Source organism: Embiotoca jacksoni, unplaced genomic scaffold, assembly GCF_022577435.1.
Source record: "Embiotoca jacksoni isolate LCO1_2020_lvr unplaced genomic scaffold, fEmbJac1.0.p SCAF_24, whole genome shotgun sequence".
Taxonomy (NCBI): domain Eukaryota; kingdom Metazoa; phylum Chordata; class Actinopteri; family Embiotocidae; genus Embiotoca; species Embiotoca jacksoni.
Genome location: NW_027185375.1, coordinates 2,003,661 through 2,115,961, shown reverse-complemented (window position 1 = coordinate 2,115,961; position 112,301 = coordinate 2,003,661). Strand labels below are relative to the sequence as shown.

Below are 112,301 nucleotides of genomic sequence, written 5' to 3'. Positions count from 1 at the left end.
TTAACCGGATTGAAACCGGAAGTAAAGGTGTACCCGAGTAAATATAAACCAATGAATTTCACCGCGCTTTTAACAAGCCTTGAAAATTTCCCGAATAATTTAGGGAAATAAATGCAGTCTTGTGCTTTTTGGGGGGATTCATTTAAAGCCAACACCGGTCAGTGATCTGCTCTTTAAAAAGGGGGAACTGATGACGACGAGGCGTGTGACGCACTTTGTAAATCTCTTAGCAAAGTCGGACTTTTATTTTTGAAACTCCCCGCCGGAAAGAGCTCGGTTTCTTCTTTCCGTCTTTGATGTCGAGTACGTGAGATAAAAACAAGTTCAGGCGCGTCGGCTCTCACTGAGGCTGTCAGCGCAGAAGAGAGTCGGAAGAGAAGTGGGCAGGTCACCCAGCGAGTTCACGTCAAGTAAAAACAAAACAACAACAAAAAAACGTGCGAACATGGCCAAGCCGCTGACGGACCAGGACAAGAGGAAGCAGATCTCGGTCCGGGGGCTGGCCGGGGTGGAAAACGTCGCGGACCTGAAAACTAATTTCAACCGGCACCTCCACTTCACCCTGGTGAAGGACCGCAACGTGGCCACCAAACGAGACTACTACTTCGCCCTGGCCAACACGGTCCGGGACCACCTGGTGGGCCGCTGGATCCGGACGCAGCAGCATTACTACGAGAAAGACCCCAAAGTAAGGCGCGCGGATGTCGCAGTTCTGCACGTACGCACAGCTGATCGGGGGAGGGGAGGGGGGGGGGGGTCGAGGGGCTGTGTACTGCAGTGTCACTACTCATAAACTGTGCGTGTTTGCATACATATGCATATATATATACACACACACACACACACACACGCACGTATGTATGTGCGCGCGCGCGCTTTGCCTCTCTGCTCTTTATATCCATTTATAGGCACGCTGCGGCTGCTTTGCAGAGTGCGCACCTCAGTCCTGTCCGCTCTGACATGTCCTCTCTGCTGGGGACACAATGTGCTTGCGCCTCGACGTGGTCTCCTGTGCAGCTCGGGACGACGCGCGGCCCCCGCTGCATTGCACGCGCGTTCAACAGCAGCAAGCGAGTTCATGGCAGAGACTCAACTGGTTGTTGAAACGTGCATTACGTAAGGGCATGTTATGGCCTCCATCCATCCATCCATCCACCCCCCCCCCCCCCCCCCCCACACACACACACACACACTGCATCACAAAATGGCCACCTCAGGTTTTATCAAAAAGACTGCTGGCGATAAACTGCATCCTTTCCAGTGATTCTCACAGTTCACTAGTGAAAAGCCCCACGCTCTACTTCCTGGTGTTCGCTGGACCGGAGGCTGAATATAAAGTGGTTTCAGTAATATAATGAATTCATCGTCTTCACTGCAGCGTCCTGACTTAACAACATTACCAAAGACCTGGATACGCGAAAGAGCCAGGTTTACTTCATATTGTTGGGATCTCCAGAATTTGATTTGATGCGGGTTTTGTCGGCCCTTTCTCGTGGAGATGTTCTGCGCTCTGCTCTTTGTTTAAAGTACTTTTTTTTTTACAGTGTTGTATTTGCAGACTTGACAGCCATAAGAAGATACGGTTGTTGGTTTAAGTCCCAAAAACCATCTCTCCGTAGTTTCACATCTTTCTTCATCTTCTTCCTGCAGCTCTACCGACAACAGCTTCCGTGTCTGTGCTGCATTTTATACGAAGGACGCTCTCTTCTGATTGGCTGACTCTTTGGTCTTGTAGCTTGCTTGCTCTGCGACTGGATGACCGCTCTCACAGCGTCCGTGCAGCACCCACTGCCTTAAGATGAAATAAGAAATGGAAATCTAAATTCATACCATACGTACATTAAGTACAGGAAAGCACTTACGTGTCCGTGTGGTTAAAACTGTGGCTATCTTTCAGGTTGCGTAACCACCGTTCCTATGAAGGAATGTTTCCATACGGTCATCTGTGATAACTGATCGAATGTCGAACTGACTTTTCTTTAGTAGTTGCAAATGATGTCGCATAATCCATGTCTGTAAAAATGGCCGTAGGGGGGGGGGGTGTGTGTGTGTGTGTGGCTGACAGTTGTTTTTAATTGGCTCTCTCGCACTTGTAATAAGTCTCAGTTTGAATACTTCACTTTGAGCTCAGGTGTTCCCTCATTAGCACGAGCAAACAGAATAAATGTTCATATTCTGAATATCGCCTCATTGTTACTTCAGCTGAACTTGACAAGCAAAATGGAAACTTTACATTTTTGACACCTCACCACTCAGAAACGAGACAAAAAGGAAGTTCTTCTTTGCTGCAAGCACAACAAGGCCTCGACCACGAAGCAGGCTCAACACACTCTGGACATCTTCCTGTTATCCTGCTGCACGGACACGTACACCGGCGGCAAACTGTAAATCAGTAACGTAACCAGTAATGACGTTACAGCTGGGCGGGCCACTCAATTTAACGAGCTGAATATCATTCACAGCGCATTCGAAGCACGACAGTGTTTTTCCTAAGCTTTGGCCCTGCGTCATCATATGATATAGCGTTTCCAAGGGATACCTGTCATTTGTCGGTTGAGTCTCAGGTCGATTGGTTGGAGACACCTCTGCTGGGTCGCGTTCTCCAGGCCCTGAACCTCTTGCAGTTTTGGTGAAAGCCGAGTCTGTTGTGGAGTTCGACGGTGATAAATCACTGCCCTCCTCCCCCGTAACCTTAATTACGGATTCAGTAACGTCAGCAGCGGCATCGGGCACCAACTCTTCCAATTTTGGCTTTTAAAAAAAACTCACAATGCACATTTGTTTTGCTTTTGTGAACTTTGTTTTTTCGCTCCCCGTTTTTTTTTTAAGCTGAAAGTACACGAGTGAACTCTTAAGCAACACATTTTCTGAATAAAAGCAAATCGGGGCGCCGCGGCAGATTTTTTTTTTAGATGGCAATGCAAACAGTCAGCCAAGTGCAGCACACATGCCGGGTTTTTATACGCTCGAGTGGAAATAGCTGTCAAGGCCGTGGCTGGACATTTCGGCGCTGGAACTGCGGTGGCGGTCTGAAAAACTCAGGGGGTTTCATACATCACGCTCAAGCGGCCGATCCCGTCGTCTTGCAGGGTGGCGTTTTTTTTTTTCCCCCCATGTCGTCAACACTGTGCCTGCCCCGAGCCGAAGGAACGGTGGGCGGAGATAGAAGCGGGTACTATTTGCATTTTCATTGTTTTTGAAAGGGTTACTTCTCGCGCTTTTAAGGCGTTGGGGTATTTTTTTTTTTTTATCTCTTGACAAAAACTTCCTATCATGCAAATTTGATGAATAAAGATGAGTTTTAGAGGTTTAATCGAAGCGCTTCAAACATCATAGTTTCACAACGCGTTTGGAATTTGGACAGATATTTTTCTGTGTCCGTGAACGCGAGCTGCTTGACACCGTTTTCTTTAAAGCATAAACAAAGGGACGCATTTGCCCGTTAAATCTGTTCAGCCTTTCAAGTATGCACTCAGCTCTTCTATTCATTCAGACCGCTGGATGCCGTTTTTCCATTCTCTCTTGAGGGGTTGCCAGTAATAGCTCTGCTGCTGCTGTGTTTCGACAGCTGCTGTTGTTTTCGACTGCATTGTGTTGCAGGGTCATTAGGGACACCAAATGGAGCACATACTTTTATGTTATATAATTAGTGTCCTCCTGACAGTTTGTGAAGGGTCTCGGTAGACATTTTTGGAAACTTTAAAAGGCCCCGTATTGATTTGCGGTGTTGTCGTGTCGTAAAACGGACTGAAAATCTTAACTCCTATAAAAAAAAAATTTAAAAAAAATTAAATGATGAAAAGTAGCTCTTTGGAACAACGTCAGACAGAACGAAAACAAATAATAGAAACTAATCAAAAACAAGTTAAGATGACTCCAATTAAACATGAAAGAAATAAGAAAAACAAAAAACTGCATTTTGATATACATGTAACATGTACTGAATTTAATAAATATGAACAAAAATATTATAATACAAAATTTGGCCTAGCGGGTAGAGATAGCGGATGGAGGAATAAATGGGAGTCCTGAAACATACTTTTATTATACTGGGATTAGTATAAAGGGATTATACTGGATGTGAATTAACATAAATATTTGCTATATTGAGCTAAATGGGTGATCAGTTGGAGCGAGAAACAACTTGATGTTTTGAAAGTCGCAGGTGTTACATAGTGCTGCATCTCTACAGCCAACCTGCCACATCTCTCCGAGTCCTATTGTCTTGTTGTTGTGTATTAGTTCTGAAGAAGATGCTTATTGTTTGCCTTTTTTTTTCTACTGCCTGACATTGTGCACATGCAGCTGCTTTGGAGTCGATTGGGTTTCGGGTGAAACTAGTATGTTAAATCTTGTATTTCATTATGCCCACCGTTAAAATGACCCCATCCAACCCAGCATTCACAAGGTTGCTCTCCTCCGCAGCGCGTCTACTACCTCTCCCTGGAGTTCTACATGGGCCGCACTCTGCAGAACACCATGGTGAACCTGGCCTTGGAGAACGCCTGCGACGAAGCCACGTACCAGGTGAGGAACACGGAGATTCACAACTCGGAGTCACTTTCAAAAAAAAAAAGTTGAAAAATACCCTAATTACTTCATGGATGGAAATTTGATTTAAAAAAAAAAAAAATAGTACTCCGTGAACCTGAATGCTACTGAGGCCTAAACAGCTAAAAGTAACGGTTAAAATAGATACTGCAGGCTACTGGATGCTGGATCATAAATCAGAGCTCAAACCATATTTGAATTTTGGGGGCGATATTGATATTATGGGGTAAAAAAAAAAAGAAATTCTGATATGAATATATTGGCTGATATCCTTTTTTTTTTTTTAAACACGCATTTTATGCATTGATCCCTTTTAATGTGATAATTATAATTCGTTATAAAAAAAAAATTAAAAAAAATCAGCTTCGAAATGTATTGATCCAACCTCGTCAATGCCTACAATAGGCTTAATATCTGCTGATTAAAATCATCCGGCCGATGTATCCGTCTGCCTCTACATGACATACCCAAATCTATTTTATACGACGCATCAGTATAATAACCAGATTCTTTGGTCTGCAGTCGGGGCACTACGAAAAAAAAACAGTGACTGGCCAGATGTTGACTTTAGTAGTGTTGAGGCCTGATTGTTGTCACTCGGCACTCCGGCGCCGTGTTCGCTGCCGTTTGTCGTGAGAATGTGTTTAATGTGTTCTTCAAGCTCGGTCTGGACATGGAGGAGCTGCAGGACATCGAGGAAGACGCCGGCCTCGGCAACGGAGGGCTGGGTCGCCTGGCCGGTGAGCTCTTTGCTTCCTCCTGAATTGGCTGCCGACAGACCGTGATGTGTAGTGCTCTGGACAGACGTGTCTCTCCACCCCCCCCCCCCACCCCCCCCCCCCCCCCCGCTATTTCCTCAGCTTGTTTCCTGGACTCCATGGCCTCTCTGGGTCTGGCCGCTTACGGTTACGGCATCCGCTACGAGTTCGGCATCTTCAATCAGAAAATCGTCAACGGCTGGCAGGTACGTCCTCCTGGTGGTGACGGTGTGCTTTCCAGCCGGTTCACGCGGGGTCCGACATCGGTGCCCACCGACAGCAAACAACCGAGGCCTCACGACGTCCCCGACAAAACACCAGCCTGTCAAAATAAGGGACAATCTCCACTTCCCGTCTGTGACGCCGACTAATAGGAGCACAGAGCGTTCTTCATCACACAACACGGCAAAGCACAAGACGAGCTAAACTCGCGTTGTCGTCTGGGTGGGTGACACAAACTGACGACATGACACGGTGACATTCACCACCTCACACAGTCTGAATGGTTAATTCCTCTCGGAGGCACATGACACACATTTCAGGTTTCTGGGCATCAGGAAACTAGTTTCACAGGATTCGGCAGGAAGTCCTTCTACTTCTCTGAAACCGGAGTTCTTCTGCAGTGCCATGAAAAAGTATTTGATGCACTGAAACAAAAAGGTCATCTAAAGTCATCATTGTGGAAAAAGTAACCAGCGAACTCATCTTTTCGTCTTTAGCAGCAACAACTGCAACCAAATGCTTCAATAATTCTGTCTCTGAGTAGGCCTGTCACAGTTATTACATAATCGTCCCTTTGCGATTATTTTAGCTGACCGCAATCATTTTACGTAATCGGGACTCTGGTTTCACTCATCTGTATGAAAACAGTTGGATAAAAGCAGCAGAAATGTCCTATTTAAATCACCGCTTCCACCGGGGTTTCCCTGATACATGCAACCCTCAAAGAGAGGTGTCCAGCAGTCCTCCCCCCAGCAGTCCTCTTTTCCACTTTCCACCCAGTCCTCTTCCGTAGGGCAGCTTTTATACAGTTGACAAACAGTTGACAGTCACCCCCATTCCCTTTTATATCTGCTTTCATATAGTAATACAGAGTTGGTTGTAGGTCACAAGATAAGGACAAGATAAGGGAGTTGTCAATTAGATGCGGAAAGAATCACTTGCAAGTAAGACAGAAAACAAAGGAAACTTTCCGGAGCCACAATGCAAACAAGAGGAAGGGACAAATCCTTTTTTTTTTTTTTTCCCCATCATTCTCCTTTTATTCAAGTTTATATGTTTTAGGTGTATTTGTGTACCAGTGTCCCCTGGTTAAAGTCCCTGAGGACTCTAAGAATACTAAATTAAATCATCTTTTGACCAAAACTGGTGGTGTATATACACGTTAGTCACTGTGTGGTCGAGGACACGACTGTGATGCTCGATATCACTCGACTTCAATGCCAGCGAAGATGAATGATACCTCATTGGGTGCTGTATTTGGTTCTGGCAGAACCAATAAATAGCACCCGGTTATGTCTCCACAGGTGGAAGAAGCTGATGACTGGCTGCGATACGGTAACCCCTGGGAGAAGGCCCGCCCTGAGTACATGCGCCCCGTCCACTTCTACGGCCGAGTCGACCACACCGCTGAAGGAGTGAAATGGGTCGACACGCAGGTTAGTTCAAGCGGAACCAAACCGGACCACCAGCACTCGACTGTCATTGCAAATAAAACAGAAATGTTATTTCATTGTGTAGCCTGGTCCAGCACACATATTGTCCTCTATAAATCACCTGTCCCAGAGAAACAGAAACCGAAAGAGACAAAGTTACATGATCTATTTTTTTGTGTTCCTGATGGCAAACCCTAATTTTGCATTTATCGGATGAACTGTTGTTAGATATCCGTCAACATACACTGAAACCTTATTTGGAAACAGCCAATCAAATGTCACATAAAGCCATAAGGACCCTCCCTCCCCCTTGCTTATCTTGATCAATATTGCCGTTGTTGTTATTTAGGTGGTTCTGGCTCTTCCTTATGACACCCCGGTCCCCGGCTACAGGAACAACATAGTCAACACCATGAGACTGTGGTCTGCGAAGGCGCCCTGTGACTTCAACCTCAAAGACTGTGAGTGTTGTCGTCTTTACAGTTAACTTACCACTGATATCCTGCAGCATGTTATGATCGTCAGGTAATTCGTTGCTCAATAACGAGGAAAAAGAGTGACGAATCCAAATATATTTCAAATCAGCCAGTTTACACATTTTGACCAGGACCTGAGAAGGTGAACATGTGGCCGATGTGATATATCAATATACACCGGTCGGGCTCTCGAATAGATTTCTTTTTTACTTTTTATAAATGCTAAAATGACCCAATAGTTTATTGCTGCAAAACCCAACAAACAAAGCGGAAAAGCAGAATGTTAGTAGATAAACATGAGTTGCTCAACCTGCTGTTGTTCCACAGTTAATGTTGGCGGCTACATCCAAGCCGTGCTGGACAGAAACCTGGCTGAAAACATCTCCAGAGTTCTCTACCCCAACGACAACGTGAGTGGATTCAGAGCTGCTCGTACACAACACACACAACACACAACACACAACACACACACACACACACACACACACACACAATTTCAACTGGGGCCTTATTAGTGCTGTTTTGGCCAACATTACCGGAAGTGATAAACAGAGCTTTAATTTCCTGACAGGAACTAATGTGCATGAACTTTCAAAGAAGTTCTATCCGTATATTGCGAGTTACGTTTTCCACAGAAGTTTTCTGAAGTATCAAAAAGTTCGACGGACTGAAACTCCCTCCAAATTTTGTCCATTTAAAAAAAAAAAAAACGGACAGCAAAGCCGACAGTCTATTAGCCATATAAAATGCCCATAACAATGCTGTGGAAAACAATCCACACCTGGAAAGTTCCTGAACCTTCAAAAAGTAATACTAACTCAAGAAAACTGAGAAAATAAAAACTCATATTTTTGATAGATAGTTTTGTGTAATAATTTTCGGATAGCCTGCGTTTGTTTTCCAGATGAACTGGTAAAGCTAATCTGCAGTGAGTAAACCAGAATTCTCACTTAATGATTCGTCCGGGTTAGAGCTGCTCAGGAGGTGCAAATGATCTCATTGTTTGAGTGAAACTTGAGAAAGTGCAAAAAACTAATTTAATTCTTTTCAATACACTCACGGTCGTTGCGATGTGGTTAATAGTTATTGTGGAAAGTAATCTTGGTTAACGTCATAAGTCTAATAGAAGAAAACTGTGTGTGTTGTCAATCAAGGGTCCAGAAGAAGCTGAAGTTACCAGGTAGTGAAAAGCTCTGATCTGCCCACCTTACCGTCCCTCCAGCCCCAAGCGGCACACAGACAGAGTTAAATGAGCTGGTGAACAGAGACGAACATTTAGCCGCTAAAGAGACCGGTTTTTTTTTTTTTTATTCTCAGGATTTAATTTAGAAAGATTTACATTCATCAACAACAAAACTCTGAATGAGCACTGTTGTTGCTCTGTTTCCTAACATGTCGACATGCAACGCTTGATGCACTTATGTCTTTTTGTTGTGGAGCTCTGCTGCCCCCAAGTGGCCCAAAATCCCATGACTATTCCAGCTTTCATGACTAATACGATTATTTTCTTTCTTCAGAGGTGTTTCTGGAATAACAATTACAACTGTTCAGCTTGTTACCAGAACGGTATGTAATATAGAAATGAAATGACAGTCCATGTTGCCTTTGTGCCTCAGTTCTTCGAAGGGAAGGAGCTGCGTCTGAAGCAGGAGTACTTCGTTGTAGCCGCAACCCTTCAGGACATCATCCGCCGCTTCAAAGCCTCCAAGTTCGGCTCGACGGAGTTTGTGCGACTGGACCTTTCTACACTTCCAGAGAAGGTGAGCGCTCCGTCGTACGGTGATTATTGTTGTCTTTGTTATATTGGCAACAGATTTAGTAAGAATGTTCACGATTAACCCTTCAACGTGAGAATTTATGACTTTAACTGTCAATCATAGGATATCTGACATATCTATTTAGGTGGGAACTGGAAAGCCACGCATCTGAATGTCTGCATGGCGATTGCCTAACGTGTAGTGTATTTAAACTTCGCTAAGAGTCTGTGTTGCTCTTTGAAACTCGTTCTGAACCAGAACATGAAGGCCAAAAAGTGATCTGTATGGAGCCCCCCCCCCCCCCCCAAAAAAAAAAATGGAAACATTTTATGCCATGGGAAATTACATTACCTTAACATGTAAACTATTTTGCAGAAAATTAAATTAAACTCTTTGATCTGCTTAAAAATAACTTTGTCATTTATTTCAAATTTTATTACAGTTAAAAACAGTCGTTTTGGCAATTTTTTTTTCTAAATGTTCTCTTATCAGTGAGCTCCTTTTTGTTAAACGCTCATATTGACTGGCAGCTCAGAGTCCGTGACGTAGGACACACTAACGGCACACGAGAGCATCAGCGGGAGAGAGAGAGCGGATACCGTCCGTCTTCATAGATGAGACGTAGGCCGGTGTGACGCCGTACATCGCTGGGAAACCAATTTCATCTACAACCCCGTTTCTGAGAAAGTTGGGACGCTGTGTAAAATGTAAATAGATACGGAATGATCGCAATGATTTGCAAATACCATAAAACCCATATTTCATTGCAGATGTACCAAAAGAAGCATATCAAATCTTGAAACGGGAAATTTGGTTGTTTTTATGAAAAATAGGTGCTTATTTTCACAAAAGTTGGGAACGGGGTGAAAAAAAGGCGGGAAAAGTTGCGTCAAGATGAAAAAAAACAAAAACACCTGGTGCTAAATTGGCCCACCTGCAGTCAAGACACGTGTCCAATTTAAAAAGAATTGGCAAATTATTAAAATGAAAAATACGTCAACAAAGACCTTGAGCTGTTGAGCAGCTAAAATGATATTTTAGGCAATAATAGGACAACTTTTAATTTGAAAAACTCCAGAAACTGGTCTCCTCAGTTCCCAAACGTTTACAGAGCGTTGTAAAAAGAAGTGATGCAGCACGGTGTTAAACACTGTCCCAACTTTTTTTGAGACGTGTTGCTGGCATCAAATTCAAAATAATCATTTTTAATTTTTATTTTTTTTTAAACAATAACATTTCTCAGTTTCAACATTTGATATGTCGCTTTTGGTCTATCTGCAATAAAACATTGGTTTATGAGATCTGCAAATCGTTGCATTCTGTTTTTATTTCCATTTTACCGCACAAAATTCGAGTTTGGTCGTCATTACGCGTTAGGATTTTGCGGCACTTAAGAACAAGGAGAACAAACACGAGTTTGTCAGATGTCGTGATGGACCAAAACCAAGAAGGCGCCAGCCAAACGTTGGCCCGCGGGGCCCCAAATCGGGCCGCTCCGTCATCAGCTGTTTCCTTTTCGTCTTGGGTCTTACAGGTGGCCATCCAGCTGAACGACACCCACCCTGCTATGGCCATCCCCGAGCTGATGAGGATCCTGGTGGACGTCGAGAAGGTCACCTGGGAGAAGGTATGTGGCGTTTAAACCGTGTGGTGGCGCTGGACTGTCGGCTGCGCGTGCGCCAACTGACTCGGGTGTGCGTCCCTCGACGCTGCGGCGGCAGTAACGGCGACGCGGCCAGTGACACCAGAAGGACACGTCAGTCAGAGCCTCGGGTTGGCAAACGGTGACGGGACGTAAGCAAACGAAACCTGCTGGTGCGGGATCGTCACGGCCGGAGAAACGTAGGACGCGCGTCCCGCTGAGCTTAATCGCTCGTTTTCGGCGTTTGCCCTCTCGTTGCGGGTCTGAAAATACGCGTGTTAAATAACGTGCGTGACGAAGATTTTCAAATATTACACAAAAAAAAAAAACCAACCTCCTTCATGCTCGGTTGAGGTGGAGAAGTTGGTGCGTTGCCGTGTAGCTTATTTCCGCCATGTTTCATACGTCGTCACTTTTCACCGTTTGACCGAAGCTCTGCTGATTACATCATCTTGTCGTGTCCTCTTCTTCTGCAATAAGACCGCCAAGTGGAGCACCGTCGGTTTATCTCTAATCACTGTCACTAAAGCTCGTGGGCGGAGACGCACGTTAATTCACAATCGTGGTTTAAACAAAGCGTTAGATGCCGGATGAAACCTTTCTACTGCGTGATATGTTGACCCGCCTTGTCTGTGGCTGTCGTCCGTGTCGAGGCCTGGGACATTGTGGTGCGTACCTGCGCCTACACCAACCACACCGTCCTGCCCGAGGCCCTGGAGCGCTGGCCCGTCGACCTCTTGCAAAACCTGCTGCCTCGACACCTGGAGATTATCTACGAGATCAACAGGAGGCACCTGGAGGTACGGGGGCGAGGTTTCTCATTTGTCAGCATTTTTTAGGCGTGAAGCTGCTCTCCTCTTATTTATGGAGCAAATTAGACTCAAATCAGATTGAATCAGTTCGTCTCTTGCGAATTCAGTATAAGACGGAGACAATGTTAGCCAGGTTTAACACAGTTTAACACGAGTCATCAGGGAAACATACTTCCCAAAATGTTAGATTTACCTTTTGAAGCTGCACTAATGACTGTTTTTTTTTTTTTTTTTTATATATATATATATTTTAAAAACTGAACATAACTATGCATGATGTGCGAGATGTTTCTTGTACTGAGGATTGTCACACCTCAGCTGAGCGTTTTAGCCTCTTCATGTCGTTGTTTTGCTTTTCTGGCCCAGAAACTTTGCTGGTTTCCAGTTAAAAAAAAACAAAAAAAACCTGAACTCGACCAGTCCAGCGGCTACAACACACACTCGGATAGAGACGAACTGACGAACATAAAAAGAAAAGACGATAAAAAGGCAACTTTTATTTTTCTGTAGCTGGTGGACAATACAAGGAGAGTGCATTTTGGAGTTATGCTCGTCTAGTGGACAGATGGACGTCTCCAAAGCGGTTGCGTACGTGTGTGAGATGATGTCATTTAACAAGGGCAGACAGCGGACACGCACAGCTTCTGTGAGTTTTAATACATTCGTCTTTTGCTACCGCAGCGCATCACTAAGCTGTACCCCGGAGACGTCGACCGTCTGCGCAGAATGTCCCTGGTCGAGGAAGGAGACGTCAAGAAAATCAACATGGCTCACCTGTGCATCGTTGGGTCGCACGCTGTCAACGGAGTGGCCCGCATCCACTCTGAGATCATCAAAGACACCGTGTAGGAAAAGCAGTACACCGATATTTCATTTTCATTTTCAACTTGCGCGTGAAGAAATCCAGCTCCCCGTGTTTGATGTTCGAAGGTGTTCATATTTGTGATTTGTGGTTCTCCAGGTTTAAGGATTTCTATGAGGCCGACCCTCAGAAGTTTCAGAACAAGACCAACGGTATCACGCCGAGGCGTTGGCTGGTCATGTGCAACCCAGGCCTGGCTGAGGTCATCGCTGAGGCGAGTAGTTCATCCCACAGGCTCGTTTACTGCGTCGTGAAGTAAGGGGAGCTTAGTTTGGCCACCGACGGATATGGGAGTAAAAGCCAGGTTTGTTTCCAGCCCGGACGATATCGGCTGATGGGTGGCTGGTTGGAACGTTTGAGTGGGCACGAAAGGGTAAACAGAAGACAAGTCTCGGTTTCGATGAAAACTAAAAGGCATATAACATCTTGGACAAAAAAAAAGAAATGCAAATAAATATTGGTAAATAACATCCAATCAATCAGGTAGTACTTTTTTTTTTTTTTTTTTTTATATCAACAATGGATCAAATAACTGTAATAGTTGTACTGACAAACCTACAGAGAATTAAAACACACTCAGCTCCACAAAGCTTTGTGAGCTTCTCTTCTTTTTGCTCCACAGTCAGCAGCAAGCTGGTGAACATAATGAATTATATAGCTGCTGAATATCTAAGTATTTATCTCAGGAGTCGGTGGAGACCAAAACAGATCATCCACATTCACGCCGTGGACGCAAACGTGATTCTAAATGAATGCCAACGTCGCGCCGTGTCTTTGTTTGCTAACATATTGACTATAATTGACCTTTTTTTTTTTTTTTTTTTTTTTTGGTAGTACGTCAAATTCTCACGGCTCAAAGAATCATTGGAAGCAGCTTTAAAGTTCAGTTGTGTGCCGCTAAAAGCGAGTTCAAGCTAAAGCTGACACTCTGAGAAACCTGCGAGAGCATCCAGCGGTTTCAATCGGTTTTTTTTTTTCTACGAAGTATTCTGTCTTTGCAGCAGCTGCAGCATCTATCCGCAGCAACCGCAGCTGGGATTTATGCAGTATTGTATTATTTACAGCCTCGCAAACAAAAACATTCATCAAAGGTAAAAATTAAAACTGCCGGCCGAAACACAGACCGACAGTGTTATTAAGAAGACTGGAAGGAACATTTAGGAGAATGTTTAGGGAAACTTTGAAATGATACAAGTTACAGTGGGGCAAAGACTCCAACTCACAACTCTACTGCAAGTTTATCGCATTAACTGTAAAAGACACAAATTCGTCCGGATGCCTCCTCCCAGTGAAACTGCTTCGACGTTCAGAAAACAAATCTGCGGACACGTTTTAGAAGAATATCTTCAGATGATGTGGTGATTTAAAAAAAAATATATTTTATCTCCAGAGGATTGGAGACGATTACATGCGGGACCTGGACCAACTGAAGCAGCTTCTGGACTTCGTGGACAACGACGCCTTCATTCAGGACGTCGCCAAAGTCAAACAAGTGAGAGCTTAAAATGGTCAAACGAAAGACTTCCGTTCTCTTTTTTTTTTGTTGTTTCTCACTCACGGCTCTCTGCTTGAACTCAAAGGAGAACAAGATGAAGTTCGCCGCCCATCTCGAGGAGCAGTACAAGGTGAAGATCAACCCCGACTCCATGTTCGACGTCCACGTGAAAAGGATACACGAGTACAAAAGGCAGCTGCTCAACTGTCTCCACATCATCACGCTGTACAACCGTGAGTGCTGCTTCTCGTTCTGACAACTTTACAGGGAACAAATATGGAGTCAGAGTTAAGAAAAACGCTTTTTTTTTTTCTTTTTTTTTTTTTTAATTAGGCATCAAGAAGGAGCCCAACAAGTTGTGGACACCCAGGACCGTCATGATTGGAGGAAAGGTGACTGAAATAACTCTAATGTTCTGGAGACATGCTTGCTTTGCTGTCTTTCCTTGAGTTAGAGGAAAAGATTTAATACATTGGCAAACAACTAGCCGGAGTTATGATGAGCGGGTAATTCTGCCCCCCTGTAAAGCCAAAACACATATTTGGTCAAAATGTTGTTGTTTTTTTTTAACATTTTGTCTCCATATTGGATGTTATAATCACAGAATGTATATTTTTTTTTTGGGGCGGGGGCGGGGGGGGGATACATCAGGGTAAAAACCCAACAGCATCACTATCTTGCCAGTTAAGATTTGTGTTAAAAAAAAATTTTAACCACTTTTTCCTGTTTTCTATCATTTGAAAAGTAAATAGCGAAATGCTAACTAGCCGAGCTCAGCCGCGTAGCAGTAACTGCTGTTTTTGACCGAGTTGGAATTAAGTGCATTTAAATCAAAAACCTTTATATATATTTGAAAATTAATTCATTAACCTACCTTATTACTAGAAACTACACTAAATTTAATCTATTATCTGTCATTTTCACTGCACCAATTGGATTGTCCAGACATACAGATATTGGTCCAAAGTGTTTCTTTGGTCAATGAAAAAAAAAAAAACTAAAATAAAGGAGTAGTTTGTAGGGTTTAGTGGTGTATAGCTGTGAGGCTACAGGTTTACAACCAACTGAATGCTCCTTATTTTACCTATCCTTTCGAAACACGGTGGCGCAACACGGAGCTCCATGGAAGAGAACCTGAAGGGCTCGTTTTTAAAGCAATGGAAACAACTATTCTCAGCTTCAGGTGATAGTACGCAAACGGAATTCTGTATTCCATTTCTGCCAACAGATCCCTCTGAATCCTACACCGGTCCTTTAAGATTTTACTCCTTCCCTATCTGTTCTACAGTTTGACTGCCCTCGAGGTCTTCGATTTGCTGTTAGATGCGTTTCTGAACTCTGGTTAGCGCTGGGCTAGCTGTTCCCCCCCCCCCCGGTTGCAGTCTTTATGCCTCTCAAAAAGAAAGTTACTGAGCACATTTACCAAAAGTGCTGACTTGCTCCTTTTTAAAAACGTTTGACTGTAATTTTTGCACCCGCCGACTAGCTGGAACTGAGTTGAACCGGGCGTCTCGGTTTGGACGTAGTGTTTCCCAACACGTGGGTCGTCTTTGTTTCCAGGCCGCTCCAGGTTACCACACCGCCAAGATGATCATCAAGTTGATCACTTCAATCGGAGACATTGTCAATAACGACCCCGTGGTGGGAGATCGCCTGAAGGTCATCTTCCTGGAGAACTACCGGGTCACTCTGGCTGAGAAGGGTAATGAAGAGAGTCATGCTATGATTTTATGATTTGTATTTTTTTGCGAGGTTTAAATTGCTGCTTAAACTTGATCTTTTGTCTTTTTCATTCGGAGCTTCGGGGTCCAGAAAAGTCCGCAGCATTTAAGTCTTGCGTCCGTCCTGTCATCGGGACACGGAGGCCTGAGCTGACTCCTCTGTCTTCCGCGTGTGTGTCTCCGCCGTGCAGTGATTCCTGCGGCTGACCTGTCCGAGCAGATCTCCACTGCTGGCACCGAGGCCTCCGGCACCGGGAACATGAAGTTCATGCTGAACGGCGCACTCACCATCGGCACGATGGACGGAGCCAACGTGGAGATGGCGGAGGAGGCCGGAGAGGAGAACTTCTTTATCTTCGGCATGAGGGTGCACGATGTGGAGGCTCTGGACAAAAAGGGGTGCGCTTGACGACAGCAACATACCGAACTACTACTTGACACTCCCTGAAATAACGACAGAGTTATTGCGCGCATAGCAGCAACTTCTGTGGAGCTTTTTCTAAACGGTTACATGTGCTAAAGCCCGTTTTATTTTCTTCGGTATCACAGTAATCTCATGATAGTTGCCTGTACGTTACAAACAGAAGCTCCTGCCAGTTTATTGCCACCAATGTGGAAAAACTCGGGCTCAAAAAAAACGTGACACAAAGAGAACCGCAGTCCCTGAGTGTAGCTGACGTTACGACAGACGGGCTGAAATCACATGAACTCGTCACCGCATAAACCAGAGGGAGTGAGACCGGCAGACGGGTCCAACGCCTGCGGGGTAATATCTTGACTAAAATCTTGACGAATTTTACAACGAGTGTGGTTGAATAAGTCCCGTCCCACTTCGCTACTGCATATCATAATAAACTGCACAACGTCCTTTTTTTTTTTTTTTTTTTTAGATGACACCCATCGTTTCGCTTTACGACGAAGTGTTTTCAACTAATCTGGTTTTTCAATCGCAGCTGACTTCTGCATTGTCTCCAACAACATCCCACTTTATATGAAAAATATTTTTTTTTAAAAACCATTGTATTTGTGGGCCTACCCAACAGCTGAGTTATTACCACATCTCACACGGGTGTATAACGCGAGTGCGAGTCCCCGGCCACCCGGTCATTCACCTGCTCTCTTCTTCCTCATATCCTGTCTGTCTCAAATGTCACCGTCAAATACAGGCTATGGCATTTCTGGTTAGCCCCAATAATGACCGAGATACGAACTTCAAAGAGAAGGCAATGGAATTACCCTGAAAACAGCCCAGGTTTTGAAGGGTTAAAGTGCCACTTTGTAGTAGTATGTATTCGTTTTGTTTGTCTAATATGTCACTATATATATATATTAGTTTCTATCGTTAACTGAAAAGTAAATTTAATTTAGAAGTTTTGTGTTATGTTGAAGAAATATTGTTTCCCCATGACTCAAGCAGAACTCTAACCCGTGTTTGATGACTGACTGTCGTCCTCAGCTACGATGCTTTGTCGTACTACAACCGTATCCCTGAGCTGAAGCAGGCGATGGACCAGATATCCGGAGGGTTCTTCAGCCCCGGCCGGCCCGACCTCTTCCAAGACCTCGTGAACATGCTGATGCACCACGACAGGTTGGAGCTCACTAACGCTGACACTTTGTCCGTACTGACATGTAGCCCACGGTCACGCTGTGTCATCACCGTCGTCCACCTCAGAGTGGAAGCGAGCCCGGTAAAGCCCCGCCTACCTACGAGACTGACTTCTTTAACATCAGCAGCACCTCTTACCAAACTGATAACGTTCAATAAAGTCCACGTAGGACTGGTTTCAAAATGACTTTAATACTTGTGATTTTTTAATTTTTTTTTTTTATTGATTTACATAGAAATTCATCGTCTTGTCCATTGTAACCGTACGTCTGTGCTGCAGGTTCAAGGTGTTTGCAGACTATGAAGACTACATCAAATGTCAAGACAAAGTCAACGCTCTCTACAAGGTCAGTATGTCAACAGAACAAAAAAAAAAGAAAAAAAAAATGTGATATGCGCTCTCTGCTCTGGTCAGTGGTGAAATCGTCTGCCTTGACCTCTGCTCACAAAAACGTGCGTAACTCAGGTGCTGATGCTGATCAAGTGACGTAACTTGGAACACTTATTATAGCTTTCCTCCTGTTCTGGACACGTTCCCGGTGCTGTGCACCGATTGATCTTCTGTGCGCCCACCCCTCCTCTCTCATTGTATTCACAGAACCCTGTAGAGTGGACCAAGATGGTGATCCATAACATCGCCGGCTGTGGTAAATTCTCCAGTGACCGCACCATTTCCCAGTATGCCAGGGAGATCTGGGGCATGGAGCCCACTCTGGAGAAGATCGGCGCTCCAGATGATCCTCGTTAAACCACAACACCCGCCTCCTCCACCTCGCTGTGTAGCCCACTGTGTGGTCTGACCACCAGAGATGAATCCTGTAGCTTCTTCACTGTGCACTGTGGCATCATATTCTTTACAATACTGATCCCTGTACAAGATCGACTGCTTCCACTTCACCCCGCACTAACACACGTTCAGATGGGCTTATTTGTTTTCACTCTCTCTGTACCAGCAGCGCATATTCTCAATGTTAGAAGGTGAAAACCTTGAATCTCCAAGTCTGCCTTTCAGGAGTTAAGATACAGCCCTGTTTTGACCCTGAAGAGGTTAAATCGTCGCTATTATTCAGTGAAATAGTCTTTAAGTTTAATTTCCCTGAGTGGTTTAAAGTGTTCATGACCTCCGTGTGATTCACTGGATTCTTCATTTACACTGGGAACTTTAATGATACTCCCTCGTCTTGTTTTCGTACCTAGTTGTGCCTCAAGTTCCAAAACCCCCTTTAGGGGTCATGTTTAGAAACTACTCCAAACTATGTTTAAAGTCAAAATTTTACAATGTTTTTTTTTTTAAGCACCACAGCAACATCAGGGACCGTATCTTCAGCCAAACTGGGACGATTTAAACCAAGATTCTAACTACATTCCCCTTCTACCTCTGAGCCCCTATGATTATTAAAAGCCAGCAGAAATTTAGATAAACCTCACCACTGTTATGGTTTCAAACCAATCATGTCTTCCCTGGAAGAGAGGAGGGACCCACTGGTAGGTGTAGACCGTAGCCTCATGGAAGCAATTACTGGATGGTGTTGGAAGGAATCCATGTGTCCATTCATCTTAATATTAATATTTCATATTTAAAGACTCCCTGACCGCTCTGTGTTTGTGGTGTTGGCTGAATGTATCTCTTTTTGTGTGTGTGTGTGTGTGTGTGTGTGTGTGTGTGTGTATTACTATTATTAACGATCTCCTCAGCATGTTTGTGTGTCTCATTCTGAAGTACTGTGTTCCTAAAAGTGACCTATGGCAGAAAATACAAAGCCTTCTCTGCCTAAAACCTAAGTGACTGAATTTATCTTTGGAAGATGTGTGTATTCTCTGCTGTACTTGTGTGTTGACACTGGATATCAGCTCCACCCGTGTACTGTTGCAGCATCCTGCCCTTCTTCAGCTACTGCACAACTGATTGCTGTGGCGCTGCAGAAACCACTGTCCACTCCTCTGACCCTAATATTGTCACTGTCTGTGTTTTCTTTTTTAACCAATAAATGACAAACATGATGATGAAGAATCTCTGTTCATTGTTGTCACTGCTTAAAGTCCATATATATAGTGTAACGGATACAACCCCTTTTCCAAAAAAAGTTGGGACGCTATGTAAAATGGCAATAAAAACAATGCAATGATTTGCAAATTACATAAACCCATTTAATTGAGAATGAAAAAAAAGCCCAAAGACAATATATCAATCGTTGAAAGCGGTGTGCTGCATCACCTCTTCTTTTAACAACACTCCCTAAAAGTTTGGAAACTGAGGAGACCAGTTGCTGGATTTTTCTAAGTGAGTGTTGTCCCATTTTTGCCCGATCTAGGATTTCAGCTGCTCAACAGTTCAGGGTCTCCTTTGTCGTATTTTTCATTTCATGATGCACCAAATTTTTTCAATGGGAGACAGGTCTGGACTGCAGGCGGTCAGTTTATCACCTGGACTCTTCTACTACGGAGCCACGCAGTTGTAATATGTGCAGATTGCGGTCCGGCATTGTTTTGCTGCAATAAGCAAGACCTTCCCTGAAAGACACGTCTGGATGGCAGCAAATGTTGCTCTAAAACCTGAATATATCACTCAGCATTGATGGTTCCTTCCCAGATGTACAAGCTACCAATGCCATATGCACCAATGCATCCCTGTACCATCACAAATGCTGGCTTTTCAACTGAGCGCTGATAACAAGCTGGATGGTCGCTCTCCTCTTTAGCCTGGAGGATGCAGCTTCCAAGATTTCCAAAAGGGATCTAAAATTTTGATTCGTCAGACCGCAGGACAGTTTTCCACCTTAAATGAGCTGCGCCCAGAGAAGGCGGCGGCGTTTCTGGATCATGTTTGTGTCTGGTTTCTTCTTTGCATGGTAGAGTTTTAAACGGCATTTGTGGATGCAGCGGTGAACTGTGTTCACAGACAATGGTTTTTCAGAAGTGTTTCTTATGTCAGACTATAATTTCCACTGAAGAAGGCTGTCTTCATTTTAAAGCAGAGCAGCTGGAGGGCCTGAAGATAACGGCAATTCACTATTGGTTTTCGGCCTTGTCCCTTGAGAGTTCTCCAGGTTCTCTGAATCTTTGAATGATTTCATGGACCACAATGACATCGCCAAATTCTTTGTTATTTTACGTTGAGGGACATTGAGCCTCATTCAACAACCGTTCTTAAGAAGAAATGTCTTCTTAAAACCCACTTGCGCAGTTTTTACAAAGATTCTGGCATTCACCAATGTTTTCTTATTCTGGATTTTTTGCTTGGGTAAGAACAAAATCCACGCACATTCAAGAGGACACTTACGCACATCGGAGTGCTGAAATGTTTGTGCCAACTAATTGGTTAACGCATTTTCTTCGATGTCCTCTAAAGACAGCACCAGGCAGCTAAGGTTGCTCAGAGTACTGTTTGAGGAAGTCCCGAACAAGGTCCAGATCCAGGAATTTGGTAGCAGAGAAGAGGGCGAGTCTGGGGGAGGGAACCGTGCAACTCTCTTTCGCGTTCTCTGTTCGGTTTGACTTTGCTGATGTGGACGGGTGGATCCTTATGGAACAGGGAAATCAGAGTCGAACCGCCACCGGGAGATCAAGAAGCCAGCTTGTAGGAGAAGGAGATAACTGACATTCGATTTTTAATCTTTGATCTTGAGCTGCTTCTCTCCAAATGTTTCCTCCAGATAAGGTGGAGGAACGTGTCCGGAAGTGCACCTGAAGTTGAATCCTCCCTGAGGAATCTCACCACGTTTTAAGAACTCTGACCTCACTGATTGGCTGTTTCAGGCCGTATTATTCAAACATGCAGTTGCGTTTGTCTGTGAGTTAAAGTAGGATGATTGTAGAATGATTTGCATGAATCTCTGTCAGTGGTTACTGAATAAAACCAGCAGCAGTCTGACTGTAATCTGATCTTCAGACAGCCGTTAAAAATACAGGAAGTGTCTGAACTCGTCTGTACATAAAAGTACAGGAAGTGTCTGAACTCGTCTGTACATAAATGTACAGGAAGTGTCTGTACATATCAACTTCACTGCGGTTCCTTTTCAACTTTTCGTTCACGGCACACCCAGATTTTCCCAGAATGCATTTTATTCTTTAGCTTTTAGGACAAAACTGGAAGCACATATTTCATTCTTTTAAGGATTAAAATAAAAATAGTTATTGATAAATTTTGTTTAATACATTTTGGGGGATTGTTGATAAAATGGAGAAAATGGAAAAGATTTAGAAATGTATCATATTTCTGTTTGCTTTAATCAAATTGAGGATTTCGAGGTTATGTCACACCAAATGTTGATTTTTCTCCTGCGAACATGTCTGTCACAGCGCTTCGAGTTTCTCTTTTATCTTTCCCCCACCTCCATCAGCTATACAGTCGGTACGGAAAGTATTCAGACCCCTTTCAATTTTTCACTCTTTGTTTCATTGCAGCCATTTGCTAAAATCAAAAAAGTTCATTTTATTTCTCATTAATGTACACTCAGCACCCCATCTTGACAGAAAAAAACAGAAATGTAGAAATTTGTGCAAATTTATTAAAAAAGAAAAACTGAAATATCACATGGTCATAAGTATTCAGACCCTTTGCTGTGACACTCATATTTAACTCACATGCTGTCCATTTCTTCTGATCCTCCTTGAGATGGTTCTACTCCTTCATTGGAGTCCAGCTGTGTTTAATTAAACTGATTGGACTTGATTAGGAAAGGCACACACCTGTCTATATAAGACCTTACAGCTCACAGTGCATGTCAGAGCAAATGAGAATCATGAGGTTGAAGGAACTGTCCAAGGAGCTCAGAGACAGAATTGTGGCAAGACACAGATCTGGCCAAGGTTACAACATAATGTCTGCAGCACTCAAGGTTCCTAAGAGCACAGTGGCCTCCATAATCCTTAAATGGAAGAAGTTTGGGACGACCAGAACTCTTCCTAAGACCTGGCCGTCCAGCCAAACTGAGCAATCGTGGGAGAAGAGCCTTGGTGAGAGAGGTAAAGAAGAACCCAAAGATCACTGTGGCTGAGCTCCAGAGATGCAGTAGGGAGATGGGAGAAAGTTCCACAAAGTCAACTATCACTGCAGCCCTCCACCAGTTGGGGCTTTATGGCAGAGTGGCCCGACAGAAGCCTCTCCTCAGTGCAAGACATATGAAAGCCCGCATAGAGTTTGTCAAAAAACACATGAAGGACTCCCAGACTATGAGAAATAAGATTCTCTGGTCTGATGAGACCAAGATTGAACTTTTTGGCGTTAATTCTAAGCGGTATGTGTGGAGAAAACCAGGCACTGCTCATCACCTGCCCAATACAATCCCAACAGTGAAACATGGTGGTGGCAGCATCATGCTATGGGGGTGTTTTTCAGCTGCAGGGACAGGACGACTGGTTGCAATTGAAGGAAAGATGAATGCGGCCAAGTACAGAGATATCCTGGAAGAAAACCTCTTCCAGAGTGCTCTGGACCTCAGACTGGGCCGAAGGTTCACCTTCCAACAAGACAATGACCCTAAGCACACAGCTAAAATAACAAAGGAGTGGCTTCGGAACAACTCTGTGACCATTCTTGACTGGCCCAGCCAGAGCCCTGACCTAAACCCAATTGAGCATCTCTGGAGAGACCTGAAAATGGCTGTTCACCAACGTTCACCATCCAACCTGACGGAACTGGAGAGGATCTGCAAGGAAGAATAGCAGAGGATCCCCAAATCCAGGTGTGAAAAGCTTGTTGCATCATTCCCAAGAAGACTCATGGCTGTACTAGCTCAAAAGGGTGCTTCTACTCAATACTGAGCAAAGGGTCTGAATACTTATGACCATATGATATTTCAGTTTTTCTTTTTCAATAAATTTGCACAAATTTCTACATTTCTGTTTTTTTCTGTCAAGATGGGGTGCTGAGTGTACATTAATGAGAAATAAAATGAACTTTTTTGACTTTCGCAAATGGCTGCAATGAAACAAAGAGTGAAAAATGTAAAGGGGTCTGAATACTTTCCGTACCCACTGTATATTGCCATTCTCACTATCATAATCAATATGTGGCCCTTGCACTGGAACTTCTAATGGTGTGCTACAAGGCAAAGCTGTACAGAAGAGCAATCAATACGTGGAAGTGTTAGCATGATATCAGAATATAATTCTTAGAGTTTCCTCCAAGTAGAACAGATTTTACAAGTCATACAAAAATCTTTAGTTTTATAAAAAAAAAAAAAGTTCCAGCCAGAGAGTTGCAGTGATGTCTTGAACATTTTTTGTTTTTTTAATCACAAAATTACTACAAACATTTCTTCAAATTTTTATAATTAAATGTGTTTCGTTTAAAATATTTCTTTTACAGACGGTACTTTTTTTCTTTTATGTCACTGATAAAATAATGTCATTTTTCTTTGGAGTTATAAGCAGTGAAACAGATTTTACACTGAGATATTTTATTGTCTTGGTAGGATCCTTCCATGTGACCGGAGCTGAACTTTGGTTTACCGCCATCTTTTTGACTGTGAGGTAATAAAACCACCATACCGTCCTGCTGATGTCGCATTTAGAGTCCCGAGGATTTGTCATAAACCGATGCAAAAGTCAGCTTACTCCCAGCCAGAAAATCCGTTTTCTATTCTTTTCGCTTCGGCCCACCGATTGCTGCGAATGCATTTAAAAAATGTAAACACAATTTTCCCTCAGGGAACATTGGTTATATGCATAACCTCCAGATTTAAAACTGGACCATGAAACTCTAACACTGGTTTATAGTATGACATCATCTAAACTCTTGTTGTAACTGTAGATATGAAGGTAAAACCATCATCCCACTTCCTTGTTATTTTTTTCTCTAAATGAAAATAATATAAATCCTGTCCATAATGACAGCTCCTCACTTTTTAACAGTGTGACTGTAATAATAATGTAACTGTAGCTGTAGATCACTGTGTTTCTAGGATTCTTCATTGTAGAACTCAACAGCTTTAACAAACTGCACATATTCTAAAGTTTCATGTTGTTGCAGTGTCAACCAGCAGAGCTCAGAGGCCCTCAGTAGTCAGTCTGTCCCTCAGCCTCAGGCACATCCAGAATTTATGGTGAAAACGGTTAATATTCAACTTTTAACCGTCATATTGACTTAACAGAAGAATATATTTTCATTTATGGAATGAAAACAATCAGAGACCATCTTATTAGATCCACTGAGTAAAAGAACCAGGATTTTAAAAAAAAAAGTAATATTTTCAATGGTAAATATGTCAACATTATCACTGTACACTAAAATGCATTGCTTGATAACTACCATCAGTTATTAACTACTTTTTGATCTTGGCAGGAAGGGACTATGTCAACATCTAAAGTGACTCTTGTCAGAATTTTGGATGATTTGGGAATCGAAGAGTTTAAAAAATTCAAATGGAACCTGCAGCAGAAAGAAATCCTGCAAGGCTTACCTGCAATCGCAAAGTGTCCATTGGAAAATGCACGGATAGAGGAAACTGTGGATCTGATGGTGAAGACCTACAACCTAAGTACTGTTAAAGTGATCACAATCATTTTAAAGGAGATAAAAAGGAATGATCTAGTGGAGGATTTATCAAAATCCACTTTGACACTTAGAGGTAAGTCATGGCAAGAAGTATAAAGTGGATGTAACAAAGAACAACATTGTCTTGATTCATGTTCAATAATTGATGTGGATAACAATCTGTTCATCTGGACCTAAAGTTTGTTGGGAGAAGCATTTAATCACTTCTTGAAGACACTTCTTCAGTCTGAGCTGATGGAAAGTATCCCCGAGCTTATCGACAAATCAGTTGCATAACAGTGAAGCTGGTGATATAGTGACCATTAATTACAGTGGCTATGTGTACTATGTGTCCCTCTAGCTGAAGCCATGGAGGTATATGTTTGAAATCACAGCATAATCCCACCCTAAGCAGTAGGAACATCCTGCAGGAGTGAGCTGGAAGCAGGCTGGTTCACAAGCTTGAGGATAGCAGGCTGGAGACCAGAAGGCTAAAGGCTAGCTGACTAAGGACGAAGAGTGAGCTTTAGGCCCCACGCTAGGCTTCATTTGGAAGTTACCTGATTGATCTATAAAGGCCTTCAAACTACTCCTGAGGTTAACAGTCTCAACATAAAATGTAGCCTTGCCAGGTACCCAACTTAACCAGAGTAGAGAAGACATTGCCCTCTCCACAAGGGTGATAGCAGCTGTTTCACACCCCCCTCAGCTCCTTCATGCAAAGACTGGTATCGACCGGGTCCAAATTGTGTCAGATAATACTATTACAGTTTCAAGGGAAAGAACCCAGATTTACAACACTGAGGGAGGTGTGAAGCAAATGGAGGAACGTTACTCAAAAAGAATGGTCAAAATCACAAGGGCCCCTGGTGGGTGGAGAGAGTGATACAGGAAAGAAACGGAATAAGTGAAAGGCAGAAAGACCGAAACTGTGACAGCAGGTTGTTAATTTGAGTCATCATGGGTACTGATTAGATCTTAACTACCTGTTACGTACGTGCTGGATGGTGGCATGATACCTAAAAAGTTCAAGGCATCGACTAACAGCCCTGATTACTCACTGTTGTTATTATACAAATCATGTCTCGCCTCCTCTGTGTCCAGTTGTAAGTACAATATTTGCATGTGACGTGAGGCTTCGGAGAGCCCCATCATTGTCAGCCAATCAAATGTTAGCATGCCTAAAGGGTAGCCTTAGAGATGTAGCCCGTAGTAGTGCACATCAGAGTTGATCTAGTGTAACTTCACTCCAGGGATAATGTAAACGAGTTTCTTCAAATCTTGGGAGGGACAATTTTGTCCTCCAGAACTACCGATTGGGACCTGTCCCTATCATCCATATCTGCAAACCTACGTCCTTGGTCCAGATGAACTGATTGGATTTTCCGAGGAATGTCAAGAGCTACACATTACAAAGACTTTAAATATAACCAAAAATTTGCTTTGTGGCTAATGTCTCTCGCTCACAAATAGACGTGTATCTTGTGTTTCACCTTGGCTTGTCCAACAAACTACCAAACAAACATCCACTACAGACAAAAAAAAAACATTCCCACATGACTACTCTTTTCCTGCTTTTGTTGCTTCTACTGGTTACAATGTCCACACTTGAACACTGAGGTCAAAGATACTGTAAATATACTGCTTAATTATGTTTACATTTTCTCTGTAACTATGTCAAACAAGTTCTGGTTTCAACGGACAATTTAGACTCCATAGACGCATGAATTAGACAACCAATATGTTGGTTTGTTGTCGAGGGAAGTTACTCACTACCCTACTCAATCTAGTTGTCAAATTCAACTCAATTCAGTTTTATTTGTAATTGCAATTCAATAATTCCCACATGAGCAAGGGACAAGGAAAGAAAAAAACTCCCCTTAAACAGGAAGAAACCTGAAACAGAAACATTTACTGACTCGCATACACTCTAAAAACTCAATTGATTTAATCTTTGTTTGATTTATTCAGAGTTTCCTGCCGAGTGCCTAAGTGCACTAAAGAAAAACCTCAAGAAGTTCCAGCATGTGAATGAGGTGATTTCTAAAGGACGAAGGCGAACCCTTGTGGATGAGATCTACACAGAGCTGTCCATCACGGAGGGAGAGACTGCAGAAGTCTCTGGCCTCGGCTCTGAGTCTGTGTTTTTTTTGGGTTTTTTTGGAGGATTTCCTGCAAGCCTGCAGCGTCTATACCTGTCTTCCACAATACTCTGCCAGAAAAATAGCCCTCTGCTCCATCCACTCACCTGGGTTCCTCTCTCGTCCACTGCCCAGTGAGTGGCAGACTCCACTCACCTGCAACCTGCCACTCCTGGAGCTACTGCACTCACCTCTCTGGACTCCAGATCCTCCAAACCTCCGGCTTGACCTGCCAGCCGTCTCTCACCTGCCAACCTCTGGTCCTAGGACTCACCGGACATTCTGTTCCCCTCACCTTTTGGACAATTTTCACATCACAACCTCTTTTAACAATAAATCTGGTTCACCTTCATCCTGTGTTGTGCTCTTTGGTCCATTTTGCTATCGCCCACATAACAGCTTGAGGATTCAACTCTGTGCAGGTATCATAAAATTCTGAAATTGTCAGCTTGGATTCTGCTTATTACTGCTTCTGTCTATATTTAACTTTGTGTTCTCTCTTCTGCAGTTTGTTCTTTTTCCTCTCTGTACTCTCTCTCTCCCTGTACCTTTCTACAGGTATCTCTGGAGATGCGTGTCTTTGGGATGCGATTAATGGCAACACCGGCAGTTCATTGCCTCGGACATTTATGCTGTTCTTCTCTCCTCCCACCGGTCGAGGCAGATGGCTGCCCACCTCTGAGCCTGGTTCTTTCTGAGGTTTCTTCCTGTTAAAAGGGAGTTTTACCTTTTAGACGCACACATGGGATCTGTTGAGAGACTAGGCAGGGGTCGGAGTCAGGGATGCCAAGCACTATAGGAGGAGATGGAGACTGAAGTTAGTCTCAACAACGTTAAAAACACTGAGGATATCTCAGGCTGGAATGCAGTAGCACTAACTGCAGTGCAAATGACCTGGAAGTATGGAGATGGCAGATCTGAGTATATGTGCAGGTCTCGATTATTGTGATGAGGTGCTGCTGGTGGCTCTGCCCCTGACTCTGGCACACCTGGGAGCTACTCTGAGGGAGACCGGAGGTTACTGCAGGTCAGATGATGCACCAAACACACAGCATTGTGTCACATTTATGGTGTAACATCTACTGTATATTCCCATATGCAGCCCATATGTTTACCTATGTGAAACCTTTGTGCATTGCCATGTGACTTTTGTGGGTTTACAAGTGTTACATCAAACAAAAGATGATAAAAAAAAAATTGTTTTATATAAATCTAGTTTTTTTCCCCCAAACATGCAATACAAATGTATTTACAAAACTGTCAATAAAAAGCATCAAATGACCCATAATTTAAATTAAGTGGGCAAAAAAAATCAGTCTGCTTCAGTTTCCCTTTGTCAAGGCTCTGTCTTATCTTTCTGATATTCCCCTTTTTTCCCATGACAGTGTGGTGTACTGCTTTTACATGGGTTCTGTATAAATTGATATCAATATTGCTGAACCTTTGTGTTTTTCAGATCTCATATTTCCACAAATGTTAAAAATGTGTTGTGGAAAATTTGCACTATTTGTGACGCATTACATGCGATATGTTTTGCACGTGCGTGAGGTGCTATCACATATTCAACAGGTGGAAAACTTTCCCACATATTTCCCCCCATGGCATCGTATGTTGCAACATGTGTTTTATGTGGAAAACATGGGAAAACTGTGTTTTTTTTTTCTGTACAGGAAACTAGATATTGACACGGGATCCCTGTACAAGACAAGACCCCGAGATGGTGGCTGAACATGGTTGATGCAAAATTCCAACAAATTAATAACTAATCAAACTCAGTAGACCCATATGATGCGTAGTAAACCTGAGGAATATTGACATCGTATCATATTCCTATATCCATGAAGCCCTGCCTCAAATCTTACCCCGCTAAACACCTCCCACATCCACATGATTGACAGTTGTCGATCACAACCTGTCCCCTCCTTCTGTTACATCTATCATTTTAAAGGCTCATTCCTCCCTGTGTGATCTCTGTTGACTCCACCTGATCCCCCAATTCCACACACCGGGATGGACTGCAGTACGTACGGTAAGACACAGACTCCTCTTTCTGTTCAGTGTACATTTTAATCAAAATAAAATTCAATTTAACCTAGATGGTCATTCTACTAAATATTTAACATGACAGAAGGTTTTTTTTAGATGGTTTTGTAACATTTCTAACCAGCATATAAGCAGTAAGTTGACATTTTCAACACTATGTAGTTGATATAAGAGCCTTTAAAGTGTTTATTTATGTAATTAATGTAAGGTTAATGTTATTACGCAGCAATGCAGCATCTATAACTGGTGTAGCCAATAAACAGATAATGATGATTGATAAATAACATATTATAACCACTTAAGTCCTTGATGTGTTTTTCACATTTCAAAATGTTCATTGTGAAGACATAAGTTAGAGAAGCTTCTCTTAAAGAAAATGTGTGCAATTGCTGCACATGCTGATATTGACTGGCCTCATTCTTGGACGACTTTATAACCATTTTCTCGGCGACCTTAATGTACTGGCTAAGTCATTATAATGATCGTATGTACATCTGATATGTCTGCTGAGATACTTAACATATTGAAATGGAGTTCGTACTGTAAATAGTGCCCTGTTATAACAACGATGGGCTGAATGGGCATTATATAGATTTATTATATAAGTAATAACAGCTCATACATGGTACATGTCATCAGAATGACTTAATTTAGAAATGTCAGTGGAGTTGCATTAAAGGTGTAGGAATAAATCTCATTACTCGTCATGTTTACCAGGGATCGCGTTATGAATATGCTCAATGTTTATGGTTTGCTATTTGAATGCCAAGAAACGACATAAAATACGTCAGCGGTACATAAACGGTTTATAAGTTACAGGTGAGCAAAAAAAATAAGAAAGACAAGAGAAATAACTGTGGCCTCTACACTGCAATTATAATAGCTCACAGTAATATAAAATATGATGTTACATTGAATATATGTAATGAAACAATACAACTGTGATAGATTTCATTCATCATCTTCTAATACAGAGGTGGTAAATATTTAACTACAGGATATACAGCTGTTGACAAATTTATCTATAAATAATAACACAATATTTGTATCTCTCATTTTAATGTGTTCAGTAAATTCTACTTATATTCTAATCACGGGATTCAAATAAAATGTTAGAGCGTGTGAGCAAAAGTATATTTGTGAGTGTTAAGAGTGACGTTGTCATGAATGCATGCATAAATATACTTCTTCGTCTGTGGTAATGAAATTAAATTAACTGCCTCATGAATTAGAGCTGCAACAATTTGTCAAGCAATCCATTAGTTGATCTGTAGATTGAGGGAAAATGAATCAGCAAATACTGCTACTGCAAAAGAGAAACCCTTGTGGTCTCTGTTTTCTCAAATGTGAGGTTTTGATGCTCATTATTGTCGTACATGATCATAAATGAATATCTGTGGTATGTCTCTGTTAATGAGGCGCTAAAGGATGTGAAGATGTTGCCTTGATCTGTGGGGAATTATAAAATTTGGCATTTCTCTGGGGTTTTATAGAAAAAAATAAAACAACAACAAAAACACGATTAACAAGGAATAAAACAGGTTAATAGGTTAATAAGAATGAAAATAAAGGTTATTAGAATGCCCTAACATGAATGTCTTGATGTTTTACATCTGTCCCAGAGCTTGACACCCTGGAGGTCCCTCCTCTCACCCCGACCAGTAAGGAGGTCCTCAGCCAAGCGGTGAAAGCCAGTTTCGCTGGCTTCACCGAGGAGAGAATCAGCCGTCACTTCCCACAGGGTGCGGTCTGAGTTACATTTAGTCATGAAAAACTGATAGGAGCTTTTATTAGAACATATTGCTGGTTTACATTAAAAACTGTACATTTATGAGTATCTACATATGTCTAGATCCCACCTTGTGGTCTGAGTGGGAGGTGAACCACTGGCTAGACTGGTGCCAGGCTGAGTTTGGCCTCCACTGCCTGGGCTCAGACCTGAGAGGTCTGCAGGGCAACGAGCTGTGCGGTCTGAACCGAGAGGCTTTCCTGGACCTGATGTCTGACTGCACTGCAGGAGAGATCCTGTGGGAGCACCTGGACACCATGAGGAGAGGTGACGGCACTTGTCAATGAAAAGTTCTGGACGAACCTTCTAACTATTGTTGGCAGTGTAGAACAACACCGAAGACTTCAAAACTCTCAAGATATGGATGTATGTAGGAAAACAAAAAAATAAACAAAGCAAAAATAGGTTTTAAAACGTGATTCTTCAAAGTTTACTTTGATAACTGCGTTGCACTTATTTTATTCTCTTCATGAGGTCGTCATCAGGAGCTTTTCCAACTGTCTAGAGGGAGTTCCCACATACTGTATTCACTTGGTGGGAACCACACGTACAGATAACATAACGTAAGACGCAGCAGCTGGAACCCAAAATCTCGCACACACATCAGACCAAAGTCCAAACTTCCTCTGCTCTGATGTCTATTTTCTTGTGTTCCTTGGTCCCAGCAGTTTTCTTCTTCTTCTCCTCCCTCAGTACTGGTTTATTTACAGAAATTTGACTCTGAAGGCTTGATTCACAGACTCCTCCTACCAGTTAATGGTGAGATGAGTCTGCTGCTTGAATTGTGGAAGAATTAATGTGGGCTCTAATCTGAGCTGCTGTTAATTGGGGATTTCTGAGGCTTGTAAGTCCCATGAACTTCTCCTGTGCAGCAGAGGGAATCCTTCCTCGGTGGGGCCTTATGAGAGCCAGTCTCCTCACGGCTTTTCATGACTTTTACAACTGCAATTGAAAAACACTTTTTTAACATCTGGGTCGTACTTTGAAATCAACTTGAATATTTCCAAAGGTTTCCTCTACTATGGTGCTAATTCAGGGCCCTCCTCCCCATAAACTGATTGTGGATTCACTAATGTTTGCAGAGGAATCAGGTACCTGCTCCTCCAATATCTTAATGGCCATTTGTTTTGCCGTTGGTATGTTAACGTTCCTTGTCAAGGCCACTCGTGCCAAAGCTACAACAACATTCGTGATCACTGGCAAAGTGGCAGCGAGTTTATTCCTAGAAAACCTATTTGGTGACCGGTGGTAGATTTCAGGTGGCAACGCCATTTTAAAGCAGATTTAAAAATACAAAGAGTTTTGATTGGACCGTCCTCTGTGTTTTACAGGAGTATTAAATCACAACTAATATCACATAAATGGACTGATTTAATGCAGCGATAAGGAACGCAAACCACATATCAAATCATTTTAGTAATAGCAGATTTATTACAAAAACAAAAAGCAGATATTTGACTGGATGAGTTTTGGCAACTGATGCTGATGCTGGAAGAAATTCCAATAATGAATTTAATAAGATTCACCTGTTATCTAAAAAACAGTCCAGGTGATGACCTCATGACGCTGGTTATGATATTGACCTTAGTAGGCAAAGCTGCCATCAAGACAAACATAGCTTCTTTGAAGAATTAAGGTTTACACTTCTTTATTTAAAACATAATTTCACATGTGCTAATTCATAGTTTCGATGGCTCAGTTTTTGTCAACATAAAAGATGTATGCTAACTTTAGACCGGTGATCAGATCTGATCTTCCGGTTCTAAGAAAAATAAATACGAGAGGACCTTTCAAAAAATCAGGAGGTCATTCAACAACACTTACAAGATTATGAAAGTTTTTTGAGAATACTCAAACACAAGCAATCATCCAAATAAAACACAGCACTGTCTGGTCATTTTCTGAAACCTAATATATCATCATCACACTTCTTTTTTTTTTATTCAAAAACACTAAAAACAAGGAAACACAATTAACACATATTATAAATTCTACTAATTGGTTCCTTCTGTAAAAATAGTGTAGTTCACAGTTCAACTTTGGCTGTGCTGCCATTTTTTGAGCTGTGTTGTTCAAAAGAAGCCAAAAAGATGTTTGCTTTCCAAGAAACAGATTAAGAATCTTTTGTGCTGTCAAATGACCTTTCCAATTATTTCTTTTTTTTGTCAGTCACTCTAATGTCAGGTCATCAATGAGGGACAAACTATGGTTCTAAACAAACATGCACTGTATTTCTCTGAAAGTCTCTTTTTCAACAACACATTATCATTTGAATTTCATTCTCCAGAGAATGAATATGACTGCAGTTCTTCATTACCCACCTTTGTGATACCGTCCTACTGCCAGCTTCAAGTCATCAAAGGTAATAATGTAAACATATGCTGTCTCCAAAGCTTTAACTATTGCTCTTAATCATAGCTATTACATGTAGTTATAACTGCGTAACATTGTTATTTTATTGTCTACGTTTCCTCAGAAAACTACTCGGACCACGTTCAGGAGCCTCCAGACAAACACAGTTACCATGTGCAGTACCATCCCAGTGAGAGCTCGGACCTGCACACTCTGGACACGCTAACAGTCCAACATCGAGGCCACAATCTGGTAAAAGCAGAACATCCCAGCAGCAACATCAGCGGTGCTGCTCTGCTGCAGGAGACCGGAGGGAGTGGAGGTGAGAAGATGATGTTCGAGCCAGATTAGTTGAATCATTGCTTTGGTTCTGAACTTGATACTGTTTGGGTCGAGTCACGTACCGGGATGAGACTTCAGTTTCAAAAACAGCAGGCCTCACACTGGAGCCCCTCCTAAACAAATTAGTTGGCATGTACGAATAATAAAAAAGAAGTCTGACTGTGTACTTATTAGACTTAATGATTTTAATGCATCATCATTATCATGGCTGTTGAAAATTCTGGATTCTGATTGGTTTGAATATGTGGATTAATGCTTAGTAATTATTGGACAGTTTGACCTACCATAAAAATGAATGCAGTAGTTTTAAACAGACAACTAAAACTGAGCTTTCATTAAAGATGCTGGAGAAGATGTGAATGTCTGAGGCCAAAGTAAAAAGAGAAAAGAACAGACTTTAAAGTGGAGCCAAATAACATCAGCTACAGAGAAGCTCATACCCTTATTTTTTACTTAGTCATAATGAAACTTGAGTTTAGGTATGAAGCAAATTAACTAAATTAAAAATATATCATAATATATAAATGAATATCATCGTCATCATGGCTTTTTATCGACATAGTAGAGCTCAGCAAATTTCAAATAAAGTCATCAGTTTTGGGGAAAATGCTCTCACTCTAACAGCTTTATCTCAATGCAGATGTCTGTCCTGTATCCTCCTCTCCTGCATCCAACAGTAGGTCTGCTGTAGGTCAGAATATTGTCCCATCTCAGATCCCCATGTTTGAAACATGGCCACCTCTCCTGCCATTGTATATTTACATTAGAAAGGTATGTTAACACCTAACTAATAATTCTAAATGTAACAAATTCTGGTAATTATTATGTATTCTAAAATGATAACTCCGCTCTGCAATTACTCTTGGCAATGAAGACTTTTATTAGCCTCTCTCAGCTCCTTGTTTCATTTTTTAATTTTATTTCCAGCTGCAGGCAGCTGTTACTGGAGAGATAACATGGAGTGTACTGGAGAATTTAAAGAGAGGTTATTTTCTCAGGAGCTCCTGGAGACCAAAAACAGACTTAAAATAAGAGTGAATATTGGATATTCAACCGGTTGATGCAGATATGACACCAAATAAATGCTGACTTTGCTCAGTTTCTGTATAAAATGGCAAGTTAAGACATTAGCCATCAGCCTGCAACAGTTTTACCAACTTGTTTAAAATCAAATATGCTGCTAAAGAATGGTTAAAATGAAGTATGGGAATGTTTAAACACATTTCTTTCTATTCATCTGACCGATACCAATCAGTCTCATTCCCGTGTTCATCTCATGTGTACTTCCAGAAACAGACTCAGAGGAGTTTGCTCACAGTGACGACTCCGACATTGTGGGCTCTCTGTCTTGGACTGCTCCGCTCCACGACATAGAGCCAGTAATGGAAGAGAACATGTCTGAAGATGCCTTCACTTTACCGCACCATCACAGGAGCTTCAAAGAATATATAGGTAACAAAACAGATCTGGGCAGAGCGGTGATACCAGCGGCCATCCTCGCCGGTTACACAGGTGATTACAGCGAGAAGGTATTGGGATTTATGTCAGTTGTAGATCCGTCCAGAAGGGATTCATGCTGACTCTTTCCACCGTGTTTCAATAGGTAGTGGTCCCATTCAGCTGTGGCAGTTTTTGCTGGAGCTTTTGACAGATCGCAACTGTCAGTCGTGTATCAGCTGGACGGGAGATGGGTGGGAGTTCAAGTTAACAGACCCTGACGAGGTAAATGACGTGGAGTTACTGTAAGTGCTATTTTACCACTATTAAAAGGTGCTCATGACAACATCCTGGTGGATTCTGACTTAGCGCCAGAAAGTGCAAAAGTTCTGGCAAAAACAAGCCAACATTGATGTATCGCATTTGGCAAAGTCTGTCAAAGTCTTAACAATTAAAAGCTAAACATCAATGGAGATTTCTTGGATCCAGCCCCTAGTGGCCCTCGGTGGTATTGCACTTTAAGGAATTGGCTTCTTCTTTCAGACCCGGAAGCTACATCCACAGCAAATTACTGGAGTGGAAAATCTTGGAGATAAACAAAACAGATTGAAAAAGTTCAATTAGGAAGTTACTACACATATGACCTGACAGCATGTGTTCAGAGATTCTCTTTGGTGGAGTAATATTTCGGTGTTCATTCGCTGAGTGTTGAGGAGCATGATTCAATGCTACTCCTTTGGTTTGCTGTACAGCTTTGTTGCCATATTAGCATTTCCCAGCATGCCATAGTTATTTCTTTGTAACTTTTGAGAATAAAGGAGTCACATTAAATCTAAGTGAAGGGCAGAAATTATATTTACTTTCGTTAAAACATGCTGTTTTGCTAAGCACTGTGAAAAAGTTCACATTAAAACAACTTAAAAGTAAAAGTTGAATTTTACTCTCTGTGGGAGTTCAAGTTGACTCCTGAAAAGAATTACTTTCACTGTGCTTGAGAGTGTATTCAATGGTCTCACACGGACGCTTAAATTGAGTGGATTTGAACTCAGAGTTTATTCTAAAAACTAGTGTTTGCTGTTTCCATTTTTAGATACAGTCTATGTTTTATACACTGCCAGCTAACAAGAAAAAGCATGGAAGTAATCCGGTTTTGGAGTTGTAGCTTTTGAGCTCGACTGATATTACCACTGCTTTCAATCTTTGTTCCCAACCAGCAAACAAAATGTTCCCCTCATCAAAAACATGAACCGCTTTAAACATTTGTTTTTGAGCGTGACTGAGACGGTCAAGTCCTCATTCCTCTCAATCTCTACAAGAGATGAGTGTTGCTGGCAGATTAAGACGAAGTGAGAGGCGTAAGAGGCCTGTCACTACCTGGTCTTCAGTTATCGGCCTCCGGTGTTCACATGTAGGTTTGTTTCCAGGTAGCTCTGCTGTGGGGTCGGAGGAAGAACAAACCCAAGATGAACTACGAGAAGCTGAGTCGCGGCCTGCGTTACTACTACGACAAGAACATCATCCGCAAAACGGCTGGCAAACGCTACGTCTACCGCTTTGTCTGCAACCTGCAGGGCCTGCTGGGATATGAGCCCGGGGAGCTGCACGCCATGTTGGATATCAACAAGAAGAGTCACTAATGAATCCACAAACATTGGCAGAGGGATAAACACCTTTTTAAGGACTCTTTAGTACATAAGACCTGAATGTGCGAGGCCCAGGAGTGTGTGTTGGTGTATTTACATGTGTGAAAGAACAACTGGTAAAACGTAGCACTTTATTTTGTTGTGACTGTCGAACAATAAAACTCACAGCATTTGTCTACTTTAGTTGATGTAATTTATTCCTGTGACATTAACAGTCATCCATTTGTATCTCTAATATTACAATTACTTTGTTGGGGACAATGCTGTCAAACAAAAATGACTAGGAATTATGGATAAAATCTGAAAAAAAAGTTATACAATATGTGATGATTTAATCATCAGTAAAGTAAATGAGCTCAGAAATGGCAATCAGTGGAAAGTTTTATCGATCTGGCAAAAGTCTAATGCAGACACGCGCTGTGAATGTCCACCGTCTACAGGAATTAACAACTCGCGAGACTCTTCTGGTTAATTTCTGGCATCGGCTCGTTTCAATTAAGCTTGTATTAAATATCTTCAACTGAGTTACTCTGAGAACTTTGCTCCTTCCGGACGAGACTCTGCTTCTACTGGTTTGTTTTCCTTTTTTTCCATCGGCTCACAGCTCGCTCCTTCCTCTTTAAAATATCTTCACTCAGCTGACCGCTTTCAGTGAGAACATAGCGCAAGACTGAATGCTTATTTCGATGTGGACTGTCTGCATAAATCACCCAGCTTCCCACCGTCAGTTTATTTAATAAAACTATTAAACCATATTTTTTGCCAAAAAAATGAACACTGTAAATGGGCACAAGTAAGAGCAAGAAAGTGAGAAAATTAGCAAAACGAGGCTTAAAGGTAAAATTGAAAATTGCTGAAAAGAAAGAGTGAATAACATTTTATGAAGAAAAGTATTAAAACTATTAACTGAGGCCTAAACTGAATTAAAACTATTTGACAAAAAAGAAATTAGAAAAATGTGCAGCATATGAAGAACAAAGGGAAAAAATTATGATTCAGAGGGTGAAGAATTAGATATGCACAGAGAGGGAAACAGTACAACAATGAAGGAAGAAAAAATTGAAATGATGAGAAAAAAGGGAAAAAAGAACGAAAATTCCAGTTTTGGTGAAACGTGGTGCGATGATGTTGGCTCAGATAAGCTGTAGGAGAAAACATGGTTTATTCACATACCGTTGAGTCAGCGGTAGCTTCATTTACATTTACCCCAGATTGACAGCGTAAAAATAAGAATCTGTTTTCGAAAAGAAATGGCTGATTGCTGATGTGATTTTATCCGTGAGAGAACAAAGGGACAGAAACAGAGCGAGAGCAAACAGAGGATTACTTCCACCACTTACCCTCCCGAGGCCTGAAGCGCCGCTGTGGGGGGAGGGAGTGGGTTTGCGGCTGAGTTTAATCACTAGTCAGGACGGAGCCGATGTCTTTTCAGGGCTGGAGAATTCGACAATAACCGTGACATTTATACCAGATTCCCCAGAGAGCTGTGAGTAACAGATGTAACAAAACTGAACAACTGAAAAGAGCGATCCAAGACATCTTGTTCTGTTAGTTCCATGTTCAACCTCGCTATTGCTTATCTGGCCATTATCAGATCTGATGGCTGTGGAAGAAGAGTACTGAGACCACAATTTGTGCTGTGTGGTGCAATTTATCTCAATAATACAGTATTTTTTACAGCAAGTAGTTTCGACCCAGAGATCTGATTGGTCAACTGTACATTTGGAACGTGTTTAAATCCCCATGACAACACACCCTGTTCATCACAACAAATATCACTCCGCCTACTCAATGGCAATATGTGGCAAAATGTGACCCATTTGGCGAAATCGGGACTCTTTTGGTAATTTTTGGTCACTCCGAGCATCCGTACCGTAACACCACAGATAGTCGTGCACTTAAAATCCTAGCGACGGCTAGCTTGACCGGTTTAGTTTTATGAAAACTATATGAAACAGTGCTAAAATCTTAAAAACACAAGTCCATCGATATCTTTTTTTTTTTAGCAGATATCTTAGTAATAAGAAGATTGAGCTAGCTGAGCAGTTTAGTGTTTCTATGTGCTGTCGTTATTCAGTTTGAGAAACCATCTCTAGAAAGCAATAAAATGGACCAGAAATCATCTCTGTTGCTAGGCTTGTTGCTAAGGGTCAGATTAATTCCTGGAGTAGTAAACATCGCATACATTACATAGGAGTCTACTGACGTGACTGATTTTCTTCCAGTTCTTAGCCATACCCGATGTGTTGCCTTGGAAACGGAGATTGCACGATCAAAAGTTTTATATTTTGAGAGCAAATGGCCCCACAATATGAATACATTTTTAATACATATTTTATTTAGTTGGTAACTTGGGCACGGGTCTCCAACACGTAGATTGCCATCTACCAGTAGAACATGATCCGGTTCTGAGTTGATTGTGGAAGGTTCAAAAAATATGTATATAAATTTGATTAACCAAAGTCTCTTGGTAAATCTATTGAATCAAATTCACTCACCAAAGTTCGCAGCAATTTTTCACGGGACTTCAAACCAAGGAGGTGAATGAGCTGAAAACAGCACTTAACTAAGTGGCTAAAGCGATGCAGTGTGATGAGTCGGTTGACTCCAGCGATACAGCCCGGCTGCAACTTCAGAATAAGACTTGACAGATGAACATTTAAACGACTCAATTAGAGTGAACTTAATCTTGTTGATTCCATTTAGTGCCAGCCATCTCAGTAACACTAAAAAAGATTGAATGCTGAAAACAAAAATGTGAACGACAGATAGAGGGAATGTGAAAGGAAGTGATGTGGTGATATGACAGAAAATAAAATTAAGTTAGTAATAAACATTGTTTCGTCTTCTAAGGCCGATGTGAGTAATTTGAGCTTTTTCAATTGAAAAAAGGTAAAGAAATGCATTCAGAAAAAAACATCCTGATGCTGTTGAATTTAAGCTGCTGTGATACAAAATGCGCGTTAAGACTGTCAATTTGTTATTGTCACATAAGAAAAGATTATTGAGCTAGTTTGGTGGAGCTCAGCTATGTGAATAGATGTTACTAAACACGAGTAGCAATCAGAGGAAAAAAAAAAAAAAGGTTGGAGACCCCTTATTTACATGAAGCAACACTCGTGGGACTGACAGGAGCCATTCTTAAATCCACAGGCACAGAAAATAATCCCCTGTTGGATTACGAATCGATAAATAATAAAGCCTTGTGCCGTATCACAGATGTTGAATTAGACTGCTTGATTTATCTGCAGGAGCTGACTATTGCAGTCCCCCACTCACAGCCTACTTCACATATGCACTGAAGTGAAAGGCAGGGAGGGATGGCTGAGCGAGAGTGAATACATCAATTAGGTTCCATTAGTCCAACCACCACCAGCTGATCTCTGTTGAAACACCTTCTGACAGGGATTCTGGTAAAATGGAAGCATGATCCTTTAGTACCTCAGTACCTTATGTGGTTAGTTTCCCACTGGGAAGAATTATTTGGACTCTTTGTCAGTGTTCATGACATGCCACTTATTCACAGTGGGACCTATTTTAATAAAGGAGGAAAGAGTAATACTCCCGGTCTGTTTTGTCCTTTTTATTTAATTTTTCTCACCAGCAACCTCTGACTAGATATCATAGAATTCAGATTGCAAAACTTGCAGCTTGGGGAATGATTGCTTTTAGCCATCTGTTTATGTGATGTTTTACATGCTTTATGATCTGGATAGTGCATCACCAGGCAGCGCCCCCAACACGCCCCTTTTGAGGACATGCCTCAAAATTATTGTAAGTCGCTTTGGATAAAAGCATCAGCGAAATGTAAAGCAATAAAGCCTGTCTCTGTGGTGCAATCGGCCAGCGCGTTCAACTGTTATTCGAAAGGATGGTGGTTCAAGCCCACCCAGGGACGTTTTCAGGGTTGTGAAGTGTTTTCTTTGACTGCTTAAAACAATTATTGAAAAGTTAAGCAACGACTACTTGTTTAATGAGTCAAAAATCTCTGTAAATGTTTGAATTATTTCTTTATAATCAAGGAAGAATGGATATTTATAGGATAAATGAATTCAACAAACATTTACTCACCACTACATGAGGTCAATATTTTAAAGATAATTGTCATGAAAAATAATCTCATGATGCGGATAATGCATCAACACGTCATGCACACTAAAAACTCTTAATGTTTAAATCTGTCTCTTTGGTGTTATCGGACACTGCATTCGACTGTTCATCGAAAGGATGGTGGTTCGAGCCCACCCAGGGACTTTTTCAAGGTTGTGAAGTGATTTCCTTGCCTGCTGAAAACAATTAGTGAAAAGTTAAGCAATGACTACGTGTTTATTGAGTCAAAAATCTTTGTAAATGTTTGAATTATTTCTTTATAATCAAGGAAGAATGGATATTTATAGGATAAATGAATTTAACAAACATTACCTCACCAGTACATGAAGTCAATATTTTAAAGGTAATTGTCAGGAAAAATAATCTCATGATGCGGATAATGCATCACCACGCCACGCCAACAAAAAACTCTTAATGTTTACATCTGTCTCTGTGGCGCAATTGGCCAGCGCGTTCGACTGTTAATCGAAAGGATGGTGGTTCGAGCCCACCCAGGGACGTTTTCAGGGTTGTGAAGTGGTTTCTTTGACTACTGACAATGATTAGTGAAAAGTTGACCAACAACTCCATGTTTGACAAGTCAAAAATGTCTTTAAATGTTTGAAATTGTATCATCTGTACAAGGAAGAATAGATATTTCGGATAAATAAATTCAACAAACATTTCCTCACCATTACACGAAGTCAAGATTTTAAAGTTAATTGTCGTAAAAAATAATCTCATGATGCGGATAATGCATCACCACGCCACGACCACAAAAAACTCTTAATGTTCACATCTGTCTCTGTGGCGCAATTGGCCAGCGCGTTCGACTGTTAATCGAAAGGATGGTGGTTCGAGCCCACCCAGGGACGTTTTCAGGGTTGTGAAGTGGTTTCTTTGACTACTGACAATGATTAGTGAAAAGTTGACCAACAACTCCTTTTTTAAGAAGTCATAAATGTTTGAAATTTTTCTTTCTAATCAAGGAAGAATGGATATTTATAGCATAAATAAATTCAACAAACATGTCCTCACCAGTACATGAAGTCAATATTTTAAAGGTAATTGTCATGAAAAATAATCTCATGATGTGGATAATGCATCACCACGCCACGCCAGCAAAAAATCTCTTAATGTTTACATCTGTCTCTGTGGCGCAATTGGCCAGCGCGTTCGACTGTTAATCGAAAGGATGGTGGTTCGAGTCCACCCAGGGACGTTTTCAGGGTTGTGAAGTGGTTTCTTTGACTACTGACAATGATTAGTGAAAAGTTGACCAACAACTCCATGTTTGACAAGTCAAAAATGTCTTTAAATGTTTGAAATTGTACTGTCTGAACAATTAAGAATGGATATTTGTAGAATAAATAAATTCAACAAACAATTCCTCACAGTTACATGAAGTCAATATTTTAAAGGTAATTGTCAGGAAAAATAATCTCATGATGCGGATAATGCATCACCACGCCACGACCACAAAAAACTCTTAATGTTCACATCTGTCTCTGTGGCGCAATTGGCCAGCGCGTTCGACTGTTAATCGAAAGGATGGTGGTTCGAGCCCACCCAGGGACGTTTTCAGGGTTGTGAAGTGGTTTCTTTGACTACTGACAATGATTAGTGAAAAGTTGACCAACAACTCCTTTTTTAAGAAGTCATAAATGTTTGAAATTTTTCTTTCTAATCAAGGAAGAATGGATATTTATAGCATAAATAAATTCAACAAACATGTCCTCACCAGTACATGAAGTCAATATTTTAAAGGTAATTGTCATGAAAAATAATCTCATGATGTGGATAATGCATCACCACGCCACGCCAGCAAAAAATCTCTTAATGTTTACATCTGTCTCTGTGGCGCAATTGGCCAGCGCGTTCGACTGTTAATCGAAAGGATGGTGGTTCGAGTCCACCCAGGGACGTTTTCAGGGTTGTGAAGTGGTTTCTTTGACTACTGACAATGATTAGTGAAAAGTTGACCAACAACTCCATGTTTGACAAGTCAAAAATGTCTTTAAATGTTTGAAATTGTACTGTCTGAACAATTAAGAATGGATATTTGTAGAATAAATAAATTCAACAAACAATTCCTCACAGTTACATGAAGTCAATATTTTAAAGGTAATTGTCAGGAAAAATAATCTCATGATGCGGATAATGCATCACCACGCCACGACCACAAAAAACTCTTAATGTTCACATCTGTCTCTGTGGCGCAATTGGCCAGCGCGTTCGACTGTTAATCGAAAGGATGGTGGTTCGAGCCCACCCAGGGACGTTTTCAGGGTTGTGAAGTGGTTTCTTTGACTACTGACAATGATTAGTGAAAAGTTGACCAACAACTCCTTTTTTAAGAAGTCATAAATGTTTGAAATTTTTCTTTCTAATCAAGGAAGAATGGATATTTATAGCATAAATAAATTCAACAAACATGTCCTCACCAGTACATGAAGTCAATATTTTAAAGGTAATTGTCATGAAAAATAATCTCATGATGCGGATAATGCATCACCACACCACGACCACAAAAAACTCTTAATGTTCACATCTGTCTCTGTGGCGCAATTGGCCAGCGCGTTCGACTGTTAATCGAAAGGATGGTGGTTTGAGCCCACCCAGGGACGTTTTCAGGGTTGTGAAGTGTTTTCTTTGACTGCTTAAAACAATTATTGAAAAGTTAAGCACCGACTCGTTATGAGTCAAAAATCTCTGTAAATGTTTGAATTATTTCTTTATAATCAAGGAAGAATGGATATTTATAGGATAAATGAATTTAACAAACATTACCTCACCAGTACATGAAGTCAATATTTTAAAGGTAATTGTCATGAAAAATAATCTCATGATGCGGATAATGCATCACCACGCCACACCCACAAAAAGCTCTTAATATTTTCATCTGTCTCTGTGGCGCAATTGGCCAGCGCGTTCGACTGTTAATCGAAAGGATGGTAGTTCGAGCCCACCCAGTCATGATGTTTGGCTGTCCCTTGTGCCAAGGTGGTGAGCACTTCTAGGAAATTAACCTTGTTTTGAGTGGTTGACGATCGACAAGTGGGGGCTCTCAGGCTTGTGTGAGGTGTATCTCGGTCTGGTTTAGGTTGTTGAATTTTGGGACTGCTGAGCCCAGAACACATCATCAGTAATGTTCCCTTGTGTCATTGGGTGTTTCGGCCTTTCAACACTATACCCCAAAGTCGGCCAGCTGCAGGATGATCAGCCCTCAGCTTGTGTGCCGTGCCCAACTGTCTCGAAATTGACAACATTGAGAATGGTAGACGACTGAATGGTTAGCAGGTGGGGGTTCTGAAGTGGGTTATGCTGAATTAGTTGGAACCCAGCATTGGTCATTCCGCTTAATCCAAATCCACTGGCTGCTTCTATCAGCCGCCTCTGAGACGGTCTGCCGCAGAGCCTGACCGTGGCTTCCCAGCTCTTTCAACAGTCTGATGGTTGAAGAAGCCACAAATCCTCTGCATCCCACTTCCACTGGAAAGATTTTAATGTTACAGCCGCGCTGCTTTGCTTCTGCTGCAAGCTCTGCATAGCGCGTTCATAGGCCTCTTCAAGCGCGTTCTCCCATGGGACTGTAAGCTCTATGATGTAAACAGTCTTCAGTGACGTGGACCAGAGTGCCAGGTCTGGCCTGAGGTTGGTGGAAGCAATCTCTGGAGGAAAGATCAATTGCTGGCCGATGTCTACCAGCATCTTCCAGTCGCGGGCCATGATTAAGTGTCCCGTCTCTAGCTTGGTGGAAGGATGTTTGGGGGCTTTTTGTCCTTCTCGGACAAATGCTGTTGCCTTCAGGGGATTGGCTACTCTCGGGGACAAGGAGTTGGTCGCACACCGCTTGATGTCAATCGCTGATGCTAGGCTCTTGAGGACCTGGTTGTGCCGCCAGGTATATCTGCCTTGCGTGAGGCTGGTCTTGCAGCTTACCATGATGTGTTTGAGAGTCGTTGGAGTTGGGCAGAGGGTTGGATCTTCGCCATACCACTGATGGAGATTCTTTGTTTATGGAAGCGCGTCACAAGTAGCTCTGATGATAAAGCTGATTTATATATTAAACAACAAATGAAACCGAAAATTCTTCAAATAATCTAAAAAAAAAAAAATCCCAAACTTCTCAAACAAAACAAAATTTTAAAAAACATACAAATAATAAAATAAAACAAAAGGTGAAAATGAAGAAAATTATTTTTGCAGCTTTCAGAGACAAAAGACAGTATATAAGTACAAATCTGTAAACCTACTAGTTGCACAAAACTCGCGAGCTTGAGAGATTTCTGTTATTGGTTAATGTCAGCATGTTAGCGGGCGCAGTCAAAGCAAAGAGTTACATAATACAAAGATAGAATAAGTAGAGGTCCGAAACTGTTGGTTAATCCACCAGAATATTCAAGCGGTACTCTATCAAGTCCATCCTGCTGGTTGGTGTTAAGATACTTGACTTCTGAGGATGGTTTTTAACTTTTTTTTTTATTATTATTTTTTTTAAAGTTTCCTTTCTGGCACCCTTTTATTTTGAAGGTAGAGTCTCCAAACAAACATCCGGCGTCTCTGCCGCTTCTTCCGGTGACTATTTTACAACGGCTTCAGGTTACGGCTGCGGCTGCCGGACCCGTCCGCTCCTCCCGTCGTCGAGCTGTTTGCTTTATGACAGCCGGGGGCAGCAGCTTTTTCTACTTCGCCGTGAAAGCCGCCTTCTCTTTTGGCGTCGTGGACTTCGTTGCGGCGCCGAAAAAAATGACTTTAATGTCGAGCATTTAGGGAAGTTCGTCACTTCTGGGCGTCGCGCGGGCTGAATCGTTGACAACATGAGAAGCAGGAGCAACTCGGGTGTTAAACTTGACAACTATGCCCGGGTAGTACAGCAAACTATCCTGCGGCACCAAGTGAGTGTGTATAAGTGTTTTTTTTTTTTTAAAATTTTTATGCATCAATTTAAAGACATTAACAGTTTGAAAATATGTCAAGGAAAACAGCGGCGTTATCATATGTGCAGGTAAAAGTTAGCTCGTCCGGTGAGAGCCAGAACTCGTATGTTTTCCATGCAGTAGGTGAGGTAAGGTGATATTTGGCATGGTTGCAGTCCTCTTTCAAACACATGCATCTTCAGTAATTGTAGTAGAGCCGCAGTCATGTCTTTGGACTCTGCATTGGGGCTTTTTTTTGTTGTTGTTGTTGTTTTTGTTTACCGTTTATGTGACCACCCGTTGGCTTAAGCGTCGCCAATACGCTCCTCACCAAAAGTATGTGGACATCCAAACCTGACAGCCGTGTGATGTGATGTTTCAAACATTCCCAGTCTGAAATTAAAAGGGTAAGAATGTGCTGTCACGACAGCCACCACAAGAAACCTGGCTGAGACAAACAGGCAAAGAGACGAAGGTCAAAAGCACATCATTGTTTTGCGTGCTGTGCCATTCAAAATGTCCTTTTTATCTGGACCAAAAAAAAAAAATCAAACCAAACCCAAAGCAGGAAAAACACCACCAGACAACTTAAGTATGTGCAGAAATACTACATGCCTAACTGAGATGTGAACATAATTATACCGCAAAAAAGCAAGTCTAAACCCTGTAAATAAGTAAGAGGACACTTTCCAAAATGTGTGTACCTCGCATAAATGGTGGTACACCTCTTCCTGTGGTCAGAATAAAAAATACAAAAACGGCAGCGAGAATACTTAATTTTTGTTGCAGAAAATTTGCAAAGCTTTGCAGACACAAACATAGAAAAAGCCAAATATTTAGTTCAATGCTAGTGGAAGCGTGGGTGATTAAGAGGGCAAGAGTAAGGACAATAAAATGAACACATTAACTGCAGCCCTTCTGCTTCTTGTACTGGGTGTGTTGTGGATTTTAGATGAGTTATCTCTCATTTCCGCCTATCAAACCCCTCAATTCGCCAGTCCTGTAGACAGGAAAAACCGGAGACATGAAAAGCGGACAAACTCGGTATGAGATCACTTTTGGAATCCGTCCCAAGGGGCTGCAGAGCCAGCCAGCAGTTGTATACAGCTCACTGCTCAGATGGATCAGTGCACTAAGGACCCAATGTTTTCACAGAGAGCCAAGGCTTTACTGCAGCTGCAAGCCAAAAGCCATCAATGATAATAATCTGATTAAGCACTCGTGGGAGGTATGTTTTGTAATCATAGATCTGCAATCATGTCCCATCAGTAAAACGGCACCTTCTGCTCGGTGAGGTCAAACATGTCGACTTCCTTGCTGTGTTGTTGTGCAACTCGCCCAGAAACCGCTTTCTTTGTACATGATGAAAGCCGGCTTGATGTTGAAATAGCCGTCTCTGTTTAACTGCAATAAAAATGACACTTAAACCTTGAGAAAAGCTGATCGTTCAGCTGCTTTCTAGGCAGCAGCCGTAGAAAGACGAGCTACGTAATTAAGGAGGAAACGTGATGCTGTTAAAACTGCACAGTTTCACATTTTAAACTGCTGTTATCACCGAACAAGCTGCAGCCTCCTCACTCGCACGCGGGAAGAAACAGGGTTTATGGGCAGTATGATTTTGGAACATGTAGCACTGATTTGAAAAGGTTGCAACGATCCAGTCTTTTAATCGCTGTCTTGTTAAATCGCTGAGCGAGATACAGACCAGCTGCTCGTGCTGTTTTACTGTCAGTGAGTCTGGAAGGGGACAACGCACTCAGAAATTTGAGCAAAGTTAGCTTCGAACTTAAAGTTTATTGTTTTTATTTTTTTATAATTTTTTTTTTACCATATTCACAGAAAAATAGCCATCTTTCTAGGCAATTTTTCTTGTTTCCACACACTCCAAAAATTTCCAGAAGTTTCTGATTCCAGATGTCCATGTTTACCAGCTGAGTGTTTACAGACCCAAAATTCTCTGTGTGAATATTGTGGTCTGGCTCATCTCTCCATTGTTTCCAACTGTTGCATCCTAATTGGTGTAGACCTGGAGTTCATTTTTAAACTATTATATCACCCTTTAACCAATCAGCATCGACCGCCACTGTCCAACGATTGTCATCAGATTCTGATCCGGCCCGTGACCTCTGACCTCTCTCTCTGTGTCTGACAGGACCCGGTAACGGGTCTCCTCCCCGGCAGCCCGGATCAGCCGGACGCATGGGTCAGAGACAATGTTTACAGCATCGTGTCAGTGTGGGCCCTCAGTCTGGCCTACAGGAAGACCGCGGACAGGGACGAGGACAAGGCCAAGGCCTACGAGCTGGAGCAGGTGGGGGGGGGGTGGAGAACATGGGAGTTCACCTTTTTAAAAAAAAAAAAAAAAAAATCCGAGGTGTCGCCATGTTTTAAATGCTGACATTGAATCTTCTCTTGTGTCCAGAGTGTGGTGAAGCTGATGAGAGGCGTCCTCCAGTGCACAATGAGGCAGGTAGGATGTCTCGGAGTTACATCTTCCTCTCTGACCATTTATTCATTTATTTTATTTGATGCCCGGCAGGTCGAGTCCTTTATGTTTAGTCGTAAAACCGTGTTACCGTCCTCTTTCTCCACAGCTGGATAAAGTGGAGAAGTTCAAATACAGCCGGAGTACCTCAGACTCTCTTCACGCCAAGTACAACACCAGGACCTGCGCTCCGGTCGTCGGGGACGACCAGTGGGGTCACCTGCAGGTTGACGCCACCTCGCTCTTCCTGTTCTTCCTCGCTCAGATGACTGCATCCGGTACGGGTCAACTCGCTTGTAGTGTCAGTAAAGATCAAATTCGATGTTACATGTATCTGAATAATGACCTCTGACCTTTCACTCTAATATTGCAGCATGATATTTTGCTGGAAAATGCCAGAAGCTATATAAATAAATAATAAAGTAACTACCTAACCTAAAAAAAAAAATGCTCGTCATAATTTCCCACAGATCAGAGACAGCTGTCTTGTTTTATTTCTAATCAACAAAATCCCAAAATATTCCGTTTACTATCATGTGTGATCCAAAAAAAAGCATCATATTCTCATATCTGAGGAACTAGAAACCGCAATTTATTTTACTTTACTGCTTAAAGGTCCCATTTTTGAACATTTCTGGTGTTTTATTTGTGTCTTGACATCCGTATTGAAGATATTTTTTGTCTTTTCAAGTATCAAAAACCCGTCTCACTACAGTTTTACACCTTGTCTCTTCAGCCTCATGCTTGTTAATATTAATGAGCGTCTCTTTGGACTTTCACAATAATTATCTCGCCCCCACATCTAAAAAAAAGATGTAAATTTGAGTTTATGATATCAAAATAGATGCAGATACATGCAGATGTCGTTGAGTTAATCAACTCATGGTTGCAGCTGCTTTTTGAAGGTCTAAGCTTTTATGAATTCACGTCCACGTGTGCATGTTTCCGTCTGTGCGCCAGGTCTTCACATCGTTTACACCCAAGATGAAGTGGACGTGGTTCAGAACCTCATGTTCTACATCGAGGCAACTTACAAAGTGGCTGTAAGTGTCCGTTCATCCACATTAGAAAGCATGTTTTTTTTTTCATGAAATCCTCTTTCCGAAGCAACGATGTCGCATTAATCCCCTCTTTTTTTTTGTCGTCCGATTTGCCCCGCAGGATTATGGGATGTGGGAAAGAGGGGACAAAACCAACCAGGGCATTACCGAGATCAACGCCAGCTCCATCGGCATGGCCAAGGTGAACGACGCAAACACACAGTGAATGCAGGCTGAGGGGAAACGGTGGGCTGCGGGCCGAGCGCGAGCACAGCTTCCCGCCGGGGAGACACACAACAGGTGCTCCAGTAAAAATGTCTGGCACGGCAGAAGGTTGCCCAGTCACCGCCACGGCCTTTACGCTGACCTTTAGACGACCCGGGCTCTCCGAGGCGGCTTGGGGATTGGATAGGAGGATGTTGTTTTGGAGAGGCTACGCAGCAGCAACAGCACGTCCTGATGTCACGTTAACGTCATCACGCAAAGCCCTTCGTGTCGAAATCTCATTTTTGAGAACAAAGAAGCAACGAGCAAAGAATAAGAGCCTGTTTTTAATGTTACTGTTATAAACATCTACATCCTGCAGGTGTAAGGAAGCTTTAAAATACCTGACGAACGTCGTCATTTTGAAGTTTTGGCACACAGCAGAAGGTTGTCTCCCCCCCCCCCCCCTCCTCTGTGAGTCTGACCCAGCGCTGTCATTCGCCAGCAGCCAACAGGAGGTGTCGGGTTCTCTGTGATCTTCCGGGAATGGAGTTCCACTCAGAAATAAACATGGGACTCGCAGTACTCAAGGCAGCGAACACACACACACACACACACACACACACACACACACACACTGACAGACACAAGCAGACACACAGACAGAGTTTAATTTAGGCCTGTGGAAACTGGCACCTCTGCAGGACGTCCCCTGCTGTGGAATACGTGGAGTTCTTGTGGTTTGTAACAGCAGCCTTGAATGAAGCAGCGTTAACATGCAGCTGATGTAACGTATGAGACGAGTCAGTTTATTTATATACACAACATAAATCGACTAAAGACTAATACAAATCACAAAAAACGTGGAACAATTAAACCATTAAAAATAAATGAAGCATTAAAACAACAATATGAGGAGATAGATAGATAGAGATGGATATAAATATATAGATATAAATACAATATGTATGTGGTGTACTGTATGCACCATTTCTACATGAATAGTTTATAGTTAGAATATATGCACTTCAACTCATGCTAATAGTGAACTAATAGTTTACATACTATTAGTCTTTATTGATATGTTAGCGGACTGATTTCATTGATTATTGTTGCATAATCATGTGCGAGATTATTTTATAATTTCATTTCAATACAGGCAAGGCAAGTTTATTTGTATAGCACATTTCAACAAAAGAAAGACATTAAAAAAACTATTCAAAACGGTGATTAAAACATTTGAATAAAAGCAACAAATACAAGTGCATATTTATGTTCAGTAATTGGTCATTAATATCAGTTAAAAACTTTCGTTGAGGCTGTTTGATACTTAAACTGTTACATTCTGTACTTTACCCATTCACAATCTCTATTTATTCTTTTCTTTTTATTTATAAATTAATTACGCAATGCATAAGCCAGAATTATAATACATAAATGTATTCCCGGGAAAAATGTGGCTTGATCTGATCGGTGTATTTTCTGGGTGAAAATCTGCCAACAAGCCTGTCTAATTTGATTCTGTTCATAATGTCGTACTCTGATACACGAGGACACGCTTATGTTTTAATCTGCAGTATTAATGCACTTCTTTTCTGTTTTTAATGATGATTATTATTAATAAACGTCAGTGTTCGTGTCTCTCAGGCAGCTCTGGAGGCGTTGGACGAACTCAACCTGTTTGGAGCAAAAGGAGGACCTGGATCTGTGGTGCACGCTCTGGCTGACGACATACAGCACTGCCAGGTACACACAACACAATAAAACTCGATTCAATACAATATAATATAATAAAACACAACTCAACGCAATACAACTCAACGCAATACGACACGACACAACTCGACACAATACAACTCAACTCAACACAATACAACCCGCTTTCCTCTTCCTCCCCCCTCATCAGTCCATCCTGACGTCCATGTTACCCAGAGCGTCCATCTCCAAAGAAGTGGACGCCGGAGTCCTGGCCATCATCTCGTACCCCGCCTTCGCCGTCGAGGACATCGGTATCGTCAACACGACCAAGGAGGAGATCATCTCCAAACTGCAGGTGAAGGAACGTTCGCCATTTACAGTCGACGGCGACGTGGTCAACGTGGCTGCAATTAATCATTGTTTTCATTATAATTAAACGTAGAATTTTTTTCTAAAAATTTACTGATTTACAAAGCATTAATTTCCCAGATTTCTGAGAAATTTAGCAACAAAGAGAAGCAGGAAAACTCAGCGCATCTTCGAATTTAAGAAGCTACAACCAGCATATTTTTTCTATAACTTTATATCTTATGTATTGATATGATTTGTAGAAATGAAATGATAAAAAGTGGCTAGACTTTTCCAAACTGGTCTGTGGTGTTTTTACAGCCCACCAACCAGGCATCCGATCAGCCGATCAGTGAATTGTTTCAGCTCTGAATGTTTCCCTGCATCAAATTAAAGTGCAAATTAACAGCCAAGAAAATTCTGAGGAAGTGGAAAAAATAAATGCGGTCGAGAAAGTTGTTTTTCTCCGACGACAAATCTCGTATTCGTTAAATGAAATTGAACTTGCTGCTGAACGTTCAAATCATTTGCGCCCTTCTTGATTTCCTCTCTCGGTGTGTTCAGGGTCGATACGGCTGCTGCAGGTTCCTCAGAGACGGACACAAAACGCCCAAAGAGGTAAACGACCCGCTCGCTCTGGTTGTCTGATCATTCCCGTCGCGTCATTTATTCCGGTCACTCTATTTGGCTTCAGAGACGGTAGATGATGTTTGTGGACACCTGAGGAAGTGCAAGATTTCAGGCACAAAGTCACAACGTTACATGTTGACAGTGAACATGTAAAGAGTCTTTCTTTTTTTTTTTTTAAAGGTTTAAACTTTCCCCTTTTTTTGTTACGAGGGAGCTACAGTAAGCAGGAAGTTAAACCAATAGAAACCGGTCTGGGTCTGTGTGTCCGCCGTTTCACGATGGGGACTTCAAAGAGGCTGTTGGATCACAAAATATGTTTGATAGAAAGCAGGTTTATTTATTGGCAGTAAATTAATCGTGAAGATAAAATTTGCAAACCTTGTTAATATTTTAACATCTCACTACATCTGACGTGTCCATTTCTGCTGTTATTTTCTGGTTCTTGGCTTTTAAACAATGCTTTTATGATTGTTGTTTTGGCAACTTTATAATATATTATTTTTATATATTCTTGTTGATAAAATAATGAAGTCCTGGACATCAGTGTCTGTGGTGTTTTCACAGTCTACAAACCTTTACTAAGATGTAGACAGCCAACTGTTTGAAATTCAAAACTAAAAAACTTTTGTAATCGAAAATATCATAAATGCTTTTTCTCTTTTTCATTTCCTTCTGATGAATGAATGAAATTTTTATTGGGGAATTTGTTTTCAACAACAACCACACATGACAACACATGATATGACGGAAAACATGAGCATCGTAATACCTAAAGAAGACATCGTAAAAATCATCATTTAGGAAATCAATAAAGGACATAAAGTGGAAGTTCGACAAAGTGAAAATACAAACCATCTCACCTTCTTTCAATCCCATAATTTATAAAGCAGTTTTATATGTTTTCTTTTCTAGATTTTTAGCGATTAAAATAAATAAGGGTGACGGTTTATACACACGAATACTAATATTCGGTGAGTCAGCAACCCTCAGTGTACGTGTGACTACAAGAAAATATAGTCGGGTGATATTATGAAAGAATAGGAATATTTCCTGGAGGAACTAGACTCAATATTTGGAATCAGCTTTCAAGTCTCGCGTCACTAAAAATCCCCGTCGGGCTCAGATATGTTGATTTTTTTTTTGTTTTCCCTGTCTGGATCAGTGAAATATCTCATTTTGCACTCAGTGATTTCGGCACCAAACAGGTCTCCCCGTCTCTTATTCTGCCTCCCATCAAGGATCCAAACCGACTGTATTACGAGTCGGCCGAGCTGAAGCTGTTTGAGAACATCGAGTGCGAGTGGCCTCTGTTCTGGACCTACCTCATACTGGACGGTATTTTTATCAACAGCCCAGAACAGGTAATTCACACCTGTGTGTGTGTGTGTGTGTGTGTGTGTGTGTGTGTGTGTGTGTGTCATCACTCTGTGATGTGACGTACACACACACACGCACACACACCTGGTTATTCACAAAGGGGAATGTCTGACGCGATGCAGGTGCAGGAGTACCAGGCGGCTCTGGAGGGCATCCTGATTAAACAGAAGGACGGGATACGTCTGGTGCCGGAGCTCTACAGCGTTCCCGCAGACAAGGTGAGACTTGCTTTTAATCTTTGTCGGGTGGTTTTAATAGCTTCATAGTGTTGGATTCTTAGTTTAAATTAATTCCTGTCGCGTTAAATGCGTCATATTTATTTCTTTATTTCTGTTGTTTGTTTGTTTGTTTAATTCGTTGCACTGTTGTTTAGTTCAATTTAATATTCTGTTTTTATTTGTGTGTATAATGTGCATTTTGAATTTTTTTTTTTTATATAAAATTTTTTCTTACTGCCTCTATTTTTTATTCTGTCATTTCTATTGCTTTGACCTCTACCTATATATGCTGCTGTAGCGAAAAGGTTTCCCTTTCAGGGATTAATAAAGTGTCTGTCTGTCTGTCTGTCTGTCTATCGATCTATCTATCTATCTAATAACTTTTGTCCATGTTGTTTGTATATTGAAACAGGTGGAGGAGGAATACGGGAACCCTCACACGGTGGAGAGAGTTCCGATGGGCAAATGTCCTCTGAAGTGGGGACAGTCTCTGTACATCCTGGGAAACCTTTTGTCCGAGGTGAGCAATCATTTCATGAACAGATACATAGCGCGGAATATGTCATCTTTTGGATATTAATGATGCATTTAGTAAACTCCCTTCTGCAGCAGCTGCTGGCGGATTTTAAAATTTCACTATTTAATCCTCAATAACTCCAAATGTACAGAGCTGTGGTTAAAGATTTCAGACTCTTATGATAAAAAAAAAAAAAAAATAGGTGTTGTAAGATTCTTTTATTATTTACGCCTATAAACTTTGAATTTAATGTATTTGTTTCTGATTAGTTGCCAATAATTTGGAGAGTTGTATTTGTGTGATAGAGCCTTTCGTTTGGTTGATGAGCGTCTCGTTTCACTTGTCAACATTTGTAGATGCCAGAGACAGACGGGTTCATACCACGAGATTATTAGCTACTATGTTGGGCTAATTCAAATTAAAATAAAATACTAATATATATGACACTTTGCTGATTATATAAGTCATATTTTTTACTTATTAATTGTGTTTTTGTTGATTTAATCCCTTCTCATTTAAATCTTTTTAATCCTTTTAAATGTTTTGGACCCTGTTGGAAACTGTTTTTATTCTTTTTTTTTTTTTTTTTTTCTTTTTTAATCTTTTCATATCTTTTCATAAAGTCAATTTAATTAAGATCATACATTTTTTTAAATTTATTTTTCTCCTTTTAAAAAAAAAAAACTAAAACAAAGTTGATCATTTTAAAGTTGCAGACATTTTATGAAATAGTCTTACATCAGACATTTATTTTACAGTTTAAGAATATTGCACAGTTTTTAATAACCTGATAATCAATCAGTCCTCTTTTGAAAAATCAATTAAGATAAAAAAAGTAATAGAGTAAGAATCTGCTTCTACCAATCGGCTTGTTGCTCCCTCGCTGCAAGCTAAACACTCTACAAAATCACGACTGTTTGCTGTCCTGGCTCCTAAATGGTGGAATGAGCTCCCCAATGACATCAGGACAGCGGGAACTCTGGACATCTTCCACCGCAAACTAAAAACACACCTCTTCAGACTTTACCTTGAACAGTAGAACTTTAGTAGCTTAAAATGGCACTTACTGATAGAACTTTGTAGTTTGGCTTTCTTGAAGAAATTGTATTTTCTTGATTCTTGTTGTTCTGGGTTTTGTACCCTCATGGTTGAAATGCACTTATTGTAAGTCGCTTCGGATAAAAGCGTCAGCAAAATGAAACGTAATGTAATGTAATCTGAGTGTGTGCAATGATGTTAAAGAATGAGGTCAACTAAGGATCACACAAACATGTGAAAAAAAAACATGCATATTTGTGAATTTCATTTCAACATTCTAGATCGTTGAAATCTAGAATCTAAGACCCTAAAAATCGACGTAAAATTTTGCTCCAAAATGTCCCTAGAATTGAGGTTATGCACAAAGACTAAGAAAACAATGTGTTTTCGCGCAGGTTTATAAAACCATGTTTTACAACCAGTTCAAATTTATTATTCAAAGTCAATTTCACAAGTTCAGAATCGACTGAGGACACAAAATGTCGACGGTCATGTCCAACAATGTTCGATTGTGCTGATTATGTGACTAATTAAAAAATAAAAAATAAAAATATATATATATATATATATATATACATATATTTTCAGGGGTTTCTGGCCCCCGGAGAGATCGACCCTCTGAACCGACGCTTCTCCACCATCCCCAAACCTGACGTGGTCGTCCAGGGTGAGTCAGTACTGAAAATATATTTGAATAAAATATATCTGTCAGCCAATGGACTGTGGGGGTTTAAAAAAAAACATGTCTCTCTCCTCCTCTAGTGTCGATTCTGGCAGAGACGGAGGAGATCAAAGAGCTGCTGCTGAAGAACGGCATCGACGTGGAGACCGTGGCCGACATCCATCCCATCCACGTGCAGCCGTCCAGAGTCCTCAGCCACATCTACGCCCGACTCGGTGCGACCTCAGGGGACGACTTCGATCTCCACTGCCGTGCTGAAAAGCCTCTTACTCACCCTCCTTCCTTCCTCCCGCCGTGTTTCAGGTCGCAACCCGAGGCTGGGTCTGACCGGACGACCCCACAGGAGAATAGGAGTGCTGGGAACCTCTAAGTTCTACACCATCAGAAACACCATGTTCTCATTCACACCTCAGGTCAGGAAGACAAAACGGAGCGGCGAAATATCTTAAATACAAAAAAAACAGATCCAGGCTATTAAAACTTGTGCCACTATTTCTATTACCGTCGATCGTAAAAAAAAAACAAAAAACATTTTGCCATCATCGTCCTTCTTCCCCGCCGCTTAAAACCCCTCCAGTTCATCGACCACCAGCAGTTCTACATGGCGTTGGACAACAAAATGATCGTGGAGATGTTGAGGACGGAAATCTCCTACCTGTCGTCCAGATGGAGGATGACGGGTCGACCGACTGTCACGTTTCCCATCTCGCAGACCATGCTGAGTGAGGATTTGTACCTCGAATACATCCGGTTAAAATGTCTTCTATGAAACGTGCAAAAATGACACATTGTTTGAGTTTCTTCAGACTTTAAAAACACCTGATGCTTCAAATGTTTTTTTTATTTTTTTTTATTATTATTATTATTATTTTATCTCTGTGCTCGGATGTATTCTTCTATTTTTGTTTCAGCTGAAGATCACACGAACTTGGACCCCGCCGTCGTGGCGATGCTGAAGAAGTTACAGGATGGATATTATGGAGGCGCGAGGTGAATTCCGTCTTCTTATTTTAGAAAATCGGATTGTTTTTTTTCCTCCTAAATTTAAAAAAATCTATAATAAACGTTCACTTTATTTGGTCTTTTTTATGTTTCTGCTGCAATGTTTTATAGATTATCGAGGCTTTTTGTCATTTTAGCGGCACAACTTTTCTGTTTTGTCTGTTTTAATTGATTTTCAGGCTTTCCTCTGTACCGTGCATCATCATCTTGATTTCAGCTGTTTAAGTATTCTCAACATAAAGACTTTTCAAAAAGTCAATTAAAAAGAAAAAAAAAAATCTGCTAAGTTCCACAAACCTCTCCCACCGGTTTCTTTTTCTTCTTCTTCTTCTTCTTCTTCTTCTTCTTCTTCTTCGTCTTCTTCTTCTTCTTCGTCTTCTTCCTTCTTCTTCTTTTTCTTCTTCTTCTTCGTCTTCTTCTTCTTCTTCTTCTTCTTCGTCTTCTTCCTTCTTCTTCTTCGTCTTCTTCTTCTTCGTCTTCTTCCTTCTTCTTCTTCTTCATCCTTCTTCTTCTTCCTCCTCCTTCTTCTCCTCCTCCTTCACCTTCTCCTCCTCCTTCTTCTTCTCCTTCTCCTTCTTCTTCTTCAGGATCCAGACGGGGAAGCTGTCGGAGTTCCTGACCACTTCCTGTTGCGCTCATCTCAGCTTCCTGGATGGTAAGGGCTCTGGCAGCATGGGCCGCCACGATGAAGAGTATGGTGATGATGATGATGGTGACGCCGATGGATACGTGCATGAGTTGCGGAATGATGATGGTAAGAAAATAGAAAAGGGATGGCTGGACAGGAATGGTGACACCAACTGTGGGGGGAAAAAAAAAAACAAATATGGATTTAAGTATTGATATTGAGTTTTAAGCCACCAGGTGGCGCTTGTTTGTTTTTCATGGTTGGTCTGACCATTCTGAGTAGTATGTATTTTTAAAATACATGTACAGTGACAGGCTGTAGAACATAGAGCAGTGGTTCTCAACAGGTCATTTGACCAACATTTTTTGAATTTTTTTTTTTGGTGCCTCAAATTTATTTCACAAAAAAATTGGGAAGAAATATACACAACACCTTCATGCACTGTTAAAAAGATGACGCACACAAAAAAAGAAAAAAAAAAGAAGTGCAACCCAATAAAATTAAAGGTCGACCTTTCCTAAACTACAGACATATACTTGTTTAAACTTTCGGAATGTTTTGGACACACGTAATAATTCTTATTGCTGAAGCTGTTTTGTCTTAGTTTATTCTCATTTATTTTTTGAATAATTTCATAAAGTCCATTTAATTGAGATCACGAACAAATCATTTTTCTCGTTTAAAAATAAAGTTTACCATTACTAAATTGTAAATATTTTGATGAAATAATCTTGCATCAGGCTTTTGTATTTCACTGTTTAAGAATATTGCGCACCTTCTAAAAAGCTTATCAATCAGTCAGCTTTTGAAAAGTTAATTGTTGGTTCAAATAAGGGTGAATAAGAATCCGACTGTGTGAAATGTTAAAGAATGCGCCTTGAAATGAGGTTAACAAAGGACTACACTTTGTAAAGATGTGAAAAGAAAACATGCATATTTGTGAATTTAAAAATGTGAGAAAATCTACATAGAATTTGTGTAAACTACAGGCATGTATGTTTTTCAAACAAGTTTAAACTGGTGATGTTCATCAAGTTTCAAGACTCTAAATTAAACCGTATGATATAAAGACTTATTTAAAAAAAAAAAAAGTCAGACTTCTCTTGAATTAAATAAAAAGTCAGTACTTCTCGAACTAAATAGAAAGTCAAGCTTCTCTTGCATTGAAAACATATTCAGGCTTAACTTGAATTGGAAAGTCAGACTTGTCTTGAATAAAAAACAAACAAACTCAGATTTATCTTGAATTCTATAAAAAGTCAGACTTATCTAATCCTAAACTTCTTCAAATGCTTGTTTTACCGCCAATTACTGACGTGATGACGATACAGTCATGATAACTTGCAGCAAACGGCTACTGGGGTCCTGTGATGCCCTTCAAAATAAAAGCACAGTAGCAGAAGTTCTGTAGACTTCAAAATAAAAGTTTGACTTTTTTTTTTTTCCATGCGCACATCCCAAATGGCACCACAGGCTACTTTTTGGGTCGCGACCCACCAGTTGAGAACCACTGACGTAGTGGTACATACGGGAAAAGTAGTGATGGTTTTGTCTTTTATACACTGTTAATACCACTGTTAACCAAGACACTCAAACCTACCCAGGAACAACTAAACATTACATCATGTCTATGTCTGATGTTTTTCTTTTTAACAATTCCCTTTGTCAATTAATCCGACAGGTTTTTTTTTTAATTTTTTTTTTTTTATCCGAACTGAACCTACCCCATTCATAAATCCAACGAAGAACAAATCTTTTACCTCTAACGGAAACTTAGTAACCTCTTTTAGATTCTCATTATATACCACTTCCTGCTTCACTGACCTCCCCGTGAGTTCTCTCCCCTCTGGGCTTTGGGACACCATGTGGGGTAATAGTTAGGAACGAACGATGAAAACAATAACGCATTTGTTTGCTCGCGTTCACTGCACGACCGCTCGAAATCGATAAACAAAGCATGTTTTAGAGCGACCTCGCCTGACGGCTGCCGTCTGTTCCTGAATGCATCGTGCTTTGCAAGCGTTTTGACAGCGACTAATAAAGCACTGTTGTAATATTCACGTTAAAGAGACAGTTCACCCAATATTTCACACCCAATATTCATGCAAACAAGTTTGAAATATCTGCAGTTGCTTCCACCCCAAAACACTGATGGTAAATAAAGCACTACAACTTTATTTAAAAAAAATAATAATATTTGAACCACTGAAGAATATAGCTGCTATTTAATTACTCTCGAGATAAAACCTAAACTGAACGCTTTGATAGATGCTTTCGGGTTTGCATAGAAAAACCTGTTTTCTGTGGAATTTGGGTGAACGGTGAACCGACCCTTTAATGTTACTTATTAATAATATCACGTTAAATAACCAATTCCTTACAGACACTTTAATACTTTTCCTGAATTCGGACAGTTCAGATGGTTTAGTTTACATGCACTGACTTTTTAAGGACTTGTGTGAACGCCAAAGAAAGGTGAGTTCGGTCTTGTGACTTTAGAAACTGCCACTGTTCAAGAACGAGTTGTTTTATTTGTCCCACTGTCTTCGTTGTGCTCTCCCACTCCCCCTCCTCCAGAGGCTGACGACCTCGCACAGTACCTGGACCACCTGTTGGCCCACTCTGCCCCCGTGAAGCCCAAGGTTAAGGCGGGAGCTCTGGGCAGGTTCAAGGCGGCGGCCACCAAAACCAAGGAGATGGTGTCTCTGAAGAACAAGGCTCAGGAACTCGACGTACACAGTGAGTGGATCCACCATCCGGAACCGAGACGAAATAACGCATGACGTACTTTCAGGCGACAATAACACTCTTTTGTGTTTCTCGATGTCTTCGTCCAGACGTCAACATGTACCTGCCGAACAAGCTGTTTCGTTCCCCTCAGCCGTTGCTCAACCTGAATCTCCCAGAGTCCTCAGCGCCGCAAGAAACTCAGGTCCTTTCTTCCTCTCCCTTTATCCTCCTCAAGCTCCTGCTCCCGTCTTCTTCCTCGCACGCGCGCCTTAAGACTCCTCGTGCGCTACGTACCCGTTTAAACACTCCTGTCTTCCGTCCGTTCGTCCGTCCCCTCTCCCTGCAGGGTCCGGAGGTGACGGTCACCGCGGAGAGTGGCGTCCCCAGAGACGCCAGCGGACACATCGACTACGACGCGTTGGTCCAGCTGCTGAAAGACACGCAGTGTCTCCAGGACCAGGCCGATATACTTTACATCCTCTTCAAAGACAAGTGAGATGCGTCATTTAGCAGAGGCCGTTTCGATTAATGCTCCAGGTCTTAAAAATTGGATTGATCCGGTTTATAGAGGCGAAGATTTGTAGACGTACTTGACGGAATGGTCTCTCCACACATAGCCACGGTCCGCTCAATAACCTTGTGCCCCCCCCCCCTCACCCCACCCGTATTTCCCCCCCCGACATCATTTCAAAATGATCTCCTTTAGCACACGAGAACTAGAATGATTGACTTGAAGTAGACCAATAAGGATTCTGTTGTGTTTGTGCCTCTGACAGAGGTATGGACTGGGACACCCGTCTGCACGGCGCCGGCTCCACGGTGAGATCTCTGCTGACCGACCTTTACGAGAAGGCGGGCGAACTCAAACACTGGGGCCTCATCCGCATGATCTCCGGTATGCTGAAGAAGAAGGTGGAGGAGCTCGACTCGGTATGACGCGCGCACGAGTTTATTCGTCGTTTGTAGCGGCGGTGAACAAAAAAAAGGTCCCAAAGGGAAGTTAACGAAACTAATTCAACTTCCAATGTGCAAAGGGAGGGAGGAGAAATAGGAGTTTAGTTTCCCATTTCTCTGTGGTATCTTTGATCGGCCCCTCATGTTGATTTGGTGACTTTTCTTTAAATTCTTATTCTTAAAATGTACGGCCAGATCTTCATCTTCCTCCGGACCTTCATCCATTTGACCCACTTCACATTTTGAAGCTCTTTTCTGATTGGTTCTGATCTCTCGGTAGTCCTGGAGGTCAAAGTTTTTTTTTCTTGTTTACTTTCATGGATTTCTGTGAAATATGGTCAAAAATGTGGACATACGAAATGTCAACACTTTGGTGTAACTCGTGAATTTTCAGTAGGTTTATTTATTATTTTCTAACCAAAACCAGAAAAAGTATCTAAAGGGAAGTTTGTAAATATTTAATATTGTAGTATCTTATATATATTTAATCATATAAAGCTGAAAAATATTTTTTTGCATGTAACAGTGTAGGTTTAAGTTCTTTTTAAGTCTTTAGTTACCCATTTTTTTTTTTGTCTTCCTCCAGAACATCCCCCCCCCCCCCCCCCATTTTCAAGCTCTCTTTTCTGATTGGTTCTCCATCTCTCGTTAGGCCTGCTCTGATTTGCTGGCGCACCAGAAGCACCTGACGGTGGGCCTCCCTCCTGAACCGAGAGAGAAAACCATCACGGCTCCGATCCCTCCGGACCAGCTGGCAGCTCTCATCGACGAGGCGAGCGGCGGCAACATCAGCGTGGCCATACTCACTCAGGTCGGTTGCATCCTCCTCCATCGCCTGTGAAATGATTGTCCTCGTATTCGTCCTTCATCTTTTCTTTGTTTTTCTTCTTTCGTTTTTTTTTCCCCCCTCCCAACCAGGAGATCATGGTGTACCTGGCGATGAGCATCAGGACTCAGCCCAATCTGTTCAGCGAGATGTTCCGTCTGAGAATCGGTCTCATCATCCAGGTGATGGCCACCGAACTGGCTCAGTCGCTCAACTGCTCAGGTGAGACGGAGAAGAAGACGACGGAGGCGTGTTCTTCTCGATGAACCAATTAGTGGTTTGGTCTGTGAAAATGCTCGGTCGGTAGTTCCCACGGCTTACGGCCAGAAGAGAGTAAGAAAACCGGAAAATCTTTATATTGGAGGAGCTGGAAACGAATGTATTTTAGCAATTCTTTCCAGATAAATTTCTTTTAACAGGCTGTGACATGGATTTTTTTTTAATGTATTTTACGTCCATACGTTGGGAAACGGAACACTATTACTGCGATAGTTCACCTCAAAATTGACAGTGAAAAAAAAAATACATTACCTAAATATAATGTTTATCTGGGTGTTCTGTCCAACTTATTATGTCTTGTAAAAAAAAAAAAAAGCCGCAAATGACTATTAGGTGTACGTCACGAGTTTCTCCTCAATGTTCTTTGATTGTTGATCGTTAAGGGCAACAAAGAAGAGAGAGAAATGAAGAAACTCATTTTTCTTCACACCAAATCACGCACTCAGCTGCTCACTTTACAATGTTTCGGTGCGCAAACCTTCTTCATGCTGGAATTTTAGAGGTTTTTTTTAATTTTTTTTTTTTACTTTTGTGAACTGTAACATGCAAGAAATCAGTTTGGCGAAAGGACTTTTTTTTTCTTTGATGCAGGCGAGGAGGCCACGGAGAGTCTGATGGGTCTCAGTCCGTCTGAGCTGAAGAATCTGCTGCACCACATCCTCAGCGGGAAGGAGTTCGGAGTGCAGCGCAGCGGTCGGTCTCGCCGCGACACGAGAACCCGCGTCGAAGGAGATTTCACTCGAGCTAACCGCGGCGCCGCCTGTCTTCTCTCCCCCTCCTCGTCTCCACAGTTAGAGAGATGGACGCCGGCGTCAGTCCCGCCATCTCCATCCATCACCTCGGTAACGTGGGCGCCACCAAGAGCGAGCGGGCCGGCATCAGCAAACTGAAGAGCGACATGAAGATGGTAGGGACAAAACACTTTGTACAGGGTTATATACGGGAAGGCTGCCGCACCGTTAAGAAGCTCATCTCGGAAGCGCTGCGGGAGACACGGACGGAGAGAAGCGTTTGTCGTCAAGCGTGATTTAGACTACCGGCAGCTGCTGAGGAAGAGGAGGAGATAGAGGGGGGGGGGGGGGGAGGGGAGGGGTGTCTCTCCGACTTGTACATCGCATCTACCAGAAGAACGCCGCGTGTAAATGGCGGAAGGTTCGAACAATATGAAGTGTTTCCCCACACAGACTTAAAGGTCTATTTTAGCCATCAATTTAACCTTTTTTTTTTTTTTTTTGACCTGTCTGAGAGAGAACGATGCTCATAAATTAGTTACATAACATAAATACGCTATTTTGCGGGTGGACCGCAACAGCGGGGCGGAGCTATGAAGAGCCGCCGAGTGAGTGAGAGAGCAAAGTGAGAGAGCAGACTTTTCAAATGAAAAGCCCTCCAGTTTCACACAGCCATGTTACCAGGTTTTGATTTAGACAGGTGTTTCTTTCTGGAGGGACGGGGGGGGTCCCAGTGGAAGAAGAAACACTGGATTGTATTGATTTAAATCTTATATCAGAACACTTAATTTCTTTATTTGACTCTTTTCAAAGCAGTTTGGCCACACAAGAGTTCCTTCAGATAAAAACAATTAAAGAGATGCGTGCAGAAACAAAGCACGCACATGCTTTTAAATTGAAGCGTGACGTAATGTTGACGTTTATGTTGACATCAAAGAAGTTTATTCAACTGGCGGAGCTCAGCTATGTGAATAAATGATACTAAACACGAGTAGCTCTTGGGACACTTTTATTTTGTAGAAGTAGAGGAGCTCTCAGAGGGAAAAAAAAAAAGAAAAAGATTGGAGACACCCCACCCCCCCGAGATAGAGATCGAGGCAGGAAAGGAATTTTATTTTGAAAATGTTGAGCTTTTTTTTTTTTTGGCAAACTGACTGTTTTCTTTTTGCAGCTGGACCACAGGTTGTCTTTGACGGACCCGAGTAAGGTGACGACGATCATTTAAATTAGGTGCTAATTCACCTGGCGGGGAAAAATAGTTTGCGGGGAAACGAAAGTTGCACCAGAGGAGAGCGTGTGGTTTTAAAAATCTCGTAAAGCCGATTGTTGGTTAATTTGAAGGGTTTGACGAAGGAAAAAAAAAAAAAAATCGAGTTTTTGAATGGAGGAAATGAGTCTTAATTCTTCCAGCCGATCGAGGCATCAATTAAAACGGTGATTTATTTATAACATGGTGTTTGTGTTTCAGGCGGAGCGCGGGTCGTCCGCGACGGATCCATTTCAGGTGACGATCACACGAAGGAATATCAACTCTCACTGCGTTTCCTCCGTTTCCTCTTTCTTTCGTTTTACCGTGACATCATCAGCGATCAACAACGCGAGGGCGCAAACGCCACCGATCGGAATAATTATTTTTTTTTTTTTTAAATCGAACGTTTGGATGGCCGCGTGATCGGTTAGGAAGGTTGTTCATTTTCGGTGTCGGGAGATTACAAGATAAACTCCAGGCCCTCTTGCTGGCTCCAGAGCTTCCAGCTGCATCACATAGTCGTCTTCATCGCATTTGAGTTTACTCGCTCGTCATGAAGCCGTAGATGTTTAAGCCGGATTTGATTCGGGAGCAGCTGACTAAACCGCCTCAAATCAAGGGCCACTTCCTGGCTTTTTACCTGAGCTTTCGGCTCGAGATGATCTTGTTCTGTCGGCTGCCGTTTCCAAGTTTTGAGAAGGAACTCTTAAAGGAGAACTTTACCGGTTTAATACGTCAGAGTCCGCATACGGGTGCATGAAAAAACGCGCATGTGACGTCCTCGGGCGACGTGTCCTGTTTTGTTTTCAGCCGATTGTGTTTCCTCCGTTGCAGATGGACCGCAGGGTGTCTTTGACCGACTCGGTGAAGGTGACGACGACGATTATATTCATAAATAAGAATGTGGAAGAAGTGAGAGGAGGAGTTAGCTGAAGTTTGACTGGATAGAAAACTGTAGTGGAGTTTGAATTTGACTGCTGCAGACGGAGCGCAGCTCGTGTCTGACAGAGCCGACTGGAGGTGGTAATGGTGATATATGATGGAGCAGGAGGAGGTGTCAGTATTCACACGTTGTTGTTGTTGTTTTTAATGGGATTTGGGTGGAAACGGGTTCTGTAGATCGATCAACCTGTAACGCAGAGTGGATGTTTCTTTTCTCCGTTGCAGTTCGACCCGTCCACTACTCCCGCTCATAAGGTGACGGTGCTCACTGGGTGTCCATTAATCCGAGACGATTCAGCACATTTTGAGCGATTAACACTCCTCTAACTTGTGGCTGCAAAGTCAATTGCACTGCAACTTTAATCTGCGGTTAATTCGTATTTATTGTTAGTTTAGCTGCAGCTAACCACTGCTTTCATCACCAATTATTTATTGCTTCATCGATGAATTGTTTGGTTTATTCAATTCTAGAAAATTAAAACCAACATTTTAAAACCCCCAAAATGTATAATTTATTAAAAAAAAAAATATTTATTGGCCAATTAATCACCTGTAATTGTTAATTTAGCAAAAAATATTTATTGTTAAACTTTTCCCCAAATTAGTATTCAATAAAAATAAATAAAAAAATAAAAAAACCCGGGGTAAAAATCGGTTTATTTGCTCATTAATTCTTGTTTTCATTTCCTGCCTTTATTTGGATTCATGCATGCTCGCTCCGCTGGCTTTGGGGTTGTTCGGCTCGGCGATTCACTCCCATTTTCTTTTTTCTCAGCCGTTTTTCATTTTGTGCCTCTTTTTTGTTTTTTGTTTGTTGTTTCTTTCCCCTCATTTCTGTTTTTGTTCTCTGCCTCTCAGGGCGCACGATCTCAGTCTCTGGACATCGAAAACATCGAATCTGGGGTAAAGATTTTCCTGAATCCGCCCCTCTGCACACAATTTGTTAAGCCACCGTTTCAGATTGTAACCTGCCGAGTGCCTTAAAACAGGTAGAGGGCGCTGTTCTTCCAAAAGCAGCGGAGCCTCAGTGACCCGTCTTTTTGTCCCCGTCCCCCCTCCTTTAGAGGTACCGACTGCCGTCCATCGAATCCCTCGACATCCCCGCGTGCGTTCCGGTTGCCAAGGACACCAAACACGGCCAATGGCTGCGCAGGAGGCGTCTGGACGGAGCGCTGAACCGAGTGCCCGTCGGCTTCTACCAGAAAGTCTGGAAGATCCTGCAGAAGGTCGGAGACACAAACAAGAGTTTATTCACGAAGATAAACGGCTTCGGTCACAAGTCTGAGCCGCGTTTCCTGATAACAATCGATCTTTATATAATGTCAGCTGTCCGGTGGCTCTGAAGCCGAATTCACCGCTGACACGATTTATATTAATCATGATGAAACTTAAGGACGCACTTGGGAGTCGGAAGTTTGGAAATGAAGGTTCACGTGCAGTAAACCTCTACAGCTTTAACACACAAGCCTTTTATAACTCGCGCTTCCGGTTGCAAGAACGGAAACTTTAACGGATTTTACACGCGGATAATTAATCCGAAACTGAGATTGAATTTAAAATGAAGCAGCGACGCCAACGAGAAGTTTTCAATCATCGCGTCTCCTGAAAATATCCGGAAAAATGGCGTCATTCAGAACAAAGAGGATCATCCTGATAGAAATGGTCTTTTAATTGAATTAAGAACATTTCTGTTTGTGATTTAAAAAAAAAAAAAAACCTGTAGATTTAAAAATAAAACATGAACTTAACGGTTTTGGTTCATCTGGTGGATTCTGGAGCTTTTTAAGACGCGTTTAGCCTTCAGATAACTTTCAAAGGGGGAGAATAGTTACACAGACAGATTTCTGAACACATTTTCACTACAAAGTATTGATCTTATTGTTGTATTTTCCTGCAGTGCCACGGTCTGTCCATAGAGGGGTTCGTTCTTCCATCTTCAACCACCAGAGAGGTGAGAGATCCACCGAGTTCATGCTCACACACTTCGCATGTAAATGAGGCGGGGGGGACAAAAAAAATAGTGATGTCGCATCTAAATCGCTGCTTTTAAGCAACGGAACATATAAAGAACTTCATTTTAAGACATAAAAGCAAATATTCGAAGAACTAAATGTATGTCAAGATATTTTCCGTTTGAAAATAAATGTCTTCCACAACATTTTGATCTTAAAAAAACGAAAGAGAAGATTTATAAAACTATTAAGAACCAGAGTGAATCTGGATATTTGTCATTTTGCAAAGCACCTGTTTGTAGCTCCCAAAATAATCATCATCATCTTTCTTCTTCTGTATTTCACATGATTACTTTTTAGATCAAATCTGTGATGTATTTATGTACACATTTACCAGTTTGTTGTCATTCTAGTTTTTACAACTACACGCTGTGATTTGTGAGTTGGATAGACAATTTTATTTAGGTGATAATACACGACAAAAGTCTCCTGATATTTGAAAATAATAGGTGGTATAAGTTAAAAAAAAATAAAAAAATTATGTGAACAAAATCTGGATTTTGCGCCATATTTTTGGACTCGGGACACTTATTGTGGTTTCTTATCAAACACATAAATGTAGGTCTTGTTCAAAATCTCTTCCGTTTATAGAATAATTTAGAATTTACGTTTGATTCATTTCACCTGTGAAAGCTCTGCAGCACAGCGGGGGGGTACTTCAGTCTGTAATCTAATTGGTTAAATCTCCTTGAGGTCTCCTAAAATGAAGTTTTAACGCCTGGACACCTTTAATTGACTCTGAATTCTGTTATATTTTACATATGTATATGTTGTGCTTCTCCACCTCCAGATGACCCCGGGCGAGCTCAAGTTCGCCGTCCACGTGGAGACGGTTCTGAACCGGGTCCCTCAGCCCGAGTACCGGCAGCTGTTGGTGGAGGCCATCTTGGTCCTCACCATGCTCGCCGACGTGGAGATCCCGAGCATCGGCTCCATCATCCACGTGGAGAAGATCGTCCAGCAGGCCAACGACATGTTCCGCAAGGACCAGGTCGGCACCGGCACCAGAGACCGTGTAGAAAAGTGTCCGTCGCTTCCGGGTCCGAAAAATGAGGCCGGTGCAGAAGTGCCTTAAACTGCAATACCACCGAGGGCCACTAGGGGTTTGGCACCGAAAAGCTTCCGGCTCCGTAGACTCCCATTCGACTTCTAAAGTTTTTATTCGTTTTCTGGCGGTCCGTCTAAAAATAATCCGTCATTAATTCGAAAAAAATTAAGCCTCAAAAAGCCGTGTTCAATGTTTGATTGACAGGCAGTCAGGTTTGCGCTATCGGTGGGCGGGACTTAGTGTCGTCAGTTTCCCAATCAGATCGGGCCCGATCCAAATACGGTCACTTCCGGTTCCAAACTGCGCCGAACTGGCGTGACGGTGACGGTGACACCCGCAACACCCAAATCTGAACTACAATACGAATGTGATCTACCGAGACGGGTACTTTATTCTCTCTCTCTCTCCCTCCCCCACCCCCCTCCCATCCCTCCCGCTCCTCCCCTCCAGAGCGACCTGGGAGCGGACGAGCACATCCTGGAGAGGGACCCGTCCACCGGAGTGTGCAGGCTGCTGTACGACAGCGCCCCCAGCGGCCGCTTCGGGAGCATGACCTACCTCACCAAAGCCGTGGCGGCGTACGTGCAGGACTTCCTGCCCGGCGGCTCGTGCGCCGTGCAGTGAGAGAGGCGGCGCGGCAGAAGAGAAGATCGCGCGGTGGTTTTTTTTTTTTTTGTGTGTGTGTTTGTTTTTTGTTTTGTTTTTTTACGCGAAAGTTTGAATAAACGAAACGTGAGTTTAAATAGAATCGCCGCGCGTTCACGCGGAGCGTCGCGTTACGGAATCAGCTTCACGGGACGCGTCGGTTCATTTTACGGGATTTAAGGTGCAGAGTCACTCGATCGCCGCGGCGACCTCCCCGTCTTTTACCCGAGCCCGTCCGGTTACCGTCGGGTCGCCGCACAAAACTGCAACGTCAGCCAAATTTTTACAAATCGTCCGTTCGCCGTGCTGTAATATTTTCGTTACCGTCGACACAAACCCGACAAACGCTTCTGCTGCAGACAGGTCACGGATACAGAAGGTCACAAAAGGTACATTAAAAAAAAAAACAAATTCTGAAAAAGACTCGACTCTTCTTTTAAACCGACAAAGATACATTTCCGTCCTCAAGTGATGTTTTTCCATCAAAAAAAACAACAAAAAAACCATCCGAATGTATCGATTAAATCTGTAATAATGATTGTAACGACGGTCTCGTGCAAAAAAAAAAATCGTTTTCACACCGCTGCTTCTGATGTTGTTGTTGGTATCTGCCTTCGCTTTTGTTTAGACGTTTGTTGTCGTTACCGTCGACGACCGTGCGACTTCGGACTAATTCTTCTAACCGATCCTAATTTATTACCAAACGCGGTACGACTGTCGCTCGCCAACTAAGACTCGCCGTCCGTTTACCTCCGGTCCTGCGTGCTTGTATGAAATAATAGAATAACAAATTTAAATAGACGATCGATCTATTATTTATTTGATAGTTCTCTACTGATAATTAAAGACGGCTAAAAATAGATGTCAGAAATCTTGAAAAGGACACGTCGGTTTTTGGAGATTTCGCGGCCGTAACATCGTTGCACTGATAAAAAAAAAAAAAAAGCATCGACGTGAGTGAAACTACGCGAATGCTGACGTTTTAGTTTAACTTTGAAACTCCGTCGTAACGAAAAACATCGTAGTTTTGACAATTATTGGCTTTTATTGCGTTAACTTGTCGGACGTCGTCAGCATGTGGTGCGCTGCACTCGGTCGCTTTTGAAATGCGATGCTGTGAAGTCGGTTTAATACTCAACGAAATTCAGATTTCTGTCCCCTTTAAGTGCCTTAATTTACTGCTGCCGTTCGGATAAACACGTTTTTGTGTGATGTTGTTTTACAGTATTTCTGGAACTAATTCGGTAATAAAAACGGGAAAAATCTGTTGTTTTGAGTGTTTTTTAATTTTTATTTTATTACGCTGTCGGTGTAGCAAATTTAAGTGAATTCAGCGGAATATTCTTTTCAAACTAAAACAACACAAGAAAGTTTAGCTTGTTTTTTTCCCTGATTAAAAAAAAAATATATATATATATTTATATACATATATATTTTTTTTAATATATATATATATTTGTATATATATTTATATATATATATAATAAATATTTTATATTTTTATATTTTTTTGTTTGTTTATATATATACATATAAATATTTATATATATATTTTTATATATAAATATTTATATATATAAATATACATATATATATTTATATATATATAAATATACATATATATATTTTTATATATAAATATACATGTATATATTTATATATATATTTTTATATATAAATATACATATATATATATATATATATATATATATATAAACAAAACAAAATATTGCAGAAGGCCTTTCTCACTCCGGAGCACATCGAGGTCAGACGGCGGTAACGCGGTGAGTTTGAATTTGGCGAGAGTCCAGACTCTCCAGGACGGGAGGCTTATTTGCAAATGCTCAGCCGGACTCTGATGATGGCGCAACAGCGAACCGCGCTGGGACGAAACAACCCAAAGTCAAAGGTCCACAGACTTATTTTTTTTTTTTTTTTGCCTGATTGACAGTGTCACGCAGTCAAAAGATGTCCGTTATCCACCGAGGTAGAAATAAACTATATTAAAAAAATCTTTTGTTTTTATTTATTTAACGTAATGTTGTTGTTGTTGTTGTTTTTTTTGGTCCATACAGGGTACCGCGCTCGGCGATCTCACCGTCAACAACGTCAAGCTTCGTAGCCACATGGGCCGGTTTTCAAGTCTTCGGAAAGTTTGGATTTTCAACGTTTCAGAGTTGTCTGGATAAACTGAATGAGGCCCCCGAAATCAGCCGGATCCGTCCGCCGCCTACCGTGAACATCGGTTGTGGCGTTTTGACCGAAGAGCTGACGGACGGAGCGATCCGAACTAAAGACTTACACGACTTACAGACTTTACACTTAAAGACTTAAAAACTTACAAGTCTTTACTTCTGGAGAGAATGCGAAGCGTCTAGTTTTCTCTCAAAAGTAAAGCAGCCTCGAAGGAGAGGCAAAAAAAAAAAAAAAAAGGCAAAAAGCAAATACACCGCGTTGAACTCTGAAACCTGGTGTTTGAGGTTCAAAGTTTAACCAGACAGAAATACATGACCTCATTTATATGCGGGGGGAACCGCCATCGACCCTGATGTTTGAACTGCCCGATCAAATTGAACTAAACTACCTTTTTTTTTTTTTTTTTTAATTCAGAAAATGATTCGAATGGAAAACGTGCAAAGTTCGAGATGATCCAAAACACTTGTTGGTATTAATTTTTCACTTATAAAATGTTTTTTTTTTTATTTGATCAGTTGAAACAAAGTCAAACCGGATGGGATGTGAAATTTGGTTACAAAAAAAACGTGCCTATTGATATAATTTTTTTTTTTTTTTACAAAATTAAAAAAAAAAAAAAGTTGCCAGGCCGGCGCTGAATTGGTCCGTCAAACACTTTTCGCCGTCACCAGATATTTCAAGAATTTCTTCGAGGGTCTTCAGCGTGACCATTTTTGTTTGCTCATCATTTTTTCGTCGCGATCCCGCGCATTTTGAGTATTTCTGTTAAGGGTTTACCGATTTAGAAACCGCCGTAACCCCAAAAATAAATGTTTTTTTTTTTTTTCTTCTCCAAATCAGAAGAATCGGGTGTGCCCGGCCGGCGAGGCGGGAAGACGGCGTCGTCGAGCGTCGGCGGGAGGTTTCAAAACGCCGCGCGTTGACGAACGCTCAGTTCGATTGAGCTTCGCGTTCGCTCGATTTTCCGGCGCCACCGGCCGTAAAACCAAAACCTCGCTGAATGAAAGGAAAAGTTGAGCCGGTTTCATTCGGTACATTTTGTATCCCGACGTGACATCGTCTCTTGACAGACTCTTTCGCACAGAGAGGGGAAAAAAAAAAAATGTGGCGCCGGGCCGGTGCCGGTGCCGCCTGTGTGAAGAACACTGTGTTCGAAGTGAAGCGTGCCAGATGACTCCTGCCCAGGCAGCGTCCGACGGACGAAGCGGACGAAGTTCAACGTCGGGGCCAGACGGCAAATACGTCTTTCAGACAACACTGGTGTTACGGCCCCGTTTGACTGACGCTTCCAGTCACCCAGGTTTGACCTCAACTCGACCTTCGCGCTCCGTATGCTGCAAAAGTATGCGGACGCCGAAAATGACATCGATCTGCTCTCATTCGTGTCTTTGCCCCGCGGTCTGGAAGACCTTTTTTGGGGGGCCGTCACCGCAATCAGGGACAAAAATAAACAACATTCATATATATATATATATATATATATATATATAAACATATATATATATAAATGTGTATATATACATTTATATATATAAATGTATATATATTTATAAATATATATATATATATACAAAAATAAACAACATTCATATATATATATATATATACACATTTATATATATAAATATATATATTTATATATATATATAAATATATATATATTTATATATATAAATGTGTATATATACATTTATATATATATATATAAATGTATATATATTTATAAATATATATATATATACAAAAATAAACAACATTCATATATATTTATATATATTTATATATATATATATATATATATATATATATATCGGCCGATATTATTTGTATATCTATTGTACGTGCGATCAGATCGGTTCGGACCGCTTCAGTGCGCTTATGTTGAAGGTTTCCTCGGCATGTCGAACTGGTACCTTTTAAGCAGGCTCAAGGGATTTTATATATATATATATATATATATATATATATATATATATATAAAATCCCCCGGGAAGAGCTGGGAAAATGTCGCCGTGGATGTGGGACACTCTGAGCTCACTTTTGCCGCTGCAACCCGACCACCGGACGAGCTGCAGATAGCACGTGAATGGATGGATTAACGCGTAGTCACGATAATTCGTAAAAAAGAAAGCGCAATACGCGTTGGACTGTTTCTAAATTTACCCCGAGAGTTGTTTTCTACATTATGTTGTGTTAAAAAAAAAAAAAAAAGTTTTTCAGATCAGCCGACATACACGCAGACACGGACGTATGCGCGATAGGCCAATATCTGTCCAGTCGGCAGATACGTGTCGGCGGAGCTCTGATCGGTTGGTTCTTTCACACCAAGCGGGGGAAACTATTTCTATTTCAGCTCCTCGTGTCACGTTGAAGAAAAAACACGTAGACTTGACAGAGTTAGAAGCTCGTGGGGGGGGTTTCAATAATACCTTCGTACGCGTTAGGATTTCCCTTCGCTGAAAAGCGAGTCACGGGCGCCCTTCTTTCACTCTTCTTCGCTGGTATCGGACTCTCATCCCGTTCGTCTCCTGCTTTCTGTTTTTCATCCCCGGAAACTGAAACGAGAGCTTTTTAAGCGTGTCTTTAAGCGAGATTTAACGCGATCGTTTCGCATTTCGTCGTCGAGTGTTTTTTGTTTTTGTTTTTTTTACGACGACTCTGCACAAATATCCTGCGCCGGGCGTTGTTCCCGCCCTCCAGCCGCCCGCCACCACTTGGCTTCGTCGTCTCCGTCGTTGTGAAAGAGCGGACGTCTGACTGACCGCCAAAGTCTTGTTTGACTTTTGAGCACTGACGGGCAGATTAGCTCATAACAAACAAACAAACAAACAAACAAACAAACAAAAAAAACAGATGATTCAGGGGAAAGCGTCGCCTCATCTTATCTGACCGCAGATGCTGTAGATATGAGTCACAGCCGAGCAGGAATTCGACATGTCGTCCCCCGCTAACGTGTGAACCAACCGTGCAACTCATTTGATGCTATAAATCCAGCTGCAGGCATAAATTTGAATCATTTTCAGACGAGATTATTATCTCCCGGTGTTACGCTGATAAAAAGAGCACAAAAAAAACATTCAAGAAATATTCCACACATCCCGCCGGAGTCTGACTGCGTCTCTAACCCGTCTTTTAACGTCATTTGAATTGTTGTTTTTATCTAATTTCATCAACTGTAATCATAGACACGATGCATTATTCGTTTATTTTTATTTTATTTTTTTGGGGGAGGGGGAGAGGGGGCGACGACAGATTCACAATTCGCTGTCGTGAAGTAGGTTTAACTTTAAATGTAACGACAACAAGGTAGTACGTGGAGGGATTGTGTTAATTTGATGGCATGATAATCTGTTGGTCATTTCGGACAAGCAGAAGTCTTAAAAATAGGAATCGAATTCACTCTAAAAAAAAAAAAAGCGAATACTCTAAATAGCTGTAAAAACACAACAAGAACAACAGACGCGTATTCGCCCGCAGCCGAAAGTAGTTCCCGATAAATCCACTTTTTTTTTTTTTTTTCCAGCCGTTCGAGTCATTTTTCACAAAAACTTGGTGCGTCACCTTCGGTGACCTGTTTAAAGACACAGCAGGAATCACGACGACGATGTCGTGCTTCAACATCATAAAAGCGATCGAATGTAGGACTTTTTCGCTGGTTGAACCAGTTACACAAATGGTCATGAAGCCAGAATTAAGACACGGGGGCATTCAAATCTTTATTTCTAATGCTTTTATTCCACTTCTCTTTTCTTTTCTTTCCCCCCTCCAGCCTTCTACATGTATGTAACACAGTACAGTAAGCAGAACACAGTACTAAGATAATTTGGGTTTAAAAGTGCAATCCTACTCAAACATTTCTCAGACAGGCCCGAGTGTACAAAAATATCAGCGACCACCTGCCGTGTGCATGAAGTAAACTGTGCAGGTGAGTGAAAGCGAAATCTGTAATCACCTTCCAATGAATTTGGATTATTGGTTACAGATTTGAAGATTGTCTGAGCAGGTAAGATACCTAAAAAGTACCAGTCAGAGTGATTGATTATTCTAAAACAAACCTTTAAAATATCGTTATACTAAATACAAATGGGCATATTTATGACATGAAAAAAAAAAAAGAAGAAAATAAATAAAATATCACAGAATCACTGCAATACACAAAATCAATGCATGCATTACAGATATTCTGGAAAATGTGTACCCTGATCTCCATTCAGTCCAAATTGTGTGCTTGGAAATTTGGACGAGAAACTCGGTTTACTTTAACAGGAATAAATGTAAAAAGAAAAAAAAAAACATGAAGATTTATATATAGTTTGAAATGTTTTTTGAGCCTTGCTTCAGTATTTTCTAACACCTGCTCCTCATCTTTTTTTTATTTTCCCGACATCAGTTTTCAAGAGGTTTTCTGTACATTTCTTCATTTATTTTCTTGGACTGCGATGTCTGAATTACATTTGGGTGCTTTTGTTAAAAAAAAAAAAAAAGAAAGCAGGTAATTTTGTTGTTGTTGCTGTTTTTTGTTTTTTTATACAGCTTGTCGATAAAAATTTTTTTGGAAATTGCAGAAATTCCCGCAAGTCCAGACACATTTTGTGTTTGGTGCTAAAAGTCATCTCCGTGCCACGATTGCTCTTATCAGCTTCAAGTATTTTTTTTTTTTTTTTTTTTTTGTCGCTCTCATCATTTGCGTAATCAACTGTAAAATATGCGAATGCGTTTTTGATTTTCTGTAACGGGTCGATAACGAACCGTTTAAATGCCGCGGCGGTAGCCGCCGCTTTATCTCGTCTTCTGAATTCGAAGGTTCCCCTCGGCGAAGGGGAAACATTTGCGTCGCCGACAAGCGTTATTGTTGGTGAAATCTGACCGTCTGCCGCTGTAACGTAAGCGACAAGTTGTCAAGCGCGACGCGGCGACGGCGCCACGTGGAAAATGACGGTTCGTTCATGAAAGATGCGAAATTTACAATTCTGAACTTTTGTGCTCAAAGTTACCACATTTTAAAAAAAAATTAAAAAAAAAAAAAAAAAAAAAGTATTAACAATAGTTTGTAAATGCTTCATTTTCATGTATCGATGGGGAAAAAAAAAAAAAAAAAAAACTGTCGCTAAAATCTGATCACGCCACGCAGACGTCGGGGCCCCGTTGTGTCGGCTGCGGAGCAAAGTTCAAGGTTGGCGGTAACCAGCAGACTGACGTGTTTCTGATGCTTCCCGAGTCATGAGATCGCGGCTGAAAACGTTTTGGTCCCGCAGCGCCAGAAACGCCACGCATTTTTAGTCGTTCGCAGTTTTACAGTTTCGTTCTTGACTTCTTAAAATCTCGTCCCATCATCGAACACGTCAGGTACGAAAGGCCCCGACGGTTCCCTCGACAGTTGCCACATCCTCTCGTCTCGTCTCGTTTTGTTGTTGTTGTTGTTGTTTTTTTTGCCTTCTGAGATGCTTTGGATGGAGCAGGTGACGCTCCCTCCGCCCCGACCTTTCCTGGATATAACTAACTGCTGCGTAAATGGATATATTCCTGTAGATGTCGTCACAGCGGCGCTCATAAATACAAAACTTAGATTTAAAAAAAAAAAAACAACAAAAACAACCTGGAACCCATTATGGTCGTACACTCATGTAAACACGCTGGCTTCGTCCTCGGCACGGCTAGTATTTGGCCGGCTCCGACTGCGAGCGGCGGCCGGTGGAGCAGTGCCCCGCCCTGAAGACGACACACAAAGACAAGGTTGTTGGTCTTTTTTTTTTAGACGTGCTGCAAAGTCCTGAGAAGTTTCATTTCGCGGGCGAGCATAAACGAAATTTAGAAATGAAAGAATATCTGCTCGTAAACACAGCAAAACAAACTCTAACTCGAATTCAAATCACAATCGTGTTAAAAAAATACATACTATAAGTACATTTTCACGTGAAATTACTATAAAAATGAGAATATCGGGATCCGCAAACAATAAACCCTTTGAACATATGAAGGGTTAATGCATGTTGACTCAAAAAGTGAAAGAAAACGAGAAGTTTTCATTCAAATTTTGCAAGTTTCTGATTCGCTTCCATTTTAGCTTTTGCGTTGTTTTTTTTTTTTGTTCTGTTTACATCTATCAAGGCTAAAAGGGGAATTTGATCAGATCCGCGTCCACTTGGCTAATTTCGCAGACAATGCCAGCGAGGTGTACTTCGCAATTTCACTTGAAGAACTGAAACGGGCCAAATTCGAGCCATAATATTTATGCGATTATCTCAAGATAGTCAACCCGACGTACCGAACAAAAACGCAGTCGTTAGATTGCCCAATTCAGCATGAACATTCATTTGCCTTCTCGCATTAATAATTTGACCCCCTATCCCACAACTCAATGGGGATATTTTGTACTTTTTTTTTTTTTTATTATTTAATTTTTTTTCTGCGCGCAATTACCTGCAGAGCCCCGTGGAGCACTCGTAGTTGTTTTGGCAGTAAGCGCCGAACGGTTTGCTGTTCATGATCCTCCACAGCGGCGTCATTCGAGCTGTCCTCCTCAGCGCGCGGACCGCCTGTTCCCCCTTCGCGTCCGCACTACGGGCAGAACCGGACCGGGCTTCTGAGACCAACGGACCTGCACACACCTGGTGTAAACATATGGACACAAAAAAAAAAAACAAAGATGTAGAGATGAGCATTTAAAAAAAAAAAAAAAAAAAAAAAGGACCAAAATAGAAAAAGTAAAAACCAGGCAGACTGTATAGTTGACATTGGTAAATTTTGTATTTATAAGTGACCGCCAATTGAGAGGTACAGCAGGCAAGGCATTTTAAAATCGGGTTTTTTAACAGTGTACCGGCTCAATCCAGACACGCAATGTGAATTGACTGTAAATAAAAAGTACAAAAAAATACATGCAAGTCAGTCTACGATCTCGACTCGACCCTCACTCGCTCGCTTTTTTTTTTTTTGAACCGGGTCTTGACTTGAGAATGGATTTTACACAAAGGTGTTGTGCTTGAATTGAAAATTTGTAGCCACAGTGTCGTAAAGGTGCTTTTAATTTGTCACCCTGTTGTTGTTTTGGTTTTTTTTTGCACGCGTCTAGAACATGAACCGGGGTGTGACATCCGACTTGAGTTGCAATCGTCGCAGTTGTTTTGTAGGTTTGAAAAAAAAAACATTTTTAAACCCTTTGGGTTGAACTTCATTTCTTCCTTGCAGTTCATTTATTGGACATTGGAACTACTGAAAACGCTGCAGAAAGAAATCTCTCTTTAAGCATGAATCCATTCTTTTTCTGCCCATCCGTCCAAGACAAGTCCACTCACCTGCTGAGCCAGCACTAACAGCACGATGCACAGTGCCACTGCTTCCTTCTTTTGGGTGAAGAAGCCTTTGTCCTGCATCTTTATTCTTTTTTTTTTTTTTTTTTTAAATGCACTCCGTCAAACGCAGACGACCGTCCGTCCTTCTTTCTTTTGTGCCCTGCTGCCTTCGGGGTGTAAACCTCGACCAGGTAAGATCCCCCGGACCGCCAACAACTTCTTGCAGGAGACTTTCGGTCCGACTTTCAAGTCTGGAGGTTCTCTTGTGAAGTCGGGTTTTTTTTTAACGAGTCGCCCGGTTTGCTGCGGAAGTCTCTTCGAGTTAAAACTGACTCGGCGAACTCCAGGGGGCTGCGCTCTCCTTTATATGGTCCGGCCCGAGGTCCCGGGGGGGGTGGGGAGTCGCAGTCGTCAAACCCCTCCCCGCGCCCGTCGCCCGTTCCCTCCCTCTTTATCTCTCTTTATCTGGCCTAAATGTGACATGATGTGTTGAGCAGAAAACAAGTCGTTCCTTTAAAGGGTTTAAGTTTCTGCACGCTTTTCCTTCTTTTAGGCGTATCGTAGCGCAGTGAGCGCGAGGTAACGATGACGCAACGGCAACGCAGCTGGGTTAAAAAAGGGGGGGGGGGTTTAGAGAAGCAAAAGGTCACCGAATTTATATGTGTGTGTGTGTGTGCATCTCAGTGCCATAGTGCATGTGAATGAACTTCCAGTGCGATATGGCGTGTCTGCATGCCGCAGGATATCTTTGACTGCTTGAGGCCACTGACCTCACGCAATCACAGCAGCCCCGCGGGAACACATGATCCCAGCACGTGTGTGTGTGTGTGTGTGTGTGTGTGTGTGTGTGTGTGTGTGTGTGCGCTCCATATATTTGAAAATGAAGCAATAAGAAGACACGTCTGGACTCGTGGGTGTTTGTTTTGTCTCGTGTCTGGGTATTTTTATGTTGTTTTTTTTTTTTTTAAAGCCCGGGGTGGACCTTCATTAACGTAGCTCAAACTCTCCAGCTGGGTCAGGACAAACATGACATTCATTTTTTTTTTTTTTTTTAAAGACTTAATTTCAATTCCAGCCGGGCAGCTAGAAATGCGTCAGAAAGCGTTTCGGTTCGATTCACGGGATCAAAAGGTCGTCACGTGTGTGCGGCCGATTTAATAAAGGAGCGCAGAGATGCACGCAGCGGAAAGTTCCCGTGCAGATTCCCGCAAGGCCGTTCGCTACCGAAAGGCTCCCAGCGGACCAAGAGACTTGACAGGAAACCCGCGCGGCACAAACTCGGAACATCCGCGTCACCGTTTATCGGCAGGCGCGGCCAATCAGGTTGAGCCCGACGGGCCGAGCGGAGCTGCAGAGGCGGAGAAGCTCGCGGGTTTCGGAGAAAGGCGTGCATGCGCCCCATTCTCCTGAGCGCAACAGCTCGAGAACCCCCCTGAGGGGGGGGTTCTCCCACTCTGGCCCGAATGTTCTCGCGGTCCCAAGAATGAACCGATATAAGTTTTGAGGGTTCACGGTCACCGTGACTTCCCGACCGTCTTTTATCTCAAGAAAGCCTTTCGTGAATTTCTTCCAAGTTTTGGCTCAAAACGTTCACTTGGTCCCTCGGAAGAACTGATTACATTTTAAGGGTCAAAGGTCATGGTCAGCGTGACCGACCGACCGTTTTTTTTTTTTCCTTTCTCTTGAACACGTTCTCTCGAGAAAGGCTCGTTTTTCAGTCCGTTAGCGTTGAAAATACAATAAGCGCCGCAAGTAGCGCGTTTGCGTTGTGTGCTCCGCCTGGACCGTTTCTGTACAACCGTGTCCACCAAGTTGCTCTTGCGCAGAAAAAAACGACATAAAAAAAAAAGTTGGTAAAGTTTGAACTTTAATCATGAAATAAAACCCTCTGCCGACATTATAAGTGGTGCAATTTTAAATACCTCACATCATTGATGCAATCTCTGAAAAATGGCGTAATACTTTTTTTTTTTAATCGGTCGAATTTCTTGAGGTCTTAAATATGTTTTGTTGTTTCCTGTTGGGAAATCAGGACCGCTGAGATTCTCTGTGTTGCTTGAAGGAAAGGCCGGAGGTTTCAGTTCGGCTCAGCTCGTTGCCAACCTTGCAGCCTTCATTAGTCTGACTGTGCGAATTTCCCCTCTAGCACAGAAAAGTCTGCCGTCCTCCCGTCAGGATCTTTGACCGCTCTGAGATATTTGAACTTTAAACTTTGACTGAATCAACTCGGACAAACGGATCAAAGGTAGATCCCAGACGTGACATAATCTGACCACTTTTCCGTCCTCGTGGACTGTGTAGGCCGGCGTTCACAGAAATGGGTTACCCAGAAAGCTCTATAAATGTGGAAAGGCCTTGAGTCGAAGCCAATAACTCTCTCAGTGATAGTGGTGATAGTTCAGCTCCGCGAGCTCTTATCGCTTATCTGTCTCCTAAAAAGTAATCAGAAGTTACGTAAAATTAACCAGAACACGTACGGTTTTATATAAAATCATCATCGATCTATCGTTTTTTTCCCCGTCATCGTTTTTGCCAGGAGCTTTCCTAAACTTACACACATCAACACGTGTTTGAATTTTAAATTGAATCTTGTAATTCTTATCAAAAGTGAGACTGACCCCTTATTCATCCGTTTATTTATTAATCTGGCGGTAAACACAATTTACAGAAACACATTTTTTTTTTTTTGTGCCACTTTTAGCACGATGAAGTTGGCGTTCTGCTGCGTTCAAATGGAACCCGTGAACTCGCGGTCACGTTGGAGGTCGCGTCACCGTGCGCTCGATGTTGAAGCGGTTAAGTCGCGGGAACGCCGCGGGTGATTGACGGCAACGTGGACGTCCGGGAGCCACGGAGGCGAGCCATTTAGCAAACCGGGCAGGCGGGCAACGTTTACGCTCGACGTAGGCCGTCATTAAACTGCAAAGCAAAACTCGGTGCGACCGCAGCATATCGGCTTCGCATCTCACGACAACTGAACTCCCGCAGCAACAGAGGAGCGACTTTTCCGCGATTTCCGTAAGCGTCGGCAAACGCGCGGCGGCTCGTCGACTCTGGGTTTACGCGACGTTGCGATTTCTGACGCGAATACCGCCGGAGGGCGCCCGCTCGCGCGGGACTCTTCCCGCGAACGCCGAAAACGCGACGCAGTTTGAACGCTGCGATGCTTTTACCGGACCGGGAACGACACGCCGTCGTAGGTTCGTCTTCACGCCCGGCGTCCCCCGGGTGTCGGTATTTCCAGCTGCAGCGTCGGAACAAATGGCTCGACGGACGGTCAACCGTGTGATTTTCCTCACCGGCTCACTACGGCACTTGTCACGGACTTTAATTCTCCACACGTGACCACCCGGTAGTTGCCGTCTGGAGCCGACTCTTTCTGTGATATTAGACTTCATCGGCTTCGACGGGTCACCTCTCCGCTTTGCGATTCGTCCCCGCGCGACGTTTCCGGGAATCTGCTGCGTGTGCATATTTGCGATTTCAGAGCAGAACAACATCTGTCAAAGGACATTCGGATGAGAAGGACACACACACACACACACACACGAGAAAATAGATGGGGCGGTCCCGTGCAACCGACGACTTCCAGTCACTCAATAATTAAATGTTACGGTAACAGACCGGCACCGCAAGATCCTCCAGCTAAATAACAACATGCATGACTGTGCCTGAATGAAACATTTATTTCTCACATATCTCTCCACGAAACGCAAGAACATTCCAGCATCTCTGTTCACAAATATTAGATTATTTTAAGTATATTTGTGTAACGTCTGGTAGAAAATTGAGGTCAGCCCTTGCTTTCCTTTACTTCTGCATTCGGACACATTCCCATCCTAAAGAGACGCTTCTAATTATCATTTTGGATGCTAGAAGGGCATCAGGCCATAATAACTCGATAAAAGATGAGACTGTTTTGTTATGGCTCGATAGTAGGCCAAAGGTCCCGAGGTGTGTGTGCTGACCCTTTTTCTTTTTTTTTTTTAAACCCCCGGACTGGAAAGTGAGTTTTCAAAGCCAGAAATATCTGCACATGACAAAGTGCAGTCACCGGCGTTGATCGACGAACTTATAAAGATATTAGAGAGGTTGCGTGGCCTCAAGGAAGTCAACATTTCTATTATTATGCTACAAATCTGGTCTAGAAAAAACACAACTCTCCTAAAAACACCCCCCTGCGCATGTACAAAAAAAACAAAATGTAGGGCTCAGAGATGGATTGAATCAAATCCAACTTTATTTATGTGTTTGGAAACTTTAATGCAAAATTGCTGCATTTGTAGAACTCAGTCTGTGTGTGTGTGTGTGTGCGCGTGCGTGTGTGTGTGTGTGTGTGTGTGTGTGTGTGTGTGTGTGCGGGTAAACAATGGTGAAAGAATGGCTTTCGCTGTGACCCACTTACAATGCACTGTCATTACACGCTGACTCTGCTGCCCCTTTATCTGATGGTCAACTACGGCAATGTTTACGTAATCTGGAGGAAAGATTATTATTTCGGACACAAATGATGAATTTGCAGGCACTTATTTATGAGAATAATAACTGAGAATTCTAAATTAATAATAAGTAACATATTTTTGTGACTTTTAAATGCCCAGTTGGGATTTTTTTGTGTGTGTTGAAACTGTTTAAAACTGCGGATTCACCTGCAAATTAGCTTCAACTTCGTGTGTATGTGTGTGTGTGTGTGTATGTATGTATATATATATATATATATACAGTGGTGTGAAAAAGTGTTTGCCCCCTCCCTGATTTCCAATTTTTTTTGCACGTCTGTCACACTTGAATGTTTCAGATCATCAAACTAATTTAAATATTAGTCAAAGATAACGCAAGTAAACACAAAATGCAGTTTTTAAATGAAGGTTTTTTTATTATTAAGGGAGAAAAAAACAATCCAAACCCACATGGCCCTGTGTGGAAAAGTGTTTGCCCCCTCCTGTTAAAACATAACTGTGGTTTATCACACCTGAGTTCAATTTCTCCAGCCACACCCAGGCCTGATTACTGCCACACCTGTTCTCGATCAATAAATCACTTAAATAGGACCTGCCTGACAAAGTGAAGTCGACCAAAAGATCCTCAAAAGCTAGACATCATGCCGAGATCCAAAGAAATTCAGGAACAAATGAGAAAGAAAGTAATTGAGATCTATCAGTCTGGAAAAGGTTCTAAAGCCATTTCTAAAGCTTTGGGACTCCAGAGAACCACAGTGAGAGCCATTATCCACAAATGGAGAAAACACGGAACAGCGGTGAACCTTCCCGGGAGTGGCCGGCCGATCAAAATTACCCAAAGAGCGCAGTTTTTGTGGAAAAAAAATGAATTTAATCCATTTTGGAATAAGGCATAACAAAATGTGGAAAAAGTGAAGCGCTGTGAAAAGTGAAGCGCTTCCGGATGCACTGTATATATACATCACTGCTGGTGAATTTGTTTTAACGATGTAAAAAATATTGACCTGATTTGTCCTTGTATAATATGAAAATATAAAATACCCAGCAGAGGAAAGAAAGGCGAGCAAAAGCGAAAGATGACCCAAAGACATATCAGAAGTCCTTTTTAAATTCTGCTCCGAATTTGTGAAAAATGTATTATGGTTGGCAGTTGACGCAAGTATCCTAATCCAATATAAAGCCATCATTTTCCTTGAATTCGTTTTTGTTCAATTTCGTTTCAATTAAGTAACTCTACTACGACATCAGTCTGAGACCGCATCCTGCGGTGAACATTTCATTCTGGCCTCATTTTACAGTAAACTGCTCCTTTATGCAATATTTATTCCACTTTCTCCACTAACATAAATCCCCCCCCCCCCCCCCCAACTTCGTTTATCAGCAGGATTGTCACCTGAAAGGCCTCTGCTGGGCTTTAAACCAACATTAAAGATTATTTATGAGGACGTTTAGACGTAATGTTGTCAGATCAAGGGCATTTATTTTTTTATATATATATTTTTTTTTACTTAACATCAGAGTGTTGCAGGTTAAATGGAAAAATGGAAAGGACAATAGGATGTCGTTTCTTTGTGCATTATTTGCCTCAAATCCTTTTTAGTCCTCAGAGCTTCCTCTCTGCATTTGCATGCGTTGATTGTCCGATATTTTTTTTTTTAATTTTTTTTTCTTGTAGGAGTTTTGCATTCAATTACAACCTCAGCAGCCTAAAGAAAGTAGAGACAAGGTTCAAAATCAAAGTGACCTGAACTGCGAGCACTAAACCACGAACAGGAAGACAATAATAAACCAGGACGCTAAATTTCAGAGCGGAGAAGGAAAGTTGGTCTCATCCCCTTCTCTCTGTGTCAAAGGTTATCTGTTCAACCCTCCCTCTGTTGGATCTGCACTCGCGTGATGAAGCGAGCATGACGACTGTTGACCCTTTTTCCTTCATTTAATCTCACATGACCTTCCTCAAAGGGTATTCCAGATAGAGGTCGAGGAAAACTGGACCGCAAAGCAAACACTTGCGTGCAAAGCACACCCGAGAAACACACACTCAGTGGCTATAGGTTTATTTGTATTGCCTTTTTTTTGGTTTTTTTCTTTATAATAAATTTGGAATTTTATTAATTAATCTGAACTAATAAAAGGAGTAAGAAAACAAATTAGGCTCCGTAGCTGTAGTTGAAATTTGTGTCTGCGTGTGCAAACTTTACGTTTTTGATCTGAGTAAAGAGCGCCATCTGCTGGACATCTGAGCGTCTTGAGCATTATAGAAATTCACTCCAATATAAAATCTCTCAGAATTATTGCTTGCATAAAAGAAAAGTTTAATACCATTTTTTTTGCATGTTAATTTTTACGATATATAGTTATGTTTAAAATTGTCCACAAACTTATAAATTTCACCTTATTTTGATGAATCCAATGACTTAAATCTTGGTTTCTTGGGACCATCTTTCTTCCTGTATCTTTTTAGAAGGAACTGACGTGTTTATTTTGTTATTTTTTTTTTACCACAATTCTTGTTTTTCCCCTTTATTTGTTGCTTTCGTGCAGAGAGTCATGACTCATTCGACTCACAAGCCGTGTTGACATGATGATTGAGCACTAGTTGTTTCCTTTGGTAAGAGTCAGGCTAGCCATTTCCCCCCGTTTGCAGTCTCTATGCTAAGCTAGGCTAACCATCTGCTGGCATTCGCTTCACATACACAGTAGAAGATTTACAAGTGTCAGTGGTTCTCATCTAAGTGAATAATGCTTTTTGACAAAATGTCCCAACTTTTACTTCAAACACGTGTTGAAAAAAAAAAAAAAAAACAGTCTTACCACATAATCCACTCACCAGTTTCCAAATTTTCTGAAGTTGACGACAAATAATTAAACGACAAAAAAACCCAGAAATATTTAGGCTTTAGAAAATATGCATTTTATTTTATTATTCATTTGCACTTGTAATAAAAAATTGCATTGTTTTCCATGACAACACTCATTTGTTTTCCTTTACATTCAACACCGTCATGCCTCTTCATAATCCTATTTTATTTTCTAAGACAGGCCAAAAGCAGCACTTTTTTTCCCCCAAGCTTTGAAGGAGACCCCTCACATTATAAATATATATAAATCGCAAAAGTTCAGATCATCAACAGCAAAAATGTAACGTCACAAGGCCTTCACAGTTATGGTCGACCCCTCGTCCATTAAATCTTTTTCCTTTTTTGTTTTTTAAAGCGGCGTCTCATTTTCTCACATTGCGCCAACACGGTACATCAGAAATGTTTCTTTTTTAATAAACAAACAAAGGCTTTATTTTGTGAGAACTGCAGCCCTGATGTGAAACACAGTTCAGCTTTTAAAAAAAGAACGATCTACAATCAAAAAAATTAATACAGTGACAGGAACAAGAAGGAAAATACTCAAGATGACTGTGGTTTGAGGCTGATTATTGAAGATTGACTTTACATGTGTCCTTTCTGTTCAGATATCACAAACTAACCCGTGTCTACTACCAAAGTTCGATTAGTTTTCTTAAAGGTAACTTAAACTCGAAATGAATTCTGTAAAGCCGCCTCCGGTCAAGTTATTACTTTCGTTAATTAAAGTTACCATTCAAGTGGTTTAAAATGATTCTAAATCTACCCTTCGAAGTGGGAAAAACACTTTATAGTCACGAAGAATTTAGCAAACCGGTACGTTCGCCTTCGCAGCGCCTTCTGCCACGGAGCGTTACGGTACAATTATGCCGCAGTTATTAAATCAGAAAGTGGGCACTTCCTCCCGTCTGCACAGCCCACAGTTCACATTCAGCAGCTGCCTCTCGGAGCGCTTTACCGTGGGACGAGGAAGCTCTCAAACCGCAACAACTTCCTCCTTCCAGCCTCGAGCTCATTACGGTCAGCCGCCGAGCTGTAGATCAAACCAGTGACCCGCTTCGAAGTCTCTCTTCCTCCCGAGTCGCTCGGGCCAGCCCCCCCCCCCGAGTCTCTTAACGGCACGTGCAGGACTCGGCCACCATATCCTCCAGCTCCTTGTACTCCACCTTCGTCTTGTGGTCGATCAGCACGCTCATGGGCATGTACTTGTAAGGCACGCAGGACAGAGGCGGGACGTCGCCGACGCCCAGGTCGTTGATGCGGGTCTGGATGATGGCGTGGTTGGGGGAATGGTAGCCGTAGTGGAGCAGCCTCGGGCAGTCGCCCTGGCAGAACCGCGGGTTGTACACGGGCGGCGCGATGTAGTGGCCCCAGCCCAGCTTGTCGAAGGACAGGCGGAACGAGTGGAGCTTGCAGCGGTTCTTGGGCAGGCTGGTTTTGTGTTTGTAGCCGGGGATGTGGGAGATGATGGAGGCAGAGGGGGGGGGCGGCGAAAGGCGAGAAGGCGGGGGGCGTTCTGCAGCGCGTCCGGGGAGAAATCTTTCGGCTCCGGGGACGGGGAGTCCTTGGAGCGACGGTGGCGGCGAGCCGAAGGGTGCAACCGCCCGATTCTACTCATGATGCTTTCCCCTTCGGCCCCGAGCAGCTCCCCCATCCAGTCCTTCGCCTCCCTCTCCTCCTGGAGGTAGAGAAGAAGAGAGGGGACTTCCAGGTGAGGCTCGGCGCTCCACCGCCTCCTCCTTCGAGTCCGCCGCCACGAGGCGCCGCGGTCCTCCGCAGCGAGCCCAGGTTCTGTGCACCAGTACTGGGCGGTGAGAGTCAGGTGCCCCCCCCCGCCCCGCCCCTTCCCCTGCAGGACGTGGCCGCTGACGTGGGCGGTGATGTCCGTCTCGGTCCACCGCTCGTGGGGCTCCAGGGTGACCAGGCTGTCGGTGTCCAGCGAGGCGACCCGAGCCGTGCAGCGGGGCGGCTCGGCGGCCCGGGAGGCATTCGAAGTCGAGGCGGAGGGAGAGGAGCGCAGGTGGACGAACGAAGCTCGGACAAGCTGCTCCGAGGGAAGGGTGTCGAGGTTGTACTGTATGGTGAAGGTGTAGCTGTGGTCTGAGAAGAGATGGAGGCAGAGGACGAGAGAGATCAGATTCAGTAACTCGACAAGACTTTTTTTTGTCAAGTCCTTTGAGCTCATTACGCAGATTTTAAACATCAGCATAAAGATTTCTTCTTTAATTTCTTAGTATTCTGCACTTCGTAGATCTTGTTTTAAAGACCAGGACTCAAATCTCTCAAAGGATGATTCTCTGTATTCAGATTCTTCTTTAAAGCTGCTGTGGTAGCGTGACCTCTTAACGTTAAGAGGATGATTGCATCAACACTTGCAATGAAATTTCCCAACAATGTACTTCAGTATATTCCAAAAAAAAAAAAAAATGTTCCCCAACCTCCAATATGTCCTGGTCACATCCAAAAATTCTTCACTGTATGACCAAAGAGGCCTTCCTTGTTTTACCCACTGAACCATATTCAGAATGACCTGATACAGATACTAAAATCTCTGGTACATATCTGGGTAAAAAAAAAAAAAAAAAAGGATTTTTGCTGCAATGGTTTGTTCAGAGAAACTGACCCATGATCTAAATCCTAAATGTGACAAATTCTGGAGACTTTGGAAACCTTCGGTCTATTTTGTTCATTATTGGACGACAACGGCTGATTTTTATTTCCCATTGTATCCCCTTTAACTTCTGCATATCCTACTTTGCATGCCTTGTTTGTTGAGTATTTAGAAGTTGTTTTTAAACCTGCTTTAAAAAAAAAACCCTGCACAAATTAAGAAAAATTATAATTCACGATCCCAGACGATTCATTGGATGAATTCTATTAAACAAAAGCTACAGATTATGGGTCAATTTGGACAATTTGGACGTTTCTCTTGTCTGAGCTGAAACAGAGAAATAACGTACCATTTGAGAGACACATCTTTGGATATCTGTCTACATTATGCTGAGCTTTCATTAAAATGGTAGACTGGATCACTCTTTAGAGGCTCTACAATTTGATCCGTATCAGAAAATGCTTTCCAAGTGCTACGGGTGGCATCTGTTATCCCAGTCTTTACAAATATGATGGGAAAGTTGAATTATTCTCCATGATATCCATGACTCACACCAGTTAGTTAAAAAAAACAAAAAACAACTGTGTTTAAAAGGTTGTTCTGTCTGGTGTACAGACGCCATCATTTCTTTTGAGGTGTCAAGACTCTCCAGTCTCCTTCTACGAAACCATTTATTAATGGTGTCCAAATAAAAACCTGAGCGGGTGATATCAGCTGCAGATGCTTTAGAAGTTCCAGTAAAGCGTTTCCTTCACCTCCTGACGCGGGCAGGTAGTGCACCGAAGACGCCGAGGACCTGAGCAGGCGCACCGTGTTGGAGCCGAACTTCCGGTGCTGTTTGGGCCTGCCGTCCGGCTCGGCCGCGCTCCGGTACAAGCTGAGCATGAACTGCAGGTTCTGGTCCGCTCTCTGCTCGTCCGTCAGCGGCCGGTGGTGCGCCCCTTTGTGCTTGGCGCCGTGGTGACTCCGACGACCGCGCTTCGACGCCGGGTGGCGAGAGGCCGCCTTCCGCCCGGGTATGACCCCGGTGCAGGTGGAGCACAAAAGGCAGACGAGGCAGGACAGGACGCAGACACGGAGGAAGTGGCGCTCGGTGCCGGTCGCCCTCATGTTGATTTTTTTTAAAACCTCCGGTGCTAGCGAGCTCCACCAACGAGGCTAGAGTTGGCAACCATCGTCCGCGCGGCCGAGGGCGGGATTCACCGGCTCGCTTGGTCGCCGGCCATTTCGGGCAAAACAATCAACGTCCTCCGGTGACCCCGTATTAACCCCTCGGATCAGCGTGACGAAGCCACGTGATGAGTTAAAGGTGCGTAAAAACGACAGCTGCACTTTTTTTTTTTCTTTTTCTTATACCTTCATATTATTTCATGTAATTTTATATGCAGGTTTTCAGCGTATTAATATATTGTTTCTCCTGGTGAATGATAGGCCACTATTGCTTTTATAATTCACAAGTTTTCTTTCTCTGTGTATATTTTCTGTAACCTCGTGACATTTTGTCTTACATTTAACGTATTCTGCTTAAATCTGTGGCTTTATTGTGTCCTATAACTGTATCCTTGGATAACTTAAGAACTTTCTTTTTAAAGGAACAAAAATATTAATATATTTAACATTTTTTAAGTTTATAAGTTTGATTCAAGAGTAATTTTAAACAATAACTCTCCACCTAGACACTAATTAAAAGGCCTGAGCCACAGGTAAAGCGAGTCGTCCCACTCAGTTTTAATTAGGTAATAAAACCAAAACGAGTAAACAAATACAAGCACAATGAAACTGTCACCTGACAACCTTAGAAGGTCAACATATTGTGGTCAAGATATTGAGGATTTTTAGATGCCATTAAAAAAAAACAATATTCAAATTTTGGATTTTCATTTTTACTGTGAAACCCAAAAAGTGAACATGCTCAACATTTTCGGCTCACAAACAAAGAAATCTATAACCTGCAAATTCTGCTAAGGATGCATTCCTAATTAAAGGTCTCCATTTTCAGCATGCTTGTGTACTTTGGCGCCACCAGGTGGTACAATGTGACATCACCCAACACACAAACTGCACTGTTTCAAAGGGACTGTTCACTCCTCTAGAAACAAGAACCTGTGCAAAAAATATATATAATATCACAATAATGTTATTTAAAATCATTTGAGAGCTTCGCCTGTTCGCTGTTTCATTATCCAAACTTAAATTAAAATTACTGACTGCATGAAAAAGTCTTAAAAAGTACAGGAAGCCGACTTTGTAACTTTCTCTCCACGTTGTGGTTTACATTCTGTATTTCGACCACTCCCAGACTGCGACTATATTTGCAGACTCTGATTGCATTTTTTTTTTTTTTAATGTGTTTGTTTGTACATGCATAATTTGAAGCCTGACAGCCTCTGGTAAACAAATAGCTCTCAGCTGAATGGACGACCATCCTGTTACAGCTTCAGCCTATAATGTAAAAAAAACCGCTAAAATGAAAAGGAGTGGAAGTCTTTAGTGTCTTTTAAACTTGATCTTACATGAAAGCGGTGACTCTGACCAAATATTACAGTTCAGAGTTTGGGAGAACAAGAAGAGGTGGAGAAGGATGTGACCAAAACAAAGTCCTCGTGGTCTGAATGTAAAGTGAGACGTCTGGGCACGTTCAAATCTGCCTCTTTTTCTGTTTGATTCCCTATCTTCTTGTCTTTTTCTCTTGAAACGCACAACTCATTCAAATACACACACACACACACACACACACACACACACACACACACACACACACACACACACACACACACACACATTCAGTTAAGTGGCATTCAGTGTGGGGGCATTCCACAACGTTGATTATCTACAATCCCAATCATTCCAGTCTGCAGGGAGGGTGTGGGAAAACTGCAGGCAGAATACTGCTACAACAGCTCCTCAGGCAAGAGGACATTTATGAGGTTTTATTGCAAGAAGAAAGTCACAAAAAAAAGGGCACATTTTTAACTTAAAATACAGAAATTCTGCAGAAAAAAACCCCTCTTTTTTTCTTTTAATTTAGTTTTAATTAAAGGAGAGCTCTTTATTGCCAGAGATATTTTTAAAGGAGCAGCTCAACATTTTGTACGCATGCAATGCTGCATTCACACAATATTGGAAGAACAGGAAGAATGGGACAATTTGTGTTTTTTCCGACCTTTAAGAATTGTTCCAAGATGTGACCCCAGCTGTTGGCCTCATAACCACATCATATAAATTGTATATATTTGCTACTTTTGCAGCGTTAGTTTTCTTAAAACTTTTCATGTCTTGGTTGGACAGTATTGAGCAGGGAAAAAATATTACTGCAGGCAACTGATGACTGAAAATGTGACTCTTTAGCTTCATATAGAAGTGTGGTTTCATGTCTGTTTAAAAGTTTAAAGTTCAATGGGAACAAAATTTAAGGATGTCAGTTAAAAACTGATGATAGCATGGTTGTGGGTACGTTAATCCATACGGTTTTGTATTGCAGAGGAGTTTTGTTGAATTTTAGGATTTAAAGTCTTGTTTATTTTTTATTTAAATCTACTTTTGACTTTTTTTTAAGCTGCCCTCTGTGGAAAAGAGATACATGTAGAGTGATCTTGTACTTTTAAAAAAATACTTATGTCATATTATCACAGTATAGACAGTAAGTAGGTAAACATCTTTCGGCCTTGGAAGCAATTTTACTTTAATATTTGTACAGTTTGCTTTAAAATTATTGTGACATGATACTTAGAAACCATAGTGAAGCAGCTCTCTTTTAGGAAATTATAAAATATGAAGATAACAGTGAAGTTATAATGGTGGGTTGCTCATACGTGACTAAAACGAACTGATAGCTTTCGCAGGGGTCTCCAGTAAAATAGTGGGTTTCACATTTCAAATAAAAGGCCAGCACTCACTCCTGATACTATTATTTGGCTGTCCTTACCGCCTAATGCTATTACAATGCAGCGGTGGTTTTCCTTTTAACCAATCCCCCTTGGCCGCTTCCCATTGGATGCTACTTACTAAAAACCTCTCTGCTATTGGTTTACCTCGGCGTCAATCACACCCCGCTGTTCGAATAGTGGGAGGGGCCTTCTACCTCGCCTGGGAAAAGTTTTCCCAAAGTTTGCGGCTGCGTCGAAGTTTGCGAGAGTAGTACCGGAAGTAGATGATGTCGATATCAAAATAAACCCGTTATTGTGCCTTTTTTTTTGGGGGGGGGGGGGGGGGGGGACTACAAAGAGGAGCGTTGCTAAATACGTGAAAGAAAACAATCTTTGGGATGTTTGTGATGAAGTATCACACGCGACTTGAACGGTGAAAGATGTTAATGTCCACTTTTTCTGTAAAAGTAAACAAGATGACCGGAAGTAGAAACAACGACTATCGCCGTGCATTCGTCCAACTTGGCACTCAAAACTTTCCGCCCTCCCCCTCTTTCACTCACTCCGTCCCGTACCGTCCTCCCAAAACCATCCCATCCGTACGTTGTTGATGTTAGACCGGTGATGGAGAAGCCGAGGGACCGCTACCGGCGCCGCTAAGCGAGCGACGACTCAGCCCCGGACACACAACCGAGAGAGCGAGTGAAGAAAACCGGGGGAAAAAAAAAGAAGAAGCGGAGAAGCGGAGCGGAGGTGGAGGATGGAAACGGTGGAGCAGCTCGTGTCCTTCCACCACATTCAGGTCCAGTTGAGCGGGGGCGCGCCTTGGGGGTTCACGCTGAAAGGAGGGCTGGAGCACGGCGAGCCGCTCATCATCACCAAAGTAAGTTAAAACACAACGATTAGACAGCTCCGTGTGTGTGTGTGTGTGTGGAAAAGTCTCACTTTCACGGCTTAAAACCGGCCTCAACGCGTCCTCTGGGCCGTTACACTGAATTCACGTGGTATTTTATTCATATTTTCTGCAAAATGTTATAGTTTTGGCTTCATATTTCACTCAGGTTGACCGCGGGAGTTGGGTTTTTGTAAGGATTGTTGCAACACTTCCAGCTCGGCCAAAACAGCAGTTTGTGGTCACTTTTGTGACGGCTCTCGCATTCATGCACGCTTGGCTCGCCGGTCACTTGTTTTTCAGCTTCCCAGCTTGTGCAAAAAAAAAAAAAAAAAGTCTGACAGTTTTACTGTTTGGCCTCCTGCACAGCTAGATTTGTAGGGCCACCTCTTCTTCTTCCTCCTCCTCCTCCTCTGCAGAGAATAAAATAAGTTATTGTCCAAAGGTAAAGCAAATATCCTGCGCTGGTTGTCAGCTGTCACTGTCTGAATTAAAAACGCACCCTCCCCCCCCCCCACACATGAATCTAATGCAGTAGTCAAGGTTTTCCAACCCTGCAGGTCAAAGGTGGCCAAAGTGGTGCCGGGGAGAGGGGGGGGGGGTATCCCCCGACCAAACGATTCCCGGATGAGACGTTCCTCTTTGTTTGTCATATTTTTTTTATTTTTTTTTTTCAAAATTATTTTTGCAGTTACGCATTGGAGTCGGATCGACGCGCACAATAACGAACAGCGTGTTTCTGCAGTTGTTTTCCGCAGAGCTGGAAGAAGTTAGCTTGAGTTTCAGGTGGGTGTTTTTGGGGAAGGGCTCCGCGAGAGATTTAGCGGGCGCGTTCGGATGCTGACGTGACCTCGTCTTGTGCGATGAAGTCGCGGGGGCCGACGTTTCCTCCCGGCCTCTTCTCACGGTTTTCACGCCGCGGGCGGTTGAGCTGCTGGAAATAAGGAGGGGTGTCTTTGAATTACTGCGAGTAATTATTGGTGTGTGTTCTGCTGGGGGGGGGGGTGGTCCCTCTCTGTATGTGTGTATTTGTGTGTGTGTGTGTGTGTGTGTGTGTTCAGTCCAGTGCACAAGTAGGACATGCAACCTCTGCTCTGCCTCTTGCCCCCGCTCTGACGTCCTGGTGGTGTAAATGTTGGCCGGTGTGCATCTAGATTCACCACAGCGGGGGGAATGGAAAAGCCTGGCTCAGTCATCTGGAAACACACACACACGCACACACACACACACACACACACACACACACTAAGGCGCACACAGTAACACAGCCCCTGGGAAAATGTGACCGGGACCGCGAAAGGAGATAAAAATCAAACTGTGCTCTGTGGCTGTTTTGTGTCCAGTGGCTAGTTAAAACACACACACACGATAAAGCAGCTCGGGATGTGAGTGCCGGACGGGGAAATGCGGTGCAGAGAAAGTGTTTCAGGTGCGTAATGATTAAGTGTTAAGTCCTCGAAGGAAAGAGTGTGTAATGTGTTTCGGTCTTACCGGAGAGAGTTTCTAGAAAGCCGCACACAAGAGGTGTACTGTGTCCGCACGGGACCACAGCTGAAGACCGGCGTAATCCTCTCACTTCCGACGGACAAGAAAGTGTGTGTGTGTGTGTGTGAGAGAGAGAGAGAGAGAGAGAGAGAGAGAGGGGGCATCAGTGAGGGAGAGGGAAAGATTCATAGTTAACAATAAGACTGCCACGGTGCCATTTTATGCCACCCAAAAAGCTCTGATGAAAGATCTGCATTTTCTTCTCCAAAGCCACCAGACTCCATTGACAAAAAGCACACGAGCTGCTGGTTTGCCTTAAAGTCAGCTGTGAGTTGGTGAATCCGAGGCTGCAGACAATGAGCAGCTGAAGGTCGGGCTTCACGAAAGGTTAAACCGGACTGAAACGGGGGAAATGCGCCTCCACCAATCAGAAACGGAGGCGGACGGCGCCGATGATCAAAAATCGAATTTGGAGTCGAATTTGAAAGCCACAGAAAAAGAAGTTGCGGAGAGCCTCAATCCAACGGGCCGGTGCGGTGCGGTGCGACACGATCGTGCCGGTGTTGGAGAACCCTGTTGCCGTGGCGCCACAGTTCAGGTGGTTTGCAGCAAACGTGTCCCCCTCGGAAGCCTCAGAAGGTCCCGGTGGAACATCGGTGTTGACAGTCTGACTCCGGGGGACGAATTCACGGCGACACAACCTCGCCGACGTCAAAGAAAACCCCACCTGGCGTCCCCGGACCTGACGCGCCTTCTTCTTCGGTCTTGGGACGGTGAAGCGCCGAGGTGAAAATCTGGGGCCGGGGTTTGAACTTCCCTCCCTATTCTTCAAGTCAAGTCACTTTTTGGGTTTGCAGTTTGTGAACTTCTTCCAAGGAGACACTGTCTGTGAAACTGTTAGCCGTTATCCCCATTCTCTCCTCGGGGATGTATGTCACGTTTAAAAAAAAAAAAAAAAAGATGATTTTTGATGGTTTATCTTTCATCCCAAACAAGTTTTTTTTTAATGTAAAAGGCCAGTCAGCGGTTGTTTTTTATGAAGGCAGACTGCTGTTTTCTGGATGTGTGTGTGTGTGTGTGTGTGTGTGTGTGTGTGTGTGTGTGTGTGTGTGTGTGTGTGTGTGTGTGTGTGTGTGTGCGCGGCCCCTTTGAGAGCGGTCCGCTGCAGGAGGGGGAGGGAAGGCTCTCCAGTCTCAGACAGCAGAGGGATATAAGCCATTTGGTCAACATTCCACCAGGAGCATAACTAATTACTACTGTGTGTGTGTGTGTGTGTGTGTGTGTGTGTGTGTGTGTGTGTGTGAGAGAGTGTGTGTGTGTGTGTGTGTGTAGAGATTTCCTACGCCCACTTCTCAGACTGGGACACTTTATACTCTCTGATCAGCTGTGTGATGACACGGTGAGCTTGAGGTTTTTATCTGCTCAACAGGTCACTCGTTAAGCTTTGCTCTTCAGTCAGCCCGTTACTGACGAGACATCGGACCCGCCGGTCGAGGCTTCTTCGTCCCGCCGCGGTGGATAAGCCGGGTGTGGAAACAGGAGCTGCGCGCGGAAGAAGCGGAGAATGTCAAAGAAATGTGGATTTTTTTTTTTTTTTTTTTTTTAATTTTTTTTTTTAAGAAGCATATTTTTGTTCATTTTCTTAAGTTAAAAGTTGGTTTTCATTCACGTCCCCTCTTTGTTTCCTGCATATTCCGGTTCTGAAAACGGATGCATTTTAAGTGCAATACCACCGAGGGCCACTAGAGGTTGGCACCAAAAATGCAAATAGTTAATTGGCAAATAGCCTTCAAAAAGATGTGTTTTTCAGGGGGGGGAGGGGTCTGTTTGATTGACAGGCCTGTTGTGCAGTCCGGTTTTCGCTTATTGGTGGGCGGGACGTAGTGTCACCTGGTTCCTAATCAGATTGAGTCAGACTCACCGCTCGCTCGGATGGTTTACACAACCTACTCTTCTTTCTTTTTCTTTTCTTTTTTTTTTAAATCAGTGAATGTTTGATTTTGTAGAATGAAATAAAAAAACGTCGCCGCCGGTAGAGTATATTAGCTGAAGCAAGCCGATTAAGTTAACGTAGAACAATTTCCTGCCCAAACACCCGGTCAAACGTGCTAATGGTTGCGGCTTTTGTCAGAACGCAGTTTAACCCACTCCTTCGTCTTTCGTACATGTTCTTCGGTTTAGAAATGGTTATTAACACACACACACACACACACACACACACACGACTTGGATATTATTTATCTCCAGTATTACAGTATTAAGACTCCCTCTCCGCACCGAAAAAAGTAAATCCGGCGGGATTACACTGATTGATGACACACAAATTCAAACAAAACCACAAGCTTCATGCGGCAAGTCGAAAATTCCCGGGTGCGACCTTTCTGCGCGTTTTCCCGGCATCGATGGCCCGTTTGGCGGTCGTCTGTCATTTGAAACGCTACCGGTTGTCACTTTAATGTGTTCTGTGACTTTTTTTGTTTGTTTCGCGTGTGTTTGGTGAGGCTTTTTCCAACATTTGGAAACCGCGTTACGCCGTCGGTGTCGAGAGTTCGTCCAACGCTTCTCGACGCCGGTCCTGCCGAAGTTTTGGATCCGGTTGCTTCGGTGATGGAGTGCTTTCCCCCTTTCCCCCGCCGCAGCTCTTGCAGACCTGACGTGTCCGTTCTCTTAAGCGAATGTCAAGACTTTCCGCGTCGTACAAGAGCTCGTCGGTGGACTGAACCAGATCGTCACCGGTGTCATGAATGTGTTTGTCTTTCGGCGACGTGAGCGTTATCGTCGTCCGCGGTGACGTTTTACCGGAGCGGGGACCCGCGGCGTTCGATGGTTTTTTTTTGCCGACGCGCGTTCACGTCTTCTTCGCTCTTCCCGAATTGGTCGTCGCGGTTCGGGGTTCAGTTATTAACGTTGAAGGGAGGCGACGGGGCTCCTCCTTGAATTGTTGTGTGTCGCAACTCCGCGAACACCGACCGACAACGGGAGGCCAGCCGAGCTCGTCATATTTTACGTCATGCTTTCGAGTTGGGATCCCAAAGAGGATGTTTGTGCCGAGCAAAAGAGGGGCGTGCCTCAAAGAGAATTCCTTGACTATTTCTTTGAATTTTGGATCACGAAGGAAATTTCACGCGTCCTTTATGTGGACTTATTTGCACGCTTTTAATGTGCAATAATGTTGCTATCGCTGAAATGGCCTTTCTTGACAATAAACCTCATCGATGTGACGTTGGACTCTTTTCGAAGAGTAGGAGTTGAACAGGGTTTGGCGTTCGCACGTCGGCATATTTACCAAAGATTTTCACTCTATTTAATGTCATGAGAATTTCTTTTGAGGTTCCAAATTTATCACCAAGCCACCAGCGCAGGATCTGGACCAAGCGGGTTTATCGCAGGATCTGGACCCAGCGGGTTTATCACAGGATCTGGACCCAGCGGGTTTATCGCAGGATCTGGACCCAGCGGGTTTATCACAGGATCTGGACCCAAGCGGGTTTATCACAGGATCTGGACCCAGCGGGTTTATCGCAGGCTAAAGTGCTGAAAGACTCCTTCACCTGATTCATCCTCTGCGTTCAACTCGTTACTCTGTTGTGGTGGAAACAAAGAAGCTAAAAAAAAAAAAAAGGATTTTGAAACATCTTTCATTTTAAACTCGAATTCAGACCGTAAATCGTGGGTGAGATGCTTGTTGTCTAATTGTGGTTGAAATAGATTTTTTTTCTTCTTCTTCTTCTGCCTGAAATCAGTTTCTTTTTGGGGAGTTTGATGCACCCAGATGATCATTTTTCTTGTAACAGAAACCACAGGGATTTTACCAAAAGAATGTTTTGACATTTGGTCGAAGGTATGCAGCCAACTGTCTTGGGTCGGTAAACAGCCGCGCGTGCGTGTGTGTGTGTGTGTGCGCGCGTGCGTGTGTGTGTGTGTGCGTGTGTGCGTGTGTGCGTGCGCGCGTGCATGTGTGTGTGTTTTCCCCTGCATTCCAGTAAAGGTAGCCTCCAGTAGCAATCTGCTCGGCGGGGGGTAGATGAGGATGCCATCAGATAGAGATGCTATTGTCCCTACTGTGTGTGTGTGTGTGTGTGTGTGTGTGTGTTTCCATGTCTGCTGCCCTGCTTTGCTAACTGTCCCACCTAACCAAAAACATATGTTGTGCAGCAGTAGTACACAATAGAGCATGCTGATGAGAGACACAGAAGGAATGAGGGAGTGTTCGCGATTCCAGCGAGTTACATTGAGTTTTGCATTAAGAACAGGGTGGAAAAGAAAAATTCATGGGAATCATGTAATCCTATAAAGTCATTTATGAGGCAAAAATGCCCCCCAAAAATAACCATTTCCTGCTTCTCAAATGTGAATATGTCAAATGTGACGTTTCTTTTTTTCTTGAATAGAAACCTGAATATGTTTTGTTTTTGTGCTGTTTGCTTGACAACACAAACAACACAAACAACACAAATCTGTCAAACTGGGCTCTAGTAACTATTTCATAGAACAAACTATTATGAATCAGTGTCGATGATATAACATGCACCGATAAATCAATAAAAAAAAAAGAGCAGAAATTCTCAGTAAAGTAAAAAAAAAAAGAACCTTTCTTGATATATTTCTTCGTGTTTTTTTTGTTTGCCATTATAGTTTTTGAAGGCTCATTCCAGGTGTTAGATTGAGTTTTGTCTAAATCAGGTGGTCATTTAAATGTACAAGAAATTCCCAGAGCCTGAGGTGACACTTTCAGATTGCTCATCTTGTCCATCAAACAGTCCAAACCTTGTCAGTATTTCAACTTACAACAGAAGAAAGCAAAGAAATCCTCATGTTTAAGAAGCTTGAACCGCAGAATGTTTGAAAATATGTGACTGATAAATGTCTTGAAGGATTAATCTTTTTGACATATTAGTTGAGAAATTGCAGTGTCTCTTCTGGGCAGCCAGCCTTGGGAGGGTGGGATGGTAGTTACTGGACATAACTGCAGTCCTATGAGTACGTTCATATTTTGTTTCGGTGGTAATGGAAGGGGAAGACTCAAAAGACTCGAATTATTTTGTACACAGTTTTAGAAGTGACAAACTGTTTATGGATATAACAGAAGGGATGAGAGGTCCTTCAGATAGTCCAAGAAATCGAATTCATCCCAAATCAAATACATAAAGTTCTGCCAAATGATACCGTGAGATTGAGCCACCTGCGAAAAGAAGCGATGCGCACACTAATTTAGTTTTCAGTTCTCACGTGATGTGTTTTTTCATTTTTTTTTTTTAATAAGAAAACCCCTCATGTGTAGTGATAGTTGTAGAAAGAAAAAAGTCTTCCAAATTGAATCCAAGCGAAAGTCTGAGGCTGAATGAAAGCAAACAGGAAACGGCAGAAACATGAAGAAATAATGGAACGGAGTTATCACACGAAATGCCTTTTAGATTAATAGTCGTTTACAGGAACGTGTGTGTGTGTGTGTGTGTGTGTGTGTGTGTGTGTGTGTGTGTGTGTGTGTGTGTGTGTATGTGTGTGTGTGTGTGTGTGTGTATATATGTATTTGGGGTGTGGTTGGAATGCGTCTATCTCTGATCTGTGGACGCTTTAGCGGTTTCTTTTAGGCTACGTCTGGAGACGCGCGCACACACACACACACACACACACACACACACACACACACACACACACACACACACACACATTTATGAACATTGTGAGGACCCACTGTGAATTACCTAGACCTTTATCCTTACCCTACCCGTCACAACTAAATGCCTAACTAACCTACCTGCATCTAAGACAAAGATGCCCCCCCCCCCCCCTCCAGCACTCCTCCCCCAAAGGTTTAACACTCAAATTGGTCCTCACAAAGACAGACGCACAAGTACACACACCCTCACACCACAATAACACTCCCTGTTTGTGGAATGGCATCAGGAAAGTAGCCCTCAAGCACACAACAGTGTTATTACGACTGCCTGTGTGTGTGTGTGTGTGTGTGTGTGTGTGTGTGTGTCATGGAAAAAAGACATTAAAGACACAAGTCCTGATACATGTTATTGTGTGTGTGCGTGTGTGTGTGTGTGTGTGTGTGTGTGTGTGTGTGTGTGTGTGTAAGGGGTGAAGAAGTCCTGACCTGAGGCTACTGCAGCGGTTATTGTTTTTTGTCAGACTCTCTTGAGTTTTCAGAACCCTGCCTTTACCCCTTTCAACGGGGGGAGGGGGCAACACAAGCACACACACACACACACACACACACACACACACACACGCTCACACACACACACACACACACACACACGCGCGCACTCACCTCAGCCGTGTTGCGTTAACTCAGATTACGCGAATTGCATCTTGACAGGAAACCAGATTAAGTAAAAAAAATCTCCTGTAAATTAGACCGCAATCATTTTCAACTCAACGCAGTTAATGGAAGTTAATTCGCTTCATTCCACACTAAAAATCGGACATCGTGCAATCTGTGCGCTGTTGTGATTTAACAGCTTTGGTTTTGACCACAAAAGAAATCCCCCAAAATCCAAATTCTGCTGTCGGTGCAAGTTTTTAGGTCAAGTGTCATCCTGAGCTCTGAAAGCACACGACCTTTATGTAACAGGAACAGTACCGCTTTTAATGTTAGGTTTTGATTTCCTCTGAAATAGAATATAAAACTGCTTTAAAAAAAAAAAAAATACTCGCACCTGCTCATTTACGCACATTTTCCGCACACAAAAGGAGCTTTTAGAGGAGCACGCGTAGATTTTTTTTTTTTTTTAACGGCTCTGATTGCAGTAGTTTAAGTTCCACTTATTCATTTACAGCCTCTTTTTTTTTTTTTTTTTTATGACATGAAGTAGTTAAAATTTCCAAAAAAACCAGGCTACTAAGTGACCTTTAGTTACATTTCCTTTCAAATGGTTATTTATTTTTTTATAGGGGGGGGTGGGGGGGATAAAAACATAGATTTGCTGGTTTTATTTAAAAGCTGGAAAGTATTAAGTCATTTCATCGATTAGCTGATTGGCAGAAAAGAATTCGCAGTTCTTTTTTTTTTTTTTTTTGAAGGCCCTCTTTCAAGCAGAGGCGCCGATCTCGCTGCCGTTCTACTTTTCCCACATACAAACCAAATCTTTGTGAACGCTTTGATGGACAAAACAAGACGTTCGACGTCACCGGCGGTTGTTTGACGGACATTTACTTGAACCGAGCGATTCGTTATTGAATCGATTATAAATCCGGCGTGAAGGGCAATCAGCGTTTTCGCGCCTCCCCCCCGCCCCCCCCCCCCCCCCCCCCCCGTCTCACTCGGCTTTCACAGTCGTGATTGTCCCGCGCACCGGGTCCTCTCAATCCCACCTTGTTTCTGGTTTTCGCTTTTCTCTCCTCGGCAAACATTTTCCAGCTGCGCCGTCCAGCGCTTTGATATCAGAAAGCGAGTTTCCGAAGCCATTGCGGGGAATTAAGAAGGGCCGGTCACGGGCGTAATTTGCGCGCATTTCTTCGCGTCTGTGTTTATGTGTTTGCAGTTTGTTGCGCCGTAGCCATGCCCCAAACCAAAGAATGTACCACACACACACACACACACACACACACACACACACACACACACACACGTGCGCGCTCTCACACACATTTCCACCATGCAATGCGGTCCGCTCTCGCGGCTGCTCTGGCAGCGCGACTCCAGTCGGGAGGCCTGAAACGACACAAAAACTCTCTTTGTGCGGCGGATCGTCTCTCGTCTCTCGTCCGTCCGTCCGTCCGTCCCCTCGGCGGTCGTCTGACGGAACCGTCCTTTCATCTCTCCCGAATTTGCGGGGTGCCGCGGGTGGATCCTGTGAGGAGTCTTGCCCGGATCGCGTCGCGGTTTGGGTTTCCGAGAGCCGATTAAAAGCTGCCGATAACCGACGTTCAGCACCCCCCCCCCGCACCCGCCCCAAAAAAGAAAAAAAAAGAAGATGTGTTGTCTAAATCCCTTTCGGTTCAAAGAAATTGTGTCTTTTTGTCGACCGAACGTCTGATGGAAGCGAAGGAACCGGAGATGAATGAGTTGCGGGTCGCGGGACGGACGGAAGCGTGAAACGGGAAGGGGGGGGGGGGGGATAGATAGATCAACCGAAAGAGACGGATGGACAGAAACGTGAGGAGAAGGGAGGAAGACGGTGGATTAAGAAGGATTAAAAGGTGAACGAAGGGAAGAGGCCGAGGCACGGCGCGTCATGCTTAAAAAGAAACATGGCAAAAAGACAATGGCAAAAAAAAAAAAAAGTGGTTTCGATAGAGAAGGAGGAGGAGGTGGGGGGGGGGAGGGGGGGTTGACGTTAGGTCTTTTTTAGCTGTAGGCTGACGAATGGATAATAGATGGATGGAGAGATCAAAAGATAGAGGAAGCGGAGAGAGAAAAGGAGAGGTTTCAGATTTCTGGATGTTCAGCAGACCGGATAGATGCTTTTCTGAAATCTCTCACCAACATTTTTTTTTTTTTTTTTTTTTTTTTGCGCTCGTATAGAGAAACCGTGCAGGTCTTCATTGCATTTAAAGCAAAAACAAACAAGAGTCCCGAAACGTCCCAAAAATATGCTAACATCGGTGGTTTTGTGTAAACTTGCAAATCTTGACACTTCGCATCTGTCGGCAGCTGTTCAATTTCCTGCTCGAGACTACGGTGTTGATTTCGTGGCCGACCCGATGATTACGTTCCTGTCAGCAGGACGGCAAAAGAAAAAGCGCCCTTGTTGAGTTTTGAAGCAGGGACTGACAGCAAATACAACGTTTATGAATATTTTGAATTGCGTCAGATAAAATGCGCTCCGACAGGCTGGACTGAGTCGCAATTGACGTATGTGTTCCCCCCCCCCCCCCCCGTTCCGTTTACGATCGAACCAAAACGTCGAGGAACATTTTTGCGATTTTGATCTAATTGACGCTAAAGTGTTTTCCAGCGTGACGCGTCCCGAATCTCATTAAAATACTTGAATCGATGCCCAGAAGTTTAAAAAGCTGGCAAAGCAGCTGACAGAAGTAAAAAATATCTACAATGTGGTCTCTTTCTCCGTCGCTCTCATAAACACACAAACGCATCCAGTCATGAAACGTCTCCGAGGAGGAGGAGGAGGACGAGGACGAGGAGGAGGACGAGGACGAGGAGGAGGACGAGGAGGAAGAAGAAGATTTTTAGTAGCGAGGGCAAGGTCATTCAGTGCACATTACCAAGTTAATGTTTCACTTGTATTTAAGTGTGTGTGTGTGTGTGTGTGTGTGTGTGTGTGTGTGTGTGTGTGTGAGAGAGAGATAAAGGGGGCATAAACTGGCACGCACACACACACACACACACACACACACACACACACACACACACACACAGGGCTTTTCATGACATTGATGGATCAATCCAGTCGCTCTGCGGTCCCACCAGGCCGACGACCCTTTGACCTCCGCTGTTGTCGGCGCTGGTCACCGGATCTAATAGCTTCCATACTCCACCAGAAACACACAGCCAGTGTGTGTGTGTGTGTGTGTGTGTGTGTGTGTGTGTGTGTGTGTGTGGGGACAGTGTATATTCACACACAACCTCAAGAACTGAGAGAGCATGTAAAAGAAGGATTTCCCTGTGCCCACGCAGCCCCGCGAAGAACAACAAGATCGATAACGTTTATTTCTAGATCCCGGACTTCTCGCGTTTTCTTTCCAATGAATCTCAGTGTCTCAGTTATGAGAATAGTTTTTGGGAAATGCTCCTGATCGCGCTCTTGATATGAATCTCACATCTGTGTGTTAAGTGCAGAGCAGGACGTGTTGAGCTCAGTTCAGCGCAAGTCCTGGGAGCGGTGGGAAGCAGCCGTTTCCACAATGTGGACTGTACATAGAAATGTTCTCCGGGGTGAATGAGTGCCGTTAAACGTGCAATACCACCGAGGGGCCACCAGGGGCTGGAGTCAGATCCGCCCCCTCAGGCATAAAAGCGGTATTGACGAACCAGCGGGTGGTTGCCGTTAGTCCACAGGGACCGAGCACTTCACTGCAACTTCTGAAGCTCACCAATCAGCATGTTATATTTGGTTTTCGTCACCTCGGCGTAAATACAAATATTTGTCAGCGAACGGCTGCCGGACGAAGCGGACGCGCGCAGCTCACGACTGAAAGCAGAGTTATAGTTAGACATGCTGCGCAGAAGTCGTGTTGTTCGTTAAGAATGAGCTGACGTGTCCCTTTAACCGTGAAAGAGTGACCTTTTGGGTCGATACCGAGCCACCTTCGCGGGATTTACTCGATGTGAACCAGCGTTTTATGTTTTTATAAGAACAGCTGAGCATTCACGGAAACTTCCCGACACAACGTCTCCCATAACAGCGTGCATGTTAAAAACACGCACTACCTGCTGTTACAACACGAGTTAAATAGCCGGGAAGAGAACGCTTTGTGTGTGTGTGTGTGTGTGTGTGTGTGTGTGTGTGTGTGTGTGTGTGTGTGTGTGTGTGTGTTATCTTGCAGCCTTGATGTGTCCCTATGAAACCTCTCAGTTGAAATGTTTTCATGTGTGTATCTGTGTCGTCCTCATATCAACACAAGAGCACAAATCCATCCCAAAAATGGACTCTTTCCCTTTTTGGTGTGTACACAAACCCTCTGTGTGTGTGTGTGTGTGTGTGTGTGTGTGTGTGTGTATGTGTGTGTGTCCACATGTGACAGCCAGAACATAAAACAACCACACAGTGGGCGTTGTGTAGTGTGTAGTGTGTGTGTGTGTGTGTGTGTGTGTGTGTGTGTGTGTGTGTGTGTGTGAAGTGTAACTTCTCGGGCTTGTGGTGGATTAGACGGAGTCCGTGTTATGTGTGTGTGTGTTTGTTATTGTGGTGGATTATGTGTGTGTGTCCATGTTATGTGTGTGTGTGTGTTTGTTGTCGTGGTGGATTATGTGTGTGTGTCCATGTTATGTGTGTATGTGTGTTTGTTGTTGTGGTGGATTACGGGAGTTGGAGGCCGGCCGTTGTTTCGTCATGTAAAGATCTAGATGACAGCTGAGGGGTTAAAGTTCGACGGTTTGGCGCTCTTTCAGGGTCGGGTGGGGGTGTGTGTGTGGGGGGGCGGGGGGGGGTGGGGTTGGGGGGTGGTGTTAATGCGGCGCTGCTGTGCTTTTTGGGAAAAGGATCGCTGGTAGCGGAGCTTTGATGCGGCTGACGGCTCGGAGGCCGCAATGAGGGGCTTGTTTTGTCAGATTAAGTCAGATTTTAACGGCATTACTGGAGCTCAAGGTAGTAAGAATATCTTTGGTGTGAAGCTGCGGGGATTCTGCACGGGCTTTCCCCCGACGATCACCTGTCAGTCAAACGCCTTTGAATTTTCCGGTCGATTCGCTTTCATTTCTTCGTCTTTTTTTTTTTTTCATTATTTTTTTTTTGTTTTTGTTTTTATCATCGGTAGCTAATTATGCGACGGCCACTCGGTTGTACTTTTTAATCGAGCGTTTGTTTTGGTAACAAAGAACAGCTGGACCTGAGGTATTCATGACCAAAAGCGGCCACTCATGTGCTTTCCTTCAATTCGAGCTCTTAAAATAGGAATTTATACAACGCGTATGACGGATCTGTTTCTATCTGAAGATCCGGTTTGTTTCAGATATTTTGGAGCCGGCGCCTGACTCGGGGTCACCCTGATTGTTTAGTTGTTGTTGTTTTTTTTGGTCCGTATTTATCGCCAACTTCTTTGGCTCTCCTTCAAACGCGAAGGGGGGCGGGGGGAGGGGGGGAGTTTTTCCAATTTGAATTTGAAATATTTAGTCTCGGCCTGGGAGCGCGGCTAATGAAAATATACGAGCGAGGAGACCCACCGGAGAGCGGCCGCGGTCGCTATTAAACGAAACAAACAAACAGCAGATATATGGGGGTCGGAGGAACGCTTCGAACCGGGTTTCGACGGACGTCGAGCAGAGCAGAAAGCTCGACTGCGTTTCGTCTTCGCCGCAATCCGCCGCTGCGAAGCCGCTCTTTATTCCGACGGCCGGACTTGAAGCATTTCGCTGTAAAAACAAACAAAAAAAACAACAAAAAAAAAAGGAGGGAAAGTCAGGTTGTAGCTCCGATCGTGAACCCGGATTGAGCTCGGGTCAACCGAGGGTCTTCAACTGGAGCCGTCTTTTTTTTTTTTTTTTTTTCTGGTAGGTTTAGGTTCATTTAAAGCTGTACATCCATCCCGCCTCTAGAGGGCACCGCTTTGGCCGAGATGCCGGGGGAGACGGCGTTAAACCCCACGTTTTTCATACGGTCTGTATGAAAAGAAAAAAAAAATTGAGAACTAGACGAATCTTCGTATTAAACGGCCCAATCCGATTCGCGAAATGGAGTACGACCCTAGATTTGGGTAACCGTGTCATTTAGGTCAAATAGGTATCAAGTATTGACTCTTCAGCTTGCAAGTGTCACAGTTGTGACTGGACACAAATGTGACACTGTATTCTCAATAGTCTCAAAGACAAGAGATCAGCTGCCTGTGTGAAGGCCTCAGGGCCGCCTCACTGAACGAGAGTTGTCCAAAACCGAGAGGCACCGGAGGCAAACGGATCAGGGGAATGTAAGAAGAAGAAGAAGAAGAAGAAGAAGCATCCGTCCTCCTCCTCCTCCTCCGACTGAAACAAAACACACACTGTTACCCGGAGAGAGAGACAGTTAACTCGCATGTTGGTGTTTGTCCACGTGACTGAGCTCGCAGCAGGTCTCTGAGTATTCAAGGCTCAATTCAGGATGTTAGAGATCGATCAGTGTTGAGAGTTTTTTATTGACAAAAAATAGCCAAAAAAGTGTCAAAGTTTGTCCATTTCTGGAGCATTTGCTTTTTTTTTTTTTGCTTCCTGTCTTTCCATTTATTTCCCACTCTGCTCTTTTTTCTGCGCTCCTCTCATTCATTTCTTTCACGCTCATATTTTTTTTCCTTTCCTTTCCTTTCCAAATCACTTGTATTTATTCCTTTCCTTTCCTTTCCTTTCCTTTCCTTTCCTTTCCTTTTCCTTTCCTTTCTTTCCTTTCCTTTCCTTTCCTTTCCTAATCACTTATATTTATTCCTTTCCTTTCCTTTCCTTTCCTAATCACTTATATTTATTCCTTTCCTTTCCTTTCCTTTCCTTTCCTTTCCTTTCTTTCCTAATCACTTATATTTATTCCTTTCCTTTCCTAATCACTTATATTTATCCCTTCCCTTCCCTTCCCTTCCCTTCCCTTCCCTTCCTTCCCTTCCCTTCCCTTCCCTTCCCTTCCCCTCATCCTCCCCTTCCCTTCTCCTCTCCTCTCCTCCCCTCCTCCTCCTCCTCCTCCTCTCTTCTGTACCTTGTCACTCTGATATTGTATACAATCTAACTGTGTCAGTGTCTCGGGGGTCTCGGCTCTCCCTCGGGGGCCACATCACTGATACATCCCCCAGAAACGTCTCCTCTGTTTGGGGCATCCTTGTCTTGTTTGCTCCTTTCAGTGTCTCCATGGAAAGAGCCGTTTAAGAGTTGCAACACCGGAGGGAGGGGGGGGAATCAGTGGTGTGAAGGCGGCGGCATACATGCAAACATGTAGCTGCTGGTGTGAGCGTGGGAGCTTTTTTCTTTTTCCATCTCGGCAGCTTCCCTCCCTCCCTACCTCCCTCCCTACCCCCCCCCCCCCCCGCCCTGATAAAGGGGGCCTTGTGTGAGGAAGGGAGGAGAACCTCACAGGGCTCCGACTGGAGGCAGATGGTTGATGCAGGGTGTGTGTTTCGGTGCGCGCACTCGTAGGAGAAAGAGGGTTGGAAAAAAAGGAGGTTATTTCTCATGTTTGCAAGAGATCAGGAACGGTACGGAAAGAAGCAAGAAAAAGCAACCCTTAAATACGCCGGTGCTGCTCAACCTGTGGGTCGAGACCCCGCGCGCGGGGGGGGGGGGGGGGGGGGGGGGGGGGTCCAAGAATAAGCCTGAAGAAAAGAAGCAAAAGCCTGTGTGTTTCATTGTCACTTTTTTTCCCTGATGTGGTGCGTTTTGGTTGAACTGATCGACGCTCAAGTCAACAATGAGACTTTGCCGACTTTTAATTGATAAAGCTAAAGTTCATTTGGTCTGTGAAATGGCAGAAACCCGTGTCCTTAAAACGCTTGATGACGTCATCAAATTGCTTGTTTTCTGACCAAGAATTGAAAATTCAAAGATTTTCAGTTGACAGGACCGAGAAAAGCAAAATCTCCCCACAACGGAGAGAGCTGAAACGGAGAATATGCGCTAAAATGACCGGCCCCGATTTAAGAAAGGAATTTTAATCGATTTAGAAGAATCATCTCGGCCTATTCGAGCAGCTTCTTTACCTGCGGGAGCGTTTCCCGCCCACCGAACTCACCCAGGTCAAGTTCATTTTATTCACAGAGAAAGGAATCCCACAAATATTTCTCGAACCTCCAGTTCTGGTCTCGGTAGATGCCTTTCTTCTCCCACGCAGAAGTTTGAGTTTACGTTTGCACTGGCGGTCCTCGTCCTCGTTCTGGAGAGTTTCGGTCCAAACGCTCTGTGTGTGTGTGTGTGTGTGTGTGTGTGTGTGTGTGTGTGTGTGTGTGTGTGTGTGTGTGACTCAGCCTTGTGGCTTTTGAGCAACTCTGCAACACCAGTGGAAATTGAAGGTGAATTCAAAGCGCTGTCAAAAACAGGAAAATGTGAGGAGAAACTGGGCCCTACCTTTTTCGGCGCTGCAGAGAGAAACTGGCCACAGTCGTGTTTCCAAACGCTGCGGAGCGCCGCCTCCGAAACGTCTTTCTCAAGGCATTATTTTTGGGAGGTGAACGGTGGCGGCGGAGACAATAGCAGGAGCACGAAGCTGGTGTGCAACAGGGCGTCCCGGGGGGGTGGGGGTTCCTTCCCCTCCTCCTCCTCCTCCTGCTCCTCCTCCTGCCTCCTCTGAGGTTTTTTTTTGTTCCCTGGAGGGCCACTCAGGGGGGGGGGAGGGGGGGGAGGGGGGGGATCTTTGCAGGGTCTTCGGAGCATGTGTGGACCTGTCAGGCTTTGACGGCTCTATTTAGACGGACCGCCGCCGAGCGTCATTCAGTACGTTTACACGCACGCAGGAAAAACCAGCTGACGAAGGGAAACCAAAGTGCTCGCCCGGATTGGGGACGGGCATCGCAGGCTAAAAGACACTCGACTGTTATTGGAGAAAAAAAAAAGAGGGAACACACTCGTGCCGCGAACTCGGGCTCGAACAAATGCCGTTTAGCTTCCAAAAACCCCTCATCTACGACACGTTTGGTGAGCAGCACGTCTTCAGCTTCTTCGAGATAAGCGAGCGTCGTTTGCGCGCCACGTCCGACGTCAAACTCACTTCGTCATGGCCGTCAATGATTGACCTGCGGACGGACCGTTAATCAGGGCTTCACTCGTACGACTGTACACAGCCGTGGTAGACTGATGATCTGCTGGCTTCACCTGCTGAGTTTGCACCTTATTTTTTTATCCTTTTTTTTTTTTTTTTAAGGAGTCTCTCATGGAACTTTTTGACGTCCGCAGTCGTCTTTGCGCGTTCCTCTTGTTCGCGCTCTTCTTCTCCCCGCGTCGTTTGACGGCGGCTGGCGGACAGCTTTGAGGTGCGTTGTCGCCCCCTTTTGACGTGAGTAATGCATTACATCCAGGCGCCGGTAAAAACGGGGAAAATAAAGAAGAACGGTAGTCGGGTATACTATTCGATTACATTTTTTTTAAAATATATTTTAATGACTATTCGGATATTCAAAAATCATGACCTATCAAATCATGACTGCTTAAAGAAATTGATAATTTGATTGTTCATGTCATTAATAACGTGTGCTTTTCCTTCTGTGACGAGTCAAAATGTCTGCTGTGCTATAACGTCTCAATAAATATAACAACGCCACCAAAAACACAGATTTTTGAGGCCTATTTCCCAATTATTATTGGAATTATTTTCAGATGGACCGTCAGAAAACGAATAAGAAAGAAGTTACTTTAGCTATCAACACCAAAATAACGTGTGGACATAATGTATTGACTTTTATGAGAGAAGTTGAATGGGAGTCTATGGAGCTGGAGGCGTTTTTTTGGAGTCGACCTCTAGTGGCACTCGGTGGTATTGCAGTTTAAGGCACTTCCGCATCGGCCTCATTTTTCAGACCCGGAAGCTTCGTCACTTTTACACACAGTCTGTGGTTGTTACCCTTTATTTATATCTCGCTTCCCTTTTCTTGAAGATGATTGGCTTGAGATTTGAGTGTCAAGTCAGAAAAACCTAAAATATCGTACAAACAAATTTGAGTGTAACCTGTAGCACTACATAAACCAGCATATTTAAGTGCATGTAAACGCGTTAATAAAAGTGGATTACATTTAGATCTCAAAGCGCCGTTAATGAAATCAAACTACCGGATCCGTTTCTGCTCGGTTAAATGGCAACGAGGGGAACGCACAAACGTCTTGGATTTTAAAATCTGCCCTCGCGTGTTTACGACCTCTTTAAAAAATAATTCGGCTGAGCCTCAGCTGTTTAAGCATCGTAAACAAGACGCAACGTGGCGTAAAATGAACATTTAACTACCGGCGACAAATTTCATCAACAAATCTGTGATGCTGCAGATCGGGCCGAGCGACTTCAGCGGCGGTTATTTACTCTAGAATAATGCTGATTTATTATGTCGGCTGCAAAACACCTCATAAAACGCATGCACACATGTGGCGAGTGAGCAGTTTTTGTCACCCAGAGGACAATTTATAAGCTCGCAAAATGATTTACGGCGGCCCGATTTATAAAAAAAAAAAAAAAAAAAAGATTCTTGGTTAAGTTTAAGAGACTTAACGCAAACAGATTTCCTCATGAGTTTGGAGTTTTAGTTTGTTTGTGCCGCTTTAAACGACTCGGTGAGACCTTTTTCAAGACGCGCCCGTAGAAACAAAGTGAAATCAGATTTAAAATGGGTGCGTTCTTGCGTGGAGCGACTCGGCGATCACAGAGCATGACGCGGTGATTCCGATCTTCGAAAGCGACTTTTCGGACTCCGGCGTAAATCCTGCGGCATTCTGCGGACGTCCTTCACGCGGGCGAAAGAAGAACTGTTTCTGTGTGCGAATGCAGATGTAAATCGCTTCATATCTCCACGGTCAAAGAAATGACACAACTTTTTCCCCAAACCGTGGTCGCCGACAGCGTTTTAGGACATCTTTGAGCATCGAGTGTGTGTGTGTGTGTGTGTGTGTGTGTGTGTGTGTGTGTGTGTGTGTGTGTGTGTGTGTGTGTCTCTACATGTGTATATACACAGACTTTCTCAAAGCTGCATTACCCAGAGAACCACTCATTTTCTGTCTCGAGCTTTCAGTAATTTGAGGCTTTTAAATGTTGAGTCACACACACGATCACGTTTACGTCACTTCTGAGGACATTGCATTGACTTTCATTGAACACGACTCGTCTTAAAAAGTCTTGTTTCACGCGAAAAGACTTGCTTTCTGTCCCCCAAAAGGGAAGCCGTGTCCCCACGTGGTGACGGTGTAAACATATTTACGTCCCCACAACATGAGTAAGACGAGTACACACACACACACACACGCACACGCACGCACGCACACATGCACAGATGTGTGCTGTAAACCGATATGGATAACCCCTGCTGTTTAATATTGAAGTGCAGATGTTTGCCATGTTAATCATCTCTGTCATTACATACACACACACACACACACACACACACACACACACACACACACACACACACACACACACACACTCAAAGACAGACATACACACACACAGACACGCACTCTGCCGCAGGATCGGTTTGTACCATGCTGGTAATGATCTTCAGACTCGAGCTGATCGCT

General features: G+C 42.8%; 6 protein-coding genes and 8 non-coding genes across 20 annotated transcripts in view; 12 read left to right on the top strand and 2 right to left on the bottom strand.

The window, feature by feature from the left end:
* The first annotated feature begins 290 nt into the window (after positions 1 to 290).
* pygmb (phosphorylase, glycogen, muscle b) lies at positions 291 to 19,349 on the top strand. The gene is made up of 20 exons (XM_069158995.1): positions 291 to 688; positions 4,426 to 4,527; positions 5,213 to 5,291; positions 5,412 to 5,515; positions 6,836 to 6,967; positions 7,314 to 7,425; positions 7,768 to 7,850; positions 9,057 to 9,200; positions 10,732 to 10,824; positions 11,493 to 11,639; positions 12,333 to 12,496; positions 12,613 to 12,727; positions 13,904 to 14,005; positions 14,094 to 14,241; positions 14,342 to 14,400; positions 15,569 to 15,710; positions 15,921 to 16,128; positions 17,186 to 17,320; positions 17,619 to 17,685; positions 17,937 to 19,349. The coding sequence occupies exons 1-20, from the start codon at positions 446 to 448 to the stop codon at positions 18,084 to 18,086; spliced, it is 2,529 nt and encodes an 842-aa protein (XP_069015096.1). The 5' UTR covers positions 291 to 445; the 3' UTR covers positions 18,087 to 19,349.
* An 8,515-nt stretch (positions 19,350 to 27,864) lies between these two features.
* Positions 27,865 to 36,556, top strand: LOC138203809 (protein C-ets-1-like). The gene is made up of 7 exons (XM_069158802.1): positions 27,865 to 27,973; positions 30,622 to 30,741; positions 30,852 to 31,055; positions 33,265 to 33,462; positions 34,773 to 34,994; positions 35,086 to 35,204; positions 36,344 to 36,556. The coding sequence occupies exons 1-7, from the start codon at positions 27,865 to 27,867 to the stop codon at positions 36,554 to 36,556; spliced, it is 1,185 nt and encodes a 394-aa protein (XP_069014903.1).
* A 3,830-nt stretch (positions 36,557 to 40,386) lies between these two features.
* On the top strand, positions 40,387 to 40,460 carry trnan-guu (transfer RNA asparagine (anticodon GUU)). Its single transcript has one exon. It is a non-coding gene; the product is annotated as a tRNA-Asn (tRNA).
* A 638-nt stretch (positions 40,461 to 41,098) lies between these two features.
* Positions 41,099 to 41,172, top strand: trnan-guu (transfer RNA asparagine (anticodon GUU)). Its single transcript has one exon. It is a non-coding gene; the product is annotated as a tRNA-Asn (tRNA).
* A 280-nt stretch (positions 41,173 to 41,452) lies between these two features.
* On the top strand, positions 41,453 to 41,526 carry trnan-guu (transfer RNA asparagine (anticodon GUU)). Its single transcript has one exon. It is a non-coding gene; the product is annotated as a tRNA-Asn (tRNA).
* Positions 41,527 to 41,799: 273 nt separating this feature from the next.
* trnan-guu (transfer RNA asparagine (anticodon GUU)) lies at positions 41,800 to 41,873 on the top strand. The gene has a single exon. It is a non-coding gene; the product is annotated as a tRNA-Asn (tRNA).
* Positions 41,874 to 42,155: 282 nt separating this feature from the next.
* On the top strand, positions 42,156 to 42,229 carry trnan-guu (transfer RNA asparagine (anticodon GUU)). The gene has a single exon. It is a non-coding gene; the product is annotated as a tRNA-Asn (tRNA).
* A 273-nt stretch (positions 42,230 to 42,502) lies between these two features.
* On the top strand, positions 42,503 to 42,576 carry trnan-guu (transfer RNA asparagine (anticodon GUU)). Its single transcript has one exon. It is a non-coding gene; the product is annotated as a tRNA-Asn (tRNA).
* Positions 42,577 to 42,858: 282 nt separating this feature from the next.
* On the top strand, positions 42,859 to 42,932 carry trnan-guu (transfer RNA asparagine (anticodon GUU)). The gene has a single exon. It is a non-coding gene; the product is annotated as a tRNA-Asn (tRNA).
* Positions 42,933 to 43,204: 272 nt separating this feature from the next.
* trnan-guu (transfer RNA asparagine (anticodon GUU)) lies at positions 43,205 to 43,278 on the top strand. Its single transcript has one exon. It is a non-coding gene; the product is annotated as a tRNA-Asn (tRNA).
* Positions 43,279 to 45,261: 1,983 nt separating this feature from the next.
* Positions 45,262 to 70,118, top strand: phka1a (phosphorylase kinase, alpha 1a (muscle)). Of its 7 annotated transcripts, none has more exons than XM_069158993.1 (34): positions 45,262 to 45,549; positions 47,723 to 47,881; positions 47,993 to 48,036; positions 48,165 to 48,333; positions 49,016 to 49,098; positions 49,217 to 49,297; positions 50,947 to 51,045; positions 51,206 to 51,352; positions 51,910 to 51,963; positions 53,214 to 53,336; positions 53,475 to 53,570; positions 53,983 to 54,090; positions 55,714 to 55,792; positions 55,888 to 56,022; positions 56,111 to 56,220; positions 56,385 to 56,529; positions 56,719 to 56,797; positions 57,397 to 57,563; positions 60,015 to 60,176; positions 60,275 to 60,369; positions 60,514 to 60,659; positions 60,944 to 61,097; positions 61,774 to 61,932; positions 62,040 to 62,169; positions 62,818 to 62,919; positions 63,018 to 63,133; positions 64,426 to 64,461; positions 65,041 to 65,076; positions 65,374 to 65,403; positions 66,007 to 66,051; positions 66,213 to 66,374; positions 67,046 to 67,099; positions 67,951 to 68,151; positions 68,659 to 70,118. In XM_069158993.1, the coding sequence occupies exons 2-34, from the start codon at positions 47,770 to 47,772 to the stop codon at positions 68,830 to 68,832; spliced, it is 3,633 nt and encodes a 1,210-aa protein (XP_069015094.1). In that variant the 5' UTR covers positions 45,262 to 45,549; positions 47,723 to 47,769; the 3' UTR covers positions 68,833 to 70,118. The 7 variants fall into 7 exon arrangements, with proteins under 7 accessions (XP_069015094.1, XP_069015092.1, XP_069015088.1 ...); XM_069158991.1 differs by having other exon boundaries at positions 45,263 to 45,549; positions 47,993 to 48,040; positions 57,397 to 57,464; XM_069158987.1 differs by having other exon boundaries at positions 45,263 to 45,549; positions 47,993 to 48,040.
* Positions 70,119 to 76,454: 6,336 nt separating this feature from the next.
* leap2 (liver-expressed antimicrobial peptide 2) lies at positions 76,455 to 78,702 on the bottom strand. Its single transcript, XM_069158994.1, has 3 exons — positions 78,345 to 78,702; positions 77,470 to 77,657; positions 76,455 to 76,758 (listed from the first exon to the last, which is right to left on the bottom strand). Exons 1-3 carry the CDS (start codon positions 78,420 to 78,422, stop codon positions 76,704 to 76,706), a joined length of 321 nt encoding a protein of 106 aa, XP_069015095.1. The 5' UTR covers positions 78,423 to 78,702; the 3' UTR covers positions 76,455 to 76,703.
* Positions 78,703 to 86,771: 8,069 nt separating this feature from the next.
* bmp15 (bone morphogenetic protein 15) lies at positions 86,772 to 89,380 on the bottom strand. The gene is given in 3 exon segments (XM_069159302.1): positions 86,772 to 87,166; positions 87,169 to 87,759; positions 89,026 to 89,380. Coding segments are annotated over 3 exon segments (1,341 nt in total).
* Positions 89,381 to 92,712: 3,332 nt separating this feature from the next.
* shroom4 (shroom family member 4) overlaps positions 92,713 to 112,301 on the top strand; it is a 71,321-nt gene continuing 51,732 nt past the window's right edge. The window contains exon 1 of the mRNA XM_069158985.1: positions 92,713 to 93,019. Coding sequence (XP_069015086.1) covers positions 92,897 to 93,019 — 123 coding nt within the window. The 5' untranslated portion in view covers positions 92,713 to 92,896. The remainder of the gene's footprint in view (positions 93,020 to 112,301) is intronic.

Bases quoted from the DNA above. Each gene is read 5' to 3' on its own strand.
- LOC138203809 (XM_069158802.1), top strand. From the start codon at position 27,865: ATGGCAGATCTGAGTATATGTGCAGGTCTCGATTATTGTGATGAGGTG. The intron at 27,974-30,621 runs GTTACTGCAGGT...CATCTGTCCCAG, and splicing joins TACTCTGAGGGAGACCGGAG to AGCTTGACACCCTGGAGGTC. The intron at 31,056-33,264 runs GTGACGGCACTT...ACGTTTCCTCAG, and splicing joins CCTGGACACCATGAGGAGAG to AAAACTACTCGGACCACGTT.
- leap2 (XM_069158994.1), bottom strand. From the start codon at position 78,422: ATGCAGGACAAAGGCTTCTTCACCCAAAAGAAGGAAGCAGTGGCACTG. The intron at 77,658-78,344 runs GTGAGTGGACTT...TGTTTACACCAG, and splicing joins TGTTAGTGCTGGCTCAGCAG to GTGTGTGCAGGTCCGTTGGT. The intron at 76,759-77,469 runs GTAATTGCGCGC...TGTCGTCTTCAG, and splicing joins TGCTCCACGGGGCTCTGCAG to GGCGGGGCACTGCTCCACCG.
- pygmb (XM_069158995.1), top strand. From the start codon at position 446: ATGGCCAAGCCGCTGACGGACCAGGACAAGAGGAAGCAGATCTCGGTC. The intron at 11,640-12,332 runs GTACGGGGGCGA...TTGCTACCGCAG, and splicing joins TCAACAGGAGGCACCTGGAG to CGCATCACTAAGCTGTACCC. The intron at 16,129-17,185 runs GTGCGCTTGACG...TGTCGTCCTCAG, and splicing joins GAGGCTCTGGACAAAAAGGG to CTACGATGCTTTGTCGTACT.
- phka1a (XM_069158987.1), top strand. From the start codon at position 45,472: ATGAGAAGCAGGAGCAACTCGGGTGTTAAACTTGACAACTATGCCCGG. The intron at 45,550-47,722 runs GTGAGTGTGTAT...TGTGTCTGACAG, and splicing joins AAACTATCCTGCGGCACCAA to GACCCGGTAACGGGTCTCCT. The intron at 61,098-61,773 runs GTATGACGCGCG...ATCTCTCGTTAG, and splicing joins AGGTGGAGGAGCTCGACTCG to GCCTGCTCTGATTTGCTGGC.